The sequence below is a fragment of the Molossus molossus genome, unplaced genomic scaffold (assembly GCF_014108415.1).
Source record: "Molossus molossus isolate mMolMol1 unplaced genomic scaffold, mMolMol1.p scaffold_m16_p_2, whole genome shotgun sequence".
Classification (NCBI taxonomy): Eukaryota; Metazoa; Chordata; class Mammalia; order Chiroptera; family Molossidae; genus Molossus; species Molossus molossus.
Genome location: NW_023425355.1, coordinates 72746114 through 72890292, shown reverse-complemented (window position 1 = coordinate 72890292; position 144179 = coordinate 72746114). Strand labels below are relative to the sequence as shown.

Below are 144179 nucleotides of genomic sequence, written 5' to 3'. Positions count from 1 at the left end.
AATACCTATTGGAAACAGAATTTAGAGAGGGGAAACTCCACAACCAAAATGGACTGGAAAATAAAAATAAAATGATTTTATGATATTTAAAAAATTTATACATTTTATGTTTTTGTTGTCTTAATATTAAATTTTAAAACGATCTTATGGCATTAAAACAATTTTTTTTTAATATAAGACTAAAAAGCACAAACGTAATGATTATAGAAACACAAAGGCATTTCCATGGAGGAGACATTTTAATTTAATTTCAAAAGAGTAAAGAAAAAAAATGGAACACCAAATGCTTTTATTGGGAATGAGGTACACTTGAAGAATTACTTTGCAAGCCACTGAAATTTAAGTTCTAATAGCTCTCAGTTAGCAATGGCATATTGTGAAGGAAAAGTAATTTCTGGTAATTACTAGTAGAAAATTTATTTGTAAAGAATTAGGTAAAAGATAATATGAAGGGCCTAAATATTAAGGAAGCACTTTCTCCTGGATTTCATAAAATCTAATGAGTTAGATAAATTTGGAGCCTTCAAATTTTGTGTCTAGTATTTTTATTTATTTTATTTCTCTTGTTTTTTATTTTTCACATGCTGACATTATTTTTTTATTTATTTTTTTAAATTTTATTTTTGCTACAGATGTTCCTCCTTTTTTACCACATTGGCACCCTCCTCCCCATCCCCCAGCCCCGTCCCTGGCTTTGTTGTCTAATTCCATTGGTTATGCATACATGCAAATGAGTTCTGTGGTTTATATCTTCCCACCCCCTACCACCCCCTCTTCTGAGTGTTGTCAGTCTGTACCCTACTTCCATGTTTCTGGGTCTACCGTATTCCTCAGAATGTTATGTTCATTATATTCCATGTATAAGTGAGATCATGTGGTATTTGTCTTTTTCTGCTTGGCTTGTTTTACTTAGGATAATACTTTCCAGGTCGCTCAATGTTGTCTCAAAGGATAAGACATCTCTCTTTCTTACAGCTGCATAGTACTCCATTGTGTATATGTGCCATAGCTTTTTGATCCACTCATCTACTGATGGACACTTGGGCTGTTTCCAGATCTTAGCTATTGTAAATAGTGCTGCTATGAACATGGGGGTACATATATTCTTTCTGATTGGTGTTTCAGGCTTCTTAGGGTATATTCCTAGAAGTGGAATAACTGGGTCAAATGGAAATTCAATGTTTATTTTTTTGAGGGAACACCATATTGTTTTCCATAATGGCTGAACCAGTCTGCATTCCCACCAGCAGTGTACAAGAGTCTCCTTTTCTCCACACCCTAGCCAACACTTGTTGTGTGATAATTTGTTGTTGGGGGCCATTCTGGCAGGTGTGAGGTGATATCTCATTGTTGTTTTAAGTTGCATCTCTCTGATGATTAGTGATGTTGAACATTTCTTCATATGTCTCCTGGCCATTTGTATGTCCTGTTTGGAGAGGTGTCTATAAAGTTCCTCTGCCCATTTTTTAATTGCTTTTTTTTGTCTTCCTTTTGTTCAGTTGTATGAGTACTCTATATATTTTAGAAATTAACCCCTTACCTGATGTATCATTGGCAATGATGTTCTCCCATACAGTTGGTTGCCTTTCCATTTTGATGGTTGTTTCTTTTGCTGTGAAGAAGCTTTTGAGTTTGATGTAGTTCCATTTGTTCATTTTTTCCTTTGTTTCTGTTGCCTTGGGTGATGTATCAGTGAAAATTCTGCTGCATATAATGTCCAAAATTTTATTGCCTAAATTTTCATTTAAAATTTTTATGGATTCACGGGTCACATTTAAGTGTTTTGTCCATTTTGAGTTTATTTTTGTGTATGGTATAAGTTGATGGTCTAGTTTCATTTTTTTGCATGTAGCTCTCCAATTATCCCATTTATTAAAGAGGTTGTCTTTACTACACTGTATGCTCTTGCCACCGTTGTCAAATATTAATTAAACATATTGCCTTGGGTCCATTTCTGGATTCTCTATTCTGTTCCACTTGTCTATATGCCTGTTCTTGTGTCAGTACTGGACTGTTTTGATTACAGTGGCTTTGTAGTATAACCTGATATCTGGTATTGTGATCCCACCTACTTTGTCCTTCTTTTTCAAAATTGCTGTGGCTAATTCGGGTCTTTTTTGGTTCTATATGAACTTTTGAAGTATTCGTTCTAGTTCTGTGAAATATGTCATTGGTATTTTCATGGGGATTGCATTGAATCTATAGATTGCTTTGTGCAATATGGACATTTTAATGATGTTAATTCTTCCAATCCGTGAACAAGGTATGTGCTTCCACTTCTTTATATCTTCCTCTATTTCTTTTTTTTCAATGGCCTGTAGTTTTTTGTGAATTGGTGCTTTATTTCTTTGGTTAAGTTTATTCCTAGGTATCTTAATTTTTTTTTGCCGCAATGGTAAATGGGATTGTTTTCTTAGTTTCTATTTCTGTGAATTCATTACTGGTTAATATGAATGCAGTCGATTTCTTGACATTAATTTTGTATCCTGCTAATTATCCAAATTCATTTATTAAGTCTAGTAGATTTTTGAGGGAGTCTTTAGGGTTTTCTATGTATAATATTATATCATCTGCAAACAATGACAGTTTCCCTTCCTCCTTTCAAATTTGGATCCCTTTTATTTTTCTTCATGTCTAATTGCTGTGGTTAAGACTTCCAGTATTATGTTAAATAAGTGTGGTGAAAGTGGACATCCCTGTCTTGTTTCTGTTCTTAGGGAAAATGCTTTTAGTTTCTGCCCATTGAGTATGATGTTGGCTGTAGGTCTTTCATATATGGCCTTTATTATGTTGAGATATGATCCCTCTATTCCCACATTGTTGAGCGTTTTTTATCAGAAATGGGTGCTGGATTTTGTTGAATGCTTTTTCAGCTTTATTGATATGATCGTGTGGTTTTTATTCTTCATTTTGTTTATGTGGTGTATCACATTTATTGATTTGTGAATATTGTACCAGCGTTGCATCTCTGAGATGAATCCCACTTGGTCATGGTAAATAATTTTTTTGATGTATTTCTGGATCCAATTTGCTAGTATTTTGTTCAGGATTTTGGCATCTATGTTCATCAGGGATATTGGCCTGTACTTTTCTTTCTTTGTAGTGTATTTTTGTGGTTTTAGAATTAGAATTATGCTGCCCTCATAAAATGACGTTGAAGTCTTCCTTCTTCTTGAATTTTTAAAAATAGTTTGAGGAGAATGGGTGTTTAGTTTTTTTGTTTTTTTTTGAATGTTCAGTAAAACTACCTGTGAAGCCATTCGGGCCTGGGCTTTTGCTTGCTGGGAGAGTGTTGATTACATATTCAATTTCCTTAGTTGTTATTGGAATGTTCAAGTTTTCTATCTCCTCGCGGTCCAGTTTTGGGAGACTATGTGTTTCTAGAAATTTCTCCATTTTGAATAGATTGTTGAGTTTGTTTGCCATATATTTGTTCATAGTAGCTATTAACAATCTTTTGTATTTCTGTGGTGTCAGTTGTTACCTATCCTCTTTCATTTCTGATTTTGTGTATTTGGGTTCTCTCTCTTTGTTTCTTGGTGAGTGTAGCTAAGGGTCCATCAATCTTGTTTATCTTTTCGAAAAACCAGCTCTTTATTTTATTGATCCATTGAATTGTTCTTTTGGTCTCTAGGTCATTTATCTCTGCTCTGATTTTTACTAGTTCCTTCCTTCTACTTGCTCTGGGGATCTATTTTTGTTTGCTTTAATTCTTTAAGTTGTGAGGTTAGACAGTCAATTAGTAATTTTTTTGTTTGTTTGTTTCTTGAGGTAGGCCAGTAGTGCTATGAATTTCCCTCTCAGAACCGCTTTGCTGCATCCCATAGATTTTGTATTGTTTTGTGTTCATTTTCATTGGTTTCTAGGAAGTTTTTAATTTCTTCCTTGATCTCCTCAGTAACCCATTCGCTCTTCAATAACATGCTATTTAGCCACCATATATTCAAATATCTTTGCATGTTATTGTTGCAATTGATTTCTAGTTTCATGCCATTGTCATCTGAGAAGATGCTTGCTATGATTTCAATCTTCTTGAACTTGTAGAGGTATAGTTTGTATCCTATCACATGGTCTATCTTTGAGAATGTCCCATGGGCACATGTGAAGAATGTAAATTCTGTAGTTTTGGGGTGTAATTCTCTGTAGATTATCTATTAAAACCATTTGATCTAGTGCTTCATTTAGAGTCTCTATTTCCTTGCTAACTTTTTGTCTAGAGGATCTATCCAGTGGTGTTAAAGGGGTATAGAAGTCCCCTGCTATAATTGTATTGCTGTTGATTTCACATTTGAAGTCCTCCAGAGGATTTTTAATATATTTTGGTGCTCCTATATTGGGTGCATATATGTTTATCAAGGTTATATCTTCCTGTTAGATAAATCCTTTCAATATTAGGTAGTCGCCTTCTTTGTCTCTAGTTATGGTCTTCATTTTGAAATCCATTTTATCAGATATAAGTATTGCTACCCCAGCTTTTTTTTTTTTTGCATTTCATTTGCTTGTAAATTTTTTTTCCATCCATTCGCTTTCAACCTATGTGAGTATTTTGTTGTGAGGTGGGTCTCTTGTTAGCAGCATATAGATGAGTCATGCTTTCTTATTCAATCTGCTACTCTTTGTCTTTTTATTGGCGCATTCAGTCCATTTACATTTAAGGTGATTATTGATATGTATATATTTATTTCCTTTTTTTTTAGTTTTGTTATATTTTTCTTCCCCTTTCTTCTACTAATTACAGCACTCCTTTTAACATTTCTTGCAGTACTGGTTTAGTGCTAATGTATACCCATAGCCTTTTTTTGTCTGGGAAGCTCTTTATTTGACCTTCTATTTTGAATGACAGCCTTGCCGGGTAGAATAGTTTTGGATTCAGATCCTTATTTTTCATGACCTTGATTACTTCATGCCATTCCCTTCTGGCCTGTTGTGTTTTCTGTGAGAAGTCAGCTGATAGCCATATGGGGTTTCCTTTGCAGGTAACCTGTTGCTTATCTCTTGCTGCTTTTAGGATTCTCTCTTTGTCTTTAATTTTTGGCATTTTAATTACTATATGTCTTGGTGTGGGCCTGTTTGGCTTTTTCTTCCTTGGGGCTCTCTGTGCTTCTTGAACTTGAATGCCTTCTTCCTTCACCAAATTAGGGAAGTTTTCTGTCACTGTTTCTTTGAATATATTCTCTAACCTTTGCTCATTTTCTTCTTCTTCGGGGACTCCTATGATGTGAATATTATTACGTTTCCAGTTGTCCCACAGTTCTCTTAAGCTGTCTTCCTGTTTTTTAATCGTTTTTTCCTTTTGGTTTTCTGATTGGTTGATTTTTTTCTACCCTGTCTTCTAATCACTTATCTGGTCCTCAGCTTCCTCTACTTTGCTTTTTACACATTCCATTGTGTTCTTTATTTCTGATTTGTCATTCTTGATCACTTCTTAGTGGTGTTTAATTTCCACTTGGTTGATTTTCACCATCTTTATGTCCTTACTCATGCTGTCGAGCTTCCTCAAGACCATGGCTCTGAATTCTAGCTTTGTTAACTTGCATAACTGCTCCACATTGATCTCATCTTTGGTGGAGGTCTCTTGTTATTTCATTTGGCTTTGTTTCTGTGTTTCACCATTTTGGTTGTCACAGTGGTCTTTGGAGCCTGCCAAGTTTTCCTGGTGGGTGTTGGTGTTCTGCTGTTTATGGCTCCCTTTCCTAGGTTTAGATAAGTGAGTGAGGACACACGTTAAACAACACTCTCATGTCTTACTCTCCTGGTTGGAGTTGCTAGCCCAGAAATGGAACTGTTATCCTCTAGTTTTTTGCCTGGAGGCTAGCAGTCAAGGTTGCTGGAAGAGTTTTGGGTTGTCAGTGGATTGAAAAACTTCCTCAGGTGCTCAGCTTTAGGGGATATCCCAAGGGTGGGGCAGATGCTGGTTGTTAGTGAGCCTCAATTTGAATTTCAATTGCCCACAGGGTGGGGTTGAATCTCTGAGGGAGTGGCTTCTGCCTTTTCCCAGAGCCCTGGGAAGGTGCAAGATGGCCACAGTCCTGTGTGGCTGTAACTCAGCAAAAGCTCTGAGTGCCCTCCATAACCCGAGTGTCCCCACACAGTTCCAATCCAGTATGCCCTCCCTGTGCTGGAGCCCAAGGAGAGTGGCTATGGCTTTTTCAGGCTCTGACCTGGCTTGGGCTCTGGATCCACTTGGGACTTTTACCCAAGGGCACTACTCACAGCTAAGGCCACTGCTGTCTGTGGGCTCCCAGCCCCCTTCTCATGCCTTTGCAATTCTACTGGGATCAAGTCAGGGTCCCTGGTTATATGATCCTCACAAGCTGCTTTTCTGTTGCTTTTCCCACCGATATGTCTGTGTTATCGTTGTAATTCCAGTTTGGTCCTGGAAGATGGTCTGTGTAGCTTCCATTCACTCTGCCACCATTTTGGAAACTCTTGTCTAGTATTTTTAAGGGACATGTGTTGGGTACGTAATAAAAGAATCACACAATATTATTTTTGATCTACTCTCATAAGAATAGAATTAACGTGAAAATGGAGGCGGAGTGATCAGCAGCTACACAGACCATTTCCCATGACCAAATTGGAATTACAACTAAAATAAAGACAAATCCTTGGAAAAAGGCAAAAGTAAAGCAGCAGGACAGGACCATATGACCAGGGGCACTGGTAGGATAAGTGGAGGCGCAAGAGGGTTGTGGGATGAGAGCCCACAGATAGCTGTAGTCTTAGCTGTGAGCAGCAGCCTTTGAAAATAAAGAACAAGCCTGATCCACAGCACAGAGATCCGGAACAGAGCGCTAAAATAGCCACAGCCACTCACCTGGGGCAACGGCAGAGGATGGCCAGACTGGGCTGAAACTCTGGGAGAAACCCAAGATTTGAAGGGCACTCAGACTTTTTACTGAGTTGGGGACACAAAGGACTGTGGCCAGTGTGCTCCTTCACCAAGCTATGTGGAAATGCAGCAGACCCCCGCCTTGGATATTCAGCCTTTCCTAGGTGAGGCAACAAAATGCAAATTGAGTCTCATTGACAACCAGCATCAATCTCACTATCTGGAAATGCTATTATGCAGAACCTCAGAGCTACATTTCAAGGCACTGAGTAGCTGAGACTACTAGCCACAAGAAAAAAAGATAGAGGATAATGCATCCTTACCTGGGCTTGCAAATCTACCAATGAAAGTAAGACTTGACAGTGGTGTTTAACGTGGGGCCACTCAGGCTCATCCAAACCCAGTAAAGGGAGCCACAAACAGCAGAACACCAAGACCCAAAGGGAAATTTTGGCAGGCTCCAAAACCCACCGAGATAACCAAACTGGTGAAACAAAGAAACAAATCTCAAATAAAAGAACAAGAGAACTCTATCAAAGATGAGATAAAGGAAATGCAGCTAAGCAAATTATCAGAGGTAGAGTTCAGACCCATGATCTTGAGGAAGCTCAACAGCATGAGTAAGAACATCAGCAGCATGAGAAAAGATATAGAAACATTGAAAACCAACCAGGTAGAAATGAGGAATGACAGAGCAGAAATAAAGAACACATTGGAAGGACTAAACAGAAGAGTAGAGAAACCTGAAGACCGGTTCAGTGAATTAGAAGACAGGGTAGAAAAAAAAATCAACCAATTAGAAAATTAAAAAGATAAAACAATTAAAAAACTGGAAAACAGCTTAAGAGATCTGTGGGACAACTGGAAATGTAATAACATTTGCATCATTGCAGTACCCGAAGAGGAAGAAAATGGGCAAGGGTTAGAAAATATATTTGAAGAAATAGTGAGAGAAAACTTTACTAACTTGGTGAAGAAATAAGGCATTTAAGTTCAAGAAGCACAGAGAGTCCCAAGTAATAAGAACCCAAACAGGCCCACACCAAAACACATAGTTATTAAAATGCTAAAATTAAAGACAAAGAGAAAATCCTAAAGGCAGCAAGAGATAAGCAACAAGTGATCTACAAAGAAAACCTTATAAGGCTCTCACCTGCCTTCTCAACATAAGCATTACAGACCAGAAGGGAATGACATGAGGTTATCAAGGTCATGAAACACAAAGATCTGAATTCAAGACTACTCTAACGAGGAAGGGTATTATTCAAAATAGAAGGTCAAATAAGGAGCTTTCCAGACCAAAACAAAAATAATAATAATAAGAGAATGTATTAGCACCAAAGCAGCACTGAAAGAAATGTTAAAATGACTGCTGTAATTAGTAGGAGAAATAGGAAGAAAAATAGAACCACACTAAACAAAAATGGCAATAAGTACATATCAATCATCACCTTAAATGTAAATGGATTGAATGTTCCCATAAAAAGACACAGAGTAGCTGATCGAATAAGAAAGCATGTCTCATCTATATGTTGTTTACAGGAGACCCGCCTCACAACAAAAGACTCACATAGGTTGAAAGTGAATGGATGGAAAAAAATCTTCCAAGCAAACGGAAACAAAAAAAAGCTGGGGTAGCAATACTCATATCTCATAAATTAAACTTCAAAATGAAGGCCATAATGAGAGACACAGAAGGCCACTACATAATATTGAAGGATTTATCCAAAAGGTAGATGTATCCTTGATGAACATATATGCACCCAATATAGGAGCACCAGAATATATTAAAAATCTTCTGAAAGACTTCAAAAAAGAAATTGAAAATAATACAATCAGAGCAGGAGATTTCAAGATCCCACTGACATCACTGGATAGATCCTCTAGACAAAAAAATCAGCAAGGAAACAGAGACTCTAAATGAAGCATTAGACCAAATGGATTTCATAGATATCTACAGAGAATTACACCCCAAAACTACACAACTCACATTCTTCTCAAGTGCACATGGAACATTCTCAAAGATAGACCACATGTTAGGACACAAACTAAGTTTCTACAAGTTCAAGAAAATTGAAATCATATCAAAAATCTTGTCAGATCACAATGGCATAAAACTAGAAATCAATTGCAACAAGAACATGTAAAGACATTTGAAAACATGGAGTCTAAATAACATCTTATTGAACAATGAATGGGTAACCGAGGAGAACAAGAAATTTAAACGTCCTGGAAACAAATGAAAATGAACACTTAACAACATAAAATCTATGGGATGAAGCGAAAGCAGTTCTGAGATGGAAGTTCATAGCACTACAGGCCTACCTCAGGAAAGAAGAAAAATCTCTAATAGACTATCTAACCTCACAACTTAAAGAACTAGAAAGCAAACAAAAAGAAAACCCCAGAGCATGTAGGAAGAAGGAAATATTAAAGATCAGAGAAGAAATAAATTACATAGTATCCAAAAAAAAAAACAATTCAAAGGATCAATGAAACAAAGAGCTGGTTTCTCACAAAGATAAACAAGATTGATGGACCTTTAGCTAGACTCACCAAGAAACAAAGAGAGAGAACCCAAATACACAAAATCAGAAATGAAAGAGGAGAAGTAACAACTAACATCACAGAAATACAAAAGATTGTTAACAAGTACTATGAACAAATATATGGCAACAAATTCAATAATCTAAGCAAAATGGACAAATTTCTAGAAAAACACAGTCTCACAAAACTGGACCTGGAAGAGCGAAAACTTGAACAGACCAATAACAACTAAAGAAATTCAAGATGTAATCAAGACTCTTCCAGCGAACAAAAGCCCAGGCTTGGATAGATTCATGGGGTGTTTTACCAAACATTCAAAAGAGAACTAAAACCCATTCTCCTCAAACTATTTCCAAAAATTCAAGAAGAATGAAGACTTCCAAACCCCTTTTATGAGGCCAGCATAATTCTAATTCCAAAACCAGAAAAAGACATTAGGAAAAAAAAGAAAACTACAGGCCAGTAACCCTGATGAACATAGATGCCAAAATGCTGAACAAAATGCTTGCAAATCGGATCCAACAATACATCAAGAAAATTATTTCCTATGACCAAATAGGATTTATCTTAGGGATGCTAGGTTGGTACAATATTCGTAAATCAAGAAATGTATCACCACATAAATGAAATAAAGAATTAAAACCACATGATTATATCAATAAATGCCAAAAAATTTTTTGACAAAATCCAGCACCCATTTCTGATAAAAACACTCAGCGATCTTGGAATAGAGGGAGTATATCTCAACATAATAAAGACCATATATGAAAGACCTACAGCCAATTTCATATTCAATGGGCAAAAATTAAAAGCATTTCCCTTAAGAACAGGAAGAAGACAAAGATGCCCATTTTCGCCACTCTTATTTAACATAGTACTGGAAGTCTTAGCCACAGCAATCAGACAGGAAGAAAAAATAAAAGGGATCCAAATTGGAAAAGAGGGAGTAAAACTGTCATTATTTGCCGATGACATGCTACTATATGTAGAAAACCCTAAAGACTCTATCAAAAATTTATTAGACTTAATAAATGAATTTGCAGGATAAAATTAACATCAAGAAATTGATGGCATTCTTATACCCCAATGATGAACTCACAGAAATAGAAACTAAGAAAACAATCCCATTTACCATTGTGAAAAAAATTAAGACATCTGGGAATAAACTTAACCAAAGAAATAAAGGAACAATTCACAGAAAACTACAGGTCATTGAAAAAAGAAATAGAGGAAGATAAAAAAGGGGAAGCACATACTTTTTCATGATTGGAAGAATTAACATCATTAAAATGTCCATACTACCCAAAGCAATATATAGATTCAATGCAATCCCCATCAAAATACCAACAACATACTTCACAGAACTAGAACAAATACTTCAAAAGCTCATATGGAACCAAAAAAAGACCTCGAATAGCCACAGCAATCTTGAAAAAGAAGAACAAAGTTGGAGGGATCACATTACCAGATTTCAGGTTATACTACAAAGCCACTGTAATCAAAACAGCCTGATACTGGCACAAAAACACACATATAGATGAGTAGAGCAGAACAGCGAACCCAGAATAGGACCCAAAGCAATATGCTCAATTAATATTTAACAAAGGTGGCAAGAGCATACAGTGAAGTAAAGACAACTTCTTTAATAAATGGTGTTGGAATAATTGGAGAGCTACATGCAAAAAACTGAAACTAGACCGTCAACTTACACCATACACAAGAATAAACTCAAAATGGATGAAAGACTGAAACGTGACTCATGAATCCATAAAAACCTTAGAAGAAAATGTATGCAACACAATTTCAGACATTATATGCAGCAGAATTTTCACTGATACATCACCTAAGGCAACAGAAATAAAGGAGAAAATGAACACATGGGACTACATCAAAATAAAAAGCTTCTGCACAGCAAAAGATACAATCATCAAAATGGAAAGGCAACCCACTGTATGGGAGAGCATAATTGCCAAAGACATATCAGATAAGGGGTTAATTTCCAATATATAGAGAGTGCTCATACAACTCAACAAAAGAAAAACAAAGAACCCAATTAAAAAATGAGCCAAGGAACTCAATAGACACCTCTGCAAACAGGACATACAAGTGGCTAAGAGACATATGAAGAAAAGCTCAACATCACTAATCATCAGAGAGTTGCAAATTAAAACAACAATGAGGTATTACCTCATACCTGTCAGAATGGCTGCCATCAACAAATCATCAAACAATAAGTGTTGAAGAGGGTGTGGAGACGAGGGGACTCTAGTACACTGCTGGTGGGAATGCAGACTGGTGCACTCACTATGGAAACCAATATTGTATTACCTCAAAATATTACAAATTGAACTTCCATTGGACCCAGTGATCCCACTTCTAGAATATACTCTAAGAAGCCTGAAACACCAATCAGAAAGAATATGTGTACCCCCATGTTCATAGCAGCACTATTTACAATAGCTAAGATATGGAAACAGCCCAAATGTCCATCAGTAGACAAATGGATAAAAAAGCTGTGGTACATATCCACAATGGACTCCTATTGAGCTGTAGAGAAAGAAAGATCTCTTATCTTTTGAGATGACATGGAGGGACCTGGAAAGCATCATCCTAAGTGAAAAAAGCCAAACAGAGAAAGACAAGTATCACATGATCTCACTTATTTGTGGAATGTAATGTACATAACAGTCTGAGAAATGGGGTAGTCCCAGAGACGTAGAAGTGTGGTACAGACACAATTTTCAGAAAAGCGAGTGGTGGGGGAGAGATATAAAACACAGAACTTATATGCATGTGTAAATGAACAATGGCCATAGACAACAAAGCTTGTGACTGTGCGGGGAGGGGAGGGTTTGGGAATTAGTGGGGAACAAGAGAATCATCTGTAACAAAAAATAAATTAATTAATTTAATTAAATAATAAAATTTAAAAAAAATCACAAAAGTGATATGGGAGGCACACATATGTAAAAAAAAAAGTTTCATTAATTTAGTTTAGAACCAAAATTTGAGACCCCTATTAAATAAGTGTGTATGGTAAAAGGGCAGGTAGTTATATGAGACAGAGATCCTCAGACTGAACAGAAAGATCCAGTAGCCTTCGCCACCTGGATTTTTAAATTTGTGAGACTGAAAGAGCTCACCCAAAGAATGAGTATATGAAGAAAAAAAACAAAGATTGGATACTGAGATACACCCCAATTAGAGGAAAAGAAGATGTGGAAGTCTATGCAAAGGAGACAAAGAAAGAGAAGCCAGTCATATAGGAGGAAAACCAGGAGAGTAGCTGTTCCTGGAAGAATGAGTTTCAAAGAGGAGGCATGATGACCTGTGTGAGATGCTGCTGTTGGGGTAAGACCTGAACTGAGTGCTGATATTGAATTTAGCTCTCACTCAACCACTGGAGACTGACATATCCACCTCAGTGGAGTGGGAATGACCATGAATATTTAATGGCCATTTGGGTGACATGTCCTATATCACTGGAGCCTTGGATTTTAATCACGCTTGTCAATGCCACCAAAACAGCCAACTTGGGGAAAGCTCAGTCTTTCTAATGGTAGATTTTTGTTCTCTATTAAATGAGTTCCTTTGTTTAAAAAAAAAGAAGGAAAGAAAGAAAGGAAAAAAGGACATATTCGCAGAAAATTATAGGACATTGAAATAAAAAATAGAGGAAGATATTAAAAAGTGGAAGGACATACCTCGTTCATGAATTGGAAGAACTGACATCATTAAAATGTCCATACGACCCAAAGCAATCTATAGATTCAATGCAATCCCCATCAAAATACCAACGACATATTTCACAGAACTAGAACAAATACTTCAAAAGTTCATATGGAACCAAAAATGTCCCCGAATAGCCACAGCAATTTTGAAAAAGAAGGACAAAGTAGGTGTTATCACAATACCAGATATCAGATTATACTACAAAGCAACTGTAATCAAAACAGCCTGGTACTGGCACAAGAACAGGCATATAGATCAGTGGAACAGAACTGAAAACCCAGAAATGGACCCAAGGCAATATGCTCAATTAATATTTGACAAAGGTGGCAAGAGCATACAGTGGGGTAAAGACAGCCTGTTTAATAAATAGTGTTGGGAGAATTGGACAGCTACATGTAAAAAAAATGAAACTAGACCATCAACTTTCACCATACACAAAAACGAACTCCAAATGGATAAAAGACTTAAATGTGACCCGTGAATCCATAAAAATTCTAGAAGAAAATGTAGGCAACAAAATTTCGGACATCATACGGAGCAGAACTTTCACTGATACATCACCTAAGGCAACAGAAACAAAGGGAAAAATGAACACATGGTACTACTTCAAATTCAAAAGCTTCTTCACAGCAAAAGAAACCATCATCAGAATGGAAAGGCAACCCACTGTATGGGAAAACATCATTGCCAATGATATATCAAATAAGGGGTTAATTTCCAATACATATAGAGTGCTCATACAACTCAACAAAAGGAAGACAAATAACCCAATTAAAAAATGGGCAGAGGAGCTGAATCGACACCTCTCCAAACAGGACATACAAATGGCCAAAAGGCATATGAAGAAATGCTCAACATCACTAATCATCAGAGGGATGCAAATTAAAACAAGAATGAGGTATCACTTCACACCGGTCAGAATGGCCGCTATTAACGAATCATCAAACAACAAGTGTTGGCGAGGGTGTGGAGAAATGGGGACTGTAATACACTGCTGGTGAGAATGCAGACTGGTGCAGCCACTATGGAAAACAATATGGTGTTACCTCAAAAAATTAAAAATTGAACTTCCATTTGACCCAGTGATCCCGCTTCTAGGAATATACCCTAAGAAGCCTGAAACACCAATCAGAAAGAATATATGTACCCCCATGTTCATAGCAGCACTATTTACAATAGCTAAGATCTGGAAACAGCCCAAGTGTCCATCAGTAGTTGATTGGATAAAAAAGTGTGGTACATATACACAATGGAGTACTATGCAGCTGTCAGAAAAAACAATTTCTTATCCTTTGAGACGACATGGAGGGACCTGGAAAGTATTATCCTAAGTGAAATAAGCCAAGCAGAAAAAGACAAATACCACATGATCTCACTTACATACAGAATATAATTAACATAACAGTCTGAGGAATACGGTAGTTCCAGAAACATGGAAGTAGGGCACAGACTGATGTCCTTCAGAAGAGGGGGTTGGGGGATGGGAAAAGACAAACCACTGAACTTATATGAATGTATGCATGACCAATGGACATGGACAAAGCCGGGGACAGGGCAGGGGTGGGGTGGGGAGGGGCGTGTCAATGGGGTTAAAAAGGAGAAAAAGATCTGTAACAAAAAAATAAATAAAAAATTTTTTAAAAATCACATCTCAAAATAGCAGTATCATCAAGTTTGTGGAAATTTTAAAACATCTTTCTGTATGATATTCTGGGTACATTATAATATATATTATTTATAAAGAATAACTATAAAAATACATGAACAACTTTAAAAAAAGAAGAATATTTTATCTTTCTCTATTTTCTTCCACTAAATCCACTTTATTGGAATCACAGAAATAAGGTAGAATTAACTGAAATGTACAGTTTAAAAATCTTTCCAGAAAATGCTTTCTATTCTTTCTGAATTCTGGGAGCTATGGTACATAGTCTCTAAATTAGCTCTTATTTGTTATAATCTGCAGATCCTCACTGTATTATTCTCTCAGAAAAGACAATACAGAATGTTGAAATCTTTCCATTTAGACACAGATACTTATAAACAAATATGGTTTCATTTTCTAAGAGTCTTAGGTAACAAAGAGACAAACTTCTATTTTAAAGACAGAATAAACAAAAATTTCAATGAAAACATCCATGAGTATTAATATCAATAGCATTCTAAAGACAAATATATGCAATTTTTTTTATTTACCTTCTTTTAAAAAAAAAATTTAACTTATTTTTAAACAAGTAAAATATGTTTTTTTTTTTTACATTTATACTAAGAAACCTCAAAGAAATCATCACATACCAATTGAATTTTGTTTCGATATAAAAATGGTTTAACAAAATACTTGAAACCATCCATCTGACTTTTTAAAATTAACAAGTTCTTAAAATCATGTACATATTGATTTTACTATAAGTCTCTCCAAACTTCAATTAATATCATTTATAGCCTACAAAAATTTCACAACTTCTTTAATTCCCTGGTGCCCCCTTTTGTGCAGATGGATCAAAGTGTTTTTTATTTTTGTTTTTGTTTTTTGTTTTTGTTTTTTTTCAATTACACTGTATATATTCATCCACAAAACAATAGTCTTTAACTTGGGAAATGTCAATTCACACTCCAGATGGTTCTTGGTTATTAGAGTTTTATTCTGCCTTTACTATTACCAGTTATTGATATAAAACATGTACAAACAAACAAAGCTACTTCTTTAAGTGCAAAAGGAAAAGCATCCGTTCCCTTAGACAACTGGCATAGCACCACACAGATTCCTCTATTTCTCATCTCAGTCTTCATGGTAAATAAGTGACCCATTACCTTTGCTACTGGACATTCAATGGCTCGACGAGAGTTGCATTCAGAAGATATATTTTATCTTTGATACATTTATGCTACATGTCTGTCTATCATCTTAAAGAAAGAATGACTGGTGAGCATGTATAGATCCAAACATCTATTGACAAATAGCAAGCATAAGCATGGAGACACAGTCTATTAAACAGGCTTTGTCAAAGGGGGAAATAAAAGTTGTCATTTTAAAGACTTTGACCAAAATTTTAAAAAAAGAAAAAAGTTAAATATTCTTATGACTTTTCATATGCTAGACTTGGTGATTATGCCTCAAAAATAAGTTCTTTCCACATTCAACAGCATTCTTTGAAGAAGAGGAGCTGATTTCCAGCAGGGATATTGAATCTTTCCATCTGAAGAAACAATCAAGTGTGAAGTACAGTATAGTTTTAGATTCAATTGAAAGGAAAAAGCTTGACTACTTGCTCATAGCATGACAATTTTCATGGATTAGTTCAGACCCTATTCTCCTCTCTGAAAGGGTATCACAGCATGAAGACAGTTTTCAATCCACTAAACTTTAATAGCTGAGTGGGGGAGCCAAAGCTTCCCTTTAGTCTCTATAGAAACAGTATAGCCAAAATTATTGAGGCTAATTTAAGGACTTTGGTCTTAGGTGCTGCATCTCTCCTCAGAGGTTCCTTTTCACAAATAGACCTTGACTCTTATCAAATGTACACTCTTTGGGGGCTACAATAAAAGGGAAGAGGCAAAATCTACTTTATTACTTTCCTCTCTGAACTCCACCCAGGCAGCCATTTCAATGAGCCAGATGTGTGGCTCCCAGTGTCAAAGGCAGGTGAAATCATTTCTAAGGAAAGACTTTACTCTTTGCGGTATTGGTGGTGGTTTCTGTTATTGACAGAAAGCATTTCCTAATCATCTCTGTGATGATTGCACTGCTCCCTCAGCATGCAGGCAGGAGCAGGCCCCTCTTCTCCCTCATATCCCTCTGCCTTCCCCTCTCCTCTCAATCTTGAGATTTTTTCCACAGCAGCCTTTACAGTGTTCCTTGAATTATTTCCCCACCTTACCCCCACATCATAATAGTACATTGTCAGAAGAAAGGTGTTTCAACAACACTAAAGTGGTGTTAAAGGTGGCACAGATGAAACACTTCATTAAGAAGTAACAATGCCCAAATTTTCTATGTCAAATTCCCAAAGGCACCAAGATATTAAAACTTGTGGATTTTCTTCTAACAATACAATTTTACTTCCCACTCATATCAGCTGTGTTTGAACCTACCTAAAACATTGTTTTGGTTCTTTTCTTTCTTCCTAGTTATAACTTCATCTCCACATACAGGACTCCTTTATTAATAAGGAAATGCAGGCTCCTCATCTGCTTAAGTAAGGGGATTCTGAACAGGTGGTGAAGGATTAATTTCCCTAGAGGCTTATAAGCACCTTAGTAAGAAGGAACTGGGGAGACCTCTAATAGACATTGATAAAAAAATCTTTGAAGAACATGAATTAGGTGGTGTCAGAAATGACTTTTTTTTTTTAGAAAATCCTATCAATGGCTTAATGGCATGATACAAAAAAAGGCTTAGAAATCTATCAAACCAGCCTTTAAGTGCTTTTGTTGGAACCAAACCTATGGATGAGGTCCCCTTGTCTAAAACTATATTTATATAATGCCAGCAATACCATTATAGAGTTGTTATCTAACACCTGGGTTTCTAGAATACTTGGGAAGCAGCTAAAAAATATTTTAATCATAAAAAAAACTCTTTGGCATCCAACATCAAACAACAGAGCCAAAAGTAACAACCTGCCAAATAACCCAAATGTGAAATGACTACTTAGGTTGCTATCCAAAAGGAAAGTGGCACTATTAATGGCTGGCTGGCCATATGCATATATATATATATGCAGAGAGAGAGAGAGAGTCATTTTTCACACTTGAAAATCAAGAGGCATTGGAAAAGCAACAGAAGAAACAAAAATGAGTAGAGTCTTTGACAGCAGAAAGAGAAGAGATTAGAAATTAGGATGGAGAGCTTAAGGCAATAGTGGCAAGGATAGCAATAGCAGTTAATGGACGTGAGGAGCAATGACACCCGGAGGTTTCTCAGAATATCTCCATTAATAAAGTTTTAGAGTGGAGAAGAGGAGACATTTGCCACATATAGAGGAGAGTGACAAACTCATTTATGCTTCCCTGCATCCTGTCTATATACAGTTACATCTATGTAGTACCATATTTAAGAAAGCACACATACATATAATATGTTGTAAAATTATTTTTGTCAACAACCATTTATAATTTTAAAGTTGGTGTAAAAGTCTCAAAGTACCTAGACCATTTACCAACCCAATCAGGCTCATTTTTCTGAAGTTGCTATATAGTCCAGATATTTCTGGAATGTCTGTAATTAACTAGTTTTATTGTATTGATCAAAATTATTCCTGATGCTTGCTTATTATTTTTTTTAAATGGCCTAGAATATACACAGTAGGCACTCCATAACTATTTGTTGAGTGGATGAAAACTATCATGAAATTATCCATAGTAAAATAACCAAGAAGGGGTTCCTTTGGCTAGATTCTTTAAATAATTCACTCATACATTCAACCACCATTTATTAATGGGGCAACTTATAGAATGGGTGTGTGTGTTGGGGAGGGGGTACAAGCGTTGACAAAAGTAACATAATGCATGATGCATATCAAAATTCTGCTAGCATCCATTAATTTATCACACTTATATGAAAATACAAATGGCCAAGAAATACTTGAAAAATATTCATTTTTACTACTAATAAAAAAAATGATGATCAAAACAATGAAATACATATTGATAATTAACTGTAGTGATGTTGGGGTAGGTAGACAGCTTTTTAAGAGGGAATTGTGTCAAGCTTATAAGCGCACATTAACTTCTGGGCTCAGCAATTCCATTTTTGGAATATATCCTGAGGTAATAGTTAAAGATGTGCACAAAGTTTAAACTACAAGAATTTCATGGCAATATAACTTGTATTAACAATAAAATACAAGACAACCTGAATCAGGGACTTGAAGACATTATGCTACAGTCACTCATATAATGACATATTAAGCACATATCAGAAACCACTTTTAAGAAGAATAATAACGTGAAAATATATTCACAATATACAAAATAAAAATAGTTTTTAAAAGAGATATTTATTGATTTTATTTTACAAAGTAATTCATACTTTTAATAATTCAAACAAAATTCAAGAGAGTTGAAAACAAAAGTCACCTGTGGTACCAGAAACAAACACTGTTTGTAATATGGTACACATGCTTCCAGATTTATTTCTTTTGCATACACAAATGAAATCAGTAAATTAAACTAACAGCACAGAATAATACTATAAACTACCTTCAATGTTGTCTTCCCCATCTATCTTCCTGCCTGTTTAAGTAACAAAACAGTTTCAAATGCTTACTTAGGATTCCCATTCTATGTAATAGCAACAGCTTTCAACTCAGTTAAAGCTGTCCTCCTACCTCAGTTAGAACCTGATAGGGGTGAAGAGCCTACCTTAGAACTCCAGCCCTTCTTCCTGTCTTACTGATTGCAATTTCTGTAACATTGCCAGATAAAATACAGGATGCCCAGCTTAACTTGAATTTTAAATAAACAATTAGTATAAGTAGCTCCCACATATTGCATGGTACACAACACAAAAAAGTATTCACTAATAATCTCAAATTCAAATTTAATTGTGCATACTGTATTAGAGATGTCCTTCGTTTTTCCCCCATTGACCCCCTCCTTTCACTCACAACCCTCTTCTGCCTTCCACAGCGTAGTGTCCATGTCGATTGGTTGTGCATATATGCATATAAGTTCTTTGGTTTATCTCTTCCCACTCTTCCCATCCCCATCCCTTTGTCAGTCAGTTTCCTATTTCCATGCTTCTGGATTTCTTTTGGTTGACAGCTTATTTTTTTAATTATGTTCCACAAATAAGTGAGATCATGTGGTACTTGTCTTTCTCTGACTGGATTATTTCCCTTATCATACTATTCTCCAGGTCACTCCATGTCATCTCAAAGGATAAGAGATCTCTCTTTCTTATAGCTGTATAGTATTCCACAGCTTTTAATTCACTCATCTACCGATAGGCACTTGGGCTGTTTCCAGTTCTTAGCTATTGTAACAGCACTGCTATGAACACAGGGATACATATATTTTTGGATTGGTGTTTCAAGCTTCTTAGGATATATTCCTGAAAGTGGGATCACTGGGTCCACTGACAGTTCCATTTTAATTTTTTCAAGGAAGCACCAAAATGTTTTCTATAGTGGCTGCAGCATTCTGCATTCCCACCAGCAGTGTACTAGAGTCCCTTTTTCTCCATATCCTCACCAGCATTTGTTGTTTGAGGATTTTTTAATGTCCGACATTCTGGCAGGCATGAGGTGATATCTCATAGTCATTTTAATTTGAATCTCTCTGAAGATTAGTGATGCTGAGCATTTTTTTATATGTCTCCTGGCAATTTGTATATCCCGTTTAGGGAAGTGCCTATTCAGGTCTTACTCTCATTTTTAATGGGATTGTTATTTATTATTATTATTATTTTTTCCTTTGTTTCTCTTGCCCTAGGGGATATATCAGTAAAAATTCCACTACATATAATGACTGAGATTTTTCTGCCTACATTTTATTCTAGGATTTTTATGGATTCAGAGTTTACATTTAACTATTTTATCCATTTGAGTTTATTCTTGTTTATGGAGTAAGTTGGTGGTTTAGTTTTATTTTTATTTTTTGCATGTAGCTGTCCAATTGTCCCACCACCATTTATTAAAAAGACTGTCTCTTCTTCATTGTATGCTCTTGCCAACTTTGTCAAATATTAATTGAGCATAATTTCTAAGGTCAATTTGTAGGTTCTTTGTTCTGTTCCATTGATCTACATGTCTGTTCTTGTGCCAGTAACAGGCCGTTTTGATAACAATGACTTTGTAGTATAACTTAATATCTGGTATTTTGATCCCTCCCACTTTGTTCTTTTTCAAAATTGCTGTAGCTATTTGGGGTCATTTATGATTCCATATACACTTTTGGAATATTTGTTCTAGATCTGTGAAATATGCTGTTGGAACTTTAATAGGGACTGCATTAAATCTGTAGATTGCTTTGGGTAGCATGGACATTTTAATGATGTTGATTTTTTGGATCCATGAATATGGTATATGCTTTCACTTTTTAATATCATCCTCAAATTCTTTTTTCAATGTCCTGTAGTTTTCTGAGAACAGATCTTTTACCTCCTTAATTAAGTTTATTCCTAGGTATTTTATTTATTTTCGTTGCCATGGTAAATGGGATTGTTTTGTTTTGTTTTTTCTTTATGAATTTTCTTTATTAGTGTATAAGAATTCCATGGATTTCTGGATGCCAATTTTGTATCCTGCTACTTTGCCAAATTCATTTATTAAATATAGGCGATGCAGGATAGAGTCTTTACGGTTTTCTATGTACAATATTATGTCACCTGCAAATAAGGGCAGTTTCACTTCCTCCTTTCTGATTTGGACCCTTTTATGATTTCTTATTTTCTAATTGCTCTGGCTGAGACATCCAGTACTATGTTAAATAAGAGTAGAGAAAGTGGGCATCTCAGTTTTTTTTTCCTGTTTTAAAGACAAATGCTTTCAGTTGTTGCCCATTGAGGATGATGTTGCCTCTAGCTTTTTGTATATGGCCTTCATTATGTTGAGATATGATCCTTCTATCCCCACATTGCTAAGCGTTTTTGTCAGAAATAGGTGCTGTATTTTTTTCAAATGCTTTTTCAGTATCTATTGATAAGATCATATGGTTTTGATCTTTCATTTTGTTTATGTGGTGTATCACATTCATTGATTTGTGCATATTGTACCAGCCTTGCATCTCTGGGATGAATCCCACTTGGTCATGGTGAATAATTTTTTTGATGTATTGCTGGATCTGATTTGCTAATAAAATTTTAAGGATTTTGGCATCTATGCTCATCAGGGATATTGGCCTATAGTTTTCTTTCTTTGTAATGTCTTTATCTGGTTTTGGAATTAGAATTATGCTGGCCTCATAAAACAAGTTTGGAAGTCTTCCTTCTTCTTGAATTGTTTGGAATAATTTGAGGAGAAAGGATGTTAGTCTTCTTTGAATGTTAGTTAAAACTCCTGCATGAAGCCAACCAAACCTGGCTGTTTTTTTCTGGGGGTTTCTTGATTACATTTTCAATTTCCTCAGTTGTTATTGGTTTGTTCAAGCTTTCTGTTTCTTCTCACTTCACTTTTGGGAGACTGTGTGACTTTAGAAAATTTTTCCATTTCGCCTAGGTTGTCTAATTTGTTGGTGTACAATTTTTCATAGTATTTTTAAAAATTACTTTTTATTACTGTGGTGTCAGTTATGGTTTCCCACCTTTCATTTCTGATTTTGTTCATTTGGGTCCTCTCTCTTTGTTTCTTGGTGAGTCTAGCTAAATCAATCTTGTTTATCTTTTCAAAGTACCCACTCTTTGTTTCATTGATCTTTTGAATTGTTCATTTTTTAGTCTCTATGTGATTTATTTCTGCTCTGATTCTTACTATTTCTTTCCTTCTACTTTCTCTGGGTTTTTATTTTTGTTTGCTCTCTAGTTATTTAAGTTGTGAGGTTAGATATAGTCATGTTTATCATTTCAAAGAACCGGATCTTTGTTTCATTAATCTTTTGAATTGTTTTGTTTTTATGTTTTTTGTTTTTAGTCTCTCTATATTTTTTTTCTGCTCTGACCTTTATTTATTTCTTTTCTTCTATTTGCTCAGTGGATTTCTTTCTAGTTCTTTAAATTGTAGGGTTAGGTAGTCAATTAGAAATTTTTCTTATTCCTTGACGTACGCTTGTAGTGCTATGAACTTCCCTCTCAGGACTACATTCACTGTGTCCCCTTGATTTTGTGCTGTTCTGTGTTCATTTCTATTGGTTTTCAAGAAGTTTTTAATTTATTCACTGATCTCCTTGGTAACCCATTCATTGTTTAAAAACAGGCTATTTAGCCTCCAAATGTTTGAATGTTTTTACTTTTATTTTCTCAAAAATTTTTTCCAATGTTTATTAATTTATTTTTTTTAAAGATTTTTCTCCTTCCCCCCCAGACACCCTCCTCCCAATCCCATCCCCCCACCCCCTAGTATTGTTGTCTATGTCCATTGGTTATTCATACATGCATATAAGTTCTTTGGTTCATCTAATTTATCCCCCCCACCCCCTACTCTGAGTTTTGTCGGTCTGAAACATACTCCTTTCGATGTCTCTGGTTCTATTTTGCTCATCAGCCCAAGTTGTTCATTATTTTTTATAAATAAGAGAGATCATGTGGTATTAGTCTTTCTCTGATTGCCTTATTTGGTTTACCATAATACTCCCAAGGTCCCTCCATGTTGTCTCAAACAATAAGACATCTTTCTCTCTTACAGCTGCATAGTACTACATTGTATATATGTACCACAACGTTTTTTATTCACTCATCTATTGATAGACACTTGGAAAGTTTCCTGATCTTAGCAATTGTAAATAGTGCTGTTATGAACATAGGGTACATATATTCTTTCTGATTGGTGTTTCAGGTTTCTTAGGATATATATATTCCTAGAAGTGGGATCACTGGATCAAATGGCAGTACAATTGTTATTTTTTGAGGACATTCCAAAATGTTTTCTATAGTGGCTCCATCGGTCTGAATTCTCACCAGCAGTGTACTAGAGTCCCCTTTTCTCCACATCCTCGCCAGCACTTGTTGTTTAATGATTTGTTGATGGCGGCCATTCTGACAGGTGTGAGATGATACCTCATTATTGTTTTAATTTGCATCTCTCTGATGATTAGTGACATTGAGCATTTCTTCATATGTCTCCTGGCCATTTGTATGTCCTTTTTAGAGGGGTGTCTATTTAGGTCTTCTGCCCATTTTTCAATTGGGTTCTTTGTCTTACTTTTGTTGAGTTGTATGAGAACTAACTCTATATATTTTGGAAATTAACCCCTTATCTGATGTATAATTGGCAATTATGCTCTCCTATATAGTGGGTTCCCTTTCAATTTTGATGCTTGTTTCTTTTTTCTTTTTTTTTTTTTTTTTGGTACATGCCCACAGTGGGAAACGAACCCGTGACTCTCTGGTACGCAGGCCGACATTCCAACTGCTGAGCCAAACTGGCCAGGGCATGAATTTTTAAATTATAACTGACATCTAAAACAATAAGCTATTTTCATAGCAGCTTTTGTTATGAAAATCTCTATTCTATCAAAAACTGACAAACTCCATTTTTAGTTTATAATTGAAGGCAGCCAGGGTATATCTACCATTTTTAAGCCTAAAGATGCAATTCTAGTTATATATTTAAAGACCAGCATTTAAGCTTGCCATAGCATTTCAAAATGCTAGTCTTTAAATTATGAACTCCCTCAGTCCACTTAAAATATTTTTCTATCCACATGCTGATTTTTAAGAAAGCTTCTATATTGCAAAGGAAGGAGTATGTGTGTTAGACATTAAAATAAATTATTCATAACTAAAGAAACTATGAATGGTCTTAGATATAGGAACATATTCAGACTCAGATCCTTAATTGGAGAACACAGAAATGTAAGTACTATAAAACACAAATTTTCTTAAACTTTAGGGTATAATTTTCAAAGTCCTTTTGTACACATGAATCAAAGTTTAACAAATGTCAGTAGTTCGCTAATAATGTTTAAGATAATGCCCTGGCCAGTTTGGCTCAGTGGTTGGAGTGTTGGCCAACGGACCAGAGAGACCCAGGTTTGGTTCCCCCTAAGGGGATGTACCTCATTTGCAGTTTTTCCCTGACCCTGGTTGAGGTCATGTGGGTTGCAACCACTCGATGTGTCTCTCTCACATCGATGTTTCTCTCTCTCTTTCTCTCTCTCTCTCTTCCCCCCGTCTCCTTTGTACTCTATCTGAAGATAAATGCAAAAAGAAAAATGTCCTCTGGGGAGGATAAAAAAAATGTTTAAGATACTACATATTGATCTGAGCCTACTCACATAAAGGAATAATGAAAACCTGTGTTTTGTGATGGCACACAAACCAGAAGTTTGGTTTTGCCAAAAAAGATAGAGAGGTTTGTAAAATTCCTTTCACTGCAACCAAAGGGAGTAAGGAGTCATGGAAAGAGATAAAGAAGAGATATAGATAACATTGTGGAAGATGGACAGTATCAGAAAATCAGAGCTTCAGTCGTGCTGGAAGACTCATTATAGTTGGGGTGCAAATTAGTAATTATGAATAAGGCTCTGGTTCAGAGCATCCAGCAGAACAGGCAGTAGAATCCAGCTCAGAGGATCTGTCTTCCAGCACAGTAGAATCCTTCCCCTCCACCATATTTACTTTATTTACTTTCCAGTGATTGTGAGTCTCTGAAGACATATACATACCTGATTATAACAGAGGTTTTGTGAAACTTTTCTCCTTGATATACAATCTACAAATTTGTTATATATGTTCTTGATTAATTAAATCTTTTCCCATAATGATGTCTTAAGAGTGCGTTGTTCATATGAGTGTGTAGAGGGGGCAGGGAGAGACAACCAAGTACCTATCTCTAGATCTAATAGAAAAATGGTGCCAGTGAGAAAGTGAGTGAAGAGGGTAAGATGTCCCTCAAGTTACTACAGGTACCCCACCCCTAGTTCGTGCTTGATTAAAACAATGGTGAGTTACATCTTTAAATTCAGTACTAGAAGGCACCATTAAAATTCCCTACTGTTCACTTATTACATGTCTTTATGTCAAGACCATGAAAACCCACTTTTTTCCTTCAAAAAGTGGGGAGTTGCCAATATCTGAACTCATTCTAAATATGTTATGATTTTTCTCATTGGCTACAAAGTTGAGGTTGCCAGTTGAAAGAGAATACATGATGCAAGGGCATTCAATACTTCCTGAAAACACAACCAGGCCATACAGATCCTGTTCTACCATCTGTTTTACCTGAAATGAGATTTATTTTCTTCCACTTTTGAAATAATTTGTATTGTTTCAGGCTTTGCCTTCACTTTTTCCTCCACAGCTCCTTTAAAATCCTTGTTTAGAATCATAAGGTGGAAGGGGGACACCATTCACCTGAACTTTCAGTAACCCTATTGAAGAAAGAAAACCCTGAATGAAATATTGAGACCACATGAAATAGCACGGAGTGTTCCCAGTGATTTTTTGTAATAAAGAAAGAAGTAAAATTGTTTCACAGGGTAATACTAAAATTAGTTTCCTCTGCACACAAAACCATGAAGATATTTATATATAATGTATCTTTCTAAGTTGCCATGTGGCAAAAGACCACTTGCTGTGCAGCATGCTTCTCTTGCTACTTAGAGAGAATTACATGATTAAATAGAGACCTAAAAAGTTTTGAATAAGTACTGAAGAAGAAAAGGTTTCCTCTTCAAGTTTTAATGAAGTGAGCTCATTCCTCCCCTAACATCAATTTAGCCTTGTGTAGTTTGTTTTCTCACGCGTTAATCACTGACCAGAGCCACAGTGCAGACCACCAGTTTCCAATAAACAATAAAAGGCTGATCAGCAGCCATTGTGCTTTTCTGTAGGGCTTAGCAGACAGCAGCTGCATAAACCTGTTCAAAGTCAGAACAGTCAAGCAGTAGCACAGAGGCCCAACTGGTGCCTCTGGTGATTCCTGAAAAGCAAATTATTTTATTAGGACGTAATTGATAGCACGTGCAAGAAAATACACTAGCCAAAGATTCCCCTGTGCTAATTTCGGCATAATTAAATATGGGGCAGTTAATGAATAGTGTTCTGGGAAAGCAACATTATGACAAATATCCAATTATTACTTACTGTATCCTATAGTTGCTGTGTTATATGCAGGCCAATGTCTCTGCAATCAGGGTTTAGGGAAAATCCAGAGGGAAAGAAAAGAACTTACAAACTGTAATTCCTCTGAATTAAGCTTTAAATAAAGTCTGTTGCAAGTAAAATGCACCCAGAAAGAGAATTACTTGAATGTACAGAAAAGGGAGAACATGAAATCTATCAATTATATTTTCATGTAAATGCACATGTTCTTTCTTCTCTGTAGAGTTTTCACATTTGTGAGTCTGTGAAGGCCTCTGTGCAAATGCTGTCTAAACAAGCGCTTTCGTTTAAACAATAAACAAACAAAACCACTTCACCTGCCAAGGTAAAGACTACCCTGAGTAGTTGGAATACTACAAAACAAACCATCAGCCACTATGTTCCTGTCTGTATGGGGTCCTCTGGCACTGGTTCTCTTTTGTTCCTGCCCTTTCCCTCAAACTTGCTTTGGAAATTACTGCCAAAACTATGCTCTCAGTGGGTCAGGACCTGAGACTCAGTGGTCTTTCCAGACTCAAAACTCTGCAACAACTCCATTAGGCACTTTCTGATGTGGCCGTTGGCTACAGACTCCACAGGTTAAGAAAACAAAACAAAATGAGGAAAAACTTTCCTTGATAAAAATTAATAACACGTCGCTGATCAGCTTTGTTGACTGGGCATTTGAAGTCACAGCACCAGCATGGATAGGGAATGTCAAATGACTAAACTGTGCCATTTTTCTCCAAAGCATCTTTGAAACAACCTGTAAACAAAGGTGCCCCCCCCCCCACAATCACATTCTACCCTAACCCCTGAGGTGGACACTTTCATTTACTACATTCATCAACAGAGATTTTATTCTAAGAAATCTCAGATCTGTGAAGAGTTCATTATCACTTAGAGTTATGTTCATCTTCCCAAATAGGAGCGTCTTTTAACACATTTCAACTGCTTGTTGCTAATTGGGTTGTCAAAGGGCTTGGGCTTTCCATATTATGTGCTGCTGGTTAGTATGTGACATGATACTAAAGGCAGAGGTAATAGGAGGCTTCCCCCATCTGCTCTGGTCAGTTTCTTTTCCCTAGCTGATATCAGTGTGTCATTTCTATTCTCCATACCTTTGGAGGTTCTGACAGCTAAAGCCACCAGATAAATGATAATTCTAGATATATTTGTGATGCATGACATGCCATAGAAAGCAACCAACATCTGAGTGACCTTCAGTATCCCTTTAGAAATATGAGGGTTCATATGTGTATCCACTTTGTGTTTTCTTTCAGGATCCTAATGTGTTTCCAATCTATTTGAGGTTGTTTATTACAGCTTTTAGCACCATATGCATTTAAATCAACAGAGTTTGTTTTTCCAAGTCCTGTATAATCAAACTGTGGCAGAGGCCTTACAGTGCCATTTGGCCTTCAGAAGACAAATAATTATGATAGATGTCCTTCCAAACTAAATAGCACTTTGGAAAAAGTAAAGCACAATTTTGATCCAACTAGAAGAGAATGGATTTACATTTTCAAAAGTAATCCAGAGTAAAAAATCTAAGGATACTTCAAAAGAAAAACAAAACAAAACAAACAAACAAAAGCTATACATTAAGCGCCTTTTAAAAAGACACCTGGCCTTTGGGGAAACTTTTTGGCTGAGAGCATGGACATATGAACCTGGGAGAGCAAGAAGTATCATCATGGGCAAATCAGACACTGGATCATAAAAAATACCCATGACTCACCTGACTTACAAACAAACTCAAGCTGAAGCCAATACCAGTTTGCAGGGCCAAAGGAACCACAGAGTTCATTTCTCTGTGTCACATTATTAGGTAGCTTTCCAGTGGTCACTTTATTCTGGGGAGTCCTGCAATGCAGATTCATTAAATTTATATTTTACACATAATTTGCTATTTTAAAGCAGTTTATTTCTCTCACCTGCATATCCCATGAGGGAAGCACTGCTTGCTGTAATTCTAACATTTGGAGTGGAACCCATTCATGAAACTTTCTGGTTGTGTGATTCAAATGAAGGCTTCTCTTTCCTCTTTTTGTTCTCACAAGAAAATCAATTCACTTGAAGAGCCTCTTAATCCCATTTTGCAATCAACAATTGCCACTTGTATATCGCTCTAATAGATTAAGAAGTGGGATGATGCGGTTGTCTGGTCTAATTCAACCCTATTCAGGTAGCTGCAGCCTGAGGCACTTTGTAGTGCCAAGTGCAGAGCTCCACAGGAAGACTTTTGCTATCATAATTTCCTGTGGAGCTATGCATTGCCCCCACTGAGGAGCCAGAATTACTTTGAATTAGGCTCGACAACCACAGAGAGTCGAAATCCAGCAAGCAACAATAACCAACTCTTTGAGCATGACTTGCAGTGGGTTATTTTTTTTTTTTTCTTTGCATTAGCGCAGAATGGAGGAATCTCAAAATGCACATCTATTTAAGTGACAGCAACCTGCCATAAATCAACTGTGAAACAAAAGAGAAAATAGTTGAAGTGAGAGAGAAGTTGGAGTGGAGGAAAAATTAATCAAAACATTTTATAAAAACTTCATAGTTTGAGCCTGTGAAAATGTTCAGGCGTACACAATCACCATGACAACCCGGAGCAAGCCCATATTGGATAACCACATCAGAAAGGGGCTATTTTGTAAGGATGAAGCACTCTTGTGTTCATCCTAAATTCAAGTCTCACTTCTGAATGCTTTTTAAAAATCACAAAAATAAAAATTTAAATATATAAACATATCCATGCATCATTGGTGCTCTGGTAACAGCCAAATCTACGTGAATTTAAAATGATCTTATCATTAAGTCCATTCTAAACCCCATGCAGGCATCACTTCAAGTAGGTGGTGTTTGAATCATAAAGCAACTTCTGCAAAGTCTCAGACCCAAGTAGGAAAGAATCACACATACATTCAACCATTTATCAGATTCTAAGAATCGTGGAAATTGGTAGCATGTGGTTAAATAAATTATTTTCAGAGATATCAGTTAAAATGTTCTAGGTAGGGAAACTGACATCTTAGTTCTATTCACTGTAACTCCTTAATTATTACCAACATGGCCAAGAAAATGAATTAAATCTTAATAAATATAGGTTTCTTTTTTTAAGAGTTCCAATCCCTATTCCTACTCTTTTACCTTTCTCTGTTCAGAAAATAAAGAAAACAAAGAGGGAGTCCCACTGATTCAAAACTAGCATAACAGCCTAACAACAGAGCACAACTGTTCTCTCATGCATGACTGGGATTAGGATAAAAGCAGAAAAAGACTTCTGAGAAAAAGAAAATAACAAAAGAAACAGGAGTGCTGACAAAACTTTTGTTCTTCTATTGAGGCAAAAAAAAAAAAAAAAGAGGGAAAAAGAGGACTGCTATAAAAAGATAAAAGCAGAAAAATTAACAAACAGAAGTAAGTGCTTTCACCTCCTGTTTTACTTTTAGCCCAATCTGGTCAGAGAAACAAAACGAGGAGTAAAGTAGATGATAACCTAAGATACTTGGGCAATTTTCATACTCAGAGAAAATGCCTTATTGCTATGAGAATTAGTTTTATGGTCTCGGTTTATTATTCTCTCAAATATCCAAGATGTAAAACAATGTCTCCTTATTGGAATATTTTCCAGCACAGTTAGGACAGGATGCATGTGAATTCACACATTCTTTAACAGAAGGAATCAGAGGAGGGCAGAAGAGCTTTTGCATCTGGAAATTGCACTCACAAAGTAAACATTATTGTTTAAAAAATAATGACCTTGAAACCAAAGCCACCAGTGTGGCATCACTGGACAACTGGAGCGAGGGATTCAAAGCTCAGGCAACTGCAAACTTTGATTTGGGGCTTCTCACAGATGCTTTCGAATCAGTCATATTCCACTGTGACTCCCCCAAACCTTCTCTGTTAGAGTTTTTACAGATCCCATTAGACTCCAATAATATGAAGGCTAAGCAGAAACCAGTTTTTACAAGTTTTCCACCTACTTCTCTAAGATTCCTACCACATCTTTTAAGAAATTAGATTCTTTCCTTATTACTATTAGGCCTCTGATTTTTGAAAAATTCTGTCAACTCACATAGTAAAATATTGCTCTTCCAATATACATTTCTTTCTTAATTTTTTTTTTTGAGAGAGAGAAAGGGAGAGGGAGAAAGAGATAGAAACATTAAAATCTATCGACTTCCTCCTGCATGCCCTCTACTGGGGATCAAGCCCACAATCCTGTCATGCACCCTGTCCAGGAATCAAATCGGTGACTTCTTGGTGCATGAGTTGACACCCAACCACTGAGACATACCAGCCAGGCCCAAACTATATTTCAATCATGAAAGAGCCAACAGACATAATGCCTGCTCCTGTGATCCTTAATTAAACTATCTGAACCAGGAAAATGAAAAGAGGAGTTTATGCTTATTATTTATTTATTTATTTATTTATTTATTTATTTATTTATTTATTTAGTGGTATGTGCCCCTAGCAGGAACCAAACCCTGAACTCTCTAGTCAGCAGGACGATGCTCAACCACTGAGCCAAACTGGCCTGGGCAGGAGTTTATGTTTAAATAGAAGCCTCTATTGTCAGAGGCTTTTATGTACATGCCATGACTGTAGAACAAATCTTGGTAACCCACAGTTTATAATATAAAATTATATTTAGATGTCTAATATGGTAGTTCCTCATTCTTCTCCACTCTAATACACCCTAAAAAATATCTCAACAAATCCATAAATAGTTTAGGTGCTCTGTGGAACATCTGCTGAGTACCTGCTATATGCAAGGCATGTATGCGTATCCTCTTTGATGTAATACTCTCAATAACTCTGTGAAGTCCACATCAGTGTGCCCGTTTTACAATACACTATGTTATGTTCTTTATTTCCTTAATTAATTCAACCAACCCTGAGTTAGCATATTATATGTTCCAGGTAGCATAAAGTTGCCAAGGATAAAACGACAACGATATAGACACAGTCTCTGTCTTCCTAGAACTTATAATCTAGTTAAGGAAGCAAATATTAAACAATCGATGGCATGAAAAATCATTTAGTTATAGTTGTGCTAAGTGTTACAGACAAAAAGCAGGGCACTGGAGAGCTGAGTAAACCTTGTCTAGAGTGAATAAAATGAGGAGACAAAGAGTAAGAGTGGCAAAAGATCTTAAGAAGAAGAGCTTGCATTTTTGTACATCAATAATGAACTATTGAAAAGAGAAACTAAAAAAAAACAATTCCATTTACAAACTCATCAAACAAATACCTAGAAATAAATTTAAGCAAGGAGGTAAGAGGTCCGTATTCAGAAAATAATAGGACACTGAAGAAAGAAATTAAAGATGCTACAAATAAATTACAGCATTATACTATACTCATGAATAAGAAGAATTGACATAATTTAAATGTCCATACTACCCAAAGCAAGCTATAGATTCAACACAATTCCTATCAAAATACCAATGACAAGTTTGACAGTATTGGAACAAATGATCCAAAAATTTGTATAGGACTAAAAAAGGCCCTGAATGGCCACAGCAATCTTGAGGAAAAAAAAAAAAAGTTCAAGATGTCATGCTACAAATATCAAACTATACTCTAAGGCTATGCTAATTAAAACAGTATGGAAACAGACACATAGATCAATGCACAGAATAAAGCCCAGAAATAAATTCATGCCTATATGGTCAATTAATATATATAGAAGGTAAAACCAAACAGTAGGGTAAAGACAATCTCTCCAAAAACCTGGGTTGGGACAATTGGACAGACACAGACAAAAAATGAAACTAGACTACCTTCTGACACAATATACAAGAATAAATTCAAAATGGATTAAAGACTAAAATATGACTTGAAACCATAAAACTGCTAAAAGAACTCATACGCAATAAAACCTCTGACATTTCTTTTAGCAACATTTTTTTTATATATCTCCTCAGCCAAGAGAAAGAAAAGAAAAAATAAACAAATGGAATTCATCAAACTAAATAGGTTTTGCACAGCAAAGTAAACCATCAACAAAATGAAAACAAAACCTACTGAATGGTAATTTTTGTTTGTTTTTTGTTTTTTTTGTTTCTTTGTTTTTACTATGATACATGCAATAAAGGGCTGATATCCAAAATCTATAAAGAACTCATACAACTCAACACAAAAACAACAACCAATCCAATTCAAAAGTGGGGAAAAACTTGAGACTTCCAGTCAAGATGGCGGTGTAGGTAAACGTGGTATCGCGTCCTCCCACAACCACATGAAAGTTACAACTAAACTACAGAACAACCATCATTCAAAACTGCCTGAAATCAAGCTGAATGGAAGTCCTACAACTACGGAATTAAAGAAGCAGCTATATCCAGACTGGTAGGAGGGGTGGAGGCGCGAGGGGTGGCGGCGGCAGCACGACGGGCTGGTCCCATACCCACGAGTGGCAGATAAAATTCAGGGGGACACTTCGGCTGGGAACGTCCTTCCTGAGGACTGAGGGGTCCCCATCCCACACCAGGTGCCCCGCTCAGGGTTCTAGTGCCAGGAAGAGAAGGCCCCATAACTTCTGTCTGGAAAAACCAACAGGAACTGAGGCTCAAGGATGCTGAGGCGGCTGGAACCCCAGGCAGCTCCTCTTAAAGGGCCTGCACACAAACTTATCGGACTCACTCCCTCTAAGCTTGGAGGAGAGGCAGCTCCAGGGGCACCAGAGACATACAGGGAAGAACTGAACTGTTTGGCACTGGAGCGAGGGCTGGAGAGGGGGCTTTCTCCTGGACAAATGTGCTGTCAGAGGCCTTTGTTCCTTTGGTGAGCCCTTCCCTGGGGCAGCAGACAGCCGCCATATCTGGGACTCCAGCAACCAGGCTCATGCTGGTAGCCCCGCCCTGGTGACTCCCTGAGGCCCCGCCCTGCCCCACCCAACTTTCAGGCCCACCCAAGCTGTTGCCACTTGCTTAACCATAGGATTGGTCGGTCTTGGATCCTGCTTTAGGTTTTTCCTAAATTCTTTCAAACAAGCAGCATCTGCTCTCAGCTAGCCCCATACTGCTCATTAAGTAATACACAGAAACAAACACAGGGAGGCAGCCAAAATGAGACAAAGAAACAGGTCCCAAATGAAAGAACAGAACAAAACCCCAAGACAAGAACTAAGCGAAATGGAGACAAGCAACCTAACAGATGCTGAGTTCAAAATACTGCTTATAAGGATGCTCAATGAACTTAGTGAGAACCTCAGTGAACTTAGGGAGGGCCTCAAGAGCATAAAAAAAGGACCAGTCAGAAATGATGGATGCACAGTCAGAAATGAAGGAGGCATTAACTGAAATAAAGAATAATTTACACAGATTCAATAGTAGAGTATGTAAATCCAAGAAGCAAACCATCGATTTGGAATATAAGGAAGCAAAAAACGCCTAATCAGAACAGCAAAAAGAAAAAAGAATCCAAAAAAATGAGGATAGTGTAAGGAACCTCTGGGACAACTTCAAGCGTGCCGACATTCACATCTTGGGGGTGCCAGAAGGAGAAGAGCGAGAACAAGAAATCAGTTAAAAACCTGTTTGAAACAATAATGGCAGAAAACTTTCCTAACTTGATGAAGGAAACAGACATACAAGTCCAGGAAGCACAGAGAGTCCCAAATAAGATGAACCCCAAGAGGCCCACACCGAGACACATCATCATCAAAATGCAAAAGGTTCAAGACAAAGAGAGAATCTTAAAAGCAGCAGGAGAAAGGCAGCTAGTTACCTACAAGGGAGTTCTCATAAGGCTGTCAGCAGATTTCTCAAAAGAAACTTTGAAGGCCAGAAGAGAGTGGCAAGAAATTATTCAGAGTGATGAAAACCAAGAACCTACAACCAAGATTACTCTATCCTACAAAGCTGTCATTTAGAATCGATGGCCATATAAAGAGTTTCCCAGACAAAAAAAAAGTTAAAGGAGTTCATCACCACCAAACCATTATTATATGAAATGATGAAGGGTCTTTTTGAAGAAAAAGATAAAATATATGAACAAACAAAAAACATATCTATCAACAATGGAATCTGAAAACAAAATGAACAGGTAGAACAGAAACATTCTCATAGGTACAGAGAACATTTTGTTGGTTGCCAGATGGGAGGGGGGTTGGAGGAATGGGTGAAAAAGGTGAAGGGACTAAGAAGTACAAATTCATTGCTAGACTGACAAACCTCAAAGGGAAAGGGGTTGGGGCGTGGGAAGAAATAAACCAAAGAACTTATATGCATAACCAATGGACACAGACAATAGTGTGGGAAAAGGCAGGCGGGGGGGGGGGGGGGGCGGGAGTGGGGAGGAGGGAGTCAATGGGGGGAAAATGAGGAACATCTGTAATACATTCTACATTCAACAATAAAGATTTTTAAAAAGTGGGAAGAGGTTCTGAATGGACACTTCTCTAAAGATGACATACAGATGGCCAATAGACATATGAAAAGATGCTCAATGTCTCTAATCATCAAAGAGATACATATAAATGTACAATGACATATTACAGCACTCCTGTCAGAATGGCTATTAGTAATAAATCAACAAGCAAGAAGTGTTGGTAATGAAGTAGAGAAAGGGGAAGCAGATTGGTGCAGCCACTATGGAGGTTCCTACAAAAATTAAAAATTAAGCTGCCTTATTACCCAGTGATTTTACTTATGGGTATATATTTAAAAAACCACAAACACTAATTCAAAAAAATATATGCTCCCCTATGTTCATTGCTGTGTTCTTTACAATAGCTAGGCTATGAAAGCAACCCAAGTGTCCATCAATAGATCAGAAAATAAAATAGCTGTGTTACATAGATACAATAGAATATTACTCAGCATAGAAAAGAAAAAATGTTATCATTTGCAACATAATGGATGGACCCAAACTTTAGGTGGTTCTCCTATTGCCTTGACCCTTTAATACAGTTCCTCATATTGTCGTGATCCCCCAATCATAAAATTAGTTTTGTTGCTACTTCATAACTGTAATTTTGCTACAGTTGTGTCTTAGACGACCCCTGAGAAAGGGTCATTTGACCTCCAAAGGGGTCACAACCTACAGGTTGAGAACCGCTGAGTCCTAAAGGGTATTATGCTAAGTTAAATAAGTCATTCAGATAGAGACATATACCATATATTTTCACTTATATATAGAGTCTAAAGAACAATATAAAAGAAAGAACAAAACAGAAGCAAACTCATAGATTCTGAGAATAGACTGATGGTTGCCAGAGGGGAGCATGGTTGGGTGACTGGGTGAAAAAGATGAAGAGATTAAGAAGTACAAATCGATAGTTACAGAACAGTCATGGATGTAAAATACAGCATAGGGAGTATAGTCAATAATAATGTGCTAATTATGAATGGTGCAAGATGGGTACTAGAAATAACTTGGAAATACTTTGTAAAGTACATGATTGCCTAATCACTATGTTGTAAACCTGAAACTAATACAAAATAATGTTTAATGTAAGCTGTAACTGAAAAATAAAGTTTAAATTTAAAAAAAGAAGAGGAAGAGGAAGTGCAAATGGAATAAGACTTGGTGCATTTGATGAACCACAAAAGTGGGGTCCAATTTAAAGAGCTAAGACAAGAGTGGTGGACTGTAAATTGAACAGTAAGTCATGAAATGCCTAATTGGAGGCTATAAAGAATTTTTTGGAACAATTTTATTTTATTTAACTTTTGAAAAACATTTTCAGTTAAAATTTACATTCAATATTATTTTATATTAGTTTCAGGTGTACAGCATACTTATAAGACAATCATATGCTTTACAAAGTGTTCACCTTGATATTTTAAGTACCCACCTGGCACCGAACATAGTTAGCAAAGTACTGACTATATTAATTACATTATTATTCTGTTCTTTTTTTTTTTTTTTTTGCCTGAGGAGATATATCAGGAAAAATGTTCCTAAGAGAAATGTCAGGGATTTTACTGCCTATGTTCTCCTTTAGGAGTTTTATGGTTTTGAGTCTTATATTTTAGTCTTTTGATTAGTATATCCTTAGAGTATAGTTTCATATCAGGTAGCATGCAACCTCCAACTCTGTTCTTTTTCTATCAAGATTGCTGTAGCCATCCGGGGTCTTTCGTTGTTCCATAGAAATTTTTGAATTATTTTGTTCCAGTTCTGTGAAATATGTCATTGGTATTTTGATAGAAATTGTGTTGAGTCAATAGGTTGCTTTGGGTAGTATGGATATTTTAATGATGTTAGTTTTTATCCATTAGTGTGGTAGGTGCTTTAATTTATTTGTGTGTTCTTCAATTTCTTTTTTCAGTACAGATCTTTTACCTCCTTGCTTAAATTTATTTCTAGGTATTTTAAAATCCATTGTAAATTATTTTTTTTTAATTTCCCTTAAAATGGTTTATTATTGGTGTATAAAAATGGAACCAATTTCTAGAGATTTATTTTGTATCCTGTTCTTTACTGAATTTATTTATCAGTTCCAATTGTTTTTTGGTGGAGTCTTTAGGATTGTCTATATACAATATCATCTCACCTGCAAATAATGACAGTTTAACTTCTTCCTTTCAAAAATGGCTATCTCTTATTTCTTAGTCTTGTCTGTTTACTGTGGCTAGGGATTCCAGTACTATGTTGAACAAGAATGGTGAAAAAAGCCATTCCTGATCATAAAGGAACTTTTTTAGTTTTCCTTCATTGAGTATTATTTTAGCTGTGGGGTTGTCATATATATCCTTTATTATGTTGAGATATGGCTTAAATTACCACCTTGCTGAAAGTTTAAATCATTAATGGGTATTGGAATTTCTCAAATATTTTTCTGCATCTATTGATATGATCATAGGATTTTTTTACTTCCTTGTATTTATTTGGTGTATCACATTAATTGACTTGCTGATATTGTATCGATCTTGCATTCCAGGAATAAATCACACTAGATCATGCTCTATGGTTTTTTTTTAACGTACTGATGGATTCAGTTTGATAATATTTTGTTGAGTATTTTAGCATCTATATTCTTTAGTGATATTGGCCTATAATTTGGTTTCTTTGTAGTGTCTTTTTTTAAAAAACTTTGAAAATTTTTATTTTTATTATATTTTACTTTATTTTTAATTAAAAATTTATTTTTGTTACAGATGTTTCTCCCTTTCCCCCCACTGATTCCCCCTTACTTCCTCCCCTCCCTGTCCACAGCTTTGATGTCCATGTCCATTGTTCATACATACATACATGGGAGGGTCTCCCCCACCACTGCCTCTTCTGGGGATTGTCAGTCAGTTCCCCACTTCCACATCTCTGGGACTACCCCATTCCTCAGACTGTTATGTTCATTAGATTCTACAAATAAGTGAGATCATATGATACTTGTCTTTCTCTGTTTGGCTTGTTGTAGTATTGTTAGGACAATACTTTTCAAGTTCCTCCATGTTGTCTCAAAGGATAAAAGATCTTTCTTTCTTATAGCTGCACACTACTCCATTGTATATAGGTAACACAGCATTTTATCCGTTCATCTACTGATAGATATTTGGGCTGTTTCCAGATCTTAGCTATTGTAAATAGTGCTGTTATGCACATGGGGGTACATATATTCTTTCTGATTGGTGTTTCAGGCTTCTTAGGGTATATTCCTAGAAGTGGGATCACTGGGTCAAATGGCAGTTCAATCTCTAATTTTTTGAGGTAACACCATAATGTTTTCCATAGTGGCTGAACTAGGCTGCATTCCTACCAGTAGTGTACTAGAGTCCCCTTTTCTCCACACACTTCCCAACACTTGTTTGATGATTGTTGATGGCGGCCATTCTGACAAGTGTGAGGTGATACCTCATTGTTGTTTTAATTTGCATCTCTCTGATGATTAGATGTTTAGCATTTCTTCATATGTCTCTTACCATTTGTATGTCCTGTTTGGAGAGGTGTCTATTGTGTTCCTCTGCCCATATTTTAAATGGGTTCTTTGTCTTCCTTATTTTGAGTTGTATGAGCACTCTATATATTTTGGAAATTAACCCCTTATCTGATATATCATTGGCATTTATGCTCTCCCATACAGTGGGTTCCCTTTCCATTTTGTGGTTGTTTCTTTTAATGCAGAAGCTTTTGAGTTTGTTGTAGTCCCATGTGTTCATGTTCTCCTTTGTTTCTGTTGCCTTAGGTGTGGTATCAGTAAAATTTCTGCTGCGTGTGATGTCTGAAATTTTGTTGCCTACATTTTTTTTAGGATTTTTATTGATTCATGAGTCACATTTAAGTCTTTTATCCATTTTAAGTTTATTCTTGTGTATGGTGTAAATTGATGGTCTAGTTTCATTTTTTTTTGCATGTAGCTGCCCAATTTTCCCACCATTTATTAAAGAGGCTGTCTTTACTCCACTGTATGCTCTTGCCACCTTTGTCAAATATTAATTGAGCATATTGTCTTGGGTCTATTTCTGGGTTCTCTATTCTGTTCCATTGATCTATGTGCCTGTTCTTGTGCCAGTACCAGGCTGTTTGATTACAGTCGCTTTGTAGTATAATCTGAAATCTGGTAATGTGATCCCTCCAACTTTGTTCTTCGTTTTCAAGATTGCTGTGGCTATTTGGGGTGTTTTTTGGTTCCATATGAACGTTTGAAGTATTTGTTCTAGTTCTGTGAAGTATGTCATTGGTATTTTGATGAGTATTGCATTGAATCTATAGATTGCTTTGGGTAGTATAAACATTTTAATGATGTTAATTCTTCCAATTCATGAACAAGGTATATGCTTCCACTTTTTTATATCTTCCTCTATATCTTTTTTCAATGACCTGTAGTTTTGTGTGACTAGGTCCTTTATATCTTTGGTTAAGTTTATTCCTAGGTATCTTAATTTTTTAGCTGTGATGGTAAATGGGATTGTTTTTTAGTTTCTCTTTCTGTGAGTTCATAACTGGTGTATAAGAATGCCATCAATTTCTTTTTTTTTTTAAGTTTATTTTTGTTACAGATGTTTCTCCTTTTTTACCCCCTTGGAACCCTCCTCCCCATCCCCCCCGCCCCATCCCAGGCTTTGATGTCCATGTCCATTGGTTATGCATACATGCATATAAGTTCTGTGGTTTATCTCTTCTCACCCCTACAATTCCCTCTTCTGAGGGTTGTCATTCTGTACCCTACTTCCATATTTCTGGGTCTACCGTATTCCTCAGGCTGTTATTTTCATTATATTCTGTATATAAGTGAGATCATGTGGTATTTGTCTTTTTCTGCTTGGTTTGTTTCACTTACGATAATACTTTCCAGGTCCCTCCATGTTGTCTCAAAGAATAAGAGATCTTTTTTTTCTTACAGCTGCGTAGTACTCCATTGTGTATATGTAGCACTGCTTTTTTATCCATTTGTCTACTGATGGACACTTGGGCTGTTTCCAGATATTAGGTATTGTAAATAGTATTGCTATGAACATGGGTTTACATATATTCTTTTTGATTGGTGTTTCAGGCTTCTTAGTGTATATTCCTAGAAGTGGGATCACGGGGTCAAATGGCAGTTCAATTTCTAATTTTTTCAGATAACACCATATTGTTTTTTATAGTGGCTGCACAAGTCTGCATTACCACCAGCAGTGTATTAGAGTCCCCTTTTCTCCACACCCTCGCCAACTCTTGTTGTTTGATAATCTGTTGATGGTGGTCATTCTGACAGGTGTGAGGTGATACCTCATTGATGATTTCTTGACTTTTAATTTTGTATCCTGCTACTTTGCCAAATTTATTCATTAAGTCTAGTAAGTTTTTGATGGAGTCTTTGGGGTTTTCGACGTATCGTATCATGTCATCTGGAAATAATGACAGTTTCACTTCCTCCTTTCCAATTTGAATCCCTTTCATTTTTTCTTCTTGACTGATTGCTGTGGCTAAGACTCCCAGTACTATGTTAAATAAGAGTGGCGAAAGTGGGCATCCTTGTCTTGTTCCTGCTCTTAAGAAAAATGCTTTAAATTTTTGCCCATTGAGTATGATGTTGGCTGTAGGTCTTTCATATTTGGCCTTATTATGTCGAGATATAATCCCTCTTTTCCAAGATTGCTGAGTGTTTTTATCAGAAATGGGTGCTGGATTTTGTCAAAGGCTTCTTTAGTGTTTATTGATATGATCATATGATTTTTATCTTTCATTTTGTTTATATGGTGTATCACATTTATTGATTTGCAAATATTGTACCAGCCTTGCATCCCTGGGATGAATCCCACTTGGTCATGCTGAATAATTTTTTTGATGTATTGCTGGATTTGATTTGCTAGTATTTTGTTCAAGATTTTAGCATCTATGTTCATCAGGGATATCGGTCTGTAGTTTTCTTTCCTTTTAGCATCTTTTCCTGGTTTTGTAAGTAGAATTATGTGGGCCTCATAAAACGAGTTTGAAAGTCTTCCTTCTTCTTGAATTTTTTATAATAATTTGAAGTGAATGGGTATTAGTTCTTCTTTGAATGTTCATGAAAACTCCCTCATGAAGCCGTCTGGGCCTGGGCTTTTGTGTGTTGGGGGAATCTTGGTTATATCTTCAATGTCTTTTGTTGTTATTGGTCTGTTTACGTTTTCTATTTCTTCCCGGTTCAGTTTTGGGAGAGTATGTTTTTCTAAAAATTTGTTCATTTCACTTAGATTGTCCAATATGTTGCTGTATAATTGTTCATAATATTTGTTAATAATCCTTTGTATTTCTGTGGTGTCAGTTATTATTTCTCCTCTTTCACTTCTGATTTTGCGTATTTTGGTTCTCTCTCTCTCTCTCTTTTTTTTTTCGCCCTCATCTGAGGACATTTTTTGTTCAGATAGAATGGGAAGGAGAAAGAGGAAGAGAGGGAGAGAGAGAAAGGGGGGGGGGAGAAAAAGAAAGAGGGAGGGGGAGAGAGAGAGAAATATCAACTTGAAAGGGACACATCAAGTTTCTGCCAACCACATGACCAACCAGGGCCTGGGACAAACTGTAACAGAGGTACGCGCCCTTAGTGGGAACCAAACTTGTGTCTCTCTGGACCACAGGCCAATGCTCTACCCACTGAGCCAAACTGGCCAAGGCCTCTCTCTTTCTCTCTCTCTTTCTTTCTTTTCTTTTTTCTTTTTTTTTTTGTGTGTGAGCCTAGCTATGAGTACATCAATATTGTTTATCTTTTCAAAGAACCAACTCTTTGTTTCATTGATCCTTTGAATTATTTTTTTGATCTCCATGTCATTTATTTCTGCTCTGACCTTCACTATTTTCTTCCTTCTACTGGCTCTAGGGTTTTCTTTTTGTTTGCTTTCTAGTTCTTTAAGTTGTGAGGTTAGATAGTCTATTAGAAATTTTTCTTATTTCTCGAGGTAGGTCTGTAGGGCTATGAACTTCCCTCTCAGAACTGCTTTCTCTGTATCCCACAGATTTTGTGTTGTTGTGTGTTCATTTTTATTGGTTTTCAGTAAGTTTTTAATTTTTATCTTGATCTCCATGGTAACCCATCCATTGTGCAATAACATTCTGTTTAGCCTACATATTTTCAAATGTCTTTGCATGTCCTTGTTGCAATTGATTTCTAGTTTCATGCCACTGTAATCTGAGAAGATGCTTGATATGATTTCAAGTTTCTTTGGACTTGTAGAAACTTAGTTTGTGCCCTAACATGTGGTCTATCTTTGAGAATGTCTCATGTGCACTTGAGAAGAATGTGAATTCTGTAGTTTTGAGGTGTAATTCTCTATAGATATCTTCTAAATCTTTTTGATCTAGTGCTTTATTTAGAGTCTGTGTTTCCTTGTCATTTTTTTTTCTAGATGATTTATCCGGTGATGTCAGCGGGGTTTTGAAGTCCTTTGCAATGATTCTGTTGCTGTTGATTTCTCCTTTGAAGTTCTCCAGAAGATTTTTAATATATGTTGGTGCTCCTATATTGGGTGCACATATGTTTACCAAGGTTATATCTTCCTATTGGATAGTTCCTTTCAATATTATGTAGTGGCCTTCTTTGTGTCTGGTATGGCCTTCATTTTGAAATCTAATTTATGAGACATGAGTATTGCTACCCCAGCTTTTTTTTCCTTTCCATTTGCTTGGAACGTTTTGTACCATCCCTTTATTTTCAACGTATGTGAGTCTTTTTTTGTGAGGTGGGTCTCTTGTAAACAACATATATGTGAGTCATGCTTTCTTATCAAGTCAGCTACTCTGTGTCTTTTTATCAGAGCATTCAAACCATTCACTTTTTAAGGTGATAATTGATGTGTACTTATTTATTGCCATTTTTGTTTAGTGTGGTTCTATTTTTCTTCCTATTTCTCCTGCTAATTAAAGCAGCCCATTTAACATTTCTTTCAGTGATGGTTTGGTGCTAATGTATTCCCATACCCTTTTTTTTCTGATAAGCTCTTTATTTGACCTTTTATTTTGAATGATAGCCTTGCTGGGTAGAGTAGTCTTGGAGTCAGATTCTTGTTTTTCATGACCTTGATTACCTCATGCTATTTCCTTCTGGCCTGTAGTGTTTCTGTTGAGAAATCAGCTGAGAACCGTATGAGGTTTCCTTTGTAGATAACCTGTTGCTTCTCTCTTGCTTCTTTTAGGATTCTTTCTTTGTCTTGAATTTTTGGCATTTTGATTACTATGTGTTTTGGTGTGGGATTGTTTGGGTTCTTCTTACTTGAGGCGCTCTGTGCTTCTTGAACTTGAATACCTTCTTCCTTCAACAAATTAGAAAATTTTTCTGTTATTATTTCTTCAAATATATTCTCTATGTCTTGCTCCTTTTCTTCTTCGGAGACTCCTATGATACAAATGTTATTACATTTCCAGTTGTCTCACAGTTCTCGTAAGCTGTTTTCCTCTTTTTAATTATTTTTTTCCTTCTGGTTTTCTGATTGGTTGATTTTTTCTACCCTATCTTCTAATTCTCTGATCCAGTCCTCAGCTTCCTCTACTCTGCTATTTAGAAGTTCCAATTTGTTTTGTTTTTTGTTTTTTTTATTTCTGATATGTCATTCTTCATTTCTACTTGGTGGTTTTTAAGTTCTTCTTGATGGTTTTTAATTTCCAACTGGTTGATTTTCAACATTTCTATGTCTTTACTCATGGTGCTCATGTCCTTACACATGCTGTTGAACTTCCTCAAGATCATGACTCTGAATTCTAGTTCTGTTAACTTAACTGCATCTCATTTATCTCATCTTCGGTAGAGGTCTCTTGTTCTTTCATTTAGCTTTTGTTTCTGTGTTTCACTATTTTGGCTATTACAGTAGGCTTTGGAGGCTGCCAATTTTTCCCTGTGGGTGTTGGTGTTCTGCTGCTTGTGGCTCCCTCTCTCAGGTTTAAATGAGGCAGGGAGGACCCCCTTTAAACACCACTGTCAATTCTTAACTTTCCTGGTTAGATTTGCTAGCCCAGGGAATAGTAGTTATTCTCTAGTATTTTTGCCTGGAGGCTATTAGTAGGGGTCACCTGAAGAACCTTGGTTTCTGAGTTGCCTGAAAAACTCCCTCAGGTGCTCAGTGTAAGAGGATTTCCAGAGGGTGGAGCAGATTCTTGTCATTAATAGGCCTCAATTAGCATTTCAATGGCCACTGGTTGGGTTGCATCTCTGAGGGTGGTGCTGCTGCCTCTCCTCAGGGCCCTGGGAAGAAGTAAGATGACCACAGTCCTGAGTGGCTGCACTCAGGAAAAGCTCTGAGCACCCTACAAATCCCGAGTGTCCCCACACATTTCCAGTCCCGTCTGCCCTCCCTGTGCCGGAGCCCAAGGTGAGTGACTGCCACCAATTTAGCCTCTGTCCGGGCTCTGCACTGTGGAGCCTCCTGGGACTTTAACCTGAGGGTACTGCTTTCAGTTAAGGGTGGCCAAGGCTGCGGCAGCTCTCAGCGGAGGGCGTAGCACCCAGCCATGTTTGCAGGACCCAGCCAAGGGCTTGTCATCCAGCCAAGGCAGCCGCAGGTCGCAGCCGAGGCAGCTGCTGCTCCCAGACGATGCCACAGGACCCAGCCGAGGACTCAGCTTCCAGCTGAGGCCGCTGGTCCCAGCCGAGGGCATAGCACTCAGCCAAGGTCGCAGGACTCAGCCGAGGCATCTTCTGGTCCCAGCCAAGGCCACAGGACCCAGCCGAGGGTGCAGCTTCCAGCCGAGTCCGTTGGTCTCATCCTAGGCCGCTGCGAATGTTGGGCGCCCGGCCTCCTCTCGCATCCTTGCAAGCCTACCAGGATTGAGTCAGTGTCCCTGGTTATGTGGTCCTCCAAGCTGCCTTTTGGTTGCCCCTTCCTGATGATTTGTCTTTATTTTCATTGTAATTCCAGTTTGGTCCTGGGAGATGATCTGTGTAGCTTCCATTCACTCCACCGCCATTTTTTCTCACCATATTCATTTATTAACTGTAGTAGATATTTGATGGAGTCTTTAGGGTTTTTTATGTACAATATTATGACATTTGCAAATAATGACAGTTTCAATTTCTCCTTTTCAATATGGATCCTTTTATTTTTTCTTCATGTGTAACCGCTGTGGCTAAGGCTTCTAGTACTATGTTGAATAAGAGTGGTGAAAGTGGGCATCCCTGTTTTGTTCCCATTCTTAATGGAATGCTTTTAGTTTTTGTCCATTGAGTATGATGTTGGCTGTAGGTTTTTCATATATGGCTTTTATTATGTTGTGATATGATCTCTCTACTCCCACATTGCTGAGCATTTTTATCAAAATGGGTGCTGGATTTTGTCAAATGCTTTTTCAGCATCTATTGATATGATCATATGGTTTTTATCTTCTATTTTATTTATGTGGTGTATCACATTTATTGATTTGTAAATATTGTACCATCCTCGCATCCCTGTGATGAATTCCACTTGGTCATGATAAGTAATTTTTTTGATGTATTGCTGGATTCTATTTGCTAATATTCTGTTAAGGATTTTAGCATCTGTGTTCATCAGGCATATTGGCCTATAGTTTTGTTTCTTTGTAGTGACTTTACCTGGTTTTGGAATTAAAATTATGCTGGACTCATAAAATGAGTTTGTAAGTGTCCCATTTTCATAATTTTTTTGAAATAGTTTGAGAAGAATGGGTATTACATCTTCTTTGAATGTTTGTTAAACTCCTCGGTGAAGCCATCCGGGCCTGGGCTTTTGTTTGCTGGGAGGTTCTTAATTACATCTTCAATTTTCTTTGTTGTTACTGGTCTGTTCAAGTTTTCTATCTTTTCCTGGTTCAGTTTTTGGATGCTGTGTGTTTGTAGAAATTTGTCTATTTTTTCTAGATTGTCCAATTTTTTGGTGTATAATTGTTCATAGTATGTTTTAATGATTCTTTGTATTTTTGTGGTGTCAGTTGTTACTTCTTCTCTTTTGTTTCTGATTTTGTTTATTTGGTTTCTTTCTCTTTGTTTCCTGGTGTGTCTGGCTAAAGGTTGATCAATCTTTATCTTTTCAAAGAACCAGCTTTTTGTTTCATTAATGTTTTGATTGTTTTTGTTTTGTTTTTTGGTCTCTATGTTGTTTATTTCTGCTGTGACTTTTACTATTTTCTTTCTCCTACTAACTCTGGATTTTTCCTTTTGTTTACTTTCTATTTCTTTAAGTTGTGGGGTTAGAAAGTCAATTAGAAAATTTTCTTGTTTCTTGATGTATGCCTCTCATGCTATAAACTTCCCTCTTAGGACTGCTTCCTCAGTGTCCCATAGATTTTGAGTTGTTGTGGGTTTGTTTTTATTAGTTTGCAGGAAGTTTTTAATTTCTTTCTTGATCTCATTAGTAACCCATTTGTTGTTTAATAACATGGTATTTAGCCTCCAAGTGTTTGAGTGTTTTTATTTGAATTGATTTCTAGTTTCAATCCACTGTGATCTGAGAAGATGCTTGATGTGATATCAATCTTCTTGAATTTGTAGAGACTTGCTTTGTGTCCTGTCATGTGGTCTATCTTTGAGAATGTCCCATGTGCACTTGAGAAGAAGGTATATTCTGCAGCTTTGGGTGAAATGTTCTGTAAATATCAGTGAAGGCCAACTGACCTAGTTTGTCTTGCAAGCACTCTATGTCCTTGTTAATTTTTTGTCTAGAAGATATATCCAGTGGTGTCATTGGCACTTTAAAGTCACCCACTATGATCATATTGCTATTGATCTCTCTTTCTTTAAGTCTTCCAGAAGTTTTTAAATATATTTTGGTGCTCCCGTGTATGATGCATATATGATTACCAGGGTTATATCCTCTTGTTGGATTGCTCCTTTTAATATTAGGTAGTAACCTTCTCTGTCTCTTATTATGACCCTTGTTTTGAAGTCTATTATGTCAAATATGAGTATTGCTACACCAGCTTTTTTTTTTTTCATTTTTATTTGCTTGGAAATTTTTTTTTATTCCTTCACTTTTATCCTGTGTGATTCTTTTGTTATGAGGTGTGTCTCTTGTAGACAGTATATATATGGTTCTTGTTTTCTTATTCAATCAGCTACCCTATGTCTTTATATTGGAGCTTTTTAAGCTATTTATATTTAAGGTAATTATTGATGGATAGTTATTAGTTGTCATTTTAATTTTATGCCTGTGTTCCTCTCTCTCTCTCTCTCTCTCTCTCTCTCTCTCTCTCTCTCTCTCTCTCTCTGTTTCTTCTTACATCAGTCCCTTCAGCATTTCTTGCAGTGCTGGTTTGTTGGTGGTAACTTTCTTTAGTTTTTGTTTTTTTGGTTTTTTTTTATCCATGAAGTTCTTTATTTCTCCTTCAATTTTGAATGATAGCCTTGCTGGATAGAGTAGTTTTGGATTCAGACTTTTCCTTGCATTACTTTGTACACTTCGTGCCACTCCCTTTTGGCCTGCAACATTTCTATTGAGAAATCAGCTGACAGTCTAATGGGAGCTCCCTTGTAGGTAACATTCTGTCTCTCTCTTGCTTTCTTTAAGATTCTTTCTTTGTCTTTAAAGTTTGCTATTTTTATTATAATGTGTTTAGCTGTGAGTTTTCTGGGGTTCATCTTGCTTGGGATTCTCTGTGTTTTCTGGACTTGTGTGACTTTTTCTTTCACCAGTTTAGGAAAGTTTTCTGTCATTATTTCTTCAAGCAGGTTCTCTAGTCCTTTCTCTGATTCTTCTCTTTCTGACACCCTTATAATGTGAATGTTGCTACATTTTGTATTGTCCCATAGATCTCTCAAACTCTCCTCCTTCTTTTTAAACTTTTTTTCCATTTGTTTCTCTGTTTGGGTGCTTTTCTCTACCTTGCCTTTTAAGTTGCTGATTCGGTCTTCAGTTTCTTTTAATCTACTATTGAACCCTTCTAAGGTATTTTTCATAATAGCTATGCCATTCTTTATTATTTTTATCTTTATGCATAGCTTCTACCTCTTTATATGTAGCTTCTACCTCTTTTTTTTAAGCTGAAGTTGTTTCCTGTGAGCTCTTCATAATTCTTATTAAGTTGCTTGTTGTTCTCAGCAAATTGTTTGAGCACCCTTAAAATCATTGCTTTGAATTCTTTATCTGACAAGTTGCTTTCTTCCATTTCCCTTAGTTTCTTTTCTAGTGTTTCCTCTTTTTCTTTCCTTTGGGTGTTGTTTTTTTTTGTCTCCCTATTTCAGCTTTCTTGTAGCTCTAGACCTGGTGATGGATGTTTGGATGTGTAGGCAGCTCACTGTATATCAAATATGATTACTGTGCCTCCCAGATTGTTTTGTTGCATGTTGCCTCTTGCCTGCTGTGGATCCTGGAGGACTGACTACTGGGGGTTGGTATTGGTGTGTTCTGGTAGGTGCTGCTGCTGAATTTCATGGGCCCCTCTGAAGCTGTGTTCCCAACTGGTCGCTGGTGCCACTTTTAGCTGTATTGCTCAGGCCCTGCTGGAGACTCACTCTGCACCTGCACCTTGGGTGGATGGTTCACACAGGCCCCTCTTGAGCCGCAGTTCCCTGCCAGACCCATGGGCAGCTGTGTTGCACTAGCCTTACTGGAGCCCTTTTTATCCGCTGATTTTGTGGGCACCTGGGTTGTACAGGCCCCATTGGTGTCCCTGCTTCCTGCTGATCCTGTGTAGAGCTGGATTACACTGGCCCATCCTGAGCCCCAGCTCCACACCACTCTTGTTGGCCACTGGGTCACACAGGTCCCTCTGGATCCCCGGCTTTCCACCCGTCTTGTGGGCAGCTATGTTGCACAGGCCTCTATGGAGCCCCATGTCCCACCACTGGTGGCTGCTGAGTGCTGCTGCACTGTGGGGTTCAGCTCCTGCTCAGCTTTTGCTATAATTTTGGGGGATGGTTCTCTGCTGCTGGTCTGTGCTTTTTGTTGCCCGGGAATGTATATCTTGATTTGATCAGGTTGCTACTGTGGGGGATGGTGCTGGGCTCCAGGTCATTTGTGGTTTCTGCAACAGGCACCTTGACAGCTCCACTACTGTGCACTTATCTGTATTGACACAGGGTGTCCACTGGTCAGAAGGTGCCAGGTGCACTGGTGGGCTCAGGTTGCTGGGCCTTAGCTGCTCCCACTGCCTCTTCCAAGGAAAGACCCAGAATCTTCCAAAATGATGAGATTTTCCCACGGCACAGGGAGAAGCATCCTGAAGAGCTGCTTACCATGGTAGCCGGCTGCTCTCGTCCATATCACAGGAACTTGATGCTTCATGTCTCTGCATTGCATGAGTTTGGTTGCCCACCTTCATGTCCACTCACTCTCTCTCACACACTAGCTCACTCTCTCATGCACTCACCCTCCCTCCAGTCCTGGCCACTACCACCTTCTCCTTTTGTATCTAATTTTTTTGTTCTTTATTGATTTTAGAGAGAGAGGATGGAAGAGGGAGAGAGAGATAGAAACATATGTGAAAGAACATAAATTAACAACTTCCTGCATGACCCCACTGGGGATTTAGCCCACAACCTGGGCATGTACCCTGAGCAGGAATCAAACCAGCGACCTCTTGTTGCATGGATTGATGTTCAACATTGAGAGACACCAGCCAAGCTAGTATGTCATTGAAACTCACGGTTTTCTTCTTGATTTTCTGTCTGGAAGATGTATCCATTGATGCCAATGACATGTTTAAATCACCTGCTATAACTATTACTGTCAGTCTTTTCTTTATGTCCATCAATATTTGCTTTATATACATAGGTGTTTCTATGTTGTATGCATAAAAATTTACAAGGGTTATGTCCTCTTGTTGCATTGATCCTTTTTTAAGTTTTTTTTTTAATTTTAAATTAATATTTATTTTTGTTACAGATGTTTCTCCTCCCCCCCTCACTGATTCCCTCTTCCCCCTTCCTCCCCACTTTGTTGTCCATGTTCATTGTTCATGCATACATGCATATAAGTTCTGTGGTTTATCTCTCCTCCACCATCCCCTCTTCTGGGGATTGTGAGTCTATACCCCACTTCCACGTCTCTGGAATTACCCCATTCCTCAGACTGTTATGTTCATTATATTCCACAAATAAGTGAGATCATATGATCCTTGTCTTTCTCTGTTTGGCTTGTTACGCTTAGGATAATACTTTCCAGGTCCCTCCATGTTTTCTCAAAGGATAAGAGATATCTTTCTTTCTTACAGCTGTATAGTACTCCATTGTGTATATGTACCACAGCTTTTTTATCCATTTGTTTACTGATGTAATTTTGGTCTGTTTGCAGATCTTAGCTATTGTAAATAGTGCTGCTATGAGCATGGGGGTACATATATTATTTCTGATTGGTGTTTCAGGCTTCTTAGGGTATATTCCTAAAAGTGGGATCACTGGGTCAAAGGGAAGTTCGATTTTTAATATTTTGAGGTAACACCATAGTGTTTTCCACAGTGGCTGCACCAGTCTGCATTCCCATGAGCAGTGTACTAGAGTCCCCTTTTTTCCACACCCTCACCAACACGTTGTTTGATGATTTGTTTATTCTGCCAGGTGTGAGGTGATACCTCATTGTTGTTTTAATTTGAATCTCTTTGATGATTAGTGATGTTGAGCATTTCTTCATATGTTTCTTAGCCATTTGTATGTCTTGTTTGGAGAGGTGTCTATTTAGTTCCTCTGCCCATTTTATAATCGGGTTCTTTGTCTTCCTTTTGTGGAATTGTATGAGCACTCTCTATATGTTGGAAATTAACCTTTTATCTTATATATCACTGGCAAATATGCTCTCCCATACAGTGGGGAGGCTTTCCGTTTTGATTATTGTATCTTTCGCTGTGCAGAAGCTTTTGAGTTTGATATAGTCCCATGTGTTCATTTTCTCCTTTGTTTCTGTTGCCTTAGGTGATGTATCAGTGAAAACTCTGCTGCATATGATGTCTGAAATTTTGTTGCCTACAGTTTCTTCTAGGATTTTTATTGATTCATGAGTCAAATTTAAGTTTTTTATCCATTTTAAGTTTATTCTTGTGTATGGTGTAAATTGATGGTGTAGTTTCATTTTTTGCATGTAGCTGTCCAATTTTCCCAACACCATTTATTAAAGAGGCTGTCTTTACTCCACTGCATGCTCTTGCCACCTTTGTCAAATATTAATTGAGCATATTGCCTTGGGTCCATTTCTGGGTTCTCTGTTCTGTTCCACTGGTCTATATGCCTGTTCTTGTGCCAGTACTTGGCTGTTTTGATTACAGTGGCTTTGTAGTATAACCTGAAATCTGGTATAATGTGATTTCTCCAACTTTGTTCTTCTTTTTCAAGATTTCTGTGGCTATTCGGGGTCTTTTTATTTGGTTCCATATGAACTTTTGAAGTATTTGTTCTAGTTCTGTGAAGTATGTCTTTGATATTTGATGAGGATTGCATTGAATCTATAGTTTGCTTTGGGTAACATGGACATTTTAATGATGATCTTTTTTCAGTTTTTAGTGTCCTTCTTTGCCTCTTATTTAGCCTTTGTTTTGAAGTCTATTTTGACTAATAGAAGTATAGCTATAACAGAATTTTATGACTATTTGCATGAAATATATTTTTTTATTTCTTTGTTTTTAGGCTGTGAGTGTCTTTTATTTTGAGGTGGATATCTTTTTTTTTTTTTTTAATCCTCACCTGAGGACATTTTTTCTATTTTTTGTTCAGATAGAGTGTGGGAGGGAGAGAGAGAGAGAGAAACATTGACGTGAAAGGGACACGTCGAGTGGTTGCCACCCACACGACCCAACCAGGGCCAGGGACAAACTGCAACCGAGGTACATGCCCTTAGCGGGAACCAAACCCTGGTCTCTCAGGACCGCAGGCCGACGCTCTAACCGCTGAGCCAAACCGGCCAGGGCAAGGTGGATATCTTATAAACAGCTTATGTGGATCTTGTGTTCTTATACAGTTAGCTACCCTATGACCTTTAATTGGATCATTTAAACCATTTACACTTAAAGTGATTTTTGATAAGTATGTATTTATGGCAATTTTATTCTTTGTTAGTTTGTTTGTTTTTGTTAATCTTCACCCAAAAATATTTTTCCATCAATTTTTTAGATATACTGGAAAGGAGGAAAGGAGAGGGAGAGAGAAACTCATTAATGTGAGAGAGACACATCGATTACTTGCATGTAGCATGATCCTGACCAGGGCCAGCTTTTGAACCTGCAGCCTAGGTATGTGTTCTTGACCAGAAATTCATCCTGTGACCCCTTTTTCCATGGCCCAAAGCTCTAACCACTGAGCAAAAATAGCTAGTGTGCAATTCTATTCTTTATAACTATATTCCTCTGGAATTTTTTCATAATTAATTATTTTATTGTTTTATTACAGATCTTTCTCTTCTTCTTCTTTTTTTTTTTTTTTTTTTTTTACCATTGACAACTTTCTTTCTGCTCCTGTTCCATTCCACTTCCTTCATCACACTGTTCTCTGTGTCCATTGGTTATGCATATATGCATGTAAGTTCTTTGGTTTATTTCTTCCCATTCTCTCTGGGGTTTGTCAGTCTGTTTTCTACTTCCATGATTCTAGATCTCTTTTGGCCAACAGCTTATTTTGTTCGTTACATTCCACAAATAAGTGAAGTCATTACTATTTGTCTTTTTCTGATTGGCCTATTTCACTTAGCACAGTACTCACAAGGTCCCTCCATGTCATCTGAAAAAATAAGAGATCTTTCTTTCTTACAGCTGCATAGTATTCATTGTGTGTATATACCACAGATTTTATATCTACTTATCTACTGATGGACACTTGGGCTGTTTCTAGATCTTAGCTATTATAAATAGTGCTACTATGAACATAGGGTGCATATATTTTTCTGATTAGTGTTTCGTGCTTCTTAGGATATATTCCTAGAAGTAGAATCTCTGGGACAAATGAGAGTTCCATTTAAAAATTTTTGAGGAAGCCGCATATTGTTTTCCATAGTGGTTGCATCAGTCTGCATTTTTACCAGCAGTGTACTAGATTACTATTTTCTCCACATCCATGAGAGCACTTGTTGTTTGATGATTTATTGATGGTAGCCATTCTGGCAGGTGTGGGATGATACCTCATAGTAATTTGAATTTGCATATCTCTGATGATTACTGACATTAGGCATTTTTTTATGTGTCTTAGCTTTTTGTATGTTCTGTTTGGAGAAGTGTATATTCAGGTCTTCTGCCCATTTTTAATTAGATTGTTTGTCTTTATTTTGTTGAGTTATATGAGCGCTGTATATATTTTGAATTTAACCCTTTATCAGATGTATCATTGGTACATATGTTTTCCCATACAGTGGATTCCCTTTTCATTCTGATACTAGTTTCTTTTGCTGTGCAGAAGCTTTTTAGTTTTATATAGTTCCATTTATTATTTTTTCATTTGTTTGTCTTGCTCTAAAATTTTCAGTGAAAATTCTACTATGTGTGCTGTCTGAGATTTTGCTGCCTACATTTTCTTCTAGGATTTTTATAGATGCACGAGTGGAATTTAAGTATTTTATTTATTTTTAGATTATTCTTACATATGGTATAAGTTGGTGTTCTAGTTTAATTTTTTTGCATGTAACAGTAAAATTTCCCAACACCAATAATTGAAGAGACTGACTTTACTCCATTGTTTGTTTTTGCTTTCTTTGTCAAATATTAATTGAGCATAATGTCTTGGGTCAATTTCCGTGCACTCTGTTTTATTCAGTTTATCTATATCTCTCTTTTTGTGTCAGTACCAGGTTGTTTTGATTACAGTGCCTTTATAATACAACCTGATATCCAGTATTGTGATCCCTCCTATTTTGTTCTTTTTTTTTTTTTTTCCCAAGATTACTGTAGCTATTTGATGACTTTTTTGGTTCCATATAAAGTTTTGGAGTATTTGTTCTAGATCTGTGAAATTTTAATGGGGATTACATTAAATTTATAGATTGCTTTGGATAGTATAGACATTTTAATGATGTTGATTCAATCCATGAACATGGCATATGCTTCCACTCTTTATTTCTTTTTTCAATGTCATGTAGTTTGGGGGAATAGCTCTTTTATCTCCTTGGTCAAATTTATTTGTAGGTATCTTAATGTTTTCTGTTACAATGGTAAATGAGATTTTTGGGGGGGGTTTCTTTTTCTGTGTCTTGATTATTGGTGTATACAAATGCTAATAATTTTTGGATGTTGATTTTATAACCTGCCACTTTGCTGAATTTATTTATTAAATCTAGTATATTTTGATGGAGTCTTTATGATTTTCTGTGTACAATATCATGTCATCAGTAAATAATGACAGTTTCAGTTCCACATTTCCAATTTGTATGTTTTTTTTTCTTGTCTGATCTCTGTGGCTAAGATTTCCTGTACTATGTTTATTTAATAAGAGTGGAAAAAGTGAGCATTTCTTTTTGTTCCTATTCTTAAGGGAAATATTTTTAGCTTTTGCCCATTGAGTTTGACGTTGGCTGTAGGTTTGTCATATATGGGCTTTATTAGTGAAGTGTGGTGAAGTATGATCCTTCTATGCCCACTTTATTGATAGTTTCATATAGGTGAAGTATGATCCTTCTATGCCCACTTTATTGATAGTTTCATATAGGTGAAGTATGATCCTTCTATGCCCACTTTATTGAGAGTTTTTACCAAAAACTGGTACTGGATTTTGTCAAGTGCTTTTTTAGCATTATTGATACGATCATATGCTTTTTATCTTTCATTTTGTTTACATGGTGTATCACATTTATTGATTTGTGAATATTGTACCAGGCTTGCATGCTTGCGATGAATCTTACTTCGTGATGATGTATAATTTCTTAATATATTGCTGGATTCAATTTGAAAAAATTTTGTTGAGGATTTTAGCAACTATGTTCATCAGGGATATTGGCCTGTAATTTTCTTTCTTTGTAGTACCTTAACTTGTTTTGGGATTATGATTATGCTGGCCTCATTAAAAAAAAAAAAAAAATTAGGAAGACTTTCTTTTTTTTTTTAACTTTTTTGGAATAGTTTGAGGAGAACAGGTGTTAGTTCTTTGAATGTTTAGTAAAACTCCCCTATGAATCTGTCCAGACCAGGGCTTTTGTTAGCTGAGTGTTTACTGATTACTGCTTCTATTTCCTTAGTTGTTATTGGTGTGTTCAAGTCTTCTGATTCTTCCTGGTTGAGTTTTGGAAGACTGTATGATTCTAGGAATTTGTCCATTTCGCCTAGGTTTAATTTGTTGGGGTATAATTATTCATAGTATTTTTTTTTACAATCCTTTGTATTTCTGTGGTGCCAGTTGCTACTTCACATCATTTGTTTCTGATTTTATTAATTTGGGTCTTCTCTCTTTGTTTCTTGGTGAAAATGTCTAGAGGTTTATCAATCTTGTTTATCTTTGCAAAGAACCAGCTCTTGGTTTCTTTGATCATTTGTATTTTTTTTTTTTTTTAGTCTCTATTTTATTTATTTTCACTCTGTTCTTTATTATATCTTTTCTTCTACTAAGAAAGTTTTTATTTTATTTATTCTCTTTCTAAATCTTTAAGTTTTAGCATTAGGTGATATTAGAAAATTTTCTTGTTTCTTGAGGTAGGTTTCTATTGCTGTGAACTTCCCTCTCAGGACTGCTTTTGCTGTGTCCCATAGATTTTGTGTTAATGTTCCTTAGTGTCCAGAAAGTTCTATATTTCTTTCTTGATTTCCTTGATAACCCAATAACATGCTATTTAGCCTGTATGTTTTTGAATATTCTTGAGGTTTTTTTTTATTATAATTTGTTTCTAGTTTCATGTCATTGTGATCTGACAAGATACTTGATATGATTTCAGTTTTCTTGAACTTGTAAAGACTTAGTTTGTGTCCTCACATGTGGTCTATATTTTATAATGTCTCATGTGCACTTGAGAAAATTTATGTTCTGGAACTTTAGGTGAACATATTCTGTAACTGTCAAATCCATTTGATTTATTGTGTAATTTAGGCTTACTGTTTCTCTGTTGATTTTTTAGTCTAGAAGATCTATGCAGTGATGTCAATGTGGTGGAAAAGTCCCCTGCTATAATTGTATTGCTATTGATCTCTCCCTAGAGTCCTCCAGAAGTTTTTTTTAATATTTATTGGTGCTCCTGTATTTGGTGCCAATATGTTTAACAGGGTTATATCCTCCTGTTGAATTTATATGTAGTGGCCTTTTTTGTCTCTTATTATGGCCTTCATTTTGAAATCTATCTTATTATAGATATGAGTATTGCAACATCAGCTTTTTTTATTCCATTTTCATTTTCCTGAAAAAAAAAATTCCCGTTTACTTACTTTCATCCTGTGTGAGTCTTTTGTTCTGAGTTGAGTCTCTTGTAGACATCATATGTATATATTGGTCATGTTTTCTTATCCAATCAGCTACCTTATATCTTTTGTTTAGAGCATTTAAGTCATTTACATTTAAGGTGATTATTGATAGGTACTTATTTGTTGTCATTTTTATTCTTTATACCTGTTTTTCTCACTCTTTCTATTTCTTTTTCTTCTTACAATAGCCCTTTTAGTATTTCTTGCAGTGCTGGTTTGGTGGTAGTAAATTTTTTTGACCTTTTTATTTATTTATTTTTTTTCGAGAAGCTTTTTATTTTACCTCTAATTTTGAATGATAGCCTTGCTGGATAAAGTAGTCTTGGATTCAAACCTTTGCTTTTTCTTACTTGGTATATTTCATGGCACTCCCTTCTGGCCTTCAATGTTTCTACTGCAAAATTAGCTGACAATATAATCAGAGCTCACTTGTAGGTAGATTTCTGACTCTCTTTGCTTCCTTTAAAATTCTTTATCTTAATGTTCACCATTTTAAATATGATGTGTCTAGGTTTGAGTCTTTATAGTTACATCTTGATTGGGCCTCTGTGTTTTTTGGACTTGTGTGACTTTTTTCTTCACCAGGGTAGGAAAGATTTTTGTCATTATTTCTTCAAACAGGTTCTTTATTTCTTTCTGCGATTCTTCTCCTTTTGGTACCCTTATGATGGAAATGTTGTTATATTTTATATTGTCCCAAATATCCCTTAAACTCTCCTCTTGCTATTTTATTTTATTTCATTTTTTTTCATTTGCTGCTCTAATTGGGTGTTTTTTCTACCTTTTCTTCTAAGTCACTGATCTGGTCTTCAGCTTCTTCTAATCTACTATTGAGTCCTTTCAAAGTATTTTTAATATTATATATGTATTCTTCATTTCCACTTGATTTTATTCATAGCTTTTACTTTTTTATGTTCATGCAATACTCATAATTTGCTTGTAGTTATCACTAAGTTGTTTAAGCACCCTTAAAACTATTGCTTTGGATTTTTTTTTTTTTAAATGACAAACTGCTTGCCTCCATTTTATGTAGTTGTTTTTCTGGTGTTTTCTCTATTTCTTTCATTTGAGGGTTGTTTGGTTGTCTCACCATTTTAGCAGTCTTGTAGTTTGGGGCCAGGTGAGGCATGTTAGGATGCATAGGCAGGTCAGTTTATATCATATAAGACTGCTATGCATCCCACTCTTGGTGTGGTTGTCTTTTTTTAGGACCCAGTGGAGTAGTATCCTTGATCTTCTGAGCTGGGTGTCTAAGAATCATCCTTGTGTGGGTTATGTGAGCTATTTTTTTGAATTTGAGTGTTGAGCCCTGGATGGTTTTGCTCAGTGGTTAGAGTGTCAGCCTATGGACCAGGGAGCCCTGGGTTTGATTCTGGCCAAGAGCACATACCACAGTTGTGGTTCATCCCCTGCCCCAGTTGGGGTCATGCAGGTAGCAATCAACTGATGTGTCTCTCTCACATCAATGTTTCTCTCTCTCTCTCCCTTTAACTCTGTCTGAAGATAAATGTAAAAATATCTTTGGGTGAGGATTAATAAGATTTTGACTGTTGATTTATGTTGTACATTTGTGGTTGGGTTCATTCCTCTGGACTGTTAACTATAAGTCTCAACCCTGACCTTGTTGACCCTCTCATGCCAAGCATTATACAGGTGTTGACAAAAAAATCAAAACCAGAGCAAACCAAAAAGAATCCCCTGAAAATATTAGTATCGACAATAATAAAAGCAACTATCTCAACAAAAATATTAAAAGACACACAAGCAAACAAAAAACACACTCACACACATAGACACACACACATACATAATACTAGGAGGTGTGAGACCAAAACAATTAGAAGAGGGAGAAAAGAGGTGGGTGGATAAAATTAAAGAAGGCAAGGCAAAACCAGACAAAATAAAACATAACCTGAAAAAAAATCAGCATCAATAATGATAAAAGCCCCGGTCCCAAAAAATGATTAAAATACAAACTGAAACTTCCCTCCCCACATACACACAAAGAGTACTAAAAAGCATAAGACCAAAATAATTAGAAGAGGCAAGAAAAGATATATATATATATATATCTTTAAAGAAGACATGGCAAAATCATACCAAACCAAAAAATACCTTAAAAAAAATCAGTATCAACAATAATAAAATACCAGCCACAGCAAAAGATTAAAGGACAAACAAACCGAAACACACACACACACACAAAGAATACTAGAGATTGTGAGGCCTAAAGGGTTAGGAGATGGAAAAAACACCCCCCCACACACACACAAAATATCAAAGCAAAGAAGGCAGAGACCAGAAATAGGGTAAGTATAAAAAATAAAAGATAGAAAATAATAAGTGAAATAATAAAAATTTTAGAATGTAACAAAGCTAAATTAAATAAAATATAAAATAGTAAAGTGAAAAATGGAATAAGAAAAGAAAAAAAAAGAAATTAAAAAATTAAAATTAAAACACACACAAAAAAACACCAAAACAACCACAATCACACATCAAAAACCTTGGATCTGCTGTATATGGAGCTCACTGGTTTTTGGATTTGGCCCCTTGGATGCAGGTCCCTGTCCTCTTGTGAAGTTCTCTGGTAATGGCCAATATGAGTGATTGTCCATGCCTGGCCCTGGCTAAAACACTTCAGGGTGAGATACCAGGTAGTCCTATAAGTGGGGCTTCTCTAGCCCTGACCTTGGGTCAACTTTGGGGCTTGCCAGTTGTATGTATTTGTTCTGAGTTGCTTTCCCTTCCCTTGTGGCACTGGGCTCTGCAAGCTATCAAGTCCAATCAGGGCAGTTTAAACATATTTGTATTGTTTTTGGTGCCTATAGCTTATAGGAGGGACCAGCAGTCTGTTCCTATCCTTCCAATGCCTCAGCTCCATCTCGGTTGCTGGCACCTCCTTGTTGCCATCCAAAGCAGGGGAGAATAGAAAAGAATAAATAAAAAAAAGCTTGTCTCCTTAATCTTTCAGCATGGCTGGCTCATACTGGGTGGGGCTTCTGCCCAAGCTCCCTCATGGCTAGATGTCTGACTCCCCAGAGCCACTAGGCTCTGCTGCTGAGGTGCCAATTTCCAACCCAGAGCTGTTCCACAGGGGAGGGAAGGGGTGCCTTCTCTTCATTTGAGGTAGGGAAGGATGTGTCTTTTACACTGGGCACTCTAGCCTTTGTCAAAGTTCTTTCAGTGAATATCCAATCCCTTAGATTCAATGCTGTGTGAACTAAGCATCCACTAAGATCCCTCTTCAGGTGTGCCATTCTGCTTTGTGGCCTCTTTGGCTCCCACAATTAGGACCTTTCAGACTTTTGCTGCAACCACAGACTGGCTTTTAGCCTGGGGTAGTGTTGAGTCCCCCTGGTGGGCCGAATCACCTCCAGTTCCCACCGTTCAATGCTACATGAGCTTTCTGTCCCTTCTCTGTTGCTCTCATTTGGGGATCTCTGTGTGGGGATCAGTCCCTTATTCCCAGTAGGCAGGAACCGTGCCACCACACCTTCCCTCTGTCTTCCCAGCCATGAATGCACAACTATATGAGTTTGCTCACCCACTTTGTCTCCACTCCTGTCTCCTCTCCACACTCCCCACTTACTGTATTTCTAACCAGCTATTTTTATTTTCAGGTGGTTTTTCAAGTTGAATATTCTGAAGTTTAGCCTCCAGTCTGCTCCTGTGCTTGGCACAAGTAGACATAACTTCCTTAGGTTTCAGCCATATTTTCTCCCCCTTCAAGCATTTTAGCCCGCCCACCCTTTCCCCTCCCTCCCTCCCTCCATTTCTCTCCCTCCCTCCCTCCCTCCCCCCTCTTTTTCTCTTTCTTTCTTTCTTTCTTTCTTTCTTTCTTTCTTTCTTTCTTTCTTTCTTTCTTTCTTTCTTTCTTTCTTTCTTTCTTTCTTTCTTTCTTTTTCTTCTTAAAGGCCACTTGGCATTTCTTGTAATACTAGTTTGGTAGTAATGAACTCCTTTAGCTTTTTCTTGTTTGGGAAGTTTTTTATTACTTTCAATTTTACATGGTAGCCTTGCTGGGTAAAGTAGTCTTTAAAGGCAATCTCAGATAAAAAGTTTCTCTTGAGAAATCAGCTGACAGTCCTATGGGAGCTCCCTTAGAGTTAACTAACTGTATTTCTCTTGATGCTTTTAAGATTCTCTCTTTGTCCTTAACCTTTGCAATTTTAATTATGATGGGTCTTGGTGTGGGCCTCTTTGGGTTCACCTGGTTTGAGACTGTCTGCACTTCCTACATTTGTGTGTCTTTTTTCTTCACCATGTTAAGAAAGCTTTCAGTCATTATTTCTTCAAATAGTTTCTCAATTCCTTTCTCACTCTCTTCTCCTTCTGGTATCCCTATGATATGCAAGTGTTTCTATGCTTCATGTTATCCTGAAGTTCCCTTAAACCATCTTATTTTTTTAATTATTATTTCTTTTTGTTGCTTTGCTTGGGTGTTTTCTGCTACATTGTCTTTCAAATCACTTATTCAATCCTCTGCTTCATCTAACCTACTGTTAATTCATTGCAGTATTTTTTTTATTTTAGATATTGTATTCATCTCTGACTGGTTCTATTTATGGCTTCTATGATGTCCTTTTTCATGCTTTCTGTCCTTTTGTTTAGTTCTCACTGATAATATCTATTTGTCTTCTATATTCCTTGAGCATCCTTAAAACCATTGTTTTCAATTCTATATCTGGTAGATTGCTTGTTTCCATTTTATTAACCTATTTTTATGGAGATGTCTCCATGTCTCCTGTTCTTTCATTTGGGACATGTTTCTTTGTCTCCTCAATTTGGCTACCCTGGTGTGTGTGTGTGTCTATTAAGTGCATCTTCTATGTCTTCCAGTCTTTGTAGGGTGGCCTTATTTACTAGGTAATCTCTGGGATCTTGTGGCACTGTCTACTTGATTATCTGAGCTGCGTGCTCCAGGAATGTGCTTTGTGTAGGTTATGTGAGCTGTCTTATTGTAATGGAGAATTAATTGTTGTTGGTTTATTTGTGTGTGAGGTCAACTCTTAGGCCAGCTGACTTTGAGGATTGACCTTAACCATGGTGTATGAGCAACTGTGGAGGTACTGACCACATGACACAGAATTTGCCTCAGTATGATCAGGAGTCTGCCGAATACTCCCTTTGGATGTGCCATTTGTGAAGCTAACTGGATTCTGTTCTCATGTTGTCTGAAGCTCACCACTGGGTGTGTTGGTTCAGAAGCCTATTGGGATGAACTGTGGTGAAGTTCAATGTCAAATGCTGCCTGTGACTGGCTCTGAGAAACCTCTTTGAAAATGCAAAGCAATCCACATTTTTTATTTTTTGCCAGGCCTGGGTGTGTACAGGAAGGACCAAGGCCAGCTTCCACCAGCACCAATTCTGGGGAAGTTTATTAAAGTGCCCAAGCACTCTATGATCCTCCTCCACTTGCCTCCACCTGCTTCTGCCTAATGACTGCCTGTTAAGGTCAGTCCGTGAAAGAGCCTCTGGCAGTACTTGAGTTGCAGGAGGTAGGTTCTCAATGAGTCACCAGGTAAGGGTGAGTGGTGTTCATCAGATTGATACAGGTTCAAACTTGTTATTAGTGTTGGGTCTGAGGCCACTCAGCAAAAGTCCCGTTGTACACCAAGGCTAACTGTCACCTGACAGGTTTCACAGACCTTTGTGCCAGGGTGGGTTCTCAGGGAGTCATCAGGTTGAGGGCAGAAGAGTTTATCAGTCCCAAATAGACCAAAATTTGTCCATGTGAAGAAAGGTATCTATACCAGTTGGGCATGTGAGAGATAAATAGCCCTTTTCCTAGAGCCACACAACTCAGTCTGTCCTGGTTTGTGCCAAGACCACCTAGAGAGCTTGAATTTGGCAGGGCCATTGAGAATACTGAGGGTTTGGATCTAACAGATCTTCTATAAGGGGGAGGTGCTGATCAGGCTTGGGGGAAGATAAGGGGAATGGCTCCTGAGCCAGAGCCACACAACTCAGTCTGTCCTAGATTCTTCCCAGTCCTCCTGGAGAACCCACGCTGGCGGGGTGGGGCTTCCAAGAGTCAGGAAGGTGGGACAAGTGTATCTCTTGTAAGGAGGAGGTGCTGGTGAGTCTCACAGGGAGGTGGGGAAAGTGGTCCCTGCCCCAGTACCACAAAACTCAGTCACTGACTGCCCCATGAGTATGCCATGCATTTTACACCTCAGGCTCAGGCAACTGATTTCTCTGCAGGTTGTGAGCTCTGCTGACTGGTGTGACAGGGAGTCCAGAGGGTGGAGCTATTGCATTTACCTCATGTTGATGCTATATGAAAATGAGTACTTTACCCCCAAAAAAAGCTGCCATCTGTAATGTGGGAGAGAGACTTAGCAAAGGGACCCTGGAAGCTGTTTCTTAAGCTTTCATCCTGGAGCCACAAAACACAGTCTCTCTTCACAAGACTAGTGCATCGGTTCTCAATCTGTGGGTCACGACTCCTTTGGGGGTTGAAGGACCCTTTCACAGTGGTCGCCTAAGAAATAACAGTAGCAAAATTACAGTTATGAAGTAGCACCAGAAATAATTTTATGGTTGGGGATCACCACAACCTTGGGAACTGTATTAAAAGGTTGCGGCATTAGAAAGGTTGAGAACCACTGCTCTAGTGTGCTCCACCTTCCAGCATAGCCCATGGAGAGTGACTTTGAATGAAATTTTGTGTCTCTAACACTTTGAGACGGCACCTTGGTTTCTACCAGACTCTAATTATCTCTCTCTGGCAGTCAGAATCCCTGCTGATATTCACAGCTATATGTTATGTGGGCACCTCTTCCTGGCTCCAGTGCTCTGAGTTGGGGAGTCTATTGTGCAGTTGAAAGCCATTTGTCTTCAAGAAGAACCTTTGCAGTGGAGATATCTCTCCACATTCTCAGCTGCCACCCATTGAAGCAGAGCCATATCTTTTCACAGCCCCACCCTTCCTATCAGTTTCAATGTGGCTTCTTCTGTAAATCCTTGGTTATAAGATTCTTCTTCAGCTAATCTTTAGTTGGTTATTCAGGCTGATTATTCTATATTTTAGTTGTAATTCCAGTTTAGTCCTGGAAAGAAGTGATTGTAACTTCAACCAACTCTGCCATCATCTTAGATCTTACTGATTCTCTCAGCCTGCTGGGGGTTGTTGCAATGCATTGAACTATAAGCAGACACTGGTTGGAGTGAGGGGAACATTGCAAGGGAGCAAATGCTTCAGATCTCTGGATGCAGACCAATTTATTTGCACAGTGTTTTAGGTAATTAAGTCCTTGAGATCACATCTCTGCTGATCATACTGCCAAGCCCAGCATATTTCCTGTCTCTTGTGGTTTTCAGTGGAGATACATCATAACAAATACATTCACACTTGGGAAAATTGCCCATTGTCACTCTCAGGGTGGCTTTCCAAATTCAATTCACACATACCTTATCTATTCACACATATACTTTTCATTCAGGGTGATGTTTTAATCCATATCTATGCATACCTTATCTAGTCACACACAAACTTTGATTTTTGGCTGGCCAGGCTGTGACAATGCATACCTCAAGGTTATATTTTGTTCATCCACCAAACCTCCAACTCTGCATCTCCCCCTTTTTTGTTTTCTTAAAATTGAGGAATTGCCATAGCTGCAATGGTCAGGAGCATCATCACTTGCTTTTCATTCTTCTGCATAGAGGACACCATTTGCTAGAGTCCTCAGAGTACTATGAGGCCAACACAAACAAGTAAACAACCAATTACAGTATAAATCCAGATTCTAAGATTGAAACCCTCAAACCAATACTTTGGATTGAGCCACTGGACATTATCTGAGATTGCCTTTAAAACATTCTGTGGAACAAGTTGTTACATATCTGCTAACTGTGTTTCCAGGGCCTATTTTAGATTAGCTACTTGCCCTCCAAGGTTGCCAACAAAAGCTCCTTGTAAGTGTTGCTTGACTACTGTCCAATTGTGGGAGGTAGCATTCCAAGGTAATGCAGTTACACAGATACTATGACTAAATTTCCAATTACAGTGTAATGTACCATGAGTGGCTAAGGCCTCTTCACACTCTCCTAGGCATAATACTGCTGCCTCTAAGGTATCTAATTGAGCTAGAATTCCTTGATCAATTTCTGTCTGGGAAGACATATTTTTAGTAACATTGGTTATTACTTCAGCCACTGTATATGCCATTTGGACTGATTCTGTCAAGGCCATGACTAAAACAGCTGCAGTAGCAGCAATGACTACAGCTGAAATTATTAATGCTATAAGCCACCCAATGAAACTTCTTTTACAAGGGTGTCCAAATGCTTTAACTAATTGTGCTAGGCAAGGTTCACCTTCCCATGGTAGAGTGAGATTTACTGGTATCCATACTTCTGCTTTATGGCACATAGGAATAATGCTAGTAATATTAAGCATAGTAATATTTTCATAAGTAATGCAGCTTAGATAATAAGGTCATTTAACATAAATGTTAAATCTATTATTACTTTTAAAGATAAAGAAAAGGCCAAAAACATATAAGGGTGAGAGGTGCAAATCATTACAGAATCAGTATAATCAGTAGTCAATGTCATAGTAAAATTGTTACTATGGGTATAATTTTCTTGAGATATATACCTCATAAAGAAAGGCAACCCTAGTTTTCATATTTCTATGCACCAGGGGTCAGTATGATTTTCACAGATAGCCTTGAGAACATGTCCTGAGAGACCTCCATTGGTCCATGAAGTAGAGGCACTGGAGGATGTGAAAAAGTTTAACTCATGATGATTGCTGGACAAACATCCTTGAGGACCCCAGTCCTCAATAATAAGGCTCAAATTAGAGCTAGCTGTGGACCATCCTTCTCTCAAGTGGCAAGGCTTCCAATATGGGGCCAGGGACTCAAGGTTGGTTCCTTGAAATGTAGTGAAGGTGGGCATAGACATGGGGGTTTGGAATTTTGAGAGACATTCTGTGCTCTAACCCCAACACCTGAAATAAAGGCCAAGTTAGTAGTCTGGCCTGATGTGGCCAGCTTATAGTACAAATGCCATTGTAATTGTATGGGAACACAGCCAGGGTTTTCATGAATGGACAAATAAATGTGGGGTGGTTCTGATAAAAATGAAACAGTGGCATTGGCCTGGAACCAATTCTTATTCTTTGGTCGTGGCTCGTTTGTGGAAAACCAAGTTCCTCCTGTCCAGTGAGTGTCCTTGCTAGATAATAGGGTTTCCAAATCACACCAAGTGACAGGGCAGAATAAAGGGGTTCCATAATAAGAGCTCAATATGAGTGTTCTGCTGCTGCAGGGCTCAATAATATAAACAAGCAGCATAAAATACCTACTCCAGACTATGTGAAAACTGCAGATAAATAAGCCAAAAAAGTATTCAGGGTAGGAGGAGCCCCACTCTAGCTAGTACTTTCTCAGAATGTTATTGCAGTTGCTTAAGACTTCCCCAAGTAACCCCAGGAAAAGACTGAGAGGGCCCCCAAGACCAAGTATGAGTTTTATAATTAGCGTCCAAGGTCAGCTGTGCCATCTGAGGAACTGGGTTGAAGGGTAGGTCTTTCCTGGTCATGGGAAGGTCTTATCCACTGAGCCACCAGCCACTTGGGACCTTTAGGAGTCAAGACACAAGCATACCCATACCACCATACCAATAACTCTGCAGGTCCTTGCCATTCAGGCCCTTGTTGTGGATCTCTGTATTAGACTAAAGGCTTAGGCCCTGTGATGGATCCTTTTTGCTGAAAACGTCGCTCCGCAACTGTAGTGCCAAAGTGATCTCAATTTAAAAACTCAAGGATATAGATTGCCAGAAAAAGTTGATTTACAGAGGATTCACCCATATTCCTCCCTTTTTTTGTAATTAACAATTTTAAAGTAGCATGAGCATGTTCAACAATAGCTTGTCCTGTAGATTTATAGAGGATGCCAGTTTTATGCCCAATGCTCCTCTGTTGGAGAAATAATTTAATGCTTTGAGATATATAGGCTGGCCCATTATCTGTTTTAATTTCCAGTGGCACCATCATATGTGCAAAATAGCATAGCCAGTGATGCTTAACGTCCTTAGCTTTTTTCTTGGTAGTGGCAGTTGCATGCAGAAAATTGGAATGCATAACAACTGTAACTTGTATCCACTGAAATCGACCAAATGATGGAATATGTGTTACATCTGTTTGTCATGAGGCATTAGGGGTTAAACCCCCCAAATTGGCTCCTGCTGATGTTGGAGTCCCTTCCAAAACTTGGCAATCTGGGCAAACCTTCATAATAGCTTGAGCTTGCAAGAGGGTCAAATAAAATGTTTTCACGAGTGCTTGAGCATTCTAGTGAAAAATGGCATGCGAACTTTGTGCTTTCTGAAATGTAAGAGTTGATGTTATGATGGCATCTACCTGCTGATTTCCTTGTGTTAAAGGTTAGGGGAGCATGAAATGAGATTGAATGTGGGTTATAAAAATAGGATGATTTCATTGGTTTATTAAAGTTTGGAGAGACATGCCAATGGGGTAAAAAGGTAAAATATCTGTAACAAATAAATAAATAAATAAATAAATAAATAAATAAATAAATTTCAAAAACAAAAACAAAAAAATAAATAAATAAATAAAGTTTGGAGAGACAGAATAAGGTTAATATATGCTGATCAGCTAAAGGCTTAATAAAGGCTTGTTCTATTCTTTGTAACTCTTTAACTACATATTGTGAACTACTAACTATATTTGAGGGCTCTCCTGTAAATTGCTGAAGCACTAATATTGCAGCCCATAATTCAGCATGCTGAGTTGACCCAGGCTCAAGGCTGCTGATATTTTTTCATTTCTCATTTTCTTTCCAGGCTACACCTGCTTTGTGAGACCTACCTGATCCATCAATGAATACAGTTCTAGCCCCAGGTAAAGGGGTATTACTGATTTTTTGCATCATGTTAAGTTGTTATTAAAGAATATTTTGTAAGAATTTATTTGCTGGAAGACAGTAATTAATTTCCCCAATGAAGTCTGCTGGAGCTATTTGAAAGTCCATTGCCTGGGAAATCAAAATGGTAAATTGTTCCTGAGTAAGAGGCAAATGTAGAATCTGAGGGTCATACCCTGTCAGTTCTTGTGTTGTTGTTGTTGTTTTTCTATCTTTGACTAATAGATTTGTTAATTGTTCGCTAAATGGAGTTTTTGTTTTAGACAGGGTGGCTGGAAGAAAGATCCATTCAAGATATTTTACTTAAGGAGTTAACTGTCCGATTAATGCTCTAGGGTATGGCAGAGTTAGATATACAAATAGCTAAATAGGGTACTTTAATGACCAACGATGAACTTGTTGGGTTTGTATTTGAGCAGTTTTTTTCTCTAAGTTATTGCTGTGCATCTATAGATAACGTTCTAGGTGAATTTAGGGCTGGAGTACCCTTGAGAGTATTAAATAAAGGATTTAACTGCCAAGTAGTGATACCAATCATAGGTCAAAGCCAATTTATGGACCCCGATAAAGTTGTTAGTTTTACTGGAATAGTAAGTTTCTGGGGGTGAATAGTTCTTACTCCTAATATTCACCCTAAGCATTGCCAAGGTTCTCATTACTGTGCCTTGTCTGGAGCAATTTGTAATCCTGCCTCTTTCAAAGTTTCATGAAGCATTATATCGGCCTGATTCAATTATTTTGGGGTAGAGGCAGCTAACAAAATATTATCCATATAATGGTGTTGTAACCCAGGAGATCAACCAAACTCAGATGCCAAGATGGGGTTTAATAAAAGGAGTTTATTGAGCTAAGTCCGCAGGCACCTGCAGTATGTCCCACACAGGAGTAACTGCGGCCCCAGAGAGCTAAAATGGCTCCTTTTTATAGGATTTTGTAAGGGGGGTGCTAGTGTAAGCAAGCATGTTACAAAAGTGGAATTTAGCACTTAGTTAATTACCTGTTACTCAGTTTCCCAGACATCTCAAAGGTCAAGATGTTTTCAATAGATTATTCCTGGTAATGAGCCCAGGATTACTCAAGGGTTAGTTATTACCCCGGGGTTAGTGATTACTCAGGGGTTAGTTAGTGAAGAATGTTCTTCAGTAGATGAGTAACTGACAACCCCTTTGGTTGTCGTGAAGCCCTCTGGGAGTTTAGGTCAATGGCACTGAGTTATAACAATGGTATAGAAAAATGACAGGGAACAGTTTCCTCACTTGATTGCCATCCTTTGGCCTGCCAGAATTGGTGCAATGCAATGAAACTACAAGCACATGCTGCTTGGAGTGAGGGAAAGCTTTGCAAGGGAGCAAATGCTCCACATCTTTGGATGCAGTCCCATTTATTTGCAGATTGGTACCCCCAGGTTCCAAGCGGATTTATTTAAATTATTTCCTTGAGATGGTTTTTCTGCAAACCATACACCCTAGCTTGTCTCTTGCTTTTTATGGGAAGGGACTTTGAAGTCAAAAGATAACAAACCCTTATTTACATGCGAATGAAGCACTCAATGCAACTGGGTGGGCCAGGTTTCCGAAAATGCATTAACAGAAGGTTGAGAGTGCATTAACACAAGGTTACAAACGTCAATCTTTCAAACCCAAAACCCACATCTCCCCACTTTTTGTTTATTTAAAATTGTGGGATTGCCACTGCTGTGATGGTCAGGAGTATCATCACTTGTTTTTCAGTCTTCTGCATAGAGAACACAATTTGCTAGGGTCCTCAACAAGCCATATCCAGTCCTCGGGTCGGAAAGGGTGAACAGGGTCCAAGATGGGCACAGGCAGGGCATCACAGACGAGTTTATGGACAGCTTTCTGGTCAGACTGCAGAGCCTACAAGAACTGTAAGAGGGTGAGGGGGAGCAGAGTGGTCCATTTTTTACTGGTTTCTAAAGTAAATTTAATTAAGGTTTTCTTTAAGGTCCTGTCTTCATGTAATATGTATTTTTTCTTTTATCCTTTCTTATTTTTTTATTTTCCCTGCATAATCTTTTTTTTTTTAACTTGAATAGACCCTCTGCGACTTTCCTAGTCCTTTTTCTGACATCAACTTGAGAGTTTGCTCAATCTATCTGCTGTCTGCACATTGCCCAATTTTTCTTTTTCTCTTCCCTACTCAGACCCACATATCCTGCTTCTCTCTGCCTTCTCCCTTTCCCTGTGACTTTACTAAACATTACCTGTCTCTCAGAAGTTTAGTAAGCTTGGTGTAAACTAAGTGGGTAGTCTGGTGCAGCTGATTGACTAAAGCCCAACCTAAAGCCTTTGGGACTAACAACCTACAATCAGACAGTGTCCATCATCCACTGATTCTTGGGTTGTTTGCTTCTGTTCAGCCAGGTCATTTTCTGACCTAGAACATACCTCTGGAGGATTTACTAGGTTAACTTTAACCTTTTTGGGGACATCATGGCATCTCCTGGTCACTCATTAAAAACTCAAATAGGATCGTTGGCACCCTGGAACTCATGTGGTGCTTCCCCTCAGATCTATAGGGGTCTGGCGGCTGGACCAGAGAGGCTTCCCATCCTAGGCATCTAGATCTCAGTGTAGCAAAACACCAGAAAATAATACTGGAGCCTCCAAATATTGTGTCTGCTGCTGTGGGGTTCAAAACATAGGCAAGCAACATGAAATATCTACCTTAGATTGGGTGAAGATTTTATTTTATTAATTTTTTATTTATTAATTTGTTTTTGTTACAGATGATTCTCATTTTTGCCCCATTGACACCTTCCTCCCCTTCCCCAGCAGCCCCATCCCCAGCTTTGTTCTCTATGTTGATTGGTCATGCATACATATATGTAAGTTCTGTGGTTTATCTCTTCCCCCTAAAACCCAGACCTCTGAAGCTTGTCAGCCTGTATCCACCTCCATGTCTCTGGCTTAATTTTGTTCAGCAGTTTGTTCAGTTCATTATATTCCACAAATAAGTGAGATCATGTAATATTTGTCCTCTGCGTGCCTTGTTTTGCTTAACATAATACAATTTAGGTCCTTCCATGCCATCTTAATGGATGAAAAATCTTTCTTACTTAGAGCTGCATAGTATGCCATTGTGTACATGTACCACGACTTTTTATTTTTATATTATTTTTCTTTTTCTAAAATTCATTTATTTATTATGGATACAGATGTTTCTCCTTTTCCCCCCACTGATTCCCACTCCCCCTCATTCTCTGCCCTGCTACCAGCTTTGTTTTCCACGTCCATTGTTTACACATACATAGATATAAGTTCTGTGGTTTATCTCTTCCCCAAAACCCCCTCTTCTGAAGATTATCAGTCTATACCCCACTTCTACATCTCTGGGACTACCCCATTCCTTAGACTGTTATGTTCATTATATTCCACAAATAAGTGAGATCAGATGATACTTGTCTTTCTTGGTTTGGCAAGTTTCACTTAGATTAATACTTTCCAAGTTCTTCCATGTAGTCTCAAAGGATAAGAGATCTTCTTTCCTACAGCTGCATAGTATTCCATTGTGTATATGTACCACAGCTTTTTTATCCATTCATCTACTGAAGGACATTTGGGCTGTTTCCAGATCTTAGCTATTGCAAATAGTGCTGCTATGAACATGGGGGTACAAATATTCTTTCTGATTGGTGTTTCAGGCTTCTTAGGGTATATTCCTAGAAGTGGGATCACTGAGTCAAATGGAAGTTCAATTTTTACTTTCTTGAGGTAGCACCATATTGTTTTCCACAGTGGCTGCACCAGTCTGCATTCCCTTGAGCATTGTACTAAAGTCCCCTTTTCTCCACACCCTCACCAACACTTGTTAAATGAATTGTTGATGGCAGCCATTCTGACAGGTGTGAGGTGATACCTCATTGTTTTAATTTGCATCTCTTTGATCATTATTGATGCTGAGCATTTCTTCATATATTTCTTCGCCATTTGTATGTTCTTTTTGAAGAGGTGTCTATTTAGTTCCTTTGCCCAGTTTTTAATTGGTTTATTTGTTTTCTTTCTGTTGAGTTGTATGAGCACTCTATATATATTGAAAACTAACCCCTTATCTGATATATCATTGGCAATTATGGTCTCTCATACAGTGGGTAGCCTTTCCATTTTGATGATTGTATCTTTTGTTGTAAAGAAGCTTTTTATTTTGATATAGTCCCATGTGTTCCTTGTCTCCTTTGTTGCTGTTGCCTTAGGTAACGTATAAGTGAAAATTCTGCTGCATATGATGTCTCAAATTTTGTTGCCTACAGTTTCTTGTAGAATTTTTATGGATTCATGAGTCACATTTAAGTCTTTATCCATGTTGAGTTTATTCTTGTGTAGGGTGTAGGTTGATGGTCTAGTTTCATTTTTTTTGCATGTAGCTGTCCAATTTTTCCAACACCATTTATTAAAAAGGCTGTCTTTATTTTACTGTATGCTCTTGCCTCCTTTGTCAAATATTAATTGAGCATATGGCCTTGGGTCCATTTCCGTGATCTTCGTTCTCTTCCACTCATCTATATGCCTGTTCTTGTGCCAGTACGGGGCTCTTTTGATTACAGTGGCTTTATAGTATAACCTGAAATATGGTAAAGTGATCCCTCCTACTTTGTTCTTTTTTTTCAAGATGGCTGTGTCTTTTCGAGGTATTGTTGGTTCTGTATAAACTTTTGAAGTATTTCTTCAAGTTCAGTGAAGTATGTTGTTGGTATTTTGATGAGGATTGCATTGAATCCGTAGATTGCTTTGGGTAATATGGACATTTTAATGATGTTAATTCTTCCAATCCATGAACAAGGTATGTGCTTCCACTTTTGTATATCTTCTTCTATTTCTTTTTTCAATGACCTATAGTTTTCTGCAAATAGGTCCTTTATTTCTTTGGTAAAGTTTATTTCTAGGTATCAACATTTTTGCTGAAATGGTAAATGGTATAGTTTTCTTAGTTTCCCTTTCTGTGAGTTCATCATTGGTTTATAAGAATGCTATCAATTTTTTGACATTGATGTTTTCCTGCTATTATGCCAAATTTATTTATTAAGTCTAGTAGAGTTTTGATGGAGTCTTTGGGGTTTTATTTTTATAGTATCATGTCATCTGTGAATAATGACAGTTTTACTTTCTCCTTTCCAGTTTTGATAATTTTATTTTATTTTCCTGTTGATTGCTGTGACTACGATTTCCAATACTATGTTAAATAATAGTTGCAAAAGTGGACATCCTTGTCTTGCTACTGTTCTTAAGGGAAATACTTTTAATTTTTGCCCATTGAGTTTGATGTTGGCTGTAGGTCTTTCATATATGGCCTATATTATATCAAGATATGATCCCTCTAGTCACAGATTGCTGAGCATTTTTATTGGAAATGGGTGCTGAGTTTTGTTGAATGCTATTTCAGTGTCTATTGATATGATCATATAATTTTTACCTTTCATTTTGTTTATTGATTTGTGAATATTATACCATCCTTGCAACCCTGGGATGAATCCCACATGGTCATGGTGAATAATTTCTTTTTATGTATTGCTGGATTCAATTGGCTAGTATTTTGTTCAGAATTTTGGCATCTATGTTCATCAGGGATATTGACCTGGATTTTTCTTTCTTTGTAACGTCTTTTTCTGGTTTTGGAATTAGAATTATGCTGCCCTCATAAAAAAAGTTTGAAAGTCTTTCACCTTCTTTAATTTTTGAAATAGTTTGAGGAGAATGGGTATTAGTTCTTCTTTGAATGTTTGGTAAAATTCACTCATGAACAAGGCCGGCCTGGGCTTTTGGTTGCTAAAAGAGTCTTGATTACATCTTTCATTTTCTTAGTTGTTATTGTTCTCTTCAAGTTTTCTATCTCTTCCCAGTTCAGTTTTGGGAGGCTATGTGTTTCTAGAAATTTGTCCATTTTGCTTAGATTGTCAAATTCATTGCCATAAAATTGTTCATAATATTTGATAACAATCCTCTGTATTTTGGGGGTGTCAGTTATTATTTCTCCTTTTTCATTTTTGTTTTTGAGTATTTTGGTTCTCTCTCTTTGTTTCTTGGTGAATCTAGCTAAGGGTCGATTAATCTTTTTTATCTCTTCAAAGAACCAGCTCTTTGTTTCATAGATTTTTTTTAATTGTTTTTATGGTGTCCATGTCATTTATTTCTTCTCTGATCTTTACTATTTACTTCATTCTACTTGCTCTGGGATTTTTTATTTGTCTGTTTGTTTCCTTTCTAGTTCTTTATGTTGTGAGATTAGATAGTCTATTAAAAATTCTTTTTGAGAATTCCAAAATGGTGGTTGAGTGAATGGAAGGTACACAGACCATCTCCCAGCACCAAACTGGAATTACAAATAAAGCACTCACAAATCGACGGGAAAAGGCAACAGACAAACAGCTTTCGAGAACCATATAACCAGGAACACAGACTACATCCTGGAATTTTGAGAAGGTGCAAGAGGGGCCTGGGAGCCCATGGTTGGCAGCGGACTTAGCTGGGAGCAGTGGCCTTAGCTGGGAGCAGCACCCTCAGGATAAAGTGCCAACCAGCTTCAGAGTGCTGAGCCATAACAGAGGCTAAAATAGCGACAGCCACTCACCTGGGGCTCAGGCAGAGGGAGGACAGATGAGACTGAAACTGTGTGGGGACATTTGGGATTTGGAGGGTGCTCAGAGCTTTTACTGGTTTGCAGCCACGCAGGATGGTGGCCATCTTACTAATTCCCAGGACTCTGGGGAGAGGAAGTAGCTCCTCCCTCAGAGATTAAACTCCACCCTATGGACCATTGAAATGCAAGTTGAGACTCACTAACAACTAGCATCTGCCCCACCCTCAGGATTTCCCCTTATGCTGAGTTCCTGAGAGAGTTTTTTAATCAACTGACAACCAAAATTCGTCAAGTAACCTGGACTGCTAGCCTCCAGGCAAAAAGCTAGAGGATAACAGTACCATTCCTGGGTTAGTAACTCTAACCAGGAAAGTAAGACTTGACAGTGGTTTTTAACGTTAGTCCTCCCTCGCTCATCTAAACCCAGGAGAGGAAGCCAAAAACAGTAGAACACCAACACCCACAGGAAAAATTTGGCAGGCTCCAAAGCCCACTGTGATAGCCAAAATGGTGAAACACAGAAACAAAAGCCAAATGGAAGAACAAGAGACCTCCACGAAAGATGAGATCAATGTGGAACAGTTAGGCAAGTTAACAGAACTAGAATTCAGAAACATGATCTTGAGGAAGTTCAACAGCATGAGTAAAGACATAGAGATGCTGAAAATCAACCAATTGGAAATTTAAAAAACACCAAGAATAGATCAAGAATGACATATCAGAAATAAAGTACACATAGAAAGGTCTAAAGAGCAGAGTAGAGGAAGCTGAGGACCGGATCATTAATTAGAAGACAGGGTAGAAAAAAATCAGCCAATCAGAAAACCAAACGGGAAAAAAAAAAAAAAAAAACTATTGAAAAACAGAAAGACAGCTTAAGAGAACTGTGGGACAACAGGAAACGTAATAATATTTGCATCATAGGAGTCCTGAAAGAAAAAGAATATGAGAAAAAGTTAAAAAATATATTCAAAAAAATAGTGACAGAAAACTTTCCTAATTTGGTGAAGAAAAAAGGCAGTCAAGTTCAAGAAGCACAGAGAGCCCCAAGTAAGAAGAACACAAACAGGCCTACACCAAGACACATAGTAATTAAAATGCCAAAAATTAAAGACAAAGAGAGAATCCTAAAAGCAGCAAGAGATAAGCAACAGGTTACCTACAAAGAAATCCCCATAAAGCTATCAGCTAACTTCTCACAAGAAACACTACAGTCCAGAAGAGAATGGCATGAAATAATCAAGGTCATGAAAAACAAGGATCTAAATCCAAAACTACTCTACCCAGCAAGGCTATCATTCCAAATAGAAGGTCAAATAAAGAGCTTCCCAGACAAAAAAAAAAAAAAAAAAAAAATATGAGGAAAAATGGCAGCGGAGTGAATGGAAGCTACACAGACCGTCTCCCAGAACCAAGCTGGAATTACAACTATAACACAGACAAATTGACAGGAAAAAGCAAGAGAAAAGCAGCTTGCGAGGTCCATATAACAAGGGACACTGACTCCATCCTGGTAGGCTTGAGAAGGCGCAAGACGGGGTCTGGGAGCCCATGGTCAGCAGCTCGGCAGTGGCCTTAGCTGGGAGCAGTGCCCTCGGGTTACACTCCCAGGCGGCTCCACAGGGCAGAGCCGGGACAGAGGTTAAAACGGCCACAGCCACTCAACTTGGGCTCCGGCAGAGGGAGGGCAGACTGGACAGGAACTCTGTGGGGACACTCGGGATTTGGAGGGCGCTCAGAGCTTTTGCTGAGTGCAGCCACGCAAGACGACGGCCTTATTGCTCCTTCCCAGGGTTCTGGGGAGAGGCAGTAGCCCTTCCCTCGGAGATCCAACCCCACCCTGTGCCATTAATGTGCTAATTGAGGCTCATTAACAACCAGCATCTACCCCACCCTCGTGAAAGCCCCTTGTGCCAAGCACATGAGGGAGTTTTTCAATCAACTGACAACCCAAAACTCATCAAGTAACCTCAACTGCTAGCCTCCAGGCACAAAGCTAGAGGATAACAGTACCTTTCCTGGGCTAGCAACTTTAACCAGGAAAGTAAGACTTGACAGTGGTGTTTAGCGTGGGTCCTCCCTTGCTCATCTAAATACAGGAGAGGGAGCCACAAACAGCAGAACACCAACACCCACAGGGAAAACCTGACAGGCTCCAAAGCCCACAGTGATAGCCAAAATGGTGAAACACAGAAACAGAAGCCAAATGAAAGAGCAAGAGAACTCCACCGAAGATGAGATCAATGTGGAGCAATTAGGCATGTTAACAGAGCTAGAATTCAGAGCCATGATCTTGAGGAAGCTGAACAGCATGAGTAAGGACATAGAGTCACTGAAAATAAGCCAATTGGAAATTAAAAACCAACAAGAAGAGACAAAAAATGATATATCAGAAATGAAAAACACATTGGAAGGTTTAAAAAGCACAGTAGAGGAAGCAAAGGACCAGATAAGTGAATTAGAAGACAGGGTAGAAAAAATCAACCAATCAGAAAAACAAAACGAAAAAATGATTAAAAAACAGGAAGACAGCTTAAGAGAACTGTGGGACAAGTGGAAACGTAATAATATTCGCATCATAGGAGTCTCCAAAGAAAAAGAAAATGAGCAAGGGATAGAAAATATATTCAAAAAAATAGTGAGAGAAAACTTCCCTAATTTGGTGAAGGAAGAAGGCATTCAAGTTCAAGAAGCACAGAGAGTCCCAAGTAAGAAGAACCCAAACAGGCCCACACCAAGACACATAGTAATTAAAATGACACAAATTAAAGACAAAGAGAGAATACTAAAAGCAGCAAGAGATAAGCAGCAGGTTACCTACAAAGGAAACCCCAGAAGGCTCTCAGCTGACTTCTCACAAGAAACACTACAGGCCAGAAGGGAATAGCATGAAGTAACCAAAGTCATGAAAAACAAGAATCTGAATCCAAGACTACTCTACCGATCAAGGCTATCATTCAAAATAGAAGGTCAAATAAGAAGCTTCCCAGATAAAAAAAGGCTAAGGGAATACATTAGCACCAAACCAGCACAGCAAGAAATGTTAAAAGGACTGCTGTAATTAGAAGTAGAAATGGGAAGAAAAATAGAACCACACTAAACAAAAATGGCAATAAATAAGTACATATCAATAATCACCTTAAATGTAAATGGATTAAATGCTCCCATAAATATACACAGAGTAGCTGATTGGATAAGAAAGCATGACTCATCTATATGTTGTTTACAAGAGACCCACCTCACAACAAAAGACTCACATAGGTTGAAAGTGAAGGGATGAAAAAAAATTTCCAAGCAAATGGAAAGCAAAAAAAAAAAAACTGGGGTAGCAATTCTCATATCTGATAAAATAGATTTCAAAATGAAGACCATAACTAGAGAAAAAGAAGGCCACTACATAATATTGAAAGGATCAACCCAACAAGAACATATAACCTTGATAAACATATATGCCCCCAATATAGGAGTACCAAAATATATTACAAATCTTCTGGAGGACTTCTGAGGAGAAATCGATAGCAATACAATCATATCAGGGGATTTCAACACCCCGTTGACAGCATTGGATAGGTCCTCTAAGCAAAAAAATTAGAAAGGAAACAGAGACTCTAAATGAAGCACTAGACCAAATGGATTTAATCGATATCTACAGAGAATTACACCCCAAAACTACAGATTACACATTCTCCTTAAGTGCACATGGGACATTCTCAAAGATAGAACACATGATAGGACACAAACTAAATCTCCACAAGTTCAAGAAGATTGAAATCATATCAAGCATCTTCTCAGATCACAATGGCATGAAACTAGAAATCAATTGCAACAAGAACATGCAAAGACATTTCAATACATGGAGGCTAAATAACATGTTATTAAACAATGAATGGGTCACCAAGGAGATCAAGGAAGAAATTAAAAACTTCTTTCAAACCAATGAAAATGAACACACAACAACACAAAATCTATGGGATGCAACTAAAGCAGTTCTGAGAGGGAAGTTCATAGCACTACAGGCCTACCTCAAAAAACAAGAAAAATTTCTAATTGAATGTCTAACCTCACAACTTAAAGAATTAGAAAGCAGCCCTGGCCGGTTTGGCTCAGCGATTAGAGCGTCCACCTGCGGTCCCGAGAGGCCCAGGTTTGGTTCCCGCTAAGGGCATGTGCCACGGTTGCAATTTGTCCCTGGCCCTGGTTGGTCGTGCGGGTGGCAGCCACTCGATGTGTCCCTTTCACATCGATGTTTCCCTCTCTCTCTCTTCCTCTCTCTCCCTCCCACTCTGTCTGTACAAAAAATAGAAAAATGTCCTCGGATGAGGATTAAAAAAAAAAAAAAGAATTAGAAAGGAAACAAAAAGACAACCCCAGAGCAAGTAGAAGGAAGGAAATAGTAAAGATCAGAGCAGATATAAATGACATAGAGACCAAAAAAAAAAAAAAAAACAAAAAAAAAAAAACAATTCAAAGATCAATGAAACAAAGAGCTAGTTTTTTGAAAAGATAAACAAGATTGATGGACGCTTAGCTACACTCAAAGAGAGAAAACCCAAATACACAAAATCAGAAATGAAAGAGGAGAAGTAACAACCGACACCACAGAAATACAAAAGATTGTTAACAACTACTATAAACAACTATATGGCAACAAATTCGACAATCTAAGTGAAATGGACAAATTTCTAGAAACACACAGACTCCCAAAACTGGACCCGGAAGAGAGAGAAAACTTGAACAGACCAATAACAACTAAGGAAATTGAAGAGGTAATCAATACTCTCCCAGCAAACAAAAGCCCAGGCCCAGATGGTTTCACGGGGGAGTTTTACCGAACATTCAAAAAAGAACTAACACCCATTCTCCTCAAGCTATTTCAAAAAATTCAAAAAGAAGGAAGACTTCCAAACACGTTCTATGAGGCCAGCATAATTCTAATTCCAAAACCAGAAAAAGACACTATGACGAAAGAAAACTAAAGGCCCATATCCCTGATGAACATAGATGCCAAAATCCTAAACAAAATATTAGCAAATCGGATCCAGAAATACATCAAAAAAATTATTCACCATGACTAAGTGGGATTCATTCCAGGGATGCAAGGCTCGTTCAACATTCACAAATCAATAAATGTGATAAACCACATAAACAAAATGAACAATAAAAACCACATGATCATATCAATAGATGCTGAAAAAGCATTCGACAAAATCCAGCATCCATTTCTGATAAAAACACTCAGCAATGTGGGAATAGAGGGATCATATCTTGACATAATAAAGGCCATATATGAAAGACCTACAGCCAACATCAAACTCAATGGAAAGAAACTAAAAACATTTCCATTAAGAACAGGAACAAGACAGGGATGTCCACTTTCGCCACTCTTATTTAATATTGTAATAGAAGTCTTAGCCACAGCAATCAGACATGAAGAAAAAATAAAAGGGATCCAAATTGGAAAGGAGGAAGTGAAACTGTCATTATTTGCAGATGACATGATATTGTACATAGAAAACCCTAAAGACTCCATCAAAAATCTACTAGACTTAATAAATGAATTTGGCAAAGTAGCAGGGTACAAAATTAATGTCAAGAAATCGATGGCATTCTTGTACACCAATGATGAACTCACAGACAGAAAAACTGAAAAAACAATCCCATTTACCATCGTGCCAAAAAAATTAAGATACCTAGGAATAAACTTAATCAAAGAGGTAAAAGACCTATTTGCAGAAAACTACAGGACATTTAAAAAAGAAATAGAGGAAGATATAAAAAAGTGGAAGCACATACCCTGTTCATGGATTGGAAGAATTAACATCATTAAAATGTCCATACTACCCAAAGCAATCTATAGATTCAATGCAATCCCCATCAAAATACCAACAACATATTTCATAGAACTAGAACAAATACTTCAAAAGTTCATATGGAACCAGAAAAGACCCCAAATAGCCACAGTAATCTTGAAAAAGAAGAACAAAGTAGGTGGGATCACAATACCAGATATCAGGTTATACTACAAAGCGACTGTAACCAAAACAGCCTGGTACTGGCACAAGAACAGGCATATAGACCAGTGGAACAGAACTGAACCCAAAGCAATACGCTCAATTAATATTTGACAAAGGTGACAAGAGCATACAGTGGAGTAAAGACAGCCTCTTTAATAAATGGTGTTGGGAAAATTGGACAGCTACATGCCAAAAAATGAAACGACCATCAACTTACACCAAACGCAAAAATAAAGTCAAAATGGATAAAAGACTTAAATGTGACCCGTGAATCCATAAAAATTCTTGAGGAAAATGTAGGCAACAAAATTTCGGACATCATACGGAGCAGAATTTTCACTGATACATCACCTAAGGCAACAGAAACAAAGGATAAAATGAACACATGGGACTACATCAAACTAAAAAGCTTCTGCACAGCAAAAGAAACAATCATCAAAATGGAAAGGCAACCCACTGTATGGGAGAACATCATTGCCAATGATGTATCAGATAAGGGGTTTATTTCTAATATATATAGAGTGTTCATACAACTCAAGAAAAGGAAGACAAAGAACCCAATTAAAAAATGGGCAGAGGAGCTGAATAGACATCTCTCCAAACAGGACATACAAATGGCCAAGAGACATATGAAGAAATGTTCAACATCACTAATCATCAGAGAGATGCAAATTAAAACAACAATGAGGTATCACCTCACACCTTTCAGAATGGCCGCCATCAACAAATCATCAAACAACAAGTGTTGGCGAGGGTGTGGAGAAAAGGGGACTCTAATACACTGCTGGTGGGAATGCAGACTGGTGCAGCCTCTGTGGAAAACAATATGGTGTTACCTCAAAAAATTAAAAATTGAACTTCCATTTGACCCAGTGATCCCACTGCTGGGAATATACCCGAAGAAGCCTGAAACACCAATCAGGAAGAATATATGTACCCCCATGTTCATAGCAGCACTATTTACAATAGGTAAGATCTGGAAACAGCTCAAGTGTCCATCAGTAGATGAATGGATAAAAAAGCTGTGGTACATATACACAATGGAGTACTATGCAGCGGTAAGAAAGAAAGATCCCTTACCCTTTGAGATGACATGGAGGGACCTGAAAAGTATTATCCTAAGTGAAATAAGCCAAGCAGAAAAAGACAAATACCACATGATCTCACTTATATATGGAATATAATGAACATAACAGTCTGAGGAATACAGTAGACCCAGAAACATGGAAGTAGGGCACCTACTGACATCCCTCAGAAGAGGGGGTGGAGTGGTGGGAAGAGATAAACCACAGAACTTATATGCCTGTATGCATGACCAATGGACATGGACAACTAAACCGGGGACGGGGCACGGGTAGGGTGGGGAGGGGGGTCCCAATGGGATAAAAAAGGTAAAATATCTGTTACAAAAAAATAAATAAAAAATTAAAAAAAAAGAAAGCATGACTCATCTATATGTTATTTACAAGAGACCAAACTCACAATAAAAGACTCACATATGTTGAAAGTAAAGGGATGGAAAAAATGTTTTCCATGTAAACAGAACGCATAAAAAAACCTGGGTAGCAATACTCATATCTGATAAAATAGATTTCAAAATAAACACCATAACTAGAGATAAAAAAGGCCATTACTTAATATTGAAAGGATCTATCCAACAGGAAGATATAACCTTGATAAACATATATACACCCAATATAGGAGCACCAAAATATATTAAAAATCTTCAAGAGGACTTCAAAGAAAAAATCGACAGCAATACAGTCATAGCAGGGGAATTCAACACCCCACTCACACCACTGGATAAATCCTCTAGACAAAAATTAGCAAGGAAACAGAGACTCTAAATGAAGCACTGGACAAAATGGATTTAATAGATATCTACAGAGAATTACACCCCAAAACTAAAGAATTTACATTCTTCTCAAGTGCACATTGGATATTCGCAAAGATAGACAACATGTTAGGACACAAACTAAATCTCTACTAGTTCAAGAAGATTGAAATCATATAAAGCATCTTCTCAGATCACAGTGACATAAAACTAGAAATCAATTGCAGCAAAAATATGCAAATACATTTGAACACATGGAGGCTAAATAGCATGTTATTGAACAATGACTGGGTTACCGAGGAGATCAAGGAAGAAATTAAAACCTTCCTGGAAACCAAAGAGAATGAACACAAAACAACACAAAATCAATGGGATGCAGCAAAAACAGTTCTGAGAGGGAAGTTCATAGCACTACAGGCCTACCTCAAGAAACAAGAAAAATTTCTTATAGATTATCTAACCTCCCAATGAAAGAATTAGTAAGCAACCAAAAAGACAGCTCCAGAGCAAGTAGAAGGAAGGAACTCGAAATGATCAGAGTAAAAATAAATGACATAGAGAACAAAAATACAAAGTAGCAGGATACAAAATTAATGTCAAGAAATCAACAGCATTTGTATACACCAATAATGAACTGACAGAAAGAGAAACTGAAAAAACAATCCCATTCACCATTGAAGCAAAAAAATTAAGATACCTAGGAATAAACTTAACCAAAGAAGTAAAGGACCTATTTGAAGTACACTACAGGGCATTGAAAAAGAAATAGAGGAAGATATAAAAAAGTGGAAGTACATACCTTGTTCATGAATTGGAAGAAGTAACATCATTAAAATGTCCATATTACCCAAAGCAATCTATAGATTCAATGCAATCCCACTTTTAGGCATATACCCTAAGAAGCCTAAAACACCAATCAGAAAGAATATATGTACCCCCATGTTCATAGCAGCACTTTTTACAATAGCTACGATCTGGGAACAGCCCCAGTGTCCTTCAGTAGATGAGTGGATAAAAAAGCTGTGGTACATATACACAATAGAGTAATATGCAGCTGTAAAGAAGAAAGATCTCTTATCCTTTGAGAGGACATGGAGGGACCTGTAAAGTATTATCCTAAGTGAAACAAGCCAAGCATAAAAAGACAAATACCACATGATCCCATTTATATATGGAATATAATGAACATAACAGTCTGAGGAATAGGGTAGACCCACAAACATGGAAGTAGGGTAAAGACTGACAACCCTCAAAAGAGGGGTGATAGGGCGTGAGAAGAGAACTTATATGCATGTATGCATAACCAAGAGACAACCAAGCCAGGGACAGGGCAGGGGGCAAGGGAAAGAAGTGTCAATGGGGTAAAAAAGGAGAAACATCTGTAAAATATAAAATTAAAAAAATATATTTTTTCTTTTTGAAGTAGGGCTGTAGTGCTATGAACTTCCCTTACAGGACTGCTTTTGCTGCATCCCATAGATTTTTTGTTGTTATTTGTTCATTTTCATTAGTTTCCAAAAAGTTTTTAATATCTTTCTGGTTTTCCATAGTAATCCATTCATTGTTCAATAACTTGCTATTTAGCCTCCATATTTTCAAATGTCTTTGCATCTTCTTGTTGCAATTGATTTCTAGTTTCATGCCCTTGTGATCTGAGAAGATGCTTGATATAATTTCAATTTTATTGAACTTATAAAGATTTAGCTTGTGCCCTAACATGTGGTCTATGTTTGAGAATGTCCCATGTGCACTTGAGAGGAAAGTAAATTCTGCAGTTTTGGAGTGTAAATCTCTGTAGATATTTATTAAATTTAGTTGCTCTGGCATTTTATTTAGAGTGTTTACTTGTTAATTTTTTGTCTGGGAGATCTATCCAGTGATGTCACCGGGCTGTTGAAATCCCCTGCTATGATTGTATTTCTGCCAATTTCTCCTTTGAAGTCCTTTAAAAGATTTTTAATATATGTTGGTTCCCCTATATTGGGTGCATATATGTTTACCAAGGTTATATCATTCTGTTGGATAGATCCTTTCAGGATTATATAGTGGCCTTCTTTGTCTCTAGTTATGGTCTTGATTTTGAAATCTACTTCATCAAATATGAGTATTGCTACCCCAGCTTTTTTTCTTTTTGGTTGCTTGGAAGAATTTTTCCATCCCTTCACTTTTAACGTATGTGTATCTTTTGATTTGAGGTGGGTTTCTTGTAAACAACATATATGTGAGTCGTGCTTTCTTATCCATTCAGCTACTCTTTGTCTTTTTATTGGAGTATTCAAACCATTCACATTTAAGGTAATAATTAATATATACTTATTTATTACCATTTTTGTTTAGTGTGGTTTTATTTTTCTTCCTATTTCTTCTACTAATTACAGAAGTCCTTTTAGCATATCTTACTGTGCTGGTTTGATTTTAATATATTCCCTCAGCCTTTTTATTATTATTATTATTATTATTATTATTATTATTGGTCTGGAAAGCTCTTTATTTGACTTTCTATTTTAAATGATAGCCTTGCTGGATGGAGTATTGTTGGATTCAGATATTTGTTTTTCATGACCTTGATTATTTCATGACATTCCGTTCTGACCTGTAGTGTTTCTGTTGAAAAGTTAGCTGAGAACCTTATGAGGTTTCCATTGTAGGCAACCTGTTGCTGCCTTTATGATTTACTCTTTTACTTTAATTTTTGGCATTGTAATTACTATGTGTCTTGGTGTGGGCCTGCTTGGATTCTTATTACTTGGGGCTCTCTGTGCTTCTTGAACTTGAATGCCTTCTTCCTTCACCAAGTTAGGAAAGTTTTATGTCATTATTTTGTTAAATATATTCTCTAACCCTTGCCCATTTTCTTCCTCTTTGGGGATTCCTATGATGCGAATGTTATTATGTTTCCAGTTGTCCCACAGTTTTCTTAGGCTGTCTCCCTGTTTTTTGTTTTTTGTTTTTTTATTGTTTTTTTTTTTTTTTTTCTTTCGGTTTTCTAATTGGTTGATTTTTTTACCCTGTCTTCTAATTGACTGATCTGGTCCTCAGTTTCCTTTACTCTGCTGGTTAGTCCTTCCAATGTGTTCTTAATTTCTGCTATGTCATTCTTCATTTTCACTTTGTTGATTTTCAATGTTTCTTTATCTTTACTCATTGTGCTGATATCCTTACTCATGCTGTTGAGTTTCCTCAAGATCATGGGTCTGAACTCTACCTCTGATAATTTGCTTAGCTGCATTTCATGTATCTCATCTTCAATAGAGTTCTCTTGTTCTTTCATTTGGGATTTGTTTTTTTTATTTCACCATTTTGGCTATCTTAGTGGGTTTTGGAGCCTGCCAAATTTTTCCTGTGGGTGTTGGTGTTCTGCTGTTTGTGGCTCCCTCTACTGGGTTTGGATGAGCCTTGGTCAGTGTACGTTAAATACTATTGTCAAGTCTTAATTTCCTGGGTAAATATGCATGCCCAGGAAAGGTTCAGTTATCCTCTAGGTTTTCCTGGTAGCTAGTAGTCTCAATTACTCAGTGCCTTGGAATGTAGCCCTGGTGTTCTGCATAAGAGATTTTCCAGATGGTGTAATAGATGCTGCTTGTTAATGATCCTCAGTTTGCATTACTTGCCTCACCTGTGCAAAGCTGAATTTCTGAGGGGAGGGCCTGCTTGTTTTCCCCACAGCTTGGGGAAAGAGCACACTGGCCACCATTTTTTTGTGGCTGCAACTCAGCGGAAACTCTGAGTACCCTCCAAATCTCGGGTGCCTCCACAGAGTTTCAGCCAAGTCTGTCCTCCCTCTGCCATAGACCCCATGTGAATGGCTGTAGCTATTTTAGCACTCTGTCCCTGCTCTGTACTCTGTGGCTTGGGCTTGATTTTTATTCCCCAAGGGCAGTGCTCAGCTAAGAAAGCTGCTGTCCATGGGCTCTCAGCCAGCAACCCTCTTGTGTCTCCACTGATCCTACCAGTGTTGCTGGTTATATGGTCCTGTTCTGCTGCTTTTCTGTTGCTTTTTCCTGAGAATTTGTTTTTATTTTAGTTGTAATTCTGGTTTGTCTTGGGAGATCTTCTGCATAACTTCTATTCCCTCCACCTCCATTTTCACATCCTCTAAGCTTATCTTGTGTGCAGCTAGGTCGCAAAGGACTCTCTGGTGCCCCCACACCCTGTAGGTCCTGCAAGTAACTGGATTGCAAAGTCGATTTGGGGACCCGGCTCTATGCCTATGTTATGGGCTGCTGGGTTGCACAGGCCTCTCTGGTGCTTCAGCACCCCACAGGCCCCGTGGGTAACTAGATTGCACAGTCCCTGCTGGTTCGCACAGTTTCTTCTGGTGCTTTAGCACCCTGCAGGTCCCAAGGGTAACTAGATTGTACAGTCTCTGCTGGGTCGCATAGGCCTCTCTGGTTCTTCAGGACCCCATAGGTCACACAGATAACTGGATCACACAGTCCCTGCTGGGTTGCACAGGCCTCTCTGGTGCCCCTGCACCCTGCAGTTCCTGTGGGTGTGCAGCTGGATCACACCAGTCTTTCAGGCTCTGGATTCCCACTGCACTTGTGAGCTACTGGACTGCACAGGTCTCTGTGGAGCTACATGTCCTGCCACTGGAGGCTGGGGAGTGCTGCTCCTATGCTTAAGTCCTGCTCAGCTCTTGCTGTAGTTTTTGGATTGGTCTCAGCTGCTGGTCTGTGCTTGTGTTGCCTGGGGATAGATGTGCTCCCCAGCCTCTGTTGCTGGAGGTATGTTTCGACTCTGATCAGGCTGTTACTATAGGGGATCGTGCTGGGCTTCAGGTGTCTGCGGCTTCCACAACCAGCACCTCAGGAGCTCCACTACTGTGCACTGGTCTGTGTTGACACAGAGTGTGCACTGGTCCAATGGTGCCAGGTGTGCTGGTGAGCTCAGATTGCTGGGCCCTAGCTGCTCCCACTGCCTCCTCCCAGGGAACACCCAGGATCTTCCAAAATGGTGGGACCTCCCCGCGGCGGAGGGAATAGTGCCCTGAGGGCCTCTTACTGAGTTAGCCGGCTGTTCCCATCCACTTCACAGGAACCTCCTGATCTGCGTCTCTGCACTGCTCGAGTTTGGTCATCCACCTTCATGTTTACTCACACTCTCTCACACACTCACCCAATCTCCGGTCCTGCCAGCCACTATCTTCTGGACCTGGGTTTTTGTTTGCTGGCAGTTTCTTGATTACATCTTCAATTTCCTTTGTTGATATTGGTCTGTTCAAGTTTTCTATCTCTTCCCGGTTCAGTTTTGGGAGGCTGTGTGTTTCTAGAAATTTGTCCATTTCTCTTAGATTGTTCAATTTGTTGGCATATAAGTGTTCATGATATGCTTCAATGTTCCTTTGCATTTCTGTGGTGTCAGTTGTTACTTCTCTTTCATTTCTGATTTTATTTATTTTGTTTCTCGCTTTTTGTTTTTTAGTGTGTCTGGCTAAAGGTTCATCGATCTTGTTTGTCTTTTCAAGAACCAGGTTTTTTATTTTTGTTTACTTTATAGTTCTTTAAGTTGTAGGGTTAGAAAGTAAATTAATTTTTTTTATTTTTATTTCTTGATGTAAGCCTGTAATGCTATGAAGTTTCCTCTCAGGACTGCTTTCACTGCGTCCCATAGATTTTGTGTTGTTGCGTGTTCATTTTCATTGGTTTCCAGGAAGTGTTTAATTCCTTCTTTGATCCCGTTAGTAACCCATTTATTGTTTAATAACATGCTATTTAGCCTCCAAGTGTTTGAATTTTTTTAAATTTTAATTGAGTTTTAGTTTCATGCCACTGTGATCTGAGAAGATGCTTGATATGATTTCAATCTTCTTGAATTTGTAGAGACTTGCTTTGTGTCCTAACATGTGGTCTATCTTTTAGAATGTCCCATGTAAACTTCAGAAGAATGTATATTCTGAAGCTTTGAAGTAAAATATTCTGTAGACCTCCATGAAGTCCAACTGATTTATTTTGTCTTGTAAGAACTCTATGTCCTTGTTAATTTTTTGTCTAGAAGGTCTTTCCAGTGGTGTCATTGGTTTGTTAAAGTTGCCCACTATGATCATGTTGCTACTGATCTTTCTCTTGAAGTCCTCCAGAAGTTGTTTAATATATTTTGGTGCTCCCATATTTGGTGCATATATGTTTACCAGGGTTATATCCTCTTATTGGATTGCTCCTTTTAATATAATGTAGTGACCTTCTCTGTCTCTTATTGTGGCCCTTGTTTTGAAGTCTATCTTGTCAGATATGAGTATTGCTACACCAGCTTTTTTTTGTATTTTCTTGGAAATTTTATTTCCATTTGGGTGGAGATTTTAGATAAGTAAGCCAAAAAATATTCTGTGGGGTAAGGGAAGCCCCCATTCTAGTTGGCATTTCCTCAAAACTTTGTTGCAACTGCTTAAGGCTTCCCCAGATAACCCTAGAAAGGGTGTAACAAAGGCCCTGGGACCAAGTCTGGGATCAAATGTGAGTTTTACAATCAGTGTCCAAGGTCAGCTGTGCCATCTGATGAGTCAGGTTGAAGGGTAGGTTTTTCCTGTTCATGGTAAGGTTTTATCCACTGTGCAGCCAACCCCTTGGAATCTGTAGGAGACAAAACATAGCATACTCCTGGCCCCAAGCCAGTAACTCTGCAGAACCTTGCCATTCAGCACCTTGCTGTGGGTCTCTGTACCAGACTAAAGTCTTAGGTCCTGTGGCTTTTGTTGAAAATGACGTTCTGCAGCTGTAGTGCCAAAGCAATCTTGATTTAGAAAATGTAAGGTATAGATTGCCAAAGAAAGAATATTTACAGGAGGTTCACCAATACTCCCCCCTTTTAAAGTAGCATGAGAATGGTCAACAATAGCTTGCCCTGTAGGGTTATAGGGGATGCCAGTTTTATGGCTAATGCTCCATTGTTGGAAAAATAATTTAATGCTTTGAGATGTATAGGCTGGCCCATTATCTGTTTTAATTTCCAGTGGCACCCCCATATGTGTAAAACAGGACAGCCAGTGATGCTTACTGTCTTTGGCTTTTTTCCCCAGTAGCAGCAGTTGCAAAAAGAAAATTGAAATGAGTATCTATAGTAACATGTACCCACTGAAATTGACCAAATGATGGAATATGTGTTACATCTGTTTGCCATAAGGAATTAGGGGATAAACCCTGAGAATGGACTTCTGCTGATGTAGGAGTCCCTCTAGAAAGTTGGCAATCTGGGCAAGCCTTAATAATATCTTGAGCTTGCGAGGGGGTCAAATGAAAGGTTTTTATGAGTGCTCAAGAATTCTGGTGAAAACAGGCATGTGAAAATTGTAGTTGCTAAAATGCAAGAGTTGTTGCTACGATGGCATCTGCCTGTTGATTTTCTTGTGTTAAAGGTCCAGGGAGCATGGAATGAGATCAAATGTGGGTTATAAAAATAAGATGATTCCATTGGTCTATTAAAGTTTGGAGAGAAAAGAATAAGGTTAATAGATGCTGATCAGCTAAAGGCTTAATAAAGGCTTGTTCTATTCTTTGTAACACTTTAACTATACTGTGAATTGCTAACTATATTTAAGGGCTCTTCTGTAAAATGTTGAAGAGCTAATATTGCAGCCTGTAATTTAGCATGCTGAGTTGACCCAGGCTTAAGGCTTCTGATATTTTTCTTTTTCTCATTTTCTTTCCAGGCTAGTTCTGCTTTATGAGATTTTCCTGATCCATCAATGAATACAGTTCTAGCCCCCAAGTAATGGGGTTTTACTGATTTTTTGCACCAAATTAAGGTGTAACTGAGGAGTATTTTGCAATAATTTATTTTCTGGAAAAGAGTAATTCATTTCTTCACTGAAATCAGCCAGAGCTATTTGAAAGTCTATTGCCTGGGAAATCAAAGTGGTAACTTGATCTTGAGCAAGAGGCAAATGTAGTATCTGGTAGTCATACCCTGTAAGCTCTTGTGTTCTTTTTCTACCTTTGGTTATTAGATTTGCTGGCTGTTCTACAAATGGAGTTATTGTTTTAGACAGGGTAGCTGGGAGAAAGATCCATTCAAGATTTTATTTCAGGTGTTAATTGCCCTATTAATGCTGTAGGGTATGGTGCATTTGGGTAAACAAATAGTCTAATAGGGTCTTTTAATAACTGACAATGAGCTTGTCTGGTTTGTATTTGAGTAGTAATTTTCTTAAGTTTCTGTTGCACCTCTATAGATAGAGTTCTAGGTGAATTTAGTGCAGGATCAACTTTGAGAGCATTAAATACATGAGTTAACTGTTAAGTAGTGATACCAAGCATAGGTTGAAGCCAATTGGTGGCTCCCAATAATTTTTTATACTATTTTTTTATTATTTTATTTTTGTTACAGATGTTTCTCCTCTTTTTTTCTTTATTGACATCCTCCTCCCCATTCCCCCCACCCTGTCCCTGGCTTTGTTGTCCATATCCATTGGTTATGCATACATGCATATGAGTTCTGTGGTTTATCTCTTAACTCCCCCCACCACCCCCTCTTCTGGAGATTTTCAGTCTGTACCCCACTTCCAAGTCTCTGGGACTACCCCATTCCTCAGAATGTTATGTTCATTATATTCCACAAATAAGTGAGATCACGTGGTATTTGTCTTTTTCTGCTTGGCTTGTTTTGCTTAGGATAATACTTTCCAGGTCCTTCCATGTTGTCTCAATGAATAAGAGATCTTTCTTTCTTACAGCTGCATAATACTCCATTGTGTATATGTACCATGGCTTTTTTATCCACTCGTCTACTGATGGACACTTGGGTTGTTTCCAGATATTACCTATTGTAAATAGTGCTGCTATGAACATGGGGGTACATATATTCTTTCTGAATGGTGCCCAGTAATTTTTCTAATTCATTTAACATTGTCACTTTGACTTAAATGGTAAGTTCCTGGGGCAAATAGTTCTTGTCCCTAATATTCACCCTAAGTATTGCTAAGGTTCTAATTGCTGTACCTTGTCTGGAGCAATTTGTAATCCTGCCTCTTTTAAAGTCTCTTGAAGCATTACTTAGGCCTAATTTAATTCTTTTGGGGTAGAAGCAGCTAATAAAATATCATCTATATGATGGTAAAGATAAATGGCAAGAAATAGCTTCCTTAATGGCTCAGTAGCATGATGAAAATAGTATTGAAAAATTGTTGGACTATTTATCATTTCTTGAAGTAGTACCTTCCATTGAAACCATTGCATAGGTTTACTATTTTTGCTGGAGAGAAGAGAAAAACTTTTTTTTTTTATCTGTAAAAACCAAAGGGATAGTGAAAAAACAATCTTTAAGATCTATAACGATTGCATGCCAATTTTCAGGAATCATTGTAGGATTGAGAAGCCCAGCTAGTAATGCCCCCATGGGTTTTATAATAACATTTATAGCTCTGAAATCATGTAGTAATCTCTATTTACCACCCTTTTTAGGAATAACAGAAATGGGAGTGTTCCAGGGACTGACTGAAGGTTCCATATTACCTGCTTCTAATTGCTCTTTTACTGATCTGTTTGTTTGCAAAAAATTCTTCCCTTTTAAGTGCCACTGATCAAACCACAGTGGCTCTGTTGTTTTCCAGGCCTATGAAAGAAGGAAATTTTACCAGTGACCCCTAGCCAAAAGTCTGGTTTTGAATAACCATTACCCATTGAGAGAAAAGATTCCTTCCCCACAAATTTAGGGGATACTCCATAACATAAGGTTGAACCCATCCTTTTTGTCCATCTGGACCTGTACAGAAAAGGGAGCAAGTACTCTGTTGAGGAGCTTGAGTTTCTCCCAATCCTGTAATTAATAGGGGTACTGGGGCTTTAGGCCATTCTTGTGTTGTTACAATAGAAATGTCTGCCCCTTATCCACTAATCCTGAAAATAGTTGCCCTTGTATATTAATAGAGAGCAAGGACTTTTTGGTGTTTATAGCCACAGTCCAGAAAACATCACACTAACCAGTACTCCCAAACCCTGCATTTTCTCTTATTGTGGAGTTGGCTCTAGGAACCAAGTAGAGTAACAATAGAAGTTGAGCTATTTAAGTTTCCAGTGTTAATACATGAAAGCCCACAGCCATAAGCATTACTTTAATTTCTCCTTCAAAATCTGAATCAATTGACCCTGTCATCACTTAAATGCATTTTATTGTTAAACTAGACCTTCCAATCACTAAACCTACTTTCCCCTCTGGAAAAGGGCCATACACTCCTGTAAGAATTAAACAAATATTATCAGACTTTTTAAGAGTTAATTCTGAGGTGGTGATAAAATCCAGGCTGGCACTTCCTGCTGTGGAGGCCCAGAGGTCTCCAACCCTCCTTTTGATTGACTGAAAAAAGCCTGAGGCTGTGGGACTCAAGTGGTGGGTCTCGCCCTTCTTCTCATTTTCCAAAGCGGGATTTTTATGTTTGCCATATTTAGACTTACATTGACTGGCCCAGTGCAGCTTTTGCCACATCGAGGACAAGTCTTAGTAGAAAGGCCAGTAGTTCTGGCCTTTCCTTTTCTACAGCCCTTTTGAAAATGTCCTGATTTGTTACAACTACAGCATAATTTGAACCTTTGTAGTTTTTTATTGAATTCTCAAATTGGCAATGTCTCAAGATCAGCTGCTGCTAAAGCTCTGGACTGATGAATTTTTGTCTCTACATTTTGACATGCCTTTATATATTCTTCTATACATGAGATTTTTCCCTTCAATGGAGAAAGCACAGTCTGATAATCTGCATTAACATTCTCATAGGCCAATTGTAATAGCAATGTATCAGCTGCTTCTGCCTTATCTATCTGTTTACTTATGGCCACTTGCAAGTGATCAGTGAAAGAGACACATAAGATTCCTGTGCTTCTTGCCTAATGGTAGCATAAAAGCCTGTCTTTCCTCCAGACTCTGGGACCCTTTGCCAAGCTTTAGTAGCTATATCTGAGTCCTGATGAAACAATCTAGCATCTTGCCTTGCCTGTACTTGGGGATCTAAATAGTTTCATTGTTCTAGTAACATGTCTGGTCTAATAGGAATCCCTGTTCCAAAATTTTCCATTGCCCTTTGTGTAGCTCTCGCCTGGTATTCTAACTTCCACATGGCAAATTGAGCCAGCATCAACACTGTTTTTGCTAGTGCTGTTCATTCCCAGGGAGTCATCAGATAACTACCAGCTATTCCCTCCAACATTCTTATAGTAAAGAAACTTTGCAAACTATTCTCCTTTATGCTTTGCCTGGATTCTTGAAAAACCCAATAGGGTAAATATTTGTACACAGGTTGCTGACCTGGCCATATTATAGCTGGGAAAGCCCCAAGGTTACATGCTTTCCTGGCCTCTATAAGACAGCCCTCCATTGCTGAGTGTGGTGAGGCTAAGGAAACCTCCACAAAAGGTGGAGGATGGGGAGGGGAACTTTCCTCCTTTGTCGACCATGCAGGAGTGGTTGGCTCCGGAGTTTTCTCAGAAGGGGAGGTTGGAGCTGCCTCGCTGCTGGGACTGATCTCCTGAGTCAGCTGCTGTAATGGTGTAAATACCAACCCCATGCTGTCTTACTGAAAATCCCTCATGACACTAGATATGCTGGCAGCTGTCCTAAGCTGGGCACCGCTGGCTTGAGAAAACTTTTTCTCAAGTACAGTTTACTTTGGATCCAGATTTCTAATTCCCTTTCACATACTGTTACATTGCTGGTCATGTCGAATCTCACCGCTGTGTACCCAAGTCACGTCGGGGTCACCACTTGCTATCTTTTGGCCTGCCGGAATTGGTGCAACACAAGGAAACTACAAGCACACGCTGCTTGGTGTGAGGGGGAGCTTTGCAAGGGAGCAAATGCTCCAGATCTTTGGATGCAGTCCCATTTATTTGCAGATTGGTACCCCCCAGGTTACAAGTGGATTTATGTAAATTATTTTCTTGAGATGGCATTTCTATACCCTAGCTTTGTCTCTTACTTTTTATGAGAAAAGACTTTGAAGCCAAAAAATGATGAACACTTATTCACATGCAAATACAGCACTCAATGCACATGGGCGGGCCAGGTTTTGAGAGTGCATTTACACAAGGTTGAGAGTGCATTAACACAAAGTTACAAAATGTCCATCTTCCAACCCCCAAACCCCACACTGGATCAATAGCATGATAAACATAGTATTGACAAATTGTTGGACTTTTCACCATTCTTTGAGGTAGTACCTTCCTTTGAAACCATTGCATTTGTTCAGAGTTGTTAATGGAGGAAACAGAAAAAGCAAATTTCTTTCTATCTGTAAAAACCAGAGGGATAGTAAAAAAAAAAAAAAAAATCCTTGAGATCTATAACAATTATATGCCATTTTTCAGGAATCATTGTAGGATTGGGAAGCCCAGGTTGTAGTGCTTCCATGGATTCTACAACAGCATTGATTGCCCTTAAATCATGTACTAATCTCCATTTAACACTTTTTTTTTTTTAGAAATAACAAAGATGGGAGTGTTCCAGGGTCTGACTGAAGGTTCTATATAATGTGCTTCTAATTGTTTTGTTTTTTTTATTAATTTTTTTGCTTGTAATAATTTTCCTCTTTTAAGGGCCACTGATTAACCCATACCAGTTCTGTTGTTTTCCAGGCCAATAAAAGGAGGAGAATGTATCCAGTGTCCTTGAGCCAAAAGTCTGAGTTATAATAATATTTTCCTATTGAGAGAGAATATCCCTTCTCCACAAATTTAGGAAAGACTCCATGACATAAGGTTGGATCCATCTGGACCTATACAGAAAAGGGAGCAAGTACTTTGTTGAGGAGCTTGAGTTCCTCCCACTCCTGTTACTAACAGGACTACTTTGGCTTTAGGTTGCTTATTAGGGCATTTTCTAGTTATTATAATAGCAATGTCTGTCCCTGTATCCACTAATCCTGAAAATAATTGCCCTTGTATATTAATGGACAGCAAGGGCTTTCTGGTGTTAATAGCAGCCATTCAGAAAACATCACACTGACCAGTGCTCACACACCCTGCATTTCCTCTTACTTTGAGGTGGCTCTGGGGACCCAGTATGGTAACAAAAGGAGTTGAGCTATTTGAGTTCCTAGGGTTAATACATGGAAGCCCACCACCTTAAGCATTATTTTAATTTCTCCTTCAAAATCTGAGTCAAATACCCCTGGCATCACTTGTATTTCTTTCATTGTTAAACTAGATCTTCCAATCACTAAACCCATCTTTACCTCTGGCAAGGGGACATAAACTCCAGTAGGAGCTAGGTAAGTAACATCAGACTCCTGAAGGGTTAATTCTGTGGTAGTGATAAGGTCCAGGCTTGCACTTCCTGCTGTTGATGCTAGGAGATCTTCAACCCTCCAACCCTCTGCTTGATTGACTGAGAAAAGCCTGGAACTGAGGGACCCAGAGAGCTGTCAGTGCACTGGGTCTTGTGACCTTCCTTCCATTTCCCAACAAGAAATTTCCAATTTTGTCAAATTTATACTTACACGAATTGTCCAATGTAGTCCTTTGCCACATTGAGGACAAGGCTTAGTAGGAATGCCACTGGTTTTGACCTTTTCTTTACTACATTACTTCTGAAAATGTACTGGCTTGCTACAACTGAAACATAATTTAGATCCTTGTTGTCCTTTTTAGAATCCTCCAATGTGCAATATTCCCAGAGCAGCAGCTAATGCTCTGGACCAATGTGTTTTTGTCCCTGCATTCTGACATGCTTTTATATATTCCTTTATCTTTGAAATTTTTTCCTTCAAAGGAGCAAGTACAACCTGACTGTCTACATTAGCATTCTCATGGGCTAATTGTAATAACAGTGTATCTGCTGCTTCTGTATTATCAAACTGCCTACTCACTGCTGCTTGCAACTGATTAATGAATGACACATAAGATTCCTGATCTCCTTGACTATCTGTAGCAAAAGAGCCTGTCATTTTTTCAGATTCTGGAACCCTTAACCAAGCTTTAGTAGCTAAATATGAGGCATGACAAAATAATGTAGCACCTTGCCTTATCTGCACTTGGAAATATAAATAGTTTCCTTGCCCTAGTAACATGTCTTGCACAATAAGAATCCTTGCTCCAAGATTTTGTATTGCCTGTTATGTGGCTCCTTGCTGATATTTTATCTTCCACATGGTGAATGAGGCTGACATCAGCACTGTTTTTATGTGTGCTGTTCAATCCCAGGGAGTCATCTGATAATTACTAGCTACTCCCTCTACTATTCCTGTATTAAAGAAATTTGGTGTATCACAGGAAGATGGCGGCCAGCAGGACCAGAGAAAGGGTGAGAGTGTGAGAGTGAGTGAGTGTGTGAGAAAGTGTGAGTGGACATGAAGGTGGACTACCAAACCCCAGCAGTGCAGAGCCTCAGAGCATAAGGATCCTGTGCTGTGGAAGGGAGGAGCCAGCTACCACAGTAAAGTGCTCTTCAGGGTGCTTCTAACTGCATCACAAGGAGGCCCCAACATTTTAGAGGATCCTGGGTCTTCCCTGGGAGGAGAGAGTGGGAGCAGCTAGGGCCCAGCAACCTGAGCCCACCAGCACACCTGGCATCATAGTATCAGTGAATACTCTGAGTCGACACAGGATTGTGCACAGTAGTGGAGCTCCCAAGGTGCCAGTCATGAAAGCCACAGACAACCCAAAGACCAGTAGCCCATCAGAGTCGAGATATATCCCCAGCAACAGAGGCCAGGGAGCAGACATTCATCCCCAGGCAATAGAAGCACAGAAGAGCAGCTGAGATCCATCCTCAAAAACAACAGCAAAAGCTGAGCAGGGGTTGAGCCCAATGGGGCAGCAGCACTCCCCAGCTGGCAGCAGAGGGACTTGGGGCTCCACAGAGGCCTGTGATGTCCAGTAGCTCAAAAAAAGCAGTGGGAAACCGGAGCCCCAGACAGACTAATGCTATCCAGATGCCCGTGACAGGAACTGCAGGGTGCAAGAGCACCAGAGAGGCCTGTGCACCCAGCAGAGAATGTGCCTTTCAGTTACCTGTGGACATGCAGAGTGCTGAAGCACTAGAGAGGCCTGAGTGACCTAGCAGAGACTGTGCTATCCAGTTACCCATTGAACTGCGGGGTGATGAAGCATCAGAAAGGACTGTGCAACTCAGCAGGGACTGCACAATCTAGTTACCCAAGGGGCGTGTGGGGTACTGAAATACCAGAGAGGCGGTGACACTCAGCAGGGACTGTTCCATGTAGTTACCCAGGGGACCTTTGGGGTGCTGAAGCACCAGAGAGGCCTGTGCAACCAAGAAGCCCATAACGTAGACATAGACCGGGTCCTCAAAAAGACTGTAAATCCAATTACCAGTGGGACCTGTAGAGTGCAGGGGCACCAGAAAAACCTGTGTGACCCAGCTGCACACACAATAGGCATAGAGGATGTGAAAATGGAGGCTGAGTGAATACAAGCTACAACAATGATCTCCCAGGGCCAAAAGAGAATTACAACTAAAATAAAGACAAATCCTCAGGAAAAAGCAACAGAAAAGCAGCAGAACAGGACCACATAACCAGGAACACTGGTAGGATCTGCAGAGGTGTGAGAGGGTGGCAGGCTGGGAGCCCAGAGACAGCAGCAGTTTTAGCTATGAGTGACACCCTTGGGGAAAAAAGACCAAGCCTGCTCCACAGCATAAAGAGCTGGGACAGAGCACTAAAATAGCCACAGCCACTCACCTGGGGACTATGGCAGAGGGAGGGCAGACAGGGTTGGAATTCTGTGGGGACACCCAGGATTTGGAGGGTATTCAGAGTTTTTGCTGAGTTGTAGCCACAAAGGATGGTGGCCAGTGTGCCCCTTCCCAGAGCTGTTGGGGAAAGCAGCAGCCCCCCCCCCACCCCACCCCAGAGATTCAGCCTTCCCAGGTGAGGTAAAGAAATGCAAATTGAGCCTCATTAACAACTGGCATCTATCCCACCATCTGAAAATCCTCTTATGCAGAACACCAAGGCTACATTCCAAGGTGCTGAGTAAATGAGACTACTAGCCACCAGGAAAAAGCAGTAGGATACCTGAACCATTCCTGGGCTTGCAAATCTACTAAGAAAAGTAAGACTTGCCAGTGGTGTTTAATGTGGGCCCACCCAGACTCATCCAAACCCACCAGAGGGAGCCACAAACAGCAGAGCACCAACACCCACAGGAAAAATTTGGCAGGCTCCAAAACCCACTGAGATGGCCAAAATGGAGAAATAAAGAAACACATCCCAAATGAAAGAATAACAGAACTCTATCAAAGATGAGATCAATGAAATGCACCTATGCAAATTATCACAGGTAGAGTTCAGAGCAATCATCTGGAGGAAGTGCAATAACATATGTCAAACTTCAGCACCATGAGAAAAAATATAGAAACACTGAAAACCAACCAAGTGGAAATGAAGAACTACATAGCAGAAATTAAGAACACTTTGGAAGGACTAACTAGCAGAGTAAAGAAACTGAGGACCGGATCAGTGAATCAGAAGACAGGGTCAAAAAAGTCAACGGATCAGAAAACCAAATAGAAAACAAACAAACCAGGAAGACAGCTTAAGAGAACTGTGGGACAACTGGAAATGTAATAACATTCACATCATAGGAGTCCCCGAAGAGGAAGAAAATGGGCAAGGGTTAGAGAATATATTTAAAGAAATATAAGACATAGTGACAGAAAATTTTCCTAACTTGGTGAAGAAAGAAGACATTCAAGTTCAAAAAGCACAAGGAGCTCCAAGTAAGAAGAAACCAAACAGGCCAACACCAAGACACATAGTAATTAAAATACCAAAAATTAAAGACAGAGTAGCAATCCTAAAGGCAGCAAGAGATGAGCAACAGGTGACCTACAAAGAAAACGCCATAAGGCTATCAGCTGACTTCTCACAAGAAACACTACCACCAATCCAGCACTGCAAGATATTCTAAAGGGACTGCTGCAATTAGAAGAAGAAATAGGAAGAAAAATAGGACCACACTAAACAAAAATGCTAATAAATAAGTACATATCAATTATCACCTTAAATGTGAATGGTTTGAATGCTTCGATAAAAAAGACAAAGAGTAGCTGAATAGATAAGAAAGCACAATTTCCATATATGTTGTTTACAAGAGACCCAACTAACAACAAAAGACACATAGGTTGAAAGTGAAAGGATGGAAAAAAAAATCTTTAAATCAAACAAAAATCAAAAAAAAAAAAAAAAAAAAAGCTGGGGTAGCAATACTCATATCTGATAAAGTAGATTTCAAAATGAAGGCCATAACTAGAGACAAAGGCCAATACATAATATTGAAAGGATCTATCCAACAGGAAAATATAACCTTGGTAAACATATATGCACCCAATATGGGAGCACCAGCATATTTTAAAACATTTTGGAGGATTTCAAAGGAGAAATCAACAGCAATACAATCATAGCAGGGGACTTCAATATCTTGCTGACATCATTGGGTAGATCCTCTAGACACAAAATTAACAAGGAAACACAAACTCTAAATTAACCACTAGATCAAATGAATTTAATAAATATCTACAGAGAATTACACCCCAAAACTGCAAAATTCACATTTTTCTAAAGTGCACATGAAACATTCGCAAAGATAGACCACATGTTAGGACACACACTTAATCTCTACAAGTTCAAGGAGATAAATATCATATCAAGCAACTTCTCAAATCACAATGGAATTTAACTAAAAATCAATGGCAACAAGAACATGCAAACACATTTGAACACATGGAGGCTAAATAGCATGTTATTGAAAAATGAATGGGTTACTATGGAAATCAAGAAAGATATTTAAAACTTTCTGGAAACTAATGAAAATAAACACACAACAACACAAAATCTATGGGATGAAGCAAAAGCAGTTCTGAGGGGAAAGTTCATAGCACTAAAGGCATACCTCAGAAATGAGAAAAAATTTTAATAGACTGTCTAAACTCACAACTTAAAGAAGTAGAAAGCAAGCAAAAAGAAAACCCCAGAGCAGGTACAAAGAAGGAAATAGTAAAGATCAGAGCAGAAATAAATGACATGGAGACCAAAAACACAATTCAAAAGATCAATGAAACAAAGAGCTGGTTCTTTGAAACGACAAACAACATTGTAGGACCCTTAGCTAGATTCACCAAGAAACAAAGAGAGAGAATCCAAATACACAAAATCAGAAATGAAACAGGAGAAATAATAACTGACATGACAGAAATACAAAGGAGTGTTAACAAATATTATGAACAACTATACAGCAACAAATTAGACAATCTAAGAAAAATGTACAAATTCCTAGAAACACATAGTTTCCTAAAACTGAACCGGGAAGGGATAGAAAACTTGAAAAGAACAATAACAACAAAAACTTGAAGATGTAATCAAGACTCTCCCAGCAAACAAAAGCCTAGGCCCGGCTGTCTTCATGGGAGAATTTTTCCCGAACATTCAAAAAAGAACTAATACCCATTCTCTTCAAACTATTGCAAAAAATTCAGAAGGAAGGAACATTTCTGAACTTCTTTTATAAGGCCAGCATGATTATAATTTCAAAATCAGAAAAAGACACTACAAAGAAGGAAAACTACAGGCCAATATCCTTGATGAGCATAGATGCCAAAATTCTGAACAAAATACTAGCCAATCGAATCCAGCAATACATCAAAAAAATTATTCACCATTACCAAGTGGGATTTATCCCAGGAATGCAAGGCTGATACAATATTTTCAAATCAATAAATGTGATACACCACATAATAAAAATGGAAGATGAAATCATATGATCATATCAATAGATGCTGAAAAGGCATTCAAAAAATTCAGCACCCATTTCTGTTAGAAATGCTCAGCAATCTGGGAATAGAGGGATCATATCTCAACATAATAAAGGCCATATATGAAAATCCTAAAGCCAACATCATACTCCATGGGCAAAAATTAAAAGCATTTCCCTTAACAAAGGGAAAAAGGCAAGGATGCCCACCTTCGTCACTCTTATTTAACATAGTACTGGAAGTTTTAGCCACAGCCATCAGAAATGAAGAATAAATAAAAGTGATGCAAATTAAAAAGCAGGAAGTGAAACTATCATTATTTAAAGAGGTCATGATACTATACGTAGAAAACCCCAAAGACTCCATCAAAAATTTATTAAATAAATTAATTCGGCAAAGTAGCAGGATACAAAGTTAACGTCAAGAAATTTATGGCATTGTTTTTTATTATTATTATGAATTTATATATTTATTTTGGTCACAGATGTTTCTCCATTTTCCCCCACTGATTCCCCCCCCCACTCCCTGCCCTGTCCCCAGCTTTGTTGTCCATGTCCATTGTTCATGCATACATGCATATAAGTTCTGTGGTTTATCGGTTCCCACCCCCCCACCCCCCCACCCCCTCTTCTGAGTGATGTCAGTCAGTGCCCTACTTCCATGTTTCTGGGTTTACCGTATTCCTCAGACTGTTATGTTCATTATATTCTGTATATAAGTGAGATCATGTGGCATTTGTCTTTTTCTGCTTGGCTTCTTTCACTCAGGATAATACTTTCCAGGTCCTTCCATATTGTCTCAAAGGATAAGATATCTTTCTTTCTTACAGCTGCATAGTACTCCATTGTGTATATGTACCACAGCTTTTTAGCCATTCCTCTACGAATGGACACTTGGGCTTTTTCTAGATCTTAGCTATTGTAAATAGTGCTGCTATTAACATGGGGGTACATATATTTTTCCTGATTGGTGTTTCAGGCTTCCTAGGGTATATTCCTAGAAGGGGGATCACTGGGTCAAATGGAAGTTCAATTTCTATATTTTGAGGTAACACCATATTGTTTTCCATAGAGGCTGCACCAGTCTGCATTCTTACAAGCAGTGTACTAGAGTCCCCTTTTCTCCACACCCTGGCCAACTCTTGTTTGATGATTTGTTGATGGCGGCCATTCTGACAGGTGTGAGGTGATACCTCATTGTTGTTTTAATTTGCATCTCTCTGATAATTAGTATTAATGAGAATTTCTTCATATGTCTCTTGATCATTTGTATGTCCTGTTTGGAGAGGTGTCTATTCAGCTCCTCTGCCCCTTTTTTAATTGGGTTTGTTGTCTTCTTTCTGTTGAGTTGTATGAGCACTCTATATGAGCTTCCGTTCACTCCACCACCAATTTGGATCTCTCTCCGGGAAGTATTCAATGTCTTCCTTGATCTCCTCGGTAACTCATTCATTGTTTAATAGCTTCCATGTGCTCAAATGTCCTTGCATGTTCTTGTTGTAATTGCTTTCTAGTTTCATGCCATTGTGATCTGAGAAGATGCTTAATATGATTTCAGTCTTCTTGAACTTGTAGAGACTTAGTTTGTGTCCTAACATGTGGTCTATCTTTGAGAATGTCCCATGTGCACTTGAAAAGAAAGTAAATTCTGTAGTTTTGGGGTGTAATTCTCTGTAGATATCTATTAAATCCATTTTGTTTAGTGCTTCATTTAGAATCTTTGTATTCTTGCTATTTTTTTTTTCTATAGGATCTATCCAGTGATGTCAGCGGGGTGTTGAAGTCACCTGCTATGATTGTATTGCTGTCAATTTCACCTTTGAAGTCCTCCAGAAGATTTTTAATATATTTTGGTGCTCCTATATTTCATGCATATGTGTTTATCAGGGTTATATCTTACTGCTGGATAGATCCTTTCAATATTATGTAGTGGACTTTTTTGTCTCTAGTTATGGCCTTCATTTTGAAATCAATTTTGTCAGATATGAGTGTTGCTACCTCAGCTTTTTTTTTTGTTTGTTTTCTTGGAAGATTTTCTTCCATCCCTTCACTTTCAACCTATGTGAGTCTTTTGTTGTGAGGTGGGGCTCTTGTAAACAACATATAAATGAGTCATGCTTTCTTATCTAATCAGCTATTCTGTGTCTTTTTATGGGAGCATTCAATCCATTTACATTTAAGGTGATTATTGATATGTACTTATTTATTGCCATTTTTGTTTAGTTTGGTTATATTTTTCTTCCTATTTCTCCTGATAATTACAGCAGCCCTTTTAACATTTCATGCAGTGCTGGTTTGGTGCAAATGTATGCCCTTAGCCTTTTTTGTCTGGGAAGCTCTTTATTGGACCTTCTATTTTGAATATTAGCCTTGCTGGGTAGAGTAGTTTTGTATTCAGATTGTTGTTTTTTATGACCTTGATTACCTCATGCCATTCCCTTCTGGCCTGTAGTGTTTCTGTTGAGAAGTCAGCTGAGAACTTATGAGTTTTCCTTTGTAGGTAACCTGTTGCTTCTCTCTTGCTGCTTTTAAAATTCTCTCTTTGTCTTGAATTTTTGGCACTTTGATTACTATGTGTCTTGGTGTGGTTCTGTTTCAGTTCTTCTTACTTGGGGCTCTCTGTGCTTTTTGAACTTAAATTACTTTTTCCTTCACCAAATTAGGGAAGTTTTCCATCACTATTTTTTCAAATATATTCTCTAACCCTTACTCATTTTCTTCTTCGGGGATTCCTATGATGTGAATGTTATTATGTTTCCAGTTTTCCCAGAGTTCTCTTAAGCTGTTTTTCTGTTTTTTAATGATTTTTCCTATTGGTAATTTATGGCATTCTTATACACCAATGATGAACTCACAGAAAAAGAAACTAAAAAAATAATCTCATTTACCATTGCAGCAAAAATTAAGATACATTGTTCATGGATTAGAAGAATTAACATCATTAAAATGTCCATACTACCCAAAGCAGTCTATAGATTCAATTCAATCCCCTACATATACCAACGACATACTTACAGAACTAAAACAAGTACTTCACAATTCATATGGAACCAAAAAGACCTCTAATAGCCACAGCAATCTTGAAAAAGAAGAACACAGATAAAGGTATCACAATACCAGATTTCAGGTTATACTACAAAGGCACTGTGATCAAAATATCCTGGTACTGGCACAAGAACAGGAAGATAGATAAATGGAACAGAATAGAGAACCCATACATGAACCCATAGCAATATGCTCCATTAATATTTGACAAAGGTGGAAAGAGCATACAGTGGAGTAAAGAAGGCCTCTTTAATAAATGGTGTTGGGAAAATTGGAGATATAAATGAAAAAAAAAAAAAAAAAAAAAAAGGAACTAGACCATCAACTTACACCATACACAAAAATAAACTCAAAATGGATAAAAGACTTAAGTGTGACTCATGAATTCATAAAAATCTTTAAAGAAAATGTAGGCAACAAAATTTCAGACATCATATACAGCAGAATTTTCACTGACACATCACCTAATGCAATAGAAACAAAGGAGAAAATGAAGACTTGCGGGTACATCAACCTAAAAAAGCCTCTGCACAGCAAAATATACAATCATCAAAATAGAAAGGCAACCCACTGTATGGGAGAGCATAATTGCTAATAATATATCAGATAAGGGGATTAATTTCAATATATATAGAGTGCTTATACAACTCAGCAAAAGGAAGACAAAGAACCCAATTAAAAAATGGGCACAGGAACTAAATAGACATCTCTCCAAACAGGACATACAAATGGCTAACAGACATAGGAAGAAATGCTCAACATCACTAATGGTCAGAGAGATGTAAATTAAAACAACAATGAGGTATCATCTCACACCTGTCAGAATGGCCGCCATTAACCAATCATCAAACATCAATTGTTGGAGAGAGTGGAGAGAAAAGGGGACTCCAGTACACTGCTAGGGGGAATGCAGACTGGTGCAGCCACTATGAAAAACAATATGCAGTTACCTCAAAAAATTAAAATTTGAACTGCCATTTGACCCAATGATCCCGGTTCTAGGAATATACCCTATAAAGCCTAAAACACCAATCAGAAAGAATATATGTACCCCCATGTTTATAGCAGCACTATTTACAATAGGTAAGATCTGAAAACTTCCCAAATATCCATCAGTAGACGAATGGATTAAAAAAGCTGTGGTACAGAGGGGAAATAATGTCAGCAGTGTGAATGGAAGCTACAAAGACCATCTCCCAGGAACAAACTGGATTTGCAATGAAAATGAAGAAAAATCGTCAGGAAGAGGCAAATGAAAGGCAACATGGAGGACCACATTACCAGGGACACTGACTCAATCCTGGTAGGCTTGCAAGGATGTGAGAATGGGCTGGGAGCCCACGGTCCGCAGCATTCTGGACAGGGACCTGCTGTGGCCTTGGCTGGGACCTGCGGCTGCCTCGGCTGGGTCCTGAAACCTCGGCTGGGTGATATGCCCTCAGCTGAGACCAGCAGCCTTGGCTGGAAGCTGCGGCCTTGGCTGGGTCCTGCGGCTGGCTCGGCTGGGTCCTGCGACCTCGGCTGGGTGTTATTCCTTTGGCTGGGACCAGCGGCCTCGGCTGGAAGCTGCACCCTTGGCTGGGTCCTTTGGCCTCGGCTGGATCCTGTGGCCAACTTGGCTGGGTCTTGTGACCTCAGCTGGTTGCTATGCCCTTGGCTGGGACCCGCGGCCTCAGTTGGAAGCTACGCCATCAGCTGGACCCTGTGACCTCGGCTGGGTGCCATGCCCTCGGTTGGGAGCTGCCTCAGCCTCGGCCACCCTTAGGTGGGAGCAGAATCCTAGGGTTAAAGTCCCAAGTGGCTATATGGCGCAGAGCCCAGACAGAGACTAAATTGGTAGCGGCTACTCACTTTGGGCTCTGGCAGAGGGAGTGCAGACTGGAATGGAACTGTGTGGGGACACTCAGGATTTGGAGGATGATCAAAGCTTTTGCTGAGTGTAGCCATGCATGACTGTGGTCATCTTACTCGTTCCCAGGGCCCTGGGGAGAGACGGAGGCCCCGCCCTGGGAGATTCAACCCCACCTGTGGCCATTGAAATGCTAATTGAGACCCATTAACAAACAGCATCTGCCCCACCCCTTGCAAATCCTCTCACACTGAGCACCTGAGGGAGTTTTTCAGTCATTCTGAAACCAAGTTTCTTCAGGTGACTACTACTAATAGCCTCCAGGAAAAAAAGCTAGAGGATAACTACCATTCCCTGAACTAGAAACTCTAATCAGGAAAGTTAAGACTTGACAGTGGTGATTAAAGTGGGTCCTCCCTGCCTTATCCAAACCCAGGAGAGGGAGCCACAAACAGCAGAATGCCTACACCCACAATGACAATTTGGCAGACTCCTAAGCCCACGGTGATAGCCAAAATGGTGAGACACAGAAACAAAAGCCAAATGAAAGAACAAGAGACCTCTACTAAAGATGAGATAAATGAGGTGCAATTAAGCAAGTTCACAGAACTAAAATTCAGAGCCATGATCTTTTATTTTAGTAGACTTTTATTTATAATTTTTTTTCCTTTTTTTTAATTAATTAATTTTTGAAACAGATGGTTCCCCCCCCACTGATTCCTCCCTCCCCCTCCCTCACCGACCTGTCCTCAGTTTGTTGTCCATGTCCACTGTTCATGCATACATGCATATAAGTTCTGTGGCTTATCTATCCCCCACCATCCCCTCTTCTGGACATTGTCAGTCGGTACCCCACCTCCACGTCTCTGGGACTACACCATTCCTCAGACTGTTATGTTCATTATATTTCACAAATAAGTAAGATCATATGATACTTGTCCTTCTCTGTTTGGCTTGCCTCACTCAAGATGATACTCTCCATGTAGTGTCAAAGAACAAGAGATCTTTCTTTCTTACAGATAAATAGTACTCCATTGTGTATATGTACCACGTCTTTCTTATACATTCATCCACTGATGAACACTTGGGCTGTTTCCAAATCTTAGCTATTGTAATAGTGCTGCTATAAACATGGGGGTACATATATTCTTTCTGATTGGTGTTTCAGGCTTCTTAGGGTATAATCCTAGAAGTGGGATCACTGGGTCAAATGGAAATTCAATTTTTAATTTTTTGAGGTAACACCATATTGTTTTTCATAGTGGCTGCACCAGTCTGCATTCCCACCAGTACGCACTAGAGTCCCCTTTTCTCCACACACTTGCCAACACTTGTTGTTTGATGATTTGTTGATGGCGGCCATTCTGACAGGTGTGAGGTGATACCTCATTGTTGTTTTAATTTGCATCTCTCTGATGATTAGTGATGATGAGCATTTCTTCATATGTCCCTTAGCCATTTGTATGTCCTGTTTGGAGAGGTGTCTATTTAGTTCCTCTGCCCATTTTTTAATTGGGTTCTTTGTCTTCCTTTTGTTGAGTTGTATGAGCACACTATATAAATTGGAAATTGACCCCTTATCTGATATATCATTTGCAGTGATGCTCTCCCATACAGTGTGTATCCTTTCCGTTTTGAATATTGTATCTTTCGCTGTGCAGATGCTTTTGAGTTTGATGTAGTCCCATGTGTTCATTTTCTCCTTTGTTTCTATTGCCTTAGGTAATGTATCAGTGAAAATTCTGCTGCATATGACGTCTTAAATTTTGTTGCCTACATTTTCTTCTAGAATTTTTATGGGTTCATGAGTCACATTTAAGTCTTTTATCCATTTTGAGTTTATTATAGTGTAGGGTGTAAGCTGATGGTCTAGTTTCATTATTTTTGCATGTAGCTGTCCTATTTTTCCCAACACCATTTATTAAAGAGGCTGTCCTTACTCCACTGTATGCTCATGCCACATTTGTCAAATATTAATTGAGCATATTGCCTTGGGTCCATTTCTGGGTTCTCTGTTCTGTTCCACTGGTCTATGTGCCTGTTCTTGTGCCAGTACCAGGCTGTTTTGATTACAGTGGCTTTATAGTATACCTGAAATCTGATAATGTGATCCCCCACACTTTGTTCTTCCTTTTCACGATTTCTGTGGCTATTTGAGGTCTTTTTTGGTTCCATATAAACTTTTGAAGTACTTGTTCTAATTCTGTGAAGTATGCCGTTGGTATTTTGATGAGGATTGCGTTGAATCTATAGATTGCTTTGAGTAGTATGGACCTTTTAATGATGTTAATTCTCCCAATCCATGAACAGGGTATGTGCTTCCACTTTTTTATATCTTCCTCTATTTCTTTTTTCAATGACCTGTAGTTTTCTATGAATAGCCCTTTATTTCTTTGGTTAAGTTTAATCCTAGGTATCTTAATTTTTTTGCCACAATGGTAAATGGGATTGTTTTCTTTTTTCTTTTTTTTTTTTTTTTTATCCTCACCCAAGGACATTTTTCCATTTTTTGTTCAGATAGAGTGGGAGAGAGAGGAAGAGAGAGAGAGAGAAATATCGATGTGAAAGGGACACATCGAGTGGCTGCCACCCACACAACCAACCAGGGCCGGGGACAAACTGCAACCAAGGTACGTGCCCTTAGCAGGAACCGAACCCGGGTCTCTCTGGACCACAGGCCGACGCTCTAACCGCTGAGCCAAACCGGCCAGGGCAAATGGGATTGTTTTCTTAGTTTCTCTTTCGTGAGGTCATCCTTAGTGTATAAGAATGTCATAGATTTCTTGATGTTAATTTTGTATCCTGCTACTTTTCCAAATTAATTTATTAAGTCTAGTAAACTTTTGATGGAGTCTTTGGGGTTTTCTACGTATAGTATCATGTCCTTTGAAAATAATGACAGTTTCACTTGCTCCTTTCCAATTTGGATCCCTTTTATTTTTTCTTCCTGTCTGATTGCTGTTGCTAAGACTTCCAGTACTATATTAAATAATAGTGGCGAAAGTGCAGAGCCATGATCTTGAGGAAGCTCAACAGCATATATAAGGACATGAGCACCATGAGTAAAGACATAAAAATGTTGAAAATCAACCTGTTGGAAATTAAAAACCACAAAGAAGAAATGATGGATGACATATCAGAAATAAAAAAAAAAAAAACATTTGAAGGTCTAAATAGCAGAGTAGAAGAAGGTGAGGACCAGATCAGTAAATTAGAAGATAGGGCAGAAAAAATCAACCAATCAGAAAACCAAAAGGAAAAAAATAATTAAAAAACAAGATAACAGCTTAAGATCACTGTGGGACAACCGGAAACTAATAACATTCGCATCATAGGAGTCCCCAAAGAAGAAGAAAATGAGCAAGTGTTAGAGAATATATTTGAACAAATAATGACAGAAAACTTCCCTAATTTGGTAAAGAAAGAAGGTATTCACGTTCAAGAAGCACAGAGAGCCCCAAGTAAGAAGAACCCAAACAAGCCCACAACAAGACACATATTAATCAATGTGCCTAAAATTCAAGAGAAAGGGAGAATCCTAAAAGCAGCAAGAGAGAAGCAACAGGTTACCTACAAAGGAAACCCATAAGGCTCTCAGCTGACTTCTCAACAGAAACAATACAGGCTAGAAGGGAATGGCATGAGTTAATCAAGCTCATGAAAAACAAGGATATGAATCCAAGACTGCTCTACCCAGCAAGGCTATCATTCAAAATAGAATGTCAAATAAAGAACTTCTCAAACAAAAAAAAATGCTAACGGAATATATTAGCACCAAACCAACACTGGAAGAAATATTAAAATGACTGCTGTAATTAGCAGGAGAAATGAGAAGAAAAATAGATCCACTCGAAAGAAAAATGGTAATAAATAAGTATATATCAATAATCACCTTAAATGTAAATGGAGTGAATGCTCCCATAAAAAGACACAGAGGAGCTGATTGTATTAGAAAGCATGACTAATCTATATGTTGTTTACAAGAGACCCACCTCACAACAAAAGACTCACATAGGTTGAAAGTTAAGGCATGAAAAATAATCTTCAAATCAAATGGAAAGAAAAAAAAGTCTGGGGTAGCAATATTCATATCTGATGAAATAGATATCAAAATGAAGGCCATAATTAGAAACAAAGAAGGCCACTATATAATATTGAAAGGATGTATCCAACAGGAAGATACAACCTTGATAAACATATATGCCCCCAATATAGGAGATACAAAATATATCAAAAATCTTCTGGAGGACTTCAAAAGAGAAATCGATAGCAATACAATCATAGCAGGGGACCTCAGCACCCTGCTGACATCACTGTATAGATCCTGTAGACAAAAAAATTAGCAAGGAAACAGAGACTCTAAATGAAGCACTAGACCAAATGGATTTAATAGATATCTACATAGAGTTACAACCCAAAACTACAGAATTTACATTCTCTTCAGTGCACATGAGACATTCTCCAAGATAGACCACATGTTAGAACACAAATTAAGTCTCTACAAGTTCAAGAAGACCGAAATCATACAAGCATCTTCTCAGATCACAATGACATGAAACTAGAAATCAATTGCAACAAGGACATGTAAAGCCATTTGAACACATGGAAGCAAAATAGCATGTTATTAAACAATGAAAGGGTTACCAAGGAGATCAGGAAAAAATTAATAACTTTCTGGCAACCAATGAAAATGAAGACACAACAACACAAAATCTATGGGATGCAGCGAAAACAGTTCACAGAGGGAAGTTCATAGCACTACAGTCCTACCTCAAAGAACAAGAAAAATCTCTAATAGACTATCTAACCTCACAAATTAAAGAACTACAGAGCAAACAAAAAGAAAAACACATAGCAAGTAGAAGGAAAGAAATAGTAATGATCAGAGCAGAAATAAACGACGTAGAGTCCAAAAAAACAATGCAAAGGATCAATGAAACAAAGAGCTGGTTGTTCGAAAAGATTAACAAGATTGATGGACCCTTAGCTATACTCACCAAGAAACAAAGAAAGAGAACCCAAATACTCAAAATCAGATACGAAACAGGCAAAGTAACAACTGACACCACAGAAATACAAAAGTTCCTTAACAACTATTATGAACAATTATATGGCAACAAATCTAAGCGAAATGGACAAATTTCTAGAAACACATAGTCTTCCAAAACTGGAACAGGAAGAGATAGAAAACTTGAAAAGAACAATAACAACAGAAGAAATTAAAGATGTAATCAAGACTCTCCCAGCAAACAAAAGCCCAGGCGCAGATGGCTTCACGGGGAAGGTTTATCGAACATTCAAAGAAGAACTAACACCCATTCTCGTCAAACTATTTCACAAAATTCAAGACGGAAGACTTCCAAACTTGTTTTATGAAGACAGCATAATTTTAATTCCAAAACGAGAAAGAGACACTACAAAGAAAGAAAACTACAGGCCAATATCCCTGATGAACATAAACACCAAAATCCTGAACAAAATATTAGCAAATCGTATCCAGCAATACACCAAAAAAGTTATACACCATGACCCAGTGGGATTCATCCCAGGGATGCAAGGCTGGTACAATAATTTCCAATCAATAAACGTGATACACCACATAAATAAAATGAAGAATAAAAACCACATGATCATATCAATAGATGCCAAAAAAGCCTTCGAAAAAATCCAGCATCCATTTCTGATAAAAATGCTCAGCAATGTGGGAATAGAGAGATTATATCTAGACATAATAAAGGCCATATATTAAAGACCTACAGCCAACATCATACTCAATGGGCAAAAACTTAAATCATTTTCCTTAAGAACAGGAACAAGGCAAGGATGCCCACTTTCACCACTCTTATTTAACATAGTACTGTAAGTCTTAGCCATAGCAATCAGACCAGAAGAAAAAATAAAAGGGATCCAAATTGGAAAGGAGCAAGTGAAACTGTCATTATTTGCAGATGACATGATAGTATACGTAGAAAATCTCAAAGACTTCATCAAAAATTTACGAGACTTTATAAATGAATTTGGTAAAGTAGCAGAATACAAAGTTAACGTCAAGAAATCGATGGCATTCTTATACACCAAGGAAGAACTCACAGAAAAGGAAACTAGGAAAACAATCACATTTACTATTGCAGCAAAAAAATTTAAGATACCTAGCAATAAACTTAACCAGAGAAATAAAGGAGCTGTTCACAGAAAACCACAGGTCAGTGACAAAAGAAATAGAGGAAGATATAAGAAACTGGAAGCTCATACTCTGTTCATGAATTGTAAGAATTAATATAATTAAAATGTCCATATTACCCAAAGCAATCTATAGATACAATGCCATCCCCCTCAAAATACCAACGGCATACTTCACAGAATTAGAACAAGTACTTCAAAAGTTCATATGGAACCAAAAAAGACCTCGAATAGCCACAGCAATCGTGAAAAGGAAGAACGAAGTGTGAGGGATCACATTTCCAGATATAAGGTTACACTACAAAGCCACGGTGATCAAAACAGCCTGGTACTGGCACAAGAACAGGCATATAGACCAATGGAACAGAACAGAGAACCCAGAAATGAACCCAAGGCAATATGTTCAATTAATATTTGACAGATGTGGCATGAGCATACAGTAGAGTAAGAACAGCATCTTTAATAAATGGTGTTGGGAAAATTGGACAGCTACATGCAGAAAAATGAAACTACAGCATCAACTTACACCCTACACAAAAATAAACTCAAAATGGATAAAAGACTGAAATGTGACTCATGAATCTATAAAAATCCTAGAAGAAACTGTAGGCAACAAAATTTCAGACGTCATACGCAGCAGAATTTTTACTGATACATGACCTAAGGCTATAGAAACAAAGGAGAAAATGAACACATGGCACTACATCAAAGTAAAAAGCTTCTGCACAGCAAAAGATACAATCATCAAAATGGAAAGGCTATCCACTGTATAATTGCTAATGATATATCAAATAAAGGGTTAATTTTCAGTATAGATAGAGTGCTCATACAACTCAACAAAAGAAAGACAATGAACCCAATTAAAAAATGGGCAGAGGATCTGAATAGACACCTCTCCAAACAGGACATACAAATGGCTAAGAGACATATGAAGAAATGCTCAACATCACTAATCATCAGAGAAATGCAAATTAAAACATCAATGAGGTATCACCTCACACCTGTCAGAATGACCGCCATCAACAAATCATCAAACAACAAGTGTTGGTGAGGGTATGGAGAAAAGGAAACTCTAGTACACTGCTGGTGGGAAGGCAGACTGGTGCAGCCACTATGGAAAACAATATGGGGTTACCTCAAAAAATTAATATTGAGCTTCCATTTTCCCAGTGATCCCACTTGTAAGAATATACCCTAAGAAGCCTGAAACACCAATCAGAAAGAATATGTCACCCCCATGTTTGTAGCAGTACTATTTACAATAGCTAAGATCTGGAAACAGCCCAAGTGTCCATCAGTAGATGAATGGATAAAAAAGCAGTGGTACATATATACAATGGAGTACTACGCAGCTGTGATAAAGAAAGATCTATTATTCTTTTTTTTACCTCACCCGAGGAGATTTTTCCATTTTTTGTTCAGATAGAGTTGGAGAAAGAGAGACAAAGAGAGATAAACATCGACGTGAAAGGGACACATTGAGTGGCTGCCACCCGCACAACCCAACCAGGGCCGGGGACGAACTGCAACCGAGGTACATGCCCTCAGCGGGAACCGAATCTGGGACTCTCTGGTCCGCAGGCCGATGCTTTAACCACTGATCCAAAGTGACCAGGGCGAAGATCTCTTATTTTTTGACACGACTCAGAAGGACCTGGAACGTATCATCCTAAGTGAAACAAGCCAAACAGAGAAAGACAAGTATCATATAATCTCACTTATTTGTGGAATATAATGACCATAATAGTCTGAGGAGTGGGGTAGTCCCAGAGACGTGGAAGTTGGGTACAGACTGACAATCCCTAGAATAGGGGTTTTTGTGGGAGAGATAAACCACAGAACTTATATTCATGAATGCATGAACAATGGACATGGACAACAAAGCTGGGGACAGGGCATGGAGGGAGGGGGAGGAGGGAATCAGTGGGGGGAAAAGGAGAAACATCTGTAACAAAAATTAATTAATAAATAAAAAGCTGTGGTACATATACACAATGGAGTACTATGCAGCTGTAAGAAAGAAAGCTCTCTTATCCTTTGAGATGACATGGATGGACCTGGAAAGTATTATCCTAAGCGAAACAAGCCAAACAGAGAAAGACAAGTATCATATGATTTCATGTATTTATGGAAAACAATAAAAATAACAATTTGAGGAATGGTGTAGTGCCAGAGACATGGACATGAGTTACAGACTGACAATCCCTGAATAGGGAGAGAGAGATAAACCACAGAACTTATATGCATGTATGCGTGAACAATGTTCATGGACAACAAACCTGGGGACAGGGGTGAGAGGGAGGTGGAGCGGGGAATCAGTTGGTGAAAAAGGAGAAACATCTGTAACAATAATAAATTAATTAATTTAAAAAGTTTTGCAGAGAATTCTTAAAACTAGAAATTCTTATTCAAAAGTAAATATATCTAGTTATTTGAAAATATTACTTTGGGAGCTTATTTTTAATAAATGGATTCATAAAACGCTAATAAAACAGCTCACTAAAACTGCTTTTACTAAAATGTGTGTAAATGGAATTCTCATTCTTAACACCATAAATGTCATTAGTAAAACAAATTATATGTGTTCACAAAATAAATAAAAGGACACAGAGGAAGTAAATCTGTTTTTCTGAAAAGAAGTATTCCATATCAGCACTTCCAAATATTGTTTCCAAAGTAATTGTCACATGTCAGGCACTGTATTTGTCATGTCGCCACATGCTATCTCTTTAAATCCTCAAAACAACTAATCTAACAGGTTGTAATTTCTATTTTGCCAAAGAATCAACTGTGGGTAAGAGAGGTAAAAAGAGGCTTTCCCAGAGTACAGCCAGCTAGAATTCAAGGTTGTAAGAAGACTCTTCCTACCACATTCAAACTACACTAGAGAAATATATGTTATTTAAAGAAACCCTGTGGTCACTCTTTTAAAGAAAATAATAATTTATGTCATTTATCATCCCCTAAATTCCCAAATTTGTAAAGTTTTTGTTTTTACACAGCAGGTTTCCTTTAAGTAACAGCCACCTATATTTTAGAAGCCTTTCAAGAAATACATTGTCCCCTGAAATTGCTTCTTACTACTAAAGCTACATGATTAAATAACCTAACACTGCTGGAAAATTGTGGTTCCAGCAGTGCACAGATTATATATTTAGTAAATGTATTTTAAAATATCCCCTGATTTTCCAAAGTAATCAGTTTCTTTCTATGTTACGATTTGTGGAATATTGACATTTAAAATGTATCTACAGCCATCTCATAAGTTATTTCTAAGTCTTGAAAGGCAAAGGGGGAGGGAAATAGGGGACATCTGTAATAGTGTTAGCAATAAAAATAAATAGATGATGATAGATAGATAAATGATAGATGATAGATAGATAGATAGATAGATAGATAGATAGATAGATAGATAGATAGATATTAGGTAGATAGTTTAGATAGATAGGTAGATAGATGTTAGATAGATAGATGATAGATAGATAGATAGATAGATGATAGATAGATAGATAGATGATAGATAGATAGATAAAGACAAATGCGTTTGGATAAAAAAAAAGTGGTACCAGTTTAATACTTTCATGAATTAGAATTCATGTAACACAATTAAATTCTCTAACCCCATAAAATGCTGGTTAATAATAAGTTTTAAGTACTGGAGCTATTTTCCCTCCTTTAGGCGATCAAATAACCAGTTTAAAAATAAAGTTTTTGGGGTTAAATAGGAGAGCAGTATGCACACAGATGAACACTAATGTGGGCATTTCCAATCTCAGCAATAAAGAAATTTTTAAGTGGCTATCTTAGATTGCACCAGTTCTATCCATGGAACAACATAAAGAAACAGAAAGGCATTTTTGAGACTAAACAAAGAGAACAACAACATGACAAATCTGATTAGAACTCTGTGAGAGTAGAGACAAACTTGCCTTCAACACTTTCAAAAATTTGGTGCTTTGTTCATGTACTATGGAAAGTTCCCATTTCTTTAAACAAGTTGGGATTTGTTTTCTTTTAATACACTGACATTCATAATCGCCAACATGTCTCTCTCCACCCTCCTTACATCCTTCCTGTTCAATGCATGAGCATCCTCCAAAATGCTGAGAACACAGGCAGATTTACCATGAAGCCAATATAGTTTAAGTTTCAAGACTCATCACTGGAAAGGGCCCTAACAATTTGTCCACATGGTTATACGTTATTACAAAGTTTACAGAGATAAGGGATTATTGTAATATTTTTTAGAAATATCCCTAGCCCTGCCTCAAAATTGAAAATGCTTTAAGCACCAAAAATCTTGGTTCCCTCACTGGTCAGAAAATTCTGTTCATGAACACTAATCCAAATTACACAAATGTCTCATGATTTTACAGTCTTTTCCAAGTAAGGTGACCAGAGACTAGGTCAAGCCATAAAGAACCCTCTTCAGCAAAATTTTAAATATGCAAGAGAACATTAAAAAAAATGCCTTGGAAAAAAGTCTATAATGGCTCCACATTTTCTTGAATCTTCTAATAGTCCCAATATGTTTTAGAATTAAAAAGCCAATGATCATATGTAACTTTGACTTCCAATAGTGTTAAATTTTAACTTTTATTTCCAAAAGAAAACAGAATTTTTTTCTATAAGATTGAAAAAAATGTCTTACTAGAATGTAGCAAGCACATTCTTCACCAGCCAGTGGACTGGGCTCGCTTCTCCAGGGACAGGATTCTTTCTTGTGACTTACTTCTCATTGCTTTGGCATGTCTGTAACGCTGTGATGGATAGGAGTAAAGGGAAGAAATTCCATAGCTACTAAACTCCTGGTTTTCTAACCTTCTGTTTCAAAGAGAGTGAAGCTCTTTCTAAAAAAGGAACTTGAGTAGATCATGAAATGAATTCCAACTTAGATATGTGATGAAAGGAAGACAAGCATTCTTTTTGTCCTAATTTTATCACCTTTAAAATGAGGAGGTCTCTAGGAGACACCAGCTGACATTCATTTGGATTTATTTCCTTACTGGCCACCAATTGTCACTTTTATAGTACACACATGCAGACACACAAACTCACAATTATTAGTTTTCTGGCTGCAAACATCCGATCCTTAATGAAGGAAATTCAGTACCTAACACAGTACATAGAAAGTATAAAATGTGTGTTGAAAGAAATGAGGGTTTGACAATTTGATATGAAAGCTGACTATGTATCTCTTTATCAGCATCTATTTTCTTTTGCATACACGCACACACCCTTCTCAGGACCCTTCTCAGCTGTCTATAGCTACAGCTCAGACATTAAATGCCAACTGGCCTGGGCCCTGGGTATTCAAAAATCTCAGTTCAGATCACAAGTTCTAGAAAATTTCAGACAAGCTGGACCCTATCTGAGGCTTGGCCAAGATTCTTTTAGATTTTGGTTATATCCCATGTCTCATATATTAATTATTAAGAATTTTGAAATACAAAATATAGTCACAACAGAAAAAGTATGTTATGAGTTCAGGCTAGAACAAAAATACTCTGAGCAAGATACACTACCAACATTTCCAGTTTCACAGTACTGCCTGTAAAACGTAGGCTTTCAATACATTTTTTGTACTCCTAAGGTGGTAGGAAAACATTTCAAGAGACAGTGTAAAAGCAGATAAAATTCAGCTAGGCGTATATCCTCCCAATCACATTGCAATGACCCAAGCATGAAGATGGAACCAGTCATCCTCTTCTTCCTCATGGGGTGAGCATTCCGATTAGTCTTCACCTTGCAGAAGTTCATTTTCCTCTGATTTTTCTTCCAGAGTTTAGCAAACCACACCCATGACACTATTTATAGCATTTCAACAACGGACAGTGCACAATTTATGTCATGATAGTTTGCTTTCAAATGTACTCTGAAACAACAGATTCTCTCTCTGACTCTGAGCTCCAAATTACAGGTCTCCCTGGGTCCTGTAACAAGGTAATAAATTTATTTAGTTAAGTATCTGATATTTATAGCTAAAAATAATAATCTTATATATGTGGGAAGTACAAAAGTGACAACAGGTGGTTAATGTGAAAACTCTTTCAGGAGAGCAAGCAATAACTTTTTAGTACTGCCTTCTTATGTTGGTTTATATATGCTCTAGAAAGCTTTAAAATGAGCAGGTTTATGATTTGTAGTTAACTAAAAACTGTGGTATATAACATTTCTAGACAAAATGGGATATTGGCTTTTACGTAATATTATTATACTTCCCAAAAATATTTATTGAACATTTACCATGAGCCAGGAACTGTGTTAAGCACTGAGAATGCAGTCATAAAAAAATACATATGTTCTGCACGGTGAAGAGAAATGTTAAGTATGCAATTAATAGCCACTGAAATCAAAATCGCCTGGTACTGGCACAAGAACAAACATATAGACCAGTGGAATGGAACAGAGAACCAAGAAATGGACCCAAGGCAATATGTTCAATTAATATTTGACAAAGATGACAAAAGCACACAGTGGAGTAAAGACATCCTCTTTAATAAATGGTGTTGGAAAAATCGGACAGCTACATGCAAAAAAATGAATCTACACCATCAATTTATACTATACACAAGAATAAACTCAAAATGGATAAAAGACTTAAATGTGACTCATGAATCCATAAAAATTCTAAAAGAATATGTAGGCAACAAAATTTCAGACATCATATGCAGCAGAATGTTCACTGATACATCACCTAAGGAAATGGAAACACAGGCGAAAATGAACACATGGGACTACATCAACCTAAAAAGCGTCTACACAGCAAAAGATACAATCATCAAAATGGAAATGCTACCCACTGTATGGGAGAACATCATTGCCAATGATATATCAGATAAGGGGTTAATTTCCAATATATATAGAGTGCTCATACAACTCAACAAAAGACAAAGAACCCAATTAAAAAATGGGCAGAGGAACTAAATAGACATCTCGCCAAACAGGACATACAAATAGCTAAGAGACATATGAAGAAGTGCTCAACATCACTAATCATAAGAGAGATGCAAATTAAAAGAACAATGAGGTATCACCTTACACCTGTCAGAATGGCCACTGTCAACAAATCATCAAACAAAAAGTGTTGGCGAGGGTGTGGAGAAAAGGGGACTCTAGCACACTGCTGGTGGGAATGCAGACTAGTGCAGCCACTATAAAAAACAATATCGTGTTACCTGAAAAAATTAGAAATTGAACTGCCATTTGACCCAGTGATCCCACTTCTAGGAATACACCCTAAGAAGCCTGAAACACCAATCAGAAAGAATATATGTACCCCCATGTTCTTAGCAGCACTATTTATAGTAGCTAAGATCTGGAAACAGCCCAAATGTCCATCAGTAGACAAATGGATAAAAAAGCTGTGGTACATATACACAATGGAGTACTATGCAGCTGTAAGAAAGAAAGATCTCTTATCCTTTGAGACGACATGGAGGGACCTGGAAAGTATTATCCTAAGCAAAACAAGTCAAACAGAGAAAGACAAGTATCATATGATCTCACTTATTTGTGGAATGTAATGAACATAACCGTCTGAGTAATGGAATAGTCCTAGAGACGTGGAAGTGGGGTACAGACTGACAATCCCCAGAAGAAGGGATGGTGGGGAAGAGATAAACCACAGAACTTATATGCATGTATGCGTGAACAATGGACATACACAACAAAGCTGGGGACAGGATGGGGAAGGAGGGGGAGGGGGGAATCAGTGGGGGGAAAAGGAGAAATACCTGTAACAAAAATTAATTAATTAATTAAAAATTAATTAATTATTTTTTTAAAGTATGCAATTCATAACAATAGCTAATTTTTAGTGTAGCATGCACTTTACTTGCACTATCACTTGATCCATACAAGAACCCTATGTGGTGGTCATTACTGAAGAAATTGAGGCTAGAGAGATTAAGTGATTTACTCATGATCCTTCAACTAGTAGCAGTCCCCTGCTCTTGTTTTTTATGTAGTTAATATATTTTTATTTTTATTTTTATCTTCATTATTGGAAGTATTGCAGATGTCTCCCCTTTTTCCCCATTGATCCTCTCCTCCCTACACCCACCCACCTCCTGCCTTCCCTACACTATTTTCTGAAACACCAATCAGAAAGAATATATGCACCCCTATGTTCATAGCAGCATTATTTCAATAGCTAAGATCTGGAATCAGCCCAAGTGACCATCAGTAGATGAATGGATAAAAAAGATGTGTTACATTTACACAATGGAATACTATGAAGCTGATAGAAATAAAAATCTATCTTTTGAGATGACATGGAGGGACCTGGAGAATATTATGCTAAACAAAATAAGCCAGTCAGAGAAAGATAAGTACCACATAATCTCACTTATTTATGGAATATAATGAACAAAATAAGCTGACAATCAAAATAGATCCAGAGACATGGAGCTAGGGAACAGACTGACAAACCTCAGGGGTGAGGTGGTGTGGGAGTTAGGAAGAGATAAACCAAAGAACATATATATGTATATATGCAAAAACAAAAATCCCTGCCTCTTAACCACTATAATCTCCTACCCCTTCAGGCAAAAACATCAAGACCTGTTGAATAGGGTAAGGGAAGGGTAAGAGTTAAATCTGACCTGCAATTTCTGATATGCTTAACTGGGAACACAGGAGAAAAAGCTTGGAGGAAATTATGGGAGTTGGGGTGATGCATTCAATTTTGTACATGTTGAGTTGGTTTTGTATTAGATTTTCAGAGTAAATTGCCATAACAGGTGAATATGTGGGTCTTGAACTCAATATACCTGATGAAGCCACAAATATTAAAGAGAATTATCAGTCATGGGAGCAGTACAGATTACCCCAAAAGAAATGGGTAGAATGAAAATAAACCTAAACAGATCTAAAAAAATAATAATCGATGTTCTCTCTCATTGATGTTTCTAACTCTCTCTACCTCTTCCTTACTCTCTTTCTCTAAAATCAATTTAAAAAAAAATAACTTTAAAAAAAAATTGCCTGGCTGGTGTGGTTCAGTGGTTGAGCATCGACTCATACACCAAGAGGTCGCCAGTACGATTCCTGGTCAGGGCACATGCCCAGGTTGTGTGTCTAATCCCCAGTGGGGGCCATGCAGGAGGTGGCCAGTCGATGTTTTCTCTCATCCATGTTTCTGTCTCTCTCTCTCTACCTCTCCCTTTTTCTCTCTCTAAAATCAATAAAGAAAAAAAAATTTAATAAAAATATTTTATGGGGCAGCCAGAGGAAGAGGACTACAAAAAAAAAAAAAAAGGAAAGAAGGCAAGGAAGAAACCAAGAGAGGGTAATGTCATGGAAGCCAAGGGAAAGAGTATTTTCAGAACAAATTAGTCAGGGTTCATTGGTACTGCAGACAGGTCAAGTAAGATGCAGATCAAAGATGTCTGTAGATTTTACCAACAATGAAGTGCTTTGTGACCTTGATGAGAACATCACCAGTGGAAGATGAGGGATGATAAAGAAGAGGCCAGATGGGGAGACAACACTTTCAGGAAATTTGGTTGTAAATGGAGAGAAAGGACTAAGGCATATATTGTCTCATTTGATCCTCATAACAATCTTATGACATAGACCCTGATATCATCACTTCTATTTTACAAATGAGAGGAATCAGGCACAGAGAGGTTAAACAACGTTTCTAATATTATCCAACTAGTATATGGCAGAGCTAAGACTTGAACTCGGGCATCTGGCTCCAGGTCCTGTGCTTATTATCACCATAATAATGTTAGAGCTTCTGTTTATTGAGCACTCTTTATGTTCCAGACATTGTCCTATATGTGCCATATATGTAATCTTATTTAATCATGACAACAGCACTATGGCATAGGTTTTTTTATTTCCACCATTCTACAGATAAGGAAAATTTATTTTAGAATTGGGAAACAATTTTACCATACCACCACCAATAATGTGTTCTCTATAGAAAAACTAGCTTTGATTTTTTCACTTAAACATATAACACCTATTTTGGGATCATATCATTTAATTCAAGTACTTGGACATTTAAATCTGCAATGTAGATATTTCTCATTTGCCTTTCAAGTGATATTATTTTAAGTGGCTGATCTGTGAAGAAAATTGTGTTACGTGATTAAGAGAGAAGAAAAGAGGAAATGGGAAAGGAGAAAAAGATGGCTGCGGGTAGAACCGGAGAGAGGTTGAGTGTGTAAGAGAGAGTGAGAGGACGCGAAGGTGGACAACCAAACCCCAGCACTGCAGAGACTCTGAGCAGAAGGTTCCTGTGCTGTGTACGGAAGCAGCCATCTACCACTATAAGCGGCCCTTCAGGGCTCTTCTCCCTGCGCCATGGGGTGATCCCACCATTTTGGAAGATCCCAGGTCTTCCCTGGAAGAAGGCAGTGGGAGTGGCTAGGACCCAGCAACCTGAGCCCACCAGTGCACCTGGCACCATCGAACCAGTGGACACTCTATCAACACAGACTGGTGCACTGTAGCAGAGCTCCCAAGTGCTTGTCATGGAAGCCTCAGACAGCCCGGAGCCCAGCACCATTGCCCATAGTAGCAGCCCGATCAGAGTCGAGATATACCCCCAGCATCAGAGGCTGGGGAGTGGACATCCATCCCCAGGCAACAGAAACATAGACCAGCAAATGAAACCAATCCCCAAAAACTACAGCAAAAGCTGAGCAGGAGTTGAGCCCAATGGGGCAGCAGCACTCCCCAGTCACCAGCGGCGGGATGTGGGGCTCCACAGAGGCCTATGTGGTCCAAAAGCTCACAAGTACAGTGAGAATCCAGAGCATGAGAGACTGTTGTGATCCAGCTGCCCACCCACAAGAACTGCAGGGTGCAAAAGCACCAAAGAGGCCTGTGCGACCCAGCAGGGACTATGCAATCCAATTACCTGTGAGACCTGTGGGGTGCTGAAGCACCAGAGAGGCCTGTGGGACTCAGCAGGGACTGCACAATCTAGTTACCCACAGGGCCTGTGGGGTGCTAAAACACCAGAGAGTACTATGCAACCCAGGAGGGACTGTGCCATCCAGTTTTCCCAGGGACCTGTGGGGTGCTGAAGCAACAGAAAGGCCTGTATGACCCAGCAGCATCTTCGCAATCTAGTTACCCATGGGATCTGTGGGGTGCTGAAGCACCAGAGAGGACTGTGCGACCCAACAGCATATAATATAGGCATAGAGCCAGGTCCCCAGAAGGACTGTGGGATCCAAATACCCACGGGACCTGCAGAGGCACCAGAAAGGCCTGTGCGATCCAGCTGCATACAAGATAGGCTTAGAGGATATGAAAAAGGAGGCAAAGTGAATAGAAGCCATGCAGACGATCTCCCAGGACCAAATGGGAATTACAACTAAAATAAAGACAAATCCTCAGAAAAAAGCAAGAGAAAAACAGGAGGACAGGACCATCTACTGGGGACACTGGTAGAATCTGAGGAGGTGCGAGAGAGTGGTGGGCTGTGAGCCCACGGACTGAAGCAGCCTTAGCTGTGAGCAGTACCCTTGAGGAATAAAGACCAAGCCTGCTCCACAGCCCAGAGAACCAGGACAGAGAACTAAAATAGACACAACCACTCACATGGGGAATATGGCAGAGGGAGGGCAGACTGGGCTTGAACTCTGTGGGGACACCCGGGATTTGGAGGGCACTCAGATTTTTTGCTGAGTTGCGGCCACAAAGAACGGTTGCCAGTGTGCTCCTCCCCAAGTTGTGGGGAAAAGCAGCAGCATCCCCCCTCAAATATTCAGCCTTTCCCAGGTGAGGCAAAGAAATAAAACTTGAGGTTCATTAACAACCAGCATCTATCCCACACTCTGGAAATCCTCTTAGGCAGAACACCAAGGCTATATTCCAAGGCACTGAGTAACTGAGATTATGAGCCACCTGGAAAAAGCTAGAGGATAACTGAACCATTCCTGGGCTTGAAAAACTACCCCGGAAAGTATGGCTTGACAGTGGTGTTCAACATGGGCCCACCCAGGTTCATCCAAACCCAGGAGAGGGAGCCACAAACAGCAGAACACTAACACCCACATGGAAAATTTAGCAAGATCCAAAGCCCACTGTGATAGCAAAAATGGTGAAACACAGAAACAAAAGCCAAATGAAAGAACAAGAGACCTCTACCAAAGATGAGAAAAATGTGGAGCAGTTAAGCAAGTTAAAAGAACTAGAATTCAGAGCCAGGATCTTGAAAAAGCTCAACTGCATGTGTAACGACATGAGCACCATGAGTAAAGGCATAGAAATGTTGAAAATCAACCAGTTAAAAATTAAAAACCACCATGAAGAAATTAAGAATGACGTATCAGAAATAAAGAACACATTGGAAGGACTAAACAGCAGAGTAGAAGAAGCTGAAGACCGGATCAATGAATTAGAGACACAGTAAAAAAAAAATCAACCAATCAGAAAACAAAAAGGAAAAAAATGATTAAAAAACAGGAAGATGGCTTAAGAGAACTGTGGGACAACTGGAAACGTAATAATATTTGCATCATAGGAGTACCCAAAGAGGAAGAAAATGGACAAGGGTTAGAGAATATATTTGAAGAAATAATGACAGAAAATTTTCCTAACTTGGTGAAGGAAGAAGGCATTCAAGTTCAAGAACAGAGAGTGCCAAGTAAAAAGAACCCAAACAGGCTCACACCAAAACACATAGTAATTAAAATACCAAAAATTAAAGACAAAGACAGAATTCTAAAGGGAGGCAGAGATGAGCAACAGATGACCTATAAAAAAAAAAACCATTAGGCTTTCATCTGACTTCTCAACAGAAACACGACAGGCCAGAAGGGAGTGGCACGAAGTAAACAAGGTCATGAAAAACAAGGATATGAATCCAAAACTACTCTATCCAGCAAGTCTATCATTCAAAATAGAAGGTCAAATAAAGAGCTGTCTAGACCAAAAAAAAAAAAAAAAAAGAGGCTAAGGGAATATATTAACACCAAACAGCACTGCAAGATATGCTAAAAGGACTGCTGTAATTAGTAGAAGAAATAGGAAGAAAAATAGAACCACACTAAACAAAAATGGAAATAAATAAGTACATATCAATTATCACCTTAAATGTGAATGATTTGAATGCTCCAATAAAAAGACACAGTGTAGGTGACTGAATAAGAAAGCATGACTCACATATATGTTGTTTACAAGAGACCCACCTCACAACAAAAGACTCACATACGTTGAAAGTGAAGGGATGGGAAAAAAAACTTCTAAGCAAACAAAAAGGAAAAAAAGCTGGGTTAATAATACTCATATCTGATAAAGTATATTTCAAAATGAAGACCATAACTAGAGACAAAGAATGCCACTACATAACATTGAAAGGATCTATCCAACAGGAAGATATAACCTTGGTAAACATATATGCACCCAATATAGGAGCACCAACAGATAGTAAAAATCTTTTGGAGGACTTCAAAGAAGAAATTGACAGCAATACAATCATACTAGGGACTTCAATACCCCACTGACATCACTGGATAGATCTTCTAGACAAAAAATTAACAAGGAAACACAGACTCTAAATGAAGTGATAGATCAAATGGATTTAATAAATACCTACAGGACTTCTGGTCAAGATGGCAGCTTAGGTAAATGCGGTATCGCGTCCTCCCACAACCACATCAAAGTTACAACTAAACTACAGAACAATCATCATTCAAACCACCTGAAATCAAGCTGAATGGAAGTCCTACAACTACAAAATTAAAGCAGCAACCACATCAAGACTGGTAGGAGGGGCGGAGGCGCATGGGGCAGAGGAGCAATGGGCTGGTCCCACACCCACGTGAGGCGGATTAAAATCAGGAGGATACCTTGGCTGGGAAGGTCCTTCTTGAGGTCTGAAGGGTCCCCATCCCACACCAGGTGCCCCGCTCAGGGTTCCAGTGCCAGGAAGAGAAGTCCCCATAACTTCTGCTGGAAAAACCCAGAGGGAACTGAGGCTCAGGGAAGCTGACACAGCTGGAGCCCCAGGCAGCTCCTCTTAAAGACTCACTCCCTTTAAGCTTGGAGGGGAGGCAGCTCGAGGGGCACCAGAGACATACAGGGAAGAACTGAGCTGTTTGGCACTGGAATGAGGGCTGGAGAGGGGGCTTTCTCCTGGACAAATGTGCTGTCAGAGGCCTTTGATCCTTTGGTGAGCCCTTCCCTGGTGCAGCAGAGAGCTGCCATATCTGGGACTCCAGCAACCCGGCTCACACTGGTAGCCCACCCTGGTGTCTCCTTGAGGCCCTGCCCCACCCAACTTTCAGGCCCACCCAAGCTGTTGCCACTTGCTTAACTGTAGGATAGGCCTGTCTTGGATCCTGCTTCATGTTTTTTCTAAATTCTTTCAAACAAGCAGCATCTGGTCTCAGCTAGCCCCATACCACTTGTTAAATAATACAAAGAAACAAACACAGGGAGGCAGCCAAAATGAGGAGAAAAAGAAACAGGTCCCAAATGAAAGAACAGAACAAAACCCCAAGAAAAGAACTAAGCGAAATGGAGATAAGCAACCTAACAGATGCTGAGTTCAAAATACTGCTTATAAGGATGCTCAATGCACTTAGTGAGAACCTCAGTGAACTTAGGGAGGGCCTCAAGAGCATAAAAAAAGGACCAGTCAGAAATGATGGATGCACAGTCAGAATTGAAGGAGGCATTAACTGAAATAAAGAATAATTTACACAGATTCAATAGTAGAGTATGTAAATCCAAGAAGCAAACCATCGATTTGGAATATAAGGAAGCAAAAAATGCCTAATCAGAACAGCAAAAAGAAAAAAGAATCCAAAAAAATGAGGATAGTGTAAGGAGCCTCTGGGACAACTTCAAGCATGCCAACATTCGCATCTTTGGGGTGCCGGAAGGAGAAGAGAGAGAACAAGAAATTGAAAACCTGTTTGAAACAATAATGGCAGGAAACTTTCCTAATTTGGTGAAAGAAACAGACATACAAGTCCAGGAAGCACAGAGAGTCCCAAACAAGATGAACCCCAAGAGGCACACACCAAGACACATCATCATCAAAATGCAAAAGGTTCAAGACAAAGAGAGAATCTTTAAAGCAGCAAGAGAAAGGCAGCTAGTTACCTACAAGGGAGTTCCAATAAAGCTGTCAGCTGATTTCTCAAAAGAAACTTTGCAGTCCAGAAGGGAGTGGCAAGAAATATTCAGAGTGATGGATGATGAAAAGCAAGAACCTATAACCAATATTACTCTATCCTGCAAAGCTGTCATTTAGAATCGATGGCCATATAAAGAGTTACCCAGACAAGAAAAAGTTAAAGGAGTTCATCAGTGCCAAACCATTATTATATGAAATGTTTAAGGGTCTTTTTCATGAAAAATATAAAATATATGAAAAAAACAAATTGGCAATGAATACATATATATTGACAATGGTATCTACAAACAAAATGAACAGGCAGAACAGAAACATTCTCATTGATACCAAGAACATTTGGTTGGTTGCCAGATGGGAGTGGGGTTGGGGGAATGGGTGAAAAAGGTGAAGGGATTAAGAAGAACAAATTGGTTGCTAGACTGAAAACCTCAAAGAGAAAGGGGATTAGGAGGTGGGAAGAAATAAACCAAAGAATTTATATGCATATGTGCATAACCGATGGACACAAACAACAGTGTGGGGAAAGGCAGGAGGAGGGGCAGGATTAGGAAGGAGGGGGCCAATGGTGGAAAAATGAGGAACATCTGTAATACATTCAACAATAAAGATAAGTTTTTTAAAAAAATGGGCAGAGGAGCTAAATAGACACCTCTCCAACAGGACATACAAATGGCTAAGAATCATATGAATAAATGCTCAACATCACTAATCATCAGAGAGATGCAAATTAAAATATCAATGAGGTATCACCTCACACCTGTCAGAATGGCCATCATCATCAAATCATCAAACAACAAGTGTTGGCGAGGGTGTGGAGAAAAGGGGACTCTAGTACACTGCTGGTGGGAATGCAGACTGGTGCAGCCACTATGGAAAACAATATGGTGCTACCTCAAAAATTTAAAAATTGAACTTCCATTTGACCCAGTGATCCCACTTCTAGGAATACACCCTAAGAAGCCTGAAACACCAATCAAAAAGAATATATGCACTCCCATGTTCATAGCAGCACTAGTTACAATAGCTAAGATCTGGAAAGAGCCATAGTGTCCATCAGTAGATGAATGGATAAAAAGGCAGTGGTACATATACACAATGGAGTACTATGCAGCTATAAGAAAGAAAGATCTCTTATCTTTTGAGATGACATGGAGTGACCTGGAAAGTATTATCTTAAGTGAAACAAGCCAAGCAGAGAAAGACAAATATCACATTATCTCACTTATTTGTGGAATATAACAAACATAACAGTTTGAGGAACAGCGTAATCCTAGAGACGTGGAAGTGGGATACAGACTGACAATCCCCTGAAGAGGGGGTGGGGAGGAGAGATAAACCACAGAACTTATATGCATGTATGTATGAACAATGGACATTGACAACAAAGGTGGGGACAGGGTGGGGAAGAAGGGGGAGGTGGGAATTAGTGGGTGAAAAAGGGGAAACATCTGTAACAAAAATAAATTAATTAATTTAAAATAAAATTAAATTAAAAAAGAGGAAATGGGCTTTAATGGTAAAACATTGGCTAACAATAATGTTATAGTTGTATCATACTTAATGTTTCACAATGGACTTTAATTTATAATATTTTATTTGCTCCTCTCCAAAGAAGAGTTTCCTGAATATGAAAGTTCTAAGACCCTAGAATATAATATGTAAAGGAAACCTTACCTCCGGAGGCTTGCTGTTGTTATTTTATAAGCTATAAACAGCTATTGTGTCTATGAGGATGAAAAACAGTTCCCACTGGAGGCAGGGAATGGTCTACTCTAGAGTAGACTCTAAATCATTTAAAGTCTTAGGAACTCTGTAAGAACTTTGAATTCATATTCGTATTCTAAAGCAAAGACTCCTAATCTTTTGGGCAATAAGGTGCCATATTTTCAATCTTACTACCTTGGTTTTAAAGGTGTCATAGGGCATATTTTTTAAAACAGTAATTAAAACCAATTTTATGTTGAAAATGTTAAAGTCATCTAGGATGCTGGAACTTTCTAATGTGTCACAAAACAAGGGTTGGGACTTGAGCTGAAACTTCAATCCTATACCTATAAACATTACCATTTGACAATTATTAATAAAGACAAATTAAAATAGTACAAAATTAACTTATTTAACAAACATTTATAAAGAATGCCCCATGCACAGGTAAGTCACTGTGCTAAATACTGAACTTCTCAGAGATCACTGTGTTAGTCAGGGTAGGCTAACTGCTGTTGCTATAATAAATTATACCAAATCTCAAATCTCAGTGATTTAGCAGTAAAAGTTTATTTCTCCTCTGTGCATAGTCCAATTCATGTGTTCCTGGCAGCAATCCTTGGCAGATCTTCTCAAATGGGAAATCCAGAATTCAGGCTTCTTGCATCTACTGGCTTCACTATCCTCTATGACCGCAGAGTCCTCCACTGTATACTCTACAACTGGCTAGTGACAAGGGAAGAAAGGATAAGCAGAGGAACTCATGGGATATTTCAGGAGCCAGGCCTGAAAGTGGAACACAACACTTTTTCCCATATTCCATGAACTAGAACTCACTTACCTAGCCCCTATAAAAGAGTATGGAAAATGTAACCTTCCTATATGACTAATAAAAAGAAATTGGATTTGCTGACTACCTAGCCAGTCTTTGCTACAATCACATAACCCATTGTTTCTCAAACTTTAATCATTCTCAAATCACCTTTGTGATTTTTTTCTATATGTGTATCAGGTTTATTATTATTTAATTAGCATTTTCTATACTTTGACTCACTTTTTCATAAATGTATTCATTTTAAAAGGAAACTTGGTGAGCACAGTGAGTGGAAAAACAGTGTCTCTTCCAATATTTAGAGTGTAGCCGTAAAATAAATACAGTAACAAAACAATACTAAATTTAACTTAAGACCATATCATACTGAAAGCACTGAGCTGAGAGGCCTGGCTCTCTTTTTGGTAAAAAGGAAAATTAGCAAGTGTTACAAAGAGAGACATCAACTACATAGGAGGCCCTCGCTGAAACTCACTTATCAGAAAAACTGAAAGAGAATCAAAACACTAAATTACTGGAATTAATAGACAAGAGTCCTAACATTCTAAATAATTTTATTTTGTGGAAAGTTTTTTTTATTTCCTTTTACAAATTACTCGGTTGTTTAACCATAAGTTAAGAATTGAATTTTCTATAATAATAAAATTGAAACCTAGAGCAGTGAAATAACTTAACCATGCTCTCACAGTTAATAAATGGCATGGTTAGAAGTAGAGCAAGGCTTACTGATTTCTGATTCATAAACATGTACATGAATTATAAATATTATCATAAAGTATTTTATCTCTTTATATTTGACTCAATTAAAATCTGTAGTTCGTCACATTTAGCCACATTTCTAGCCTCAATGAACACATAATAGCAGGAAAGTCATAATTAGGTTTTTATGAATTTTTTAAAAATCAGCAAAAAATGAAAAATAAATTTAAAAATTCAGAATAGCTTGGAATTTTCTACAAAAAGAAAAGTAATGGGGGAGATTACTCATATTAAAATGCATTATGTATCTATTGGTGGCAATTAAGACAGTGAGGTATTTTATATATTTTGGAAATTAACCCCATATCAGATATATCATTGGTGAATATGTTCTCCCATACAGTGGGTTCTATACAATCCAACAAAAGGAAGATACAAATTCAATTAAAAAATGGGCAAAGGAGCCCAGCCGGTGTGGCTCAATGGTTGAGCACTGACCCATGCACCAAGAGGTCACTGGTTCTATTCCCAGTCAGGGCACATGCCCAGGTTGTGGGTCCAATCCCCAGGGGTGGGCATGCAGGAGGCAGCCAAGCGATGTTCTCTCTCATCAATGTTTCTGTCTCTCTCTCCCTCTCCCTTCCTCTCTCTAAAATCAATATAGAAAAAATAATTTTTTTTAAATGGGCAAAGGAGCTGAATAGACACTTCTCCAAAGAGGATATACAGATGGCCAAGAGACACATGAAAAAATGCCCAACTTCACTAACCATCAGACAGTTGCAAAATAAAACCATAATGAGATATTACCTCATACCTGTCAGAATAGTTGCCATCAACAAATCATCAAACAACAAGTGCTGACGAGGACGTGGGGAAAGGGGAACCTTTGTGCACTGCTGTTGGGAATGCAGACTGATGCAGCTACTATGGAAAGAGTATACAGTTTCCTCAAAAACTTAAAAATGGAGCTATCATTTGACACAGCAATTCCACTTCTAGGAATATATCCTAAAAATCCCGAAACACCAATCAGAAAGAATATATGTACCCCTATGTTCATAGCAGCATTATTTACAATAGCTAAGATCTGGAAACAGCCCAAGTGTCATCAGTAGATGAGTGGATAAAAAAGCTTTTGTACATTTACACAGTGGAATACTATGTGGCTGTAAAAAAGAAGGATCTCTTACCCTTTGAGACAGCATGTAAAGGCCTGCAGAGTATTATGCTAAGCGAAATAAGCCAGTCAGAGAAAGACAAATATCACACGATCTCACTTATTTGTGGAATCTAATGAACAAAATAATCTGATGACCAAAATAGATGCATAGACATGGAAGCAGGGAACAGACTAACAAATATCAGAGGGAGGGGGGGAGGGTGAGAGGGAGGAGATTAACCAAAGAATTTACATGCATATATGTATAATCCATGGACACAGACAATAGTGCAATGAATGCCTTGGGTGGGGCAGGAGCTGGGTGGAGGGGGACAAAAGGGGAAAAATGGGGGACATCCGCAGTACCCTTAACAATAAAAACATATATTTTAAAAAGGACAGTGTGGTCTTGGCATGGATTTATATTATGTTGATGAAATAAAACAATCTAGAAATAGATACAAATGCATATAGTATTTGGAATTCTTCTGTAAGGAAGATGTGATTTTTCTTCCCCATTAATTAATTAATTTATTTATTTATCCAACTGTTTACTTATATCAGTATAGACCCATGGGTATTTACTTTATACTTTAGGTTATAAAAAAATAATATATTGTATATTTTATTGTTTAAATTATTCCACGTTTAGCTATTGGGGGCTTGTTCAAATTGGCTCCTATATTCTTTTGGAACACCCATCTCCTTTTCTTTCTTTCTCTCTTTCTTTCTTTCATTTCTTTTTTGGATGCTTTTTACTCTGTGGCATTATAAGATGCTCTATGCTCATCTTGTGTTTTTCCTTTCTCAGTCCTAGAATTAGCTATTTATTCAAGGAACCCTGGTTTCTTTTATTGGAACACAATATTAAAAACCAGGATCTGCACACTGGTTTCTTATTGCTAGTGGGGTGTCATTGCATTTAGTTCCTCTCAGCAGATACAGCTAGAAAACATATTGTACATGTGTACTAACACACATATCTATAATTATTTCTATATCTATCCATGTGTATATACATTAAACTAAATATGAGTTCATACATATATTTCCCATGGAAGTTCAGTACCACAGAACTCATTAAATCACATTTTTTAAAAATATCACTCTTAAAATATTTTATAAAATAACAACAAGAAAAAGGGATAATTCGGATGGCGGTGGGCAGGACTGGAGGGAGGGTGAGTGTGTGAGAGAATGAGCGAGTGTGTGAGAGAGAGTGAGTGGACTTGAAGGTGGATGACCAAACTCCTGCAGTTCAATGATGCAGAGCAGAAAGTTTCTATGCTGTGGATGGAGCAGCCAGCTACAACAGTAAGCGTCCCTTCAGAGCGCTTCTCCCTGCGCCTTGGAGAGGTCCCACCATTTTGGAAGATCCCGGGTCTTCCCTGGGAGGAGGCAGTGGGAGTGTCTAGGGCCCAGCAACCTGAGCCCACCAGCAAAACTGGCAATATTGGACCAGTAAACACTCTGTGTCAACACAGACTAGTGCACAGTAGTGGAGCTTCCAAGGTGCCGGTAAAAAAAGACACGGACAGCCCAGAGCCCAGCACCATCTCCCATAGTAGCAGCCTGATCAGAGTCAAGATATACCCCCAGCAACAGAGGCTGGGGAGCAGAAATTTATCCCCAGGCAACAGAAGCACAGACCAGCAGATGAGACCCATCCCCAAAATCTACAGCAAAAGCTTAGCAGGAGTTGAGCCCCACAGGGCAATAACACTCCCCAGAAGCCAGCAGCAGAACTTGGGGCTTCACAGAGGCCTGTGTAGTCCAGTACCTCACAAGTGCAGTTGGAAGCCCGAGCCGCAGAGAGAGACTGGTGTGATCCAGCTGCCTGCCCTCAGGAACTGCAGGGAGCAGGGGCACAAGAGAAGCCTTAGTCCCCCAGCAGGACTGTGTAATCCAGTTACCCGAGGACCTATGGAGTGCTGAAGCACCAGAAAGGCCTGTGAGAACCAGCAGGGACTGTGTGATTCGGTTACTTGAGGGTCCTGTGAGGTGCTGAAGCACCAGAGAGGCCCCTGTGAGCCAGAAGGGACCGTGCCTTCCAATTACATCTGCGACCCAGCAGGGACTGTGCCATCCAATTACACACAGGACCTGCAGGGTGCTGAAGCACCAGAGAGGCCTGTGCCACCCAGCAGGGACTGTGCCATCCAATTACCCATGGGTCCTGTGGGGTGCTGAAGCACCAGAGAGGCCTGTGCAACCCAGCAGAAACTGTGCAAACTAGTTACAGATGGGGCTTGTGGGGTGCTGAAGAACCAGAGAGGCCTGTGCCACCCAGAAGAGACTGCATGATCTAGTTACCCATGGGGCCTAGGGGGTGCTGAAGCTCCAGAGAGGACTATACAAACCAGAAGGGACTGTGCCACCCACTTACCCACGAAAACAGTGGGGTGCTGAATACCAGAGAGACCTATGAGAACCAGCAGCCCATAACATAGGCATAGAGCCCGGTCCCCAGAGGGACTGTGTGATCCAGTTACCCATGGGACCTGCAGAGTTTCGGGGCACCAGAAAGGCCTGTGAGACCCAGCTGCTTATAAGATAGGCTTAGAGAATGTGAAAAAGGAGGCGGAGTGAACAGAAGTCATGCAGACGATCTCAAAGGACCAAATGGGAACTACAACTAAAATAAAGACAAATCCTCTGAAAAAGGCAGCAGGAAAGGACCATATAACCAGGGACACTGGTAGGATCTGCAGAGGCATCGGAGGGTAGCAGGCAAAGAGCCCACGGACAGCAGCAGTCTTAGCTGTGAGCAGCGCCCTTGGGAAATAAAGACCAAGCCTGCTCCACAGCCCAGAGAGCCAGGACAGAGAATTAAAATAGCCACAACCATTCACCTGGGGGCTACGGCAGAGGGAGGGCAGACTGGGTTGGAACTCTGTGTGAACACCTGGAATTTGGAGGGCACTCAGACTTGTTGCTGAGTTTCAGCCATAAAGGATGGTGGGCAGTATGCTCCACCCCCAAGTTTTGGGGAAAAGCATCACCCCCGCCCCTCAGAGATTCAGCCTTTCCCAAATGAGGCAAAGAACTAAAAATTGAGGCTTATTAACAACCAGCATCTATCCCAAACTCTAGAAATCCTCTTAGGCAGAACACCAGGGCTACATATCAAGGCACTGAGTAACGGAGACTACTAGCCACCAGGAAAAAGCTAGAGGATAACTGAAGCTTTTCTGGGCTTGCATATCTACTCAGGAAAGTAAGACTTGACAGTGGTGTTTAATGTGGGCCCACCCAGGCTCATCCGAACCCAGTAGAGGGAGCCACAAACAACAAAACACCAATACCCACAGAAAAAATTTGGAAGGCTCCAAAAACCACTGAGAAAGCCAAAATGGTGAAATGAAGAAACAAATCCCCAATGAAAGAACAAGAGAACTCTATCGAAGATGAAATCAATGAAATGCAGCTAAGCAAATAATCACAAGTAAAATTCAGAGCCATGATCTTGGGGAAGATCAACAGCATGAGTAAAGACATCAGCACCATGAGTAAAGACATAGAAACATTGAAAACCAACCAAGTGGAAATGAAGAATGACATAGCAGAAATTAAGAACACATTGGAAGGACTAAACAGCAGAGTAGAGAAATCTGAGGACCAGATCAGTGAATTAGAAGACAGGGCAGAAAAAATCAACCAATCAAAAAACCAAAAGGAAAAAAATAATTAAAAAACAGGAAGATGGCTTAAGAGAATGTGGGATAACTAGAAATGTACTAAGATTTGCATCATAGGAGTCACCAAAAAGGAAGAAAATGGGCAAAGGTTAGAAAATATACTTGAAGAAATAATGACAGAAAATTGTCCTAACTTGGTGAAGGAAGAAGGCATTCAAGTTCAAGAAGAACAGAGAGCCCCAAGTAAGAAGAATATAAACAGGCCCACACCAAGGCACATGGTAATTAAAATGCCAAAAATTAGAGACACAGAGAGATTCCTAAAGGCAGCAGGAGATAAGCAACAGGTGACCTAAAAAGAAAACTTCATAAGGCTCTCAGCTGACTTCTCAACAGAAGCACTACAGGCCAGAAGAGAGTGGCATGAAGTAATCAAGGCCATAAAAAACAAGGACCTGAATCCAAGACTACATTATCCAGAAAGGCTATTATTCAAAATAGAAGGTCAAATAAAGACCTTTCCAGAAAAAAAAAAAATGCTAAGGGAATTTAAAACAAATCCAGCACAGCAAGATATGCTAAAAGGACTGCTGTAATTAGTAAAAGAAACAGGAAAAAAAAATAGAACCACACCAAACAAAAATGGCAATAAATAAGTACCTATCAATTATCACCTTAAATGTGAATGGTTTGAATGCTCCAATAAAAAGACACAGAGTAGCTGACTGGATAAAAAAGCATGACTCACATACATGTTGTTTACATGAGACCCACCTCACAATAAAAGACTCATATTGGTTGAAGATGAAGGGATGGAAAAAATCTTCCAAGCAAATGGAAAGCAAAAAAAAAAAAAAAAAAAGCTGGGATAGCAATACTCATATCTGACAAAGTAGATTTCAAAATGAAGACCATACCTAGAGACAAAGAAAGCCACTACATAATAATGAAAGGATCTATTCAACACGAAGATATAACTTTGGTAAACATATATGCACCCAATATAGGAGCACAAAAATATATTAAAAAAATTTTGGAGGACTTCAAAGGAGAAATTGACAGCAATACAATCATAGTAGGAGAATTCAACACCCCACTGAAATCACTGGATAGATCTTCTAGACAAAAAAAATTAACAAGGAAATATAAACTATAAATGAACCACTAGATCAAATGAACTTAATAGATATCTACAGAGAATTATACCCCAAAACTGCAAAATTCACATTCTTCCCAAGTGCACATAGGATATTCTCAAAGATAGACCACATGTTAGGACACAAATTAAGTCTCTAGAATTTCAAGAAGATGGAAATCATATCAACCGTCTTCTCAGATTCAAATGGCATGAAACTAGAAATCAATGGAAACAAGAACATGCAAAGACATTTAAAAACATGGAGGCTGAATAGCATATTATTGAACAATGAATGTATTACCATGGAGATTAGGGAAGAAATTAAAAACTTCCAGGAATCCAATGAAAATGAACACAAAACAACACAAAACCTACGGGATGCAGCAAAAGCAGTTCTGAAAGGGAAGTTCATAGTACTACAAACCTACCTTAAGAAACAAGAAAACGTTCTAATAGATAGACTATCTAACTTCGAAACTTAAAGAACTAGAAAGCAAACAAGAAGAAAACCCCAGAGCAAGTAGAAGGAAGGAAATAGTAAAGATCAGGGCAGAAATAAATGAAATGGACACTAAAAAAACAATTCAAAGGATCAATAAAACAAAGAGCTGGTTCTTTGAAACGATAAACAAGATTGATGGATCCATAGATAGACTTATCAAAAAACAAAGAGAGAGAACCCAAATACACAATATCAGAAATGAAAGAGGAGAAATAATAACTGACACTACAGAAATACAATGGATTGTTAAAAAATATTATGAACGACTATACAGCAACAAATTTGACAATCTAAGCCAAATGGACCAATTTTTAGAAGCACATGGTCTCTCAAAACTGAACCAGAAAGAGATAGAAAACGAACAGACCAATATCAACAGAAGAAATTGAAGATGTAATCAAGACTCTCCCAGCAAACAAAAGCCCAGTCCTGGACGGCTTCACAGGGGAATTTTACCGAACATTCAAAGAAAAAATAATACCCAATCTCCTCAAACTATTGCAAAAAAATTCAAGAAGAAGGAAGGCTTCCAAACTCATTTTATGAAACCAGCATAATTCTAATTCCAAAACCAGAAAAAGACACTACAAAGAAAGAAAACTACAGACCAATATTCTTGAAGAACATAAACGCCAAAATCCTGAACAAAATACTAGCAAATCAAATCTAGCAATACATCAAAAAAATTATTTACCATGACCAAGTCTGATTCATCCTAGGGATGCAAGGCTGGTATAATATTCGCAAATCAATAAATGTAATATACTACATAAACAAAATAAAAGATAAAAATCATATGATCATATCGAAGTTATCAGGATATAGATGGTAATTTAAGCCTGAGGTTGGTTGGGAGCACCTAGAGAGAAAGTGAGAGTGATGACAGAAAAAAAAAAAGAGAAACAGGATTAAGTTCCAAGACACTCCAGCAATTAGAGTTGAACAAAAGAGGAGGAGCCAGCAAAGACAATTTAATTTCTTTACTAGAGTTCAAGATTCACACTTTTTCATCTCAAACATGCATCACACATTTCCTCATACTCAAGATATTCAACAGACATTAGAGGAATTTCTGTTTTTATATTAATTTTGTTTTGTAACTAACATGGAGAGGCAGGTGAAGATAATTCAACTTTTATTATATCAACTCTTCTGGGGTAATGGTGATTGACTTGTTATGCTGTCTTCTTGTCTTTTGTAATATATTGTTCTCCTTGGCCTTCACAAAGCTTCGATTGACTAATCATCCTCGCCTCTCTCTTCAATTTCCTCATTGTATTCCGGAACATTTTTCTGAAAAGACAGAGAAGAGTGGACTAATTGTGGGAATAGTAAGTAGATGAGTTCTAGGGGGCCTTTCATACTTGCAGATACATTTATAATGAAGGATTTATTTTTTCTAAATAAAATAGAAAAACAAGTCTCAGATAAACATTCCCTCTCCCCATTACTCCAGTGCAGTCTGCATTTATACCACCTCTGTTCTAAATCAGGCTCCTATCATCTGACAAAAAAACAAGAGTAGCATGCTGCCTTCAAAGCATGGATTCTGAGCCAGACAGTCCTGGGTTTAAATCTAACCTGTACCAGTTACTAAACTGTATAACCTTGGACAAGTTGTTCAAATTATTAGTGCCTTAGCTTTCTTACTTGTAAAATGGGGATAATAATAGTGCCAATTTCATAGAATTGTTGTGATTATTCAATGAGATAATGTACATAAAGTGCTTAGAATAGTATCTGGTTCATAGAAAATGTTCTCTAAGGGCTATTACTGCAACTGACTAACATGTTAGCCAGTCTACTTGCTTTCAAATCTTTCTGTGCCTTTTCAACTACATTCTGCTGCTAGTAAATGTTTTATTTCTTTTTTTTTTTTTCATCTCTTTAACTGATTAATTTTCAGTCAAATAGTACCATGAGTCAGGCACTATCCTAGGTGCATACATTCAATTAGGAGAGAAACAATAAAATAATCTCAAGCAGCAATGTACCTGCTTTTTCCGTACTATAAAACAGATACAAGAGTAAAATATGATGAGTAAGACTCCTCCTGTAAGCCTTTCTGAGGCAGTGACTTTTTATCAGCCAGTCAAGGGGTATTTTTTTATAAAAAGCACAGGAACAGCAACTGTAAAGGCCTTGAGAGGAAAAGGACCTTGGCATATCAGAAGAAGGGATCATAGTGCTCATAGAGGCATGTGGCAGAGGTTGTGAGTGCTCACCATTACATGTGTCATCTTCTTATTGGGCATAGAACCAGATTCCATCCTCCAGCTTTTTTTACTACTATATGTGGCCATATGACTGAGTTCTGACCAATGGAATATAAGTATTTCAAGGATTGATCTATAAAACCCTCCAAATCTTCTCTCTCCTTTTTCATCTACTTGCTGGCTGAAAAAGAATCAACAGACAATTCCAAACCACTTGAAGATTTCAGAGCCACAGAATGGAAGGCATCATGTCCCTAGGTGCATGAAGTGGGACTTATAATTGAGAATTTGGGGGTGATCACTTTAGTACTAGCATTTCTTACCTCAATACCAGGAGCATGATGTAACATGAGGTCAGAGGGGAGAAAAAGGCCAGTCGTTCTTAAAACAAACTTTCCATTATCTATCTCATTCTCTAATCTCCAAACATCTTAGTACATTTTATAAGGCCCCCTTTGTTCATCCCTACACTACCATAATCTCTCCCTAACCTAGATCTTGTGCTGCAGTCAGGTGGTCTTCTTGTTGTCTCCTGCCTTGCAATTTAGCCAACCTACTAATATCTCAGCACCCACCATCTCCACCCACAAAGGCATTCTCTAAATGCCTTTAAGCTTCTCAGCTTCCATCCCACTGTTTCTAGATTGTTTCACACATGTTAGTTTTTTGTTTGTTTGTTTTGCAAGCTCAGTAATGAGGTGGAGAAGTTAGGTCATATGCTTCTTCTGGATCGCTCACAATGCCTAACAGAATGTTCAGCATATAGAAGGTATTCATCCAATGCTTGGTTGTTCACATTAAATTCATTTGAGATAATTTCTCACCTGCTCCACTCAAAGGTAAAGGTGGCCTTTTAAAAGACATTAAGCCAGGTATCTGTGACTATGAAGTTTGCATAGAGGTGCCACAACAAATATTTCTACCATGGCATGGATTGCCTGAACGAAGGAGTAGTTTGTATTACCTGGCAAGCTCTCCCTTAAAGATTTAAAATAGATTATCTTCCATTACTGAGATGATCGAAGTCTCCAGCTCACTTATAGCAAACCTCAGAAAACAAATATTACAGAACCCCCATTTCTGACACATCTAAAAAGCTGGTTATCTTGGCTCCCAGTTCTGCAGCTGACATAGCACTTGCTTTGTGTAGCTTTTATTGTGTTTAAATTTCCATTGTTTTATTCCAAATTGGGAAATTTGATCCCAGAATCTTTAGGCTAAGTTGGGGGTTTTCGTTCCAACCCAGTATGCTGAGAACTCAGTCTCTCCCAAATATACTCAAAAGTCTCAGCTATGAGAACTAATGAGGCCTTAAACAGCAGAGCCATGACTCAGGGAATAGTGCAAGTTTTGTCCAGAATAAGCCCCACCCTGATATTTTTTCACATTATTAAGAGATCAAGAAAGTATTAAAAAAATATATCAGTTTAGATTGATTTGGCTTTCAAGGCAAGTGGCTCTTGACTCCAGGAATAGAGAGTCTTTGGAGGTGTCACTCATTAAGGCAAGTGGAAGAGTGGGCTAGGGAGAAACATTCCACCTGCCTTTTAATCCTGACATTAACATTCCTCTCAGAGGGGGAGCAATAGCTTGCTGGAGCTGCAGTTCTAAATAAGGACATTTATCCCAGATACTGCTGTCAGTGTGGGGACTCTGAGCTTCAGTAATCAAAGATTGGGATTGGTTCTTTGCTAAGAAGTCATCCCTCACTCTGGAGATTGTGTGTGAGTCCAGCATAAAATTATTTACATATCTTGCCTGCCTTTCGTCCTCTTTTCCTCTGTTCCTCCCATATGCTGACTTTTTGTGCTTGCCGACCATTTGAAATTTACACAGCCCCTTCAACTTTTTGTAACCACAACCACTAATCCCTTGATGGGGAAGAGTTGGCATTTGTTAAGTTTCAAGTCAAGTACTGTGTGAATCCTATGACATATAGATAGATGATAGATGATGATGATGATAGATAGATAGATGATAGATAGATAGATGATAGATAGATAGATAGATAGATAGATAGATAGATAGATAGATAGATGATAGATAGATAGATAGAGATAATTTTTTACTATTTTATGCCAATTCTATGAGCTAGTTGTTATTACCCTTATTTTCAATGTAAGGAAACTAAGGGTCAGACAAAAAAAGGCCTGGTCTGAGGTCAAATGTAGAGCTGAGATTTGGATGTAGATCTGATTAGCTTTAAAGCACTTGTTCTGTGTGGTGACTACATCATGTTCCCAAAGACATTGCATGCAAACAATGATGTTGCTGAAAACTGCCCTGTTACAGTGCTTCCATCAATATCAAAAAGAAAAGATTATTTCCGTAATGTACCTGTGTGATCTTCTCCTGGGAAATGAAATAGCAATTGCCTACTGAAAAGCTACTTTTGTCCGTGTTCAGCCAAGGCATACTAAATGATTCCAGAATTGTATGTGCAGAATCAATTGAGACTTCTGTTGCCTGAGAAACAGAAAGCATTCAGGAATAAGATATTCAGAATATACAGTGGACGAGTGCAGAGGCCATGCTCAGGAATCAGACTGCCTGCCTGTTTGTATCGTCTGTACCACTCAGTCATTATGGGAGCCTGGGAAAGTTAAGTACAAATGCTATGTTCCATAAAAAATGTCATCTAACACGTATCAAACCCCCACTATATGCCAGGCATTGCTCTCAGTATAGTACTGTATACATATTAACTTATTCAGGCTTTACATCAACACTTTAAGGTAGATTACTCTTATAATCTCTATTTTATAAATGAGAAAATGAAGACACAGAGAACTTAAGGAAATTACCCAGAGATACACAGCCGGAAGATGGCATCATGAGGTTCAAAATGAACAATCCTCTTCCAGACCCTGTGCTCCTCACTAGTACTGTCCTTTCAGGAATAATAATATCTACCTCATAGAGTTGTTATGAATGTTATGCTAAATGCTGCATTTAAAGTGTCTGGCACAAAGTAACCTCTCAATAAATATTACCTAGTAGTAGTTGTAGCAGTAGTAGTAGTATTGAAAGCTAGAGTATTTAATTTTTTGGCAACAAGTCATCTTGAGTGGATCAGTTTAGGTATAGGAAAAAAGATAAGCCTGGGTTTTATTAAAATCCAAACCACACACACAAATCATTCCAGCCACTTTTGATCATGTTTCAGCACCTCTGTCTGAGCCCAAGCATTGATATTGCTCTGCTTCTGGTTAGGGTCGCAAAATGTAGTATGCTCCCATTTCAGGAGCATAGGTTGGGGTATTAGAGCAAACCAATGCCTGGATTCTAATTCAGAAAGAAGGTGGAGTAGAACGACATAGGAAACTCTTATAGCACCTTGTATTTCTTTTCCATTGTACTGAACACATTTGTAAATAATCATTTATGTAATCACGTTTATTATCTTCTCCCCCCCTAAACCAGACTGTAAACTCTTTGAGGACAAGAGCCATGTGTGCTTTTTCACTACATATATCCAGATTATGGCACAGAACGTAGCTTGAAGCTTGAGCTCAATGAATGTGGAATGGATGAAGGAATGATGATGCTGTCCTAGAGCTACAGAACAAGTTGAGAGCTGTACATCCTCTCAGGATGACAGATGCCAGAGAAGGTGCAATTCGTAGGTACAGCCAAAAGGTGGCAGAGTGACTCTGCAAATGTTCACTTCCTCACATCCAGAGAATAGAATGACTGGGACTGAGAGCTGGGTGGTTGTCAGATACTGGATGATCTGGGATAATCTTTATTGCACCCACATTGTTCAGCACAGGGCATTGCACATCATACATGTTCAAAAATATTTATTGAAAGCAGACGACTCTCCTTTCAGCAAGGATTTTTATTAATTAATTTTCTATAAGAGCTGCCTTTAAACAAATATTTATTGTAGACACCGAGGTTATCATAATAAGCAAGGCAGGTGTAGTTTTTGCCCTCTTAGAGCTTATATCTATCAGGGAACCTATGGGTAATGAGATAAGTACAAAATGCCTAGTCCAGGAAGTTTAAGAGAGCTTTTTGGAATTGTCATTAAAGCTAACAAGCAACTATATATTTGCACACCCACGTGAAGAAAGAGACAATTCCTTGGTTATATAAACTGTTCCAAGGCAGAGAATATCAAATATACAAAAGTCTAGAAAATTCCAGCCTTGGCCTTTTTCAAATTTACAACCGAGACTAAATGTAACTATTTATAAGAGAAGATATGTGTTGAAAAGGAATGACAAATACAGGTCAAATCCCAAGATGCACATGAACTTCCCTGAATTATTGTCTAGCATTTCTTATATCTGTTCAGGGATTTTCATTTCCTACAGTGTTAGATTATTTGATTCTCACAACAGATCTGTGAGAGAGGAAAAGCAAACATCACTAGCCCCATTTTGCCAGGAGAAATGGAAGTTCAGAAAAGTTACATGACTTGCTCAAATCCCCACTGCACTGGAAGGCAGAATTAGCACTATAACCTGATCCACTGAATCCCATTCTGGTGGTCTGTCTATTATACTACTCTGTCTGTTTTTCACAATGACATGCCAGTGCAAATACATAAAGTAGACACGTCTGTAGGTCTCTTTCCTTGGTATTTGATCTTCATGTGTGTCTCCTCTCATTCTCTGTGCTCCAGAACATTTTATATAAGAAAGGAATCATGTATTTTCTAAATATTTCCTATGATATTTTAAAAATATGTTTTTATTGACTTTTTTACAGAGGAAAAGAAAGAGAGATAGAAACATCAATGTGAGAGAAAAACATCAATTGGCTGCTTCCTTCATGCCCCCTACTGGGGATGGAGCCTGCAACCCAGGAATGTGCCCTGACCAGGAATCAAACCAGGACCTCTCAGTCCATGGAACAATGCTTAATTTACTGGGCCACACCAGCCGGTCAATACTTCCTATAATATTTAAGTGCTTCATATTTTAATGACCTTTTGAAATAAATTTGGAAATATAGTTTCTTGGAAACTCATCCCTAGATTGTCAAATTTATTGGCATACAGTGGTAAACAGTAGTCTTTAAAAATAATTTTGGTAACATTTTTCCACATTTACTTTATATGTTCATGAATATATACATGTATTATGTTTTGCCTGAACCATAATGAGAGTGAATCACAGCAATTAATAACCCTGCACCACCAAAAACCTGTGTTTTTAATAGTGTCTGTCTATTAAAATAAGGATTTTTCTTACATAGCAACAATAAAATGTCAAATTCAAGATCTTCAATATTAATTTAAAAAACTATTGCCTAGTGTACATTCCAAATTCTATTTTCACCAGTAATTCCAATTAAGTGTTTTGTAACAATTAATTATCTAATCCAGACTCCAATCAAGAGTCATGTATTACATTTAGTTGTCCTGTATCTTTAACTTCCTGGAACAGTTCCACAGCATTTCTTTATATTTCATCACATTGCCATTTTTGAAGAGTACAGGTCAGCCATTTTGGAGAATGGTCATCAATTTCCTATTGTCTGATGCTTCCTTATGATTGTATTCAGGTGATGCATTTGAGGCAGGAATAACATAGAAGTGATGCTGTGCCCTTCTCAGTGCATCACAGTTGTGGGCACATGATGTCAGTTTGTCCCATTTGTGTTAATATGTGTG

At 38.1% G+C, this 144179-nt stretch overlaps 1 long non-coding RNA gene across 1 annotated transcript; it reads right to left on the bottom strand.

Moving 5' to 3' along the window:
• Window positions 1-137448: 137448 nt before the first annotated feature.
• On the bottom strand, window positions 137449-141019 carry LOC118636640. The gene is made up of 3 exons (XR_004960680.1): window positions 140891-141019; window positions 138563-138734; window positions 137449-137630 (listed from the first exon to the last, which is right to left on the bottom strand). It is a non-coding gene; the product is annotated as an uncharacterized LOC118636640 (long non-coding RNA).
• Window positions 141020-144179: the final 3160 nt, after the last annotated feature.